The sequence below is a fragment of the Capra hircus genome (genome assembly GCF_001704415.2).
Source record: "Capra hircus breed San Clemente chromosome X unlocalized genomic scaffold, ASM170441v1, whole genome shotgun sequence".
Lineage (NCBI taxonomy): Eukaryota > Metazoa > Chordata > Mammalia > Artiodactyla > Bovidae > Capra > Capra hircus.
Window position 1 is genome coordinate 23,868,382 of NW_017189517.1, and position 125,008 is coordinate 23,993,389.

General features: G+C 38.3%; 1 protein-coding gene across 6 annotated transcripts; it reads right to left on the reverse strand.

Moving 5' to 3' along the window:
- Positions 1–38,130: 38,130 nt before the first annotated feature.
- SMARCA1 (SWI/SNF related, matrix associated, actin dependent regulator of chromatin, subfamily a, member 1) lies at positions 38,131–105,886 on the reverse strand. Of its 6 annotated transcripts, none has more exons than XM_018044178.1 (25): positions 105,540–105,885; positions 100,805–100,891; positions 98,868–99,034; positions 98,464–98,564; positions 98,259–98,359; positions 95,212–95,391; positions 89,374–89,529; positions 87,980–88,111; positions 86,570–86,638; positions 82,896–83,005; positions 81,334–81,560; positions 80,113–80,234; positions 77,546–77,581; positions 76,479–76,631; positions 74,421–74,553; positions 73,506–73,654; positions 71,959–72,078; positions 66,472–66,582; positions 66,100–66,213; positions 57,465–57,587; positions 54,676–54,808; positions 51,914–52,032; positions 51,577–51,789; positions 39,970–40,080; positions 38,131–38,867 (listed from the first exon to the last, which is right to left on the reverse strand). In XM_018044178.1, exons 1-25 carry the CDS (start codon positions 105,720–105,722, stop codon positions 38,796–38,798), a joined length of 3,222 nt encoding a protein of 1,073 aa, XP_017899667.1. In that variant the 5' UTR covers positions 105,723–105,885; the 3' UTR covers positions 38,131–38,795. The 6 variants fall into 6 exon arrangements, with proteins under 6 accessions (XP_017899667.1, XP_017899669.1, XP_017899671.1 ...); XM_018044180.1 differs by having other exon boundaries at positions 38,131–38,936; positions 39,939–40,080; positions 105,540–105,850; XM_018044182.1 differs by having other exon boundaries at positions 39,939–40,080; positions 105,540–105,722.
- Positions 105,887–125,008: the final 19,122 nt, after the last annotated feature.

Consider the following 125,008-nt stretch of genomic DNA (forward strand, 5'->3'; position numbering starts at 1 on the left):
TCAAACCTGAATCTCCTGGATTATAGGTGGATTGTTTACCCTCTGAGCCATCAGGGACCTCTACCATTTAAAGCTGTCAAATTAGCACCCAAATCAATCTCATTGTGTGTTACTGCTACCTTATGGTCATCCGCTTTTCCTTAATCAGCCCAGACAGGCCCTCAAGCTCACTATAAGGAAACATCAGGCTGGCTTGGCTTTCTGCCCTCCAGGAGTTCTCAGGTTGACGGTGGAGTTGTGACAAATCCATTCAGAAAGCTATAACAAACCTAGACAGCATATTAAAATGTAGAGGCATCACTTTGTGACAAAGGTCCATCTAGTCAAAGCTATGGTTTTTCCAGTAGTCATGTACGGATGTGAGAGTTGAACCATAAAGAAGGCTGAACACCAAAGAATTGATACTTTCAAACTGTGGTGCTGGAGAACACTCTTGAGAGTCCCTTGGACTCTACAAGGAGATCAAACCAATCAATCCTAAGGGAAATCAGCCCTGAATGTCCATTGGAAGGACTGATGCTGAAGCTCCAATACTTTGGCCACCCGCTGCAAAGAGCTGAGTCATTAGAAAACACCCTGATGGTGGGAAAGATTGAAGGCAGGAGGAGAAGGGGGCAACAGAGGATGAGATGGGTGGATGGTATCATAGACTCATACACATGAGTTTTAGCAAACTCCGGGAGGTAATAAAGGACAAGGAAGCCTGGTGTGCTGCATTCCATGGGGTAACAAAGAGTCAGATACAACTTAGCAACTGAACAACAAAAAAGGTCAAACACAGCTACTAAGTTTCCCAGCTGGCAATTTATGAGTCTAACAAACATAGATGGTAGATACTAGGTGCCAGGCCCTCTTCCAAACACCGTGGCCAATTGATGGATATAAACCATTGGTGATCAGATTTGGGACGGAGAAAGAGGTCACCTAGGGCAGGAATGTGTCAGGACTGGCTTTCTGGAAGAGGTGGAAAAGGAATTGGACAGTGCAATGACTAAGTAGCGGAGAAGGCACTGGCACCCCACTCCAGCACTCTTGCCTGGAAACTCCCATGGACGGAGGAGCCTGCTGGGCTGCAGTCCGTGGGGTCGCTAAGAGTCGGACACAACTGAGCGACTTCCTTTTCACTTTAAACTTTCATGCATTGGAAAAGGAAATGGCAACCCACTCCAGTGTTCTTGCCTGGAGAATCCCAGGGATGGAGGAGCCTGATGGGCTGCCGTCTATGGGGTCGCACAGAGTCGGACACAACTGAAGCAACTTAGCAGCAGCATGACTAAGTAAATGTTTCTAGAAACCAAGAGAAAACAGGTCAAACCACTCATCAATGAGGCAATGTTTTAAAATTCTAAATCTTGAAAGGCCTAGTAGACCTAGATTCCCTGACATGGACCAAATACTGAAAGCTAGTTTCTACCAAGTAGATATGTGTCTAAGTAGTATCTCAAAGGTTTTTTTCCCCTCCAATGGTCACTAGAGTACCCTGGTAGCTCAGCTGGTAAAGTGAAAATGCTGCACATGAAAATGATCACAGGCTAAGTAAATGTGTGGATCATGATATAGAACAGCTTGATGACCCATCTGTCTTCCTGGGTCTAAGTAACCCCAGAGAGAAATAACCTTTATAAACATAGAAGAAAGATTACATCCCACTATGGCTTTTCAAACACAAAAGAAATGCTCATAAATATTCTTGGATTTCACTGGTAACAGCAGTTGCTCACAGGAAAATAAAACCCTCCTTCCCCTGCTGTCCCCAATCTTCCAAAGGCATCCCACTGCTCTGATCAGGTTATCTTCCTTGAAACAAAGTAACTTTTAATAAAGTGGGTTGCTGGCAGGGAGAACCTGATATGATCACACACCTGTTATAATAGGATTTAATTCTGCTTCAGATGTGCTAGTTTTAATAAAAAGGGATTGAGCAAATCGAAAATAAATTACATTGAAAGGTCAAGCTTATTGCTTGTACAGTTATGTTAACTCCCTCACCAACACTTTTAGAGACTATTTATGAGACCTTTTGATTTGGGAAAGAGGGGTATAAAATACATCTACAATTTCCCCATTATTTGCAGCAGTATTTCATTTTCAAGCGTCAATTCCAAGCACTTAAGTATGGCATTCTTTAAAGGGAGTAAATCTAAAAAGTATGAGTTGTTTACAGAATGCTATTGTTCAATATATTAATGAAACAAGCTTTCCTATTCAGTGGAAAGTTAGAAAAATCTTTCCAGAGTTTATGCAGCATGCTAATTCACTTGAGCGCATGTAGAGTATTTATTAAGAATATTTTGGCTCCCAATTTGAATGAATATATTCCTGTGACATAGTACCTCCTCTGCTAGAGGGAAGCCTGATTGATTTACTAACTAGGGACCAGTGATCCACCCAAGATTGTTTTCCTGATCTTTATAATGGGACATTCAAGTAGATATAGTGAATTTGTTTCTTTGTTCAGCTTCAGTTCAGCTAGAATTGTTTCCATATGTGATTCCAAATGTCCTTCCCTGTTCCCAGGTTGATTTCATAATCCATCCATCAACCATAACAGAATGTTGAAGAGGACTTCTCCTAGTGCCCCAAACTGCTGACTATGGTCCAAAACTGAAAATAAGTAATAAACAATAATAATAGCAAGTTTGCATGACATTTATTATGTACCAGGCACTGTATTAAGCAGTTTATAAAGCTTAATCCAATTAGTCCTCACAATGACCCTAAGATATCTATATTATTATCTCATCATTATCCCCATTTTATTTTCATTTTTTCAATCTTTTTTTTTTACTTTATAATACTGTATTGGTTTTGCCATACATTGACATGAATTCACCACAGGTGTACATGAGTTTCCAACCCTGAACCCCCCTCCCACCACCCTCCCCATATCATCTCTCTGGGTCATCCCAGTGTCTCCATTTTAGAGAAGAGGAAACTGAGGCACAGAAAATTTAAATGATCTGCCCAGGGATACACAGTTTGTAAGTAGAAAATTCAGAATTTGAACTCAGGTGCTCTAGCTCCAGACTTGAGGTGCCTTATTGCCTAGATTGTCTCATAATCTAAAGAGAGCCACCAATAAATGAGGCCAGATATTTTCCCCAGAGCTTACTGGACACACTGCCATCTTCTATCCTCTACTACTCTCCACCTCCAGTCTACTCCCCTGAGGCCTGGAGAAAGGGAGAGAGCAATTTATTAGAATTTTCAGCTTGGTGGAAAAGGAGAAAAGGTTTTTCTCTTCCCACCACCAAAACAGGGCATGGACCCTGGGAAGTAGGGCATGGACCCCAAGAGCAGCTTTCATAGATTTGAGAAGAACCTGTAAGAACAGGAGACTGGGATCTTCAGACTGGTATCACCCGACAGGATACTTGAAGAGTGATGGTAGACCCTGCATACTTACTCTCATACCTTTGGGTGCAACAGGGTGAGAATCCTTAAGAGAGCGTGATATAGATTCTCTAAAGAAAGAAGTTGTGGGTGAATATTGAGGCTAGCCCTGTTACTCACCTGGAGATTTCTGAAGGCAGGTGACTTGCTGGAATACTCCATCCCAGTAGGACATGAAAGGATTGCAGTGTAATGTAACTTGGAGGAGAACAAGATGATGCTCTGACCCGCAGATCTCCACTGTGCATGAGAGTCACAGAAAAGGACCACAATAGTTATGTGACTCCACCCGAAGGAGCCTGGAGTAGAAGAGAAGGAACCTGAGTGCTACCCAGAAAGCTTCAGGGCCGTCAGTCATGGCAACCTATCTAGTGAAGGGGTTAGGCACATGGGCTTCTGGGAATGACTGTGAGAGACCAACTGCCCCTCTCTAAGCGAGTTCTTAGTCACAGAGGACATTTCAGTAGAGCTAGCCACCCCTCCCATGGAAGTCACATATGCTGCCTCTGTTCCCAGATGGTAGCCCAGCAGCAGAAGCTACCCACAAGAGCTAGAAGCAAATCTAAGCAGGGTGAGGCCAGGGGCATCACCTCATGCCAACAGACAGCTAAAGTAGAAAGCAATAGCGAAGGAGCCAAAACACAAACAGGAAGGGGAAGAAGACAGAGGAGGAGACGAATAGCACCCCTTGCATCTGCTCCTAGTTCTCCTACCCACCCATCTAGACCAAAATGTGGTAGAAACAGGGTATCTCTGATTTAGATATGAGATAGGAATTTTTAATAGACTAAATTTTACTCACTGACAAGGACCAGAAGATTATGAAATAAAAAAAGGAAATCAACAGGGACTTCCATGATGGTCCAGTGGTTAAGACTCCACACTTCCAACACACAGGGCACGGGTTCAATCCCTGCTTGGGGAACTACAATCCCACATGCTGCATGACCAAATAAATATTATAAATAATGTTTTTTTTTTAAAAGGAATGAGAAGTTGCTATATAACACAGGGAACCCAGCCTGGCACTCTGTGATAATCTAAAGGGGGTGGAGAGGGGAGGGAGACTTCACAGGGAAGGGATATATGTTTAATTATGGCTGATTTGCATTACTGTACAGCAGAAAATCAACATAACATTTAAAGCAATTCCCCCCCGCCCCCGCAATTAAAATAAACTTTAAAAAAGGAACTCAACAAAGCAAGGTTGGAGTCAATGTTCAGAAAACTTGAAAACTTTACATGTTAATATTCTACTAACTTAATATTTCTGAGTGAACCAGTTACACCAGAATTGCATGGTGGAGGTGGAAAGAGGAACGGGTGCCCCTTCCACAGGCTACTGTAGGAGTGTGGAAATTACTCTTCCAGCCCTTCACCTCAAAGATTACAGGTCTATGTAAACATTCTGACCGCCTGGGGTTCATTTTCAGTCTGCTGTTCCTGGATTTATGAGCAATAGGTGTTGTCCAGACCATCAACCTAGTGGAGAATACAATCACCCAGAAAGCAACAGGAACCAATTCATCTGTCTCTGACTCAGTCCCCACGTGCAGAATTGGAGGAACTCTAGCCCCATCCACATACTTCCTTCTGGCTCAAGTTAGCTATGGTGAAGAACAGAAGAGGAAGCATCCTTGGAGTGTTTTGCAACTTCCACCTTAGACTGTATTTCCACATATTCCTGGAGACCAGGTCCTGAACACTCTTTCTGGAACCAACCACGTGGTCACTGCCCAAAGAGCCTACTGCTATTCGCTGCTTCAGCGCTCCACCTCCATGGCACCGCTAGCGTCCTTGTCAGCGCTGTGGCAGGGCTCTTCTGTATCGGCACTCTTAATCTCACACAGAAACACTACACCAGAAGGTGCTGCTACATTCCAGATATGATGTGGGAGCCCGCTCTCCCTCAGACTCTGACATTTGTCCCAGAGGAATGTGCCAGCAGTTCATATGAGTGTCAGCCTACCATGATGCCCTTGCTAATCCCTCTCCACACCACAGCATTTTCCCCACATTGTGTTTTATTCTCTCTGTTACTGAGGTGAGCTCCTAATAATATTACGTCTGTATTTAGCAAGTGCTCTGTGGTCAAATGCTGCGATAACTGTATTATCACACTCAATCCTCAAAACCACTCTATTAAGCAATTCCTGGTTGAGATTAGTTTTGCCTGGAAAAAAAAAACAAATAAAAGGGAAATAATAATGGTTTAAATAGCATGGTGCTTCATTTCCTCTCACATCCAGGTAAGACTGGTATGATACCCGCTGTGTCAGAGGCCTAGATTTCTATTCCATTGCTCCATCTTGAGTCTTGCTTCCAATTCCACTGTCATTTCACAGTCCTAGCTGGCTACTGGGGCTTTAACTGTGATGTCTCCATTCCATCCAACAGAAAGTGGAAAAGTAATGGGAAGTGTTTGCCCCTTCCATTTGAGGACATTTCCCACAAGTTGCACACACTGCTTACAATGCATTGGCTAGAACCTACTCACATGGTCACACCAAACTGCAAGAGTGGCTGGAAAATATAGTCCTCAATCCTGATGACTATGTGACCAGCTAAAGAAGTGGGGTTCTATTGCTGATGAAGAAAAGGGAATATATTGGGGGAACAATTAAAAATATCTACCATAGGTAGGTACAAGGTTCCCACATATGATTGTGCACTTTGTGGATTTAGAAAAGCAGAAAGATGGGAGATGAAATTTAGCCAGTGCCCACTAATGAAACCAGAGAGCCATAGGTCAAGGTTCAGTGAATCTAGAAGGAGTGCCTTTCATATTAGTTTAAGCCATACGAAATTATCATTCTCATAGATCAAAAACAATGCAGCATCAGCAATTTCATATAGTTCAACCTAATAATATAACCATACCACTGTTCTGCCTAATGGGGAAGGAGTCCTTATATCCCTATGGCTAATGGCTAAATGTTTTAGCAATCAGCTCTCTGGGGGCAAAAGCCCTTATTTGTAATATCTGCTGATTTCCATGAATAAAATATACTCCCACCTCAGTCAATCTCAAACCTCCAACTTGACATCACTGTAAACAGTCAGGAAGATATATGCAATAACACAAAATTATATAGCTATTTCCATATACAAATATGGAATTAATCTCAAGAGCATATAGAAGTAAAATGTAGTAAAACAATTAGGAAATGATGAGTTTTGCACATTTGTTTTCAATACAGTTTTTAATAAGTTTATATAATTTAATTTTTAGCAATGTGTGTGTGTGCTCAGTCTCTCAGTAGTGTCTGAGTCTTAATGACCCCATAAACTGTAGCCCAACAGGCTTCACTGTCCATGGAATTTTCCAGGCAAGAATACTGGAGTGGGTTGCCATTTCCTACTCCAGGAGATCTTCCCGACCCAGAGATCAAACCTGAGTCTCTTGTGTCTCCTGCATTGGCAGGCAGATTCTTTACCACTGTGCCACCTGGGGAGCCCAATTTTCAACAATGGCTATGTTTAAAAATTGGCTTGCAAAATTTCCTGAAAAGTTAACATTGGTTCTTGTGAGCCAGAATGAGCCGGCTCCAGCATACACCCTTGGCCAAAGATCATAGTCCAATCATTCAGTCATTTGACCTGCCCAGAAAATTCCTTGTTTTCTTCTGTGAACCAATACTAAGTCATCCACCCCTCCAGACTTCCAGACATAGATGAGTTAACTGAATATTTATTGCTTGCCCTATACCCTTAGATCTCTGTCCATATATCAGCACTTATTTAACCTCTTTTATTTATCTTTTCAGCCTATACTATCCCTTGGAGTAATAAAATCTGTTTTTCTCTATGTGGCTACAGGTTTTATGCAACACTGAAGTTTTCAGAACTATCTCTAAGCTTTAAATAAATGATTATATTTGCTTTGGTTTTAAATGATATTATGCCTCGATGGGTACAGCAGTGACTTTAATACAGTTTGAGATGCTTGAAGTTGAGCCTAGTGAATTTTTAATTAGGTATCAATCAAATAGAGAGACTGGTTATAAAACACTATTTTCCAGTAAAGTCAGCAACATGGTAAATGATTTTATTGGTAAACCATGAGCTTTCTTTACATATTTATTATTATTATGTCAATACAGTTTTCCTCTATCTGTGTATGTATAGCAGTTGACAATATCAGCCACATTATTAGTTTGGTTTCCTCTGCTTAGCTAGCTTTGCAGTTGTGGTAAGTGAAGTCTGCATTCCCTATCTCAGCACTTTTGAAGAAGCGGCAGTTACAGTAAAACTTATATTAACTTGCACCCAAATAACAAGCCCTCTGTTAACTGAAAATTTTCTGAACTTAGCTCTTATGAAAAAAAAAAAAAAGAAGCAATTATGTGAGGATGGACTGACAAACATTTTCCCCCCAGAAATGTCTGGCACTAATCTATTCAGCCCAATTTCCTGTACTATCTGTTTCCATCTTGAGTTCCAGGAAGTAATGGGTGATCAGCACCTTGGCCCTTACGAAAAGCCTAGCTCTCTAGGTGCTGTGGGGTTCGAAAGAGGCTGGGAGAAATTGACATTTATTCAATGACCTCTGTGAGCATCCCTGGAAAAATTATCAAGAAACTGGTAACTATGATTCTCTTGGGAGGGAAACTGAGTCATGGGGGGACAGTAATAACAAGGAGGCTTATTTTGCACTATAGCCCCTTGTGTATGTTTTGAAATTTTGATCATGTACCTATATTACCTAATTGAAGAAATTAAACATTGTTTTAAATGTTCATCATGTTCTTTACATGATCTAATAAATTCCTATAATGACCCTTTGAGATAAGGATTGTTATCTCTATTTTTAGAGAGAGAAAACTAGAGCTCTGAGAATTTAGGTCACTTGCCTCAGCTCACACTAGTTAAGTAAGAGAACCAGAATCTGAACAAGGTTTTTGTTGCTGTTATTCAGTTACTAAATTGTGTCTGGCTCTTTGCAACCCCATGGACTGCAGCATGCTAGGCTCTCCCGTCCTTCACTACCTCTCAGAGTATGCTCAGATTCATGTCCATTGAGTCAGTAATGCTAACCATCTTATCCTCTGCCACCTGCTTCCCTTTTTGCCTTCAGTCTTTCCCAGGATCAGGGTATTTTCCAATGAGTCAGCTCTTCTCATCAGGTGGCCAAAGTATTGGAGCTTCAGCTTCAACATCAGTCCTTCCAATGAATATTCAGGGTCAATTTCCTGAACAAAGTTTTTATGTATGCTCAGTTGATCAGTCGTGTCTGACTTTTTGTGGTCCCATGGACTGTAACCTGCTAGGCTCCTCTGCCCATGGAATTTTCCAGGCAAGAATACCTGAGTGGATTGCCATTTCCTACTCTAGGGAATCTCCCCAACCCAGGGATTAAACCCATGTCTCTTGAGTCTCCTGCATTGGCAAGCAGATTCTTTATCACTAGCGCCACCTGGGAAGCCACATACCTCACTCCAAAACTGTTCCCCAAAGAAGATGAAAACCCAGTATTTATATTGAAGGACAATCTTGTTGGAGAACTAATACATAAAACTCTGAAGAATTCATTACTGTATTTCATTGATTCTAAGAAACACATTTTTAATGTTCTGAAATTATTAGGATGTGTCTTCCAATGGATGGCATGCTGTCATATATTTAGTGGTTTATTTTTCTTAGTGATTCAGTAGATAATGGTGTTTTTTTTCACCAATGGTATCTTGAAGTCAATGAAATATGGTTCCAATAGAATGTAGAGAATGGAAAAGTCAGTGGCTCCAAATGACAGCCATTCCTCATGTCCAACTCCCTCCAAGTCCAGAAAGAGGTCCCCACCTCAGCAGATGAACTTTCGAAAGGACATGTGAACAACCTCCACTGGGATTCCAATTTGCACCCTAAAAATGTTTGCAGAAATTTCTTCCCTGTGATATTGGTGGATAATTAACCACCTTTGAGCTCTGAATCCACACTGAGGATATCCACAGCACTGAGAATTTTTCTTTTGAAAACAAAAGGGAAATCAATTTCAGCCAATTCAGTTGTTGCCATTTTATGAAGCTAAGGTGCTCAATGTAAATTAATGTTTTGAATGTATGCCTTTGATCAATAGGTGTAATTATCGATTGGAATCACACAGAGCCGAAAGAAAACCAATCATTGCTGACACTATAGGCTTTATACCATGCAGATAAATCCCAAACACATTGACTTTGAGCTTGAAGCTAAGTGCCCCCCCACCAACCGCCGTGCAACATTACAAGTCAACTCTTAAAAAGAATGCAAACATGTTCACTCTTGGCCTCCCTTCCTATGCAAACTCCTCTGGATTTTTAATTAAAAAGAATCCATATACCAGAGTGAGGCAGTTGTTCCTGACTGGTCACTTGTCCCGAAAGTGACTAATATAGTTCCTCGTGCTTAGTAATGATATGGCTGCCAGGAAGTATATATTAAGCAGAATATATTGATGTAGAGTCCTCAGGCAAAGCTAGCCTGATTTTATTATTCTTGGAGGACCACGGCTGAACAAAAATGACAACTGCAGCCCCTACCCCCAATCAAAAAGATTAGCCTATGAGCTTGTTGTTTGTCATTGTCAGAGCACACAGAGGTCTTTTCCTTCTTAAGCCCCAGGATCCATTCTAAGTCCCAGGTCAGTTTCCCATGCTCTCAAGACTCTTTGCAACCCCATGAACTATCTCCATTTACAGATGAGGAAACTGAAGTCCAGAGGCGATACGTAACCAGTCCAAGGTCACAAAGCTACAAAGTGGTGACCAGGGTTCAAACCCAGATCACTGATTCCAGTGCCTATAGAAGCAAGATCTCTTTATTTTCTTTGCCACATATCTTAGATGCCATGCTCCTATCCTCCCCAAATGTCACCTTCCATTCTCTTTCATGGAGTTCTGCTAACTCCTCAAGCCTGGCCATTAGGTTGACACAAATACCTAGTTTCTTCCATCCAGAAGACCCCAAACAACCAGAAACAAATGATCATGGTAGGAAATTAAAATTGAATCGTCTGGTAATAAAGGTACAGGATCCGTGATTTCAAGATTTAAGACCTAATATTGGCAGCAATCTCTCAATCCAGCACCAATACCATTGAAATATAGAGGAATCCTTGAAAGACATGAAGCAGGTGGGATGGTATTAGCGAAACCACAGCTCATGACACAGGCAGTAAAACTCTGCCCTGGCAGATAAGAGCAGTACAAAGAATGCTCCATGCACTCAGGTGGTGGAGTCAGGAAGGGCCCTCCCACCTTCTCCTTCCACAGGCCAGGTAGTAGGAACAGTAGTGTCTGTATCCAGGTGGGATCCATGAGTATGGGAGCTAGAATCCAAGAGACATCAATGCTTTAGGTACAAGATTATCAGATGAATTACAGGACACCCAGTTCAATTTGAATTTCAGATACGCAATGAACTTTCCCCCTCATAACTATGCCCCATAAATTGCATGGGACATACTTATACTAAAAAAGATTCAGTGTTTGTCTGAAATTCAGATTTAAAATTAAAAATTCTAACATTATAAGATTTTAGCATGCAATATATGCATGCATGCATGCTCAGTTGCTCAGTCATGTCTAACTTTTTGAGACCCCATGGACTGTAGCCTGCCAGTCTCCTCTGTCCATGGGATTTCCCAGACAAGAATACAGGAGTGGGTTGCCATGCTTTCCTCCAGTAAATCTTCCTGACCCAGGGATCAAACCCACATCTTTCATGTTTCCTGCATTGGCAGGTGGATTCTTTACCACTGAAGCCTGTACAAAAACATAATGCCCTGTAGGCCATGTTGATTGTTCTCAATGCAATAAAATTGGACATCAACTACAAAAGGATAGTTCCTTAAAATCTTTCTACCTGGAAATTTTTAAAGAGCACAATTCGAAATAACTCTTAGACTAAAATATAAGTAAAATGGCAATTATATTTAGAGTAGAACTAATCTCAAAACATTAGGAATGGGTGCTCAACTTCACTACTTATCATAGAAACACAAATCATAACAATAACCATTATATAACCATATAAATATTTATCAGAATGGTTAAAGTGAAAAAAAGAAAAATACCAAGTAAGTTATGCAGAGCAAATGAAAATCTCACATACTGCTAAAAGGAGTGTAAATATTTAGTAAAATTGGAAATAAACACCTGAATACATACATACCCTAGGATCCAGCAATTCCACTCCTATTGTATATACCCAGTGGAAATGCATGCATGCTGCTGCTGCTGCTGCTAAGTCGCTTCAGTCGTGTCTGACTCTGTGCGACCCCACAGACGGCAGCCCACCAGGCTCCCCCGTCCCTGGGGCTCTCCAGGCAAGAACACTGGAGTGGGTTGCCATTTCCTTCTCCAGTGCATGAAAGTGAAAAGTGAAAGTGAAGTCACTCAGTCGTGTCTGACTATTCGCGACCCCATGGACTGCAGCCTACCAGGCTCCTGCATCCATGGGATTTTCCAAGCAAGAGTACTGGAGGGGGGTGCCATGGCCTTCTCCGAAATGCATCCATATGTTTATCTAAACATATATATGAGATGGTTCAGACCAGCTTTATTTGTTATTGCTAAAAACTGGATGGAAAAAATCCAAATATCATGAATAATAGAATCGAGTAAACTGTAATGTATTTGTACTCAGTCGCTCAATCGTGTCTGACTCTTTGCAGCCCCACGGACTGTAGCCCGCCAGGCTTCTCTATCCATGGCATTATCCAGGCAAGAATACTGGAGTGAGTGACCAAATGTAAATGGGGCTATGGACAGTAGAGGGCATGATAAGGCTCTTGGGTTCCTGGAAGACTCAGAATGTCTACTAAAAAGCAGGCCTCATTATTGTTGTTGTTCAGTCGCCCAGTCACGTCTGACTCTTTACGACTGCATAGAATGCAGCACACCAGGCCTGTATGTCCCTCACCATTTCCCAAAGTTTGCCCAAGTTCATGTGCATTACATCCATGATGCCATCCAGCCATCTCATCCTCTGATGCCCTCTTCTCCTGCCCTCAATTTTTCCCAGCATCAGGGACTTTTCCAGTGAAAAAGCAGGCCTGCTTACTGCCATTTTCCTTGTGCTTCCAACAATATTTTTTCTGGGTCTATATGATGACTCCTTGGTGCCACATGATATATAACTTCCTTTTTGTGCTATTTTTTTGCTCATCTAAAGAGATCTCTTGGGAGTGGATAGGTGCCTAAGGAAAAGGAAGGCAGGTGCTCTCATTTGTAAGCAGTCCAGTTTGGCATCATGAAGCACTACCTAGTTTTCAGCTCACATGTTGTTTAATAGGAGGCTGACTTTTGTCTTTTAAAGGACAGTAGGCTACCCTGGGTATTAAGTAGCTGCTTTGAAAACATGGCATTTGGAATGAGTTGGGATATTCACTCTGCCTTTCCCACTTCTCTGTCAACTGTGGTGTGATTTCCTTACTATAGACCTCAGGCTCAGGAATCCAGGAAGATCTTTCAGCCAGCAGCTGTTGTCAAAGAGCTGGAACTAAGGCCGCAGAGGCCTGACTAGAAAGCTACCTTGTAACCCTGCTAACCTGCCTAGTGGTTAAAAAGGCAGGACTCTTTCTCCAGACCTTGAAACTGGCTCCCCCTTCTCATTAAAAATGAAATTCACAGAATTTCAAAGTTCATGAGGTTGGAAAGTTCACTTGCTGAAACTGGCTCTTAATGTTCTCTCACTTCTCATCTGTGTCATCCTGTGTTCCAGCCTCCTGCCAGAATGCCCGTAATGCAAAAATAATAGCCCCTTCTCAGCAAAATATCTTGAGGTTCATGAATGACAAATAGCTGAAATGGGAGAGAACCTGTATCTTAGTTGACTATGTAAGTTTAAAATGTGTCATCTTTTATTTTTAATTATCTTTTCTCTTTTAATTTCCCTAGTGGATTTTACAGAATTTACGTAACCATAATTATAAATCAAAGGGAAGGTCTTCCCTAAAGAATAATTGGCAAGCTTTTCAACGATAATCATCTTGACCAAACATCTAATCATCATACATAATCATACCCTTGGCATTTGTAAAGATTTTCCAAGATCTAAAGAGATATACCTTTACATAAAAGGTATACATTTAAATAAAGATATACATTTAAATAAAAATATAAAATGAAGGAATTATGGCAAAGTTTTGTATTGTCACTATATTTTGTTAAGCCTTTTGAAACATTATAAGCTCTAATGTATGTATGATTCATTCACTTATGTATTCATTCAGCAGATATTTGTAAAGAACTTACTAAATTTCAGGCAGCAGGTTACACACTGTGGTAGGCAAAATGGGCTCTGTCTGCACTGAGCTTATGGGTTAATTATGAAGATATATTAATACAACTAAAGCAGCAATTGCAATAATATGTGATGCATTCTGTAAAATGTTAACCCCTCAAGGAGCTGTGAGACTATGATAGAGGGACATTTCTCCTGGACTTGGGAGTAGGAATGGAGTTAGGAAGACTTTCTGGTAGTGGGGAAATTTCAGCTGAGCTAGAAGGATGAGTTAGTCTGGCAGTATATGGACAGATGGGAGTTCCAGTCTGTAAGAACCCATACAACAGGCTAAAGCTGTGAGGCTTTGAGTAGGGTATGGACCGGGAACTGAATTAAATTTGTTATGGTTGGGTTATTAGTGTAAAAGAGAGAGTGGTCTGGTTTAAGCAAATGATGTTAAGTAAGCGGACAGAGACCTGGTCATGAAAGATTTTCTAAAATGTGTTAAGAAATTTAGACATTTTCTTTAGGCAATGGGAGAGCTACTGAAGGCTTTTGAGCAGGGAAGTGACATGATCAGATTTATGCTTTAAAAAGCACACTCCAGCTTCAGTGGAGAGAACTGACTGGAGGAGGGGGGAAGAGTAGAGGCAGGAGACCAATGAGCGAATTGCAGTAGTCCAACAGAGAAAAGACAGAGGGGAATGGTAGTCCATGGTGCAGTGATGGAAATGGAGAATAGTGGAGAGATTCAAGAGATATTTGGAAGATAAGATGAATAGGACTTGGTGATTGAATGAATATGGGAGAGGGGAAAAAAGGTGTCAAGGATGAGTCCTTGATTTAGGCACAGAACTCTGGGTGGTTGATGATGTCATTCACTGAGATACAGAACACAGGACAAGGTGTGAACTTGAAGGGCTATGGGGAGGTGAAGGAGATGTGTTTAGTACTGGGAATTCTGAGTTTTGCAGCACCAGTGGCATATCCAGATGGAGATGCCTAATCAGTAATAGAGGAGAGGCTTGGGCTAGAAATAAAACTTGAGAGTCACCATCATTGTCTGGGCAGGGAATGTAGAGCACCAAGTAATAAGGGTTGAGGCTCAAGTCCTGAGATATCCAACATTTAAAAATCTAAGTGTAGGAGAATGAGCACCCAAATGAGACTGAGAGGGAGAGGCCAGGAAGAGGAAAATTAGAAGAGCTGTATCATAGAAGACATAGGAAAGGACTGTTTGGCAAAAGGGAGTACTGAACAATGTAGTAAGCTGCTGAGAAGCCAAGCAAGATGGGGACTAAGAAGTGCTCATTAGATTTAATGACAAGGAGATAATTACCTGTCCCCATATCTCAGGTGGGTTCATCTTGATCTTGCCTAAATTCAACCAAAGTATCTTCCCTCTTGTTTGCTTTACATATTGGGCTTCTTTATATAAGATTCCATTTGAAGAAAAAATTTCATGGATTAAAAAAAATCTAATGGAAACAACAGGAAATAGACACTGGACTAGGAGTTCCAGGTTCAGCAGAAATATTAGCAATGCCTTTCCAGCTCTAATATTCTGTGATTCTATCCTCTTAAGATACATTTCAGTCTAGACTTATCCTATTTCACTAACATTATCTTCAAAGAGTTCCTGGGCCTTCGACCCTATTAGTCAGTCTCCTTTTATTGTCAACGTCTTTTTTCTCTTCTCTGACAACCAAAATTCTTCCAAGTCAAACTCTTTCAAAGGTGAAAAAGTTCACCTTCTCTGAAATGCCTTTCTTGACTTCAAGTGACACTGATGGTATGTTCCTCTGCCCTCACTTTAGCAATTATCGCATACTACTTCTACCTTAACGATTCTGTTTGAGATATGTCAGTCTTATCACCCTAGTGAGACTATAAATTCTTTTAGAGCAGCAACTATGTATTTACTTGCCTATCCACTCCCACATGCCAGACACAGGCTATGTGCTCACCAAGTACCTAATAAAAACTATTTTCTCCTGAAACTGGTATTCAGCCTTCCTTTTTAGCTGTTAAGGCCATAAGACTAAGCCCCACTCTGTTACTGGTGGTATGCTTATTGCAAAGGATCTTCATTCCATGGCATTTCCCATAGTTAATGGGGTGAGACAGGAAGATGTCAATACTTTAGTTGCAGTAAAGCACAAAAAAACAGACAAATGCCATAGGGAAAAAACAACAGCAGTTACTGTGCTCAGGAATCTGGGACCCTTATCAGACACACTCAAACCCCAGCATGGGCCTGGCCTTGAGAGTGAACATTTCTCACTGAGAGACACTGATTTTTAAAGGAGGTCATCTTTGAGGTCATAGCTACTGGACTTTGGCCTCATATTGCTTTAATGGGGCCAATATAAAAATCATACATTTTTTTAAACAAGGGCTGTAGGAATAACTTTGCCTTGGTTTATGATGCATTTACTCTGGAAGAGAAGCAGGTAAATATGGTTGAGACTTTCATTAAGCTATAAAAATTGATGGAGCCAATTATCTCCCTCTAAAACTCAGCCAATGTAAAGAGGAGAAGAGAAATGCCTTGAAAATGGAAATGGGACGCAGATAGAGCGATGAGTGGCATCAGGCAGCTCTGATTTTTCGAATGGCTCACAAAAAAGAGGGGGTCCTTCTGAGAGAACAAAAGTGGACTGAAGTCAGCTTTTACTAAGCATCTTTGGGCCCTAGAGGTCTTTGTGTCTAGTCCTTTTGGGGATAATATTAAAATACAGCATTCTTGTTCCTTCCTCTGTAGAATGCTATATATTGTTGGTGGAGCCAAGACAAAGATAACTCAAATAACAAAGGAAAATTTACAAAGTGTTACTAATGGAATCAAAATATAAATTAGCTTCAGGAACCTAGGAAATGGGGTCTCGAGGAATTACATGATGTGTGTGTGTCCAATGTGTTTCCTCTTGTGCCATAGTCTGGGAAATGGAGCTTCATCTTGAGGAAGTGTGTGAACTAGAATGTGGAGGAAATGGAGCATTCGCTGTAACTATATGAGCAGTGGGCACAAAGGCAAAAATGAAATAGGGCATGTAAAGAAAAGGATTTTTAAAATCAGGCCATTTAGACCAGTGGGTCTTTGTGAGCAAGGCTGGAATTGGGGAGCTGGGCAAACATGCATGCAAAGGTTGGTAGTGGCGGAAAATGTTGGATTGATCAGTTGAAACTAATGGAAGGAGAGCTTTAAAACTCATGGTTAACATTATAATAGTGAAAGACTGAAAGCTTTTCCTCTCAGGTCAGGAATGAGACAGTGATGCTAACCAGCACCAATTCTATTCAACATTGTCCTGGTGGCTCTAACCCGGTTGATCAAGCAAGAGATAAAGGGCATCCAGATTGGAAAGAAATAAAACTATCTCTAATGTAAGATGACATGATCTTGTACATAGAAACACTAAAGAATCCACTAAAAAATCTATTATAACTATTATAATTATAATCTATTATAATAAACAAGTTCAGCAAGGCTGCAGGATACAAGATGAATATACAAAACTCAACTGAATCTTGATGAACAAAGAATGAAATTAAGAAAATAGTTATATTTACAATAGCATAAAAAAACAATAAAATATTTGGGAATAAATTTTGAAAGAAGTATACTCCAAAAACTACAAAGCATTGTTGTTGAAGGATATTAGAGATCTAAATAAATGGAAAAATAGTCCATGTTCATGGATTGGAAGATTTCAGACTGTTAAGATGTCAATATTCCCCAAAGTAATCTACATATTCAACAAAATTCATATCAGAATCCCAGATGATTTCTTTACAGAAATGTAAAAAATGATTATAATATTAATGTATTAGAATTATAATAGGGAATTGCAAACTTCCCAGAACAGCCAACACAACCTTGAAAAGCAAGGAAAAAGGAGGAGGAGTCAAACTTTCTGATTTCAAAACTTACTAAAAATAATGGTAATCAGGACAGTCTGGTACAAGATAGACATATTGGGCAACAACCACAAAAAAATAGATAATTTGGACTTCATCAAAATTTAAAACATTTGTGCTTCTAAAGATGTCACAAAAAAAGTGAACAGAGAATCAACAGAATGGGAGAAAATATTTGCAAGTCATATATCTGATACTTCCCTGGTGGCTCAGACGGTAAAGTATCTGTCTACAATGTGGGAGACCTGGGTTCAATCCCTGGGTCGGGAAGATCCCCTGGAGAAGGAAATGGCAGCCCACTCCAGTACTATTGCCTGGAAAATCCCATTGTCAGAGGAGCCTGGTAGGCTACAGTCCATGGGGTAGCAAAGAGTCGGACACGACTGAGCAATTCCACTTTTTCCAATATGTGATAAGGAATTTGTATCCAGACTATTTAAAAACCCTTATACCTCAACAATAAAAAGTCAAAATAACTCAATTTAAAATATGGTTAAATGATCTGAATAGACTTTTCTCCAAAGAAGATATAAAATGGCCAATTAGCACATGAAAAAACACTCAACATCATTAGCCATTAGGGAAATGCAAATTAAAACCACAATATGATACCATTTCATACCCCCTAGGATATAATAAAAAAGATATAAACACTAACAAATGCTGGGGAAAATATGGAGAAATTGGAACCCTCATACTTTCTGGTGGAAATGTAAAATGGTACAGCCACTATGAAAAACCATCTGCCAATTCCTCAAATAGCTAAATATAGTTGTCATATGACCCAGCAATTCCACTCCTAATTATATATACCTAAGAGGAACCAAAACATATCTCCACACAAAAGTTTGAAGACAAATGTTCACAGGAGCATTATCCATATAGCCCCGAAGTGAAGTGAAAATTCAAGTGTCCATCAACTGATGAATGGATAGATTATATATATATATATATATATATATATAAATCATCATACAAAGGAATATCATGCAGCTATAAAAATAATGGAGTACTGATACATGGATCAACCTTGAAAACATTTTTCTAAGTGAAATAACAGTAACATCAGACTACATATTTTATGATTCCATTATTAAATGTTAGAGGAGGCATATTTAGAGAGACAAAAGCAGATTAGTGAATGCTTAGGGATAGGGCAGGGAGAGGGAAAGTAGCGAATGGTTACTAATGGGTATGGAGTTTCTTTTAGGGGGAATGGAAATTCTAAAATTAGATTGTGGTGATAATTACACAACTCCAAATATACTAACAACCATAGATTGTACACTTCAATTGGTGAATTATAAGACATGTGAGTGATATCTCAATAAAACTGATATGAGTTGAATTGTGTCTTGAAAAAGACATGATAAAATCCTAAGCACTGGCACTTGTGAATATGACCTTATTTATACATAGGGTCTTTGCAGATTTAATCAAGATGAAGTCATGGGGCTTCTCTGGTGGCTTAGCGGTAAGGAATCTGCCTGCCCGTGCAGGAGACATGGGTTCAATGCCTAATCTAGGAAGATCCCGTATGATGCAGAGCAACAGAGCCCATTTGCCACAACTACTGAGTCTGTGCTCTAGAGGCTGGGAGCTGCAACTACTGAAGCCCAAGCGTCCTAGAGTGCATGCTTTGCGACAAGAGAAACCGCTGCAATGAGAAGCCCGTGCACCACAATGAAGAGTAGCCCCAGCTCGCCACAACTAGAGAAAAGCCCATGCAGCAACAAAGACCCAGCACAGACAAAAATAAAGTAAATCATTAAATCATTTTTTTTTAAGATGATGTCATTAGGTTGGTCCCTAATTCAACATGACTGGTATCTTTATAAGAAGAAGGAAACCTGGACAAAGATAGATACACAGGGAAAATGCCATCTATGCTAAAGGCACAGATTGGAGTGACACAGCAGCCAGCCAAGGAACACCAAGGGCTGATGGCCACTACCAGAAGCTAGGAAGAGACAAGCGGTGATTCTACCTACAATCTCAAAGGAAGCATGGCCTTGCTAACACCTTGACTTCAGGTTTCTAGCCTCCATAAATGTGAGACAATCAATTTCTGTCATTTTAAGCTATCTAGTTTGTGGTACTTTGTTATAATAGTCCTAGCAAAATAATACAGCTATTTAGAGCATAAATAAATAAAAAACACAGAGTTTCAACTATTATGGGATCAGAAATAATACTAGAGGAGTTCCCTGGCGGTCCAGTGGTTAGGATTCAGTGCTTTAACTGCTGTGACCTGGGTTCAAACCCTGATTGGTGAGGTGTGAAAGAAGGGAAGGAAGGAAGAAAAGGAAGGAGGCAAGGAGGGAGGAAGGGAGAAATAACACTGGACTAAGAGTTGACCTCAATTTTTGTCCCAGTTCTCTCCTGACTCACTCTGTGACATTAAGCAAATCACTAACTCTCTGAGCATAAGTTTTCCCATTTATAAAGTTCAGGGATTGGGCTGCATAATCATTAATGTCCCCTTAAGGATGACATTCCCCACTATTAATAGAACTCATTCATTTTACAATTCCAAAAATGTTAGCATGAGGCTCCAAATTCATTTGAAACCAATAAAAAGTAGTGAAATATTTTATAATCAAATTAACTCCTTCCATCTTGAAGCTCTTTTGCTCATCTTGAGATCTCACCAGAACTAAAATCACCCACATTTTTTCATAGCTCCTACTGGACAATGAAATCATTCCCCAACCCTTGTGAGACATAATATATTAATAGTTTCTGAGACACAATTTAGTCGTGAATTAAACTCCATTTGTCCTTGGAAAGTTCGAATTTCCCTTCCAGCATTGTGTTTATATAAAGCTTATGTGATACCCATAACTAAGGCTCATTTAACCAAAGAAAGAAAAGCAGCATTGTCCTAGTTCTTGTTCACCTTGTATTCAAAGGTGCTTTATGTATTTTCTAAACCATTGGTTTTGATATACATTAAACAAATCTTGAGCTGATCTTCCTTTCATTATTAAAAATGTACAGAGTACTGTTGCACAGCATAGCAGGTGTTCAAAATGACTTCTCCCTCCCCTTTCTATATTTTAAAGGCTTGGAACATAATACTCCTTCCTTTATGTTTCCTTACAACTTCCTGTTATCTCTCCTGTGGTCCTTTCTCTTTGCAAAAAAAGTCTCTGGATACTCTTGACACTGGCAAATTCCACTGTAGCTCAAGAAATGGAGAATGCATCAGTTGCTGAATTGAACACATGCCATAAAAAGGTATTTTCTTTAATACATAGCTGCATGTGAAGTTTAAACTAACTTCCAAGATCACCACAAACCAGCAAAATGTTTTTTTCAGACTGAATATTCAGGAAGCAGTTTTATATTTAGCTTCAAAATAATGAACTCTAAGTGCCAATCATTGGTATTTCGACAAGTCATGATGGTTTCTATTTAATATTTTGCCTGTTGCACTTATGATTACAACTTACTGTTGTTAAATTTGTATCAAAATCTTTTATCCTGTAGGTATTTACAAAATGGCATTTTCAATTTCATGCTACAGTAGTTTTGCATTCATTCATTCAGTCATTCAATCATTCAGTAAGTATTTGTTGGTTATGATGTGAAGTGTCACACAGACTGACCTTTTACAAATTAAAACTCATTTCAATACAATACATGAATGGCTATTTAGAAGAAATCCAGAGTGGATCCTTCTGTAAATAATCATTTGGTAAATGTGAGGTCAAGTGGGCTTAAGAAGGCATCACTACAAACAAAGCTAGTGGAGGTGACGGAATTCCAGTTGAGCTATTTCAAATCCTGAAAGATGATGCTGTGAAAGTGCTGCACTCAATATGCCAGCAAATTTGGACTCAGCAGTGGCCATAGGACTGGAAAAGGTCAGTTTTCATTCCAATGCCAAAGAATGCTCAAACTACCGCACAATGGCACTCATCTCACATCCTAGTAAAGTAATGCTCAACATTCTCCAAGCCAGGCTTCTGCAGTACGTGAACCGTGAAATTCCAGATGTTCAAGCTGGTTTTAGAAAAGGCAGAGGAACCAGAGATCAAATTGCCAACATCTGCTGGATCATCAAAAAAGCAAGAGAATTCCAGAAAAACATCTATTTCTGCTTTATTGACTATGCCAAAGCCTTTGACTATGTAGATCACAACAAACTGTGGAAAATTCTGAAAGAGCTGCGAATACCAGACCACCTGACCTACCTCTTGAGAAACCTATATGCAGGTCAGGAAGCAACAGTTAGAACTGGACATGGAACAACAGACTGGTTCCAAATAGGAAAAGGAGTACGTCAAGGCTGTATATTGTCACTGTCTGCTTACTTAACTTTTATGCAGAGTACCTCATGAGAAACGCTGGGCTGGATGAAGTGCAAGCTGGAATCAAGATTGCTGGGAGAAATATCAATAACCTCTGATATGCAGATGACACCACCCTTGTGGCAGAAAGTGAAGAAAAACTAAAGAGCCTCTTGATGAAAGTGAAAGAGGAGAGTGAAAAGTTGGCTCAAAGCTCAACATTCAGAAAACAAAGATCATGGCATCTGGTCCCATCACTTCATGGGAAATAGATGGGGAAACAGTGGAAACAGTGTCAGACTTTATTTTTGAGGGCTCCAAAATCACTGCAGATGGTGACTACAAGCCATGAAATTAAAAGATTCTTGCTCCTCAGAAGAAAAGTTATGACTAACCTAGAAAGAATATTAAAAAGCAGAGATATTACTTTGTCAACAAAGGTCCGTCTAGTCAAGGCTATGGTTTTTCCAGTAGTTATGTATGGATGTGAGAGTTGGACTATAAAGAAAGCTGAGCGTCGAAGAATTGATGCTTCTGAACTGTAGTGTTGGAGAAGACTCTTGAAAGACCCTTGGACTGTAAGAAGATCAAACCAGCCCATCCTAAAGGAAATCAGTCCTGAATTTTCATTGAAAGTACCGATGTTGAAGCGGAAACTCCAATACTTTGGCCACCTGATGTGAAGAAATGACTCATTGGAAATGACCCTGTTGCTAGAAAAGATCGAAGGCAGGGGACGACAGAGGATGAGATTTTTGGATGGCATCACCGACTCGATGGACATGAGTTTGAGTATACTCTGGGAATTGGTGATGGACAACAGGGAGGCCTGGCGTGCTGCAGTCCATGGGGTCTCAAACACGACTGAGTGACTGAACTGACTGACTGAACTGATTATATTAAATATTACCATATTGATCAAAATAACCAGGATGGTGTGTACCATCTGAAAATCAACTTTGCCAGTCAATACTCTGTATTCAAAATGTTCATCAGTGCCTGCCAGGCCCCAGGCCTGTTGTGCAACTGCCCTATCCTTAGCCCCTGCTGCCCACGCAGCCATGTTCTACACGATATTACTCTGCTCTGAACTGGCCACAGTCAACAGGACTCAGAACGGACTTACACAAACCAAAGGCTGAAAATCCCTAGGCCAGCCAGCAACCCTTTTTGGCCTGACACAAAAAGATAACCTGGCCAGCCAATCCAATTCCTAGTATTAGCAACTGGAGTTAGGAAACACAAGTAGCTGTTGGTCCTTTCCTGGAAGGAATGGAGAATGGGAAAGGTGATAAGAAAGGGATCATGAAATACACAAGTGTCAGCAATTCATCACAGAACTACATGTGGACATCACAACAACCAGGTGCCAGGAGGGATGGGACACAGGGAGACCTCTGTTTGGGAATGACAAATATAGAGGTTCCCAGGCACACAAGTAACAGAAGACCTAGAGAAATTCTCCTGGATTGAGACTACCACCAAAACCCCACTCTTTTTTTTTTTTAATTTTTACTATTTGGAAAAACAAAACCCACTTCTACTTGACTACCAGAGGCCTGATTCAAGTACCCTAAAACAGCGGGTTTCAAAGTGTGATTCCCAGACCAGCAGCATCAACATCACCTGGGAACTTATTAGAATGCACATTCCCATGAAAGCAGGAACTCTGAGGGTGAAGCTCAGCTGTCTATGGTTTATAAGCCCTGCAGGTGATTCCAATCCAAGCTCCAGTTTGAGAGCCCAGCCCTCAAACTGGCTTGGCCAAGAATGCCAGGGTTACCTGCAAATGCACTGCTGCTGCCCTCAGGGCATCTCAGGGGTAAGCCTCCCAGAGGCAGACCTCCAGCCGGTCAGATTTGCTCAAGGAAGTCACTTCTTTGCAGTACATGTATGCCTACCAGTCCCAGTGTAAAACCCACCACTCCCAAGCAGCTGCTGGTTGTAGTATATACTCTGAACCAGGAGCCACAGACAGGCCCAGGAATTGCAGATTTGACCTAGGAGTTCTAAACACTGAGTCTGATGAGCAGCTTTTAATGTGTTCTTTTCATATTGTGTGGGTGTGTGCTGAGTCACTTCAGTCATGTCTGACTCTTTGCGACCCCATGGACTGTAGCCTGCCAGGCTCCTCTGTCCATGGATTTTCCAGGCAAGAATACTGGAGTGGGTTGCCATGCCCTCCTCTAGGGGATCTTCCTGGCCCAGGAATCGAACTCGCATCTCTTGCATTGTCTCTTGCATTGCAGGCAGAGTCTTTACCACTGAGCCACTGGGGAAGCCTTTACTTCTAGATGAAATTGGGTTGTCTTTCTCCTGGAAGTTGGGGGAGCAGGTGTTTGTGGCTGAGGTGTGATAGGGAGACCCTTCTACACAGAGAAACTTGGGTCCCGCATGTAGGAGAAAGGTGTGGAGGAGCTGGAAGGCTTTAAGCAAATACTGAAAATATATTTGCTCCACTCATGACAAAGGTTGGAAGCTGGGACGAGCGTAACAAAGGGTTATGAGTGTTCACTGAGTGCCCAAGGCTGGGAACAGATGACGAAGGGTCAATACGCCTGGCCTTGAGGCGTTCGAAGGCTTCCTTCTAACCACCTGTTTCTGAGAGCAAGGACTGTTGTTTCATGATAAGACTCCCTTTCGAGTTTCGCCAAAGCTATGTTATGGCTTGGGCGGTAGGAACTGTATTCTATGCTTGAATGTTTTAATGTTTATCTGGAATGGCTACGTGCAAGTCAGCCTTATGCTCTATTCCCTGAAAATTATAAAACAACACAATTGGATAATAAACTTTGTCAGTCTACTAGAGGCTGTCCCTGAGTGTCCTTTTCAGAGTGCGGTTCTCCGAGCCTTACAAAAGGTTGGTGGACCAGCCAGGCAGAAACCAACCAGAGGGACATGCCTGTTACCCACAGCCTGCCTTTACTATCTGCTGCTCATGCTGCCAAGTTTTTAATATCACATGACCTTGTCCTCTAGCCACAGGGTGTGCCCCCTACCTGGGTGCAATCAGGTCAATCAAAGCACTTACCTACAATGTGAGCTGATGTAGAAGAGGATCTGTATACCTACTAGTCTCCCACTCAGAAATGTGAAGGCTGAAACAGTTAGAAATGACAGCTGAAGCTTCCCGAAAAGGCCCTGAAGAGAAGAATCTATGAAGAGTCACAGCAAGGCAAACCGATAACAAACACAGAACGCTCCACACAGCATGGGCTTCTAAGGCCTAAAATCAGTTGGCCATCCATTAAGGCCATAATCACAGAAAGAAGCAGATACGGAGAATGACAGTGATAGGGACATCACCGTCAGACATCATGGAGTCCTGGAGAAAGATGGAAAGCAAAACTACCTGGATTCCTGATGGCTTTTTGTGGTGAGGTGGTCAGAGTTACTGGAATGCCTGAGGAGGGGGAGGGCTGTTTAAATGAATTTGAGTGTAAGAGCAGGTGAAGGCAATTAACAGGATGCGTGAGACCCAGAGTCCATTAGAAAGACAAAGAAAATAAAAGAAAGAAAGAAATACATGCAGACCATCAGAGACAAAGTGCCTACAGCTGCAAACCTTGAAAGGCTTTCTGTTGAGATAGGGTCATGGCCACAACCCCTTCTCCCAGGAGGTTAACCCAAAGCCCAATTAAATGAAGAATGAATAAATGAGTGTACCAATGAATACATAATAAATAAACACATTTTAAATGAATGTGTAGGTAATGACATTTGTCAGGATAGAGAGAGGGGACTCTGGCCAAGGTCCAGTGACAGAGCAACAAAGCTTCTAAGATCAAATCACAATGAGAGTACAAAGAGCACTGTGGGCCAGACCTTGTCCAATAGAATCAAAGAGGAACTGAAAGACTGAGTCTGTGGGGTGGCAAATCCAGGAACCAATTTCAGCCCGGCTCTTCTGGCATCTTGAAGAAGAGTTAGTTAACATTTTAAAGAGCTCATGTTCGGATTTCACACCATTTTTGACCTTTCCTCAGGAGTGGCCTGGGTGGGGATCTCACTCGGGGCCCCTGGAAGTGATGGAGTGGGGACATTCTGCCCCGGACATATCAGTTCAGTTATCACACGTGGCAACGCACAGTCCGGCACCAGCCATGGCCTCTGGGGCAATGAAGGAATCACAAACCTTGCCAAATTCAGTGGCAGCAAAAGTAGCGTGGAAAGCCTGTTCTGAAACAAACAACTTAGGGTAACAAAGGCAGAGGTTTCCAACCTCCAAAGGGCTTATGCAAATCTTGGTCTAGTGCCAAGGGACAGGCACAGGCCCAGACAGAGACCTTGGGAAACCCTGTGGGGCCTTGGGGCATTCCCAGATAGTGCAGGACATTTGCTCCGAAGGCCTCTATTCTGACCCTGCCATTTTTGACCCCAGAGCACTTTTGTTCTGAATTTTGTTCTTTCATCCACCCAGAATATGGACCATTCAGGTGAGAGGAATTCAATTTTACTAGGAGTTTAATCCCTCTATTTCAACTTTTTTTCTTCTTAGAATGTATAAATAGGGATTTGATGCCTTGAAATCAGCTGAGCCCGGGAGAGGTGTGCTAATCTTCCCACAGATAGAAGTGGCACATGTTGCATTAGGGTTTCTTCTCAGAGTACTCCTGCTTTACCAGTTTATAGCCATGATAACCTCAAGCGCAGTGACTGAGAAAGGAGGGGGAAAAAAAAGGCAGCCTCTGAAATCTGAAAGCTGATGGCCTGGTGCTCACAGTTAGGCCATGTTCTTCTTCCACTGGACATTTTAATAAGTTCACATAAAACTTCAAACAAGTATTGTTTGAATGTGAGACAAAGAAAGGACACTTCATAATTTTGTCTTAAGCACAAGGTCAAAGTCACTGTGCTCCAAACAAACTACCAAACATCACTCCCTCCTGGCTAAATGAGGAACTGCTATTTCTTTACCATTTAGACGTAGTGGTCCCCAATCTTTCTGGCACCAGGGACTCGTTTCATGCAAGATGATTTTTCCATGGACCAGGGTTGTAGGGTGGTTTCGGGATGATTCAAGCACATTATATTTACTGTGCACTTTATTTCTACTATTATTACATCAATTCCACCTCAGATCATCAGGCATTAGATCCCGGCAGTTGGGGACCCCTGATTAGAGCTGTATCCTTTCTCTAGCCTGCCCTCCCTATAAGAAAGATTTCAATGAGATACCCAGTCATAGAATCATCTCTGATTCCTGACAGCATCAATCTAGAAAGAACCTCTGCTTCCTCAGACCCATCCCCTACTTAACCAAAGCCCAAATCCTTTAATAAGTAGGTTCTTTCTACTATCCTCTCGCTGAAAGACCCCATGGCTTCCCAGGGTGTGCATTCAGCCTCTCTGTAGCAAGTAGTAAACCCAACCTGATCAACTACAGATGTGTTTCTGGTGGGCTTTAGCTGAAGGGCATTGCCTTGCCCCTAACAAGCATTCTTTTAATTGATTTGTCTTTATTGCTTGTTTATGTGTGTGTGTGTCTGTGTGTGCGTTTTGCATGGAAGGTGGAAAGACAGAAAGTTTCAGTATTATATTTATGATTTTGTAGAGGTAACAGAGTTTCATATTGAGTGCAAACTATCTAGAAAAAGTTTAAAAAGAACAAATAACTAGTCATAATTATATTAGGAGAAACTGCCTGTTTACGTGTTGTACTATGATAAGTAATGTTACTTATAAACCATGTGAATCCGTTTTAATGAAACTTTGGTGGTATTTTAACAAAATGGCTGTCAATGTGGGAGCTCAGGGATGCATAACATTTTTTCCCACTCTAAGTCACGGTAATTGCAACTTTGATTTAGGATTTGCACCAAAGGAGAGTGCCAGGAACAAATCACGAGTGGGAAGATTGTATTCACAAGCCTTGGATGTTCAGTAGCAGAGATCCATCCTTAAGAATGGGGAAATTCTGGGACATCTGAGGGGAGTTGCACACAATTTCCTTGTGGGATCACCAAGAAATTATCAATTTCCAAGTCTTAATAATAAATATAACTGGTAGAACTAATCAACACAAAATAAAATGGTCAGTGTCTAAGACAGCACATGCTAAGATGTATTAGAAAGAAAAAACTGAAAAAAAATACATGTCATTTGTAACACTGGAAACTGAAAACTGACCTGAGAAAGTTTAGACTTGGTGGAAATAACCACCATAGAAAAACATAGCAACTTGTAAAACTGCACAAGATAAAATTTGCTATTTACTATAATTTTACAAATAAAAATCACAGGTTCTCAAAAATTTTAGACACATAAACTTTGACCCAAGGAAACAGACTTTGATAAAAAAAATAACATCCACAGACCATAATTTACAAAGCAAATTTTACTATGAAAAATAGTTTATTGATAAAGCAAATCCTTACTGTGAACTTAAAATGAAACTAATGAATCCCAAAGAAAATATTGATACTTTCAGTAGAATAAAAATACAAATGGAAAAAAAAATCGGTACAGTTTAGAAAATCAATCAAGGACTTTAGCTGGCTTAAGGGAATTTGTTTCAATAAGAATTTGCCCAATTAAAAAAAATCTATGTTGGGGTATTAGTTAGGATATAGATACCTATGACAGTCCAGATACCAATGACAACAAAAATCAAAAAGAGTGGCTTAAACAGATGGAAAACTATTTCTCTCTCAAGATACAGTCTGGAAGTGGGAGCACCCAATGGCTAGTCAGGTAGTTCCATGGTCATCGGGGACCCAGGCTCCTTGTATCCAGATGCTACACTATCCTTGACATGCCTCCACATTACTCAAGGTGGTTACTCAAACTTCAGCCATAATAAGCACATTCTAACCAGCAGGAAAGAGGAAAAGACGAAGAAAACCTCTTCTTTTAAGGACACTTTCCAGGAGTTGCGATGTCACTTCTGTTTACATTTCACTAGCCAAACTTTAGTATGCAGCTATACCCAGCCACAAAGGAAACGGGCTAATGAAGCCTTTTAGACAACTGGTGATGTGAACAGCTGAAAATATAGTCTTATTACTAAGCAAGAAGTAAGAGATGTGCTGTGTGTGCTCCATCGCTAAGTTGTGTCTGACTCTTTGTGACCCTTTGGACTGTAGCCCACCAGTCTTCTCTGTCCAGGGGATACTTCAGGCAAGAGTGGCTTGCCATTTCCTCCTCCAGGGGATCTACCCAACCCAAGGACTGAACCAACATCTCCTGTGTCTCCTGCATTGCAGGCAGATTCTTTACCCACTGAGCCATGGTGGAAGCCCCTTAAGACATATATAGGGAAGCAATTATCAGTCTCTTTCTCTTTTAGCATAATGGTGACATATATACATCCTTGTACTCTGAAATGGGGAGTCCAAATGTCCTTGTAGGCAAATAGATAAGGGATCCAAACTAGGGGCTCAAGAAGACTACTAGCTCAAGCGGCAGAGTAAAAAGGCAGGTGCAAAATATCTTGATGCCCTTCACGGACACATCAGGAAGGAAGGTTCTAAGTGATAGACTCTGGACTTTCCATTGAGCTGTGTAGAAGGGGATTCCATGTTATAATTTGGGATACTCCTAGAGGACTGTTATTCGCACACTAACTATAAATCAGGACACCTCAACAGAAGCTCGTGGTAGATTCTTGTCCACCCACATCTTGTATTTAGACCTTTGGCCATGTAACTTTGCAGCACCTCTCATCAAGAAGTAGAGTCAATTTCACTATCCTCTAAGTTTGGTCTGGCCTTGTGATATGCTTTGACCAGTAGAATCTAGTGTGGAATCCAAGACTGGGCCTCAAGAAAGCCTTCTAAACTCCTGCTCTTCTTTTGGATCCCTGCCAAGCTGCCATGTGAACAAGCCCCAGCTAACCTACTGGATGATGAAGCTAGCCCCATTGCCCAAGCTTACAATCAGTCAATTCCCATAACTCGAGCTATTTAGCCAGTAACTGACCATAGATATGTGCGTGAACAGAGCCAAGACCAAAAGAACCACCCATCTGAGCCCAACCCAAACTGCCAACTGACAGAATTGTGAGTTCAAGGAATGGTTATTTTAAGCCACTACATTTTAAGAGTGGCTGGTAGGAAAGGCTAACTGATGCAGAGCCTAACTAAAGTAAAGCTAAACCAAGCTCAGTTACTCTCAAAGCCTAAAGCTAATTCTGAATATTCTCCTTAATGTGTTAAACCCCTGCACCCTGGGAGGTACAGCCACTAGTTAACAGGTCCAAGAGGCTCAGGTATCTTGCCATGTATATTCCCATGCTCCAGTACCTAGCATTGTGGAAGATCTCCACATGAAGAAAATTACAGCACGCAAGTTATTCACACACAGTTTATCTTGCCTTTTTAACCATAAAAGTGAATCTTTTAAAAACACAGTGTGTCCATATTTAAATTTTACCAGTAAATGTGCATTTATAATAGCATATGAAAGCAACACTTTTTCTCCTACTATCATGACTGGCAACAGTTGCCATCTCCCAGAAGAGAAGACTCAAAATACTGTGACACTCTCACATAATGGGCCATTGTTCTCAAGGACTCAAGTTCACTGACAAACTGTCTCATGAATAATCACAAAATATGGTAAAAAAGAAATCCCATTTAAGTGATATGACTCTCACGAGAAGTTGTCAGGTTGGCATTCTGTAATGGTACTTCTCGTGACATTTTGTGGTCATCAGTGTTCCAGCCATATATCAACATTAAATCAATCACAGGCTATAGAAACAGAGCTGGCTACAGAAACTGGATACCTAAGCAGTGCAAGCAGTGTCCATATTGGCCTCCAGGGGAAGGGGTTCAAGGCTCCTCTCTGATCCTCTTCCTATCCTCTTACACAAGTCATGGCAGAGTGCTCAACTTATGGGTTCAGTTCAATTCAGTTCAGTCACTCAGTCGTGTCCGACTCTTTGTGACCCCATGAACCGCAGCACACCAGGCCTCCCTGTCCATCACCAACTTCCAGAGTTTACCCAAACTCATGTCCATTGAGTCGACGATGCCATCTAACCATCTCATCCTCTGTCGTCCCCTTCTCCTCCTGCCCTCAATCTTTTCCAACATCAGGGTCTTTTCAAAGGAGTCAGCTCTCTGTATTAGGTGGCCAAAATATTGGAGTTTCAGCTTCAACATCAATCCTTCCAATGAACACTCAGGACCAATTTCCTTTAGGATGGACTGGTTGGATCTTGTAGGCCAAGGGACTCTCAAGAGTCTTCTCCAACACCACAGTTCAAAAGCATCAATTCTTCGGCACTCAGCTTTCTTTATAGTTCAACTCTCACATTCATACATGACTACTAGAAAAACCATAGCCTTAACTAGATGGACCTTTGTTGACAAAGTAATGTCTCTGCTTTTTAATATGCTGTCTAGGTTGGTCATAATTTTCCTTCCAAGGAGTAAGTGTCTTTTAATTTCATGGCTGCAGTCACCATCTGCAGTGATTTTGGAGCCCCAAAAAAATAAAGTAAGCCACTGTTTCCACTGTTTCCCCATCTATTTCCCATGAAGTAATGGGACCAGATGCCATGATCTTAGTTTTCTGAATGTTGAGCTTTGAGCCAACTTTTTCACTCTCCTCTTTTACTTTCATCAAGAGGCTCTTTAGTTTTTCTTCACTTTCTGCCACAAGGGTGGTGTTATCTGCATATCTGAGGTTATTGATATTTCTCCCAGCAATCTTGATTCCAGCTTGTGCTTCATCCAGCCCAGCGTTTCTCGTGATGTACTCTGCATAGAAGTTAAATAAGCAGGGTGACAATATACAGCCTTGACGTACTCCTTTTCCTATTTGGAACCAGTCTGTTGTTCCATGTCCAGTTCTAACTGTTGCTTCCTGACCTGCATATAGGTTTCTCAAGAGGCAGGTCAGGTGGTCTGATATTCCCATCTCTTGAAGAATTTTCCACAGTTTGTTGTGATCTACATAGTCAAAGGCTTTGGCATAGTCAATAAAGCAGAAATAGATGTTTTTCTGGAACTCTCTTGCTTTTTTGATGATCCAGCAGATGTTGGCAATTTGATCTCTGGTTCCTCTTCCTTTTCTCAAACCAGCTTGAACATCTGAGGTTCACGGTTCATGTACAACTGATGGGTAAGATTCCTGAACACCTGTTGAACCAGTTTCTAGTGGGTGGAGCATTAGGAATATAAACAATCCCATATAGATGGAAAGACTGTTTCTGAATTCATTCCATCTGGAGCTGGTAGCTGTGAGCTTTTTTCTCATTGGAGTGGCAAATTCTGAAGTTTGATTTTGGCTTACGGGAAATGCTAAGCCATTTACCCTGCTTTACTTCTGAGTTGCAGGCTGCCTCTACCCTAAGCTGCCTTGTGATCAAGACCAGCTCAATAGAGTGCTGAACTAGGGTTTGGAGCCAATGTCGCAGTTAACAAAACGTTGCTTTGCATTCTTTTGACACTCTTTTAAGCATATGTATCCTTTGTAGAACAGCAAGAGGTAGGGCCAAAGCAAGATAAGTATTCCTGAGTTCCCTAGCCTACTACTACCATAATTCCATCTGTTAATAACACCTGGACCTTACCTCCATTCCCTAATGCTAACATGGTCTCAGCAGACAGCAGAAATATGTCCTAGAAACTGACATTCATAGGGCAAGGTACCACAAAAGAGATTGAAGTTGTCCTCAAACTACAGAAGCAGTACTGCTTCTGTAAACCCAAGCTATAATCTCCCATGTGTAATAGGCAGGTGTTGGTATTGGTGCAAATAATCATTTTAGGAGCTAGCCTTGTCCCTGACTGCAAAGTTCGGGAGCAGGAATGTCTCTAACACAACCTAGGTCTCCCTACAAGAAGTGTGTGACATTTGGGGCCTATTAGATGGTTAGATCCAAATAATCATATGGCCAACTAGATGGCAGGTCCGGGGGTAAAGAGAAAGTGATGAAGAAATGAAATTCTGGTGGTATCATGTGCCTTCTCTGAAGTTTTCTGAGTCCCTTCTCCACACTGTGTTCTCATGTTGACTCTGACTTGGGCATCCTCTAAATTACAATCTACGAATTTACAGAAAGATAAAAGGATAGAGTAACAAAAAATAACTGTTAGTGGTTTGCAAGGTTTAATCAGGAGACAGTATATGCCCTGCAATGGTTTTTCCGATCAGATATCTTCAGTGAGCATTGGCCAAGCTCCAGTCATGGCTGTGGATTTCAGAGATTTCCATTGTGGGATGCAATCATTGCAGGGAGGTAGAGATCACTAGTACAAAAGAATCCAGGTCTTTATTGCCTGGGGAAGGTAGCCTCTTGCCCTGACTTTGAGAATTGAGGTGGCTTGGACATAGTGGAAGGCCCTTTACCAGGTAGCATGATTATAGGATATTTTAAATGAACTAAAATCTCTTGTCCAGGAGATAATTTGAGCTGTAGGAGTGATGGGAGGCAAACTAGGAAAGAGGAAATTAAGAGAAAGAAGAAACCTTGATCTCAGAAACCAGGATGGATATATATGAAAGGAAAAAAGGACACACCTACAAGGAGACACCCAGACTTAATTGTAATCAGCTATCATGAATGTAAAAAGCCACCTATCCAATATATACTGGGAAATAGTAGATGGAATACCATGCCAATATTAAAAGAAAAATGGGTAAATTATATTTTGGTAATGCTCTTATATGGCCAGTACAAAAACTAAATGGTGTTTAGAGACTTACAGTTGATTCTACAACAGAGACAAATAAGGTATCAATCCTAACTGATGATGACTGTCACACACCAAATACTTTAGCCAAGATGAGACCTTATTCAAAGATATTTTCTGTCTCAGATATAGCAAATAGGCTTTAGTGTCTACCACTGAAGGGGATATTAGTTCAAAACTGTATTAATGATGGAAGGTAGACAGTTGACAGGAACAGTACTCACCATCACCCTCCCATAGGTATATGGAGACCCTAAAAATAGGCCACATAATTTGATAGTCCAACACATGGACACATCTAGTATCAGATCACAGAAAGATCAGAAATTAACTAAGCATGTCTTGGGGGCAATATGGTAAGCAAGGTTGAAAGTCAAAAGAAAGATATAGCTTGAGTCTGACTTAGAGTGGCCTACATGAAAGTTCTCCCAGTGGGAAAGCAATGTATTGGGGAAGGGACAAAATAATCAGGTCACTAGACAGACCAACAGATGGGGAAAAATGCCTGTTATGACCAAGTTTCTGTAATGGCTATATGGAACAGTACAGTGCGACAGGCCAACACTTAGTCCAGTTACCTCAATGAACCACTGCTACAGTGAAGGGGCACCAACCAGCATGGAAAATGCTTGAGAGAGACAACAGCCTGGATACCAGCTCTGGCCTTACCAAAAATTTGGGAAGCTTTTAACCTCTTCCTGGTAATTCCCAGGACCATAGCTATTGGTGAGATGAAAAAGTCTCATTCATTAACGGAGAGAAATGAGAATCCAATACTTTGTACCAGTGCAAAATATTCTGGGCCAGTCAAGTCACACACTAACTGTCCACAGAGGGTTAGATCTTCTAGGAATCAATGATATAATATCGATCATTACTCTTCTTAAACACCCAACACCTTCTTGTGAAATAACTAAGGGCTAAGAAGAACAGGGAGAAATATCAATAACCTCAGATACACAGATGACGCCACCCTCACAGCAGAAAGTGAAGAACTAAAGAGCCTCCTGATGAAAGTGAAAGAGGAGAGTAAAAAAGTTGGCTTAAACCTCAACATTCAGAAAACTAAGATCATGGCATCTGGTCCCATTCACTTCATGGCAAATAGATGGGAAAACAATGGAAACTTTATTTGGGGGAGCTCCAAAATCACTGCAGATGGTGACTGCAGCCATGAAATAATAAGACGCTTGCTCCTTGGAAGAAAAGCTATGACCAACCTAGACAGCATATTAAAAAGCAGAAACATTACTTTACCAACGAAGGTCCATCTAGTCAAAGCTATGGTTTTTCCAGTAGTCATATATGGATGTGAGAGTTGAACCATAAAGAAATCTGAGCAATGAAGAATTGATGCTTTTGAACTGTGGTGTTGGAGAAGACTCTTGAGAGTCCCTTGGCCTGCAAGGAGATCAAACCTGTCCATCCTAAAGGAAATCAGTCCTGAATTGGAAGGACTGATGCTGAAGCTGAAACTCCAATACTTTAGCCACCTGATGCGAAGAATTGACTCATTTGAAAAGATCCTGATGCTGGGAAAGATCGAAGGTGGGAGGAGAAGGGGACAACAGAGGATGAGATGGTTGGATGGCATCACCGACTTGATGGACATGAGTTTGAGTAGGCTTTGGGAGTTGGTGATGGACAGGGAAGCCTGGTGTGCTGAAGTCCATGGGGTCACAAAGAGTCAGACACAACTGAGTGACTGAACCGAAGAAGAGCTATGCATACAAGGGGTTTTAATTTGGATTTCCTCGGAAGCAGACCCTGAGACAAAGATTCTAATGCAAGCAGTTTCTTTATGAGTTGGCCCCAGGAAACAGTCAGACAGGAGTGAGGAAGTGAGAGAGGGAAATGAAAGCAGTCAGTACGGAGCTTGTTATCAACACAGCCACAACTGTGGCCGACTGGAGCTTCGTGCCATGGGTAAACTCTGGGGAACAACTTTGTTTGAGATTTGATGGCAACTGGAGGATTTCAAAAAAACACCTGGAGAAAAAGCATGAGGACCCTAGTCTCATCACTGACACCAGCCCAGGAATCTGAACAAGGTGCGCTGGCTACGGCACCATAATGGACCACAGTGGAGAGCTTTGCCAATAATTGGGAAATAATAGCACTTTATTTGGGTGACAGTAGATATTATAGTTTCACCAGTTAGGTTTTCAAGCCAAACACCCAGCAACTAAGCTGCAAAGATTCCAGTTCAGTAACTTCTCTTAACTAGGTCTCATATAATGGACCTAATTTGGGGGCATACTTCATGGGAGAATGTGTAATCTGACAAGAACCTGGGCTTTCCAGACAGTATAAGCACGTGTACACTGGGGAGCCAGAAGGAATTGTGTGATAACGACTGAGAGACAAGCGACTATGATGCAAATGAGAGACTGGTGCGCTCTCTATCTTCTTGTGATTTTAGAGTATCCAACAGATCAAGATAGATGCTTTACAAAGGCCTCTGCGGAAGCCTGGGGGTTACTGGAAAACCAGAGTCCCTGGTTCCCTCCTTGCACATTCTCTAAACAAGCAATCAGATTAGGTCCGATTCCAGTACCATCTATTAGACCACTTTTACTGGTGGCCTGGAGCACTGTGCCTCTGTCAAATTGCATTCATGGATACAGCACTCTTCCACTGCTTCTGGTCTCTGAGCAGCTGACACGGTAACTGACTATCCTGTTCTTCCAATCCAACACGGCAGTCAGGTCCAGGGTTACTACCCCATCAGCCCAGGCCTCTGGTGTGAAACAGGATTTATTTGTTGGGACTTTTAACTTTTCTATGACAGTTTAATTTCTCTGTGGAAAACTGACAATCAGAGGAGTTTCCTATGGAGACTTGGGGCATTCTGCATTCCCAACACCGTATGGTTTGGACTGTGCTATCATCTGCTTGTTCACTGTGTGGACCTCCTTGGCAGGCTACATTCACCAGTGATGCTGCACATAATCTAGGAGAGCTGAATTTCCCATCTCTTGGGTCCAAGAAAGAGCCATATGGCCAGGAAAATGGTCCCATGAAAAAGCGTGGAAGAACTTACCTGCAAATTTTCTCTCCTAAAGTAGATAGCCATTACCCCCTTAGGGTTAATGGCTAAGTCATTACAGCTTAGTTATTACCCCCTTTGGGTTAACAGAAAAAGAACAAGAAGTAAAGATTGTTACATGTCCGTGAAAGAAGTTCAAAGATCCTAACTGTACCTGCTCCCACCCTGAACCTTCATTTCTCCCCAAGAAATGCTGAACTGATTGATCAGAGTCCAAGACCCTAATTGGGATATTTTTCAGTGCACAGAACTTGTGGGTATTAATAAGACCCTCTAATGTATAATTTTCTCCATCTCAGATGACTGGAACTTTTAATTTCACTGGAGTGGAAAATTCTGAGATTTTATTTTGGATTTAAGAGCTCTGGATTGTAGTTTGGAGCAAAACACCAGCTAGTGAAGTATGACTTTGCTTACCTTTGCCTCTTTTGTGAACCTTATAGCAAGGGTGGTTAAGCCAAGGATAGATTTGGATATCTCTGGGTTCCTTGACCTAACATCATCATAAACTCATCTCTTAATAGCAACCCAGTTTCATCCAAACCTCCAACAGAGTACAAGTCTCCCAACAGTGGAAACAGTGAAAAGAATCCAATCAGGAGCACGGCAGTAAGAAATATGAAATCTGGACAATGAACAAAGACTTGGAAGAGTCCAGCAGACGATGGGTTGTCATTCTAGAAGACCTATTCCTATGTTGCAGAACCCCAATAACAATGAGGATGTGAAAGATGCTGACTTGCACCAAGCTTTGCCAGTGGTACACTAAACAGAGTCGGAGAGGAAATGCAAAAAGATCTTGGGTCAGGGAGAGAGCAACTCTTCAGCTGTCCAAATTTTGTTTTAATAACAAACACCACCATCCCACATGCCCAGCTTTACTTAACTGCTATGCCTTTCACACTAGGCTCTGATCCATTTTCCCTGTTCCCTCATAACTTGATCTTGACTCTGATTAATCACACACTAACAGTTTCGTGTGACAGCCCCTGTGGCGGAGGCAGTCGTGTAAGGCATTCCATTTGTTCTCCTACATTTGCCAGTCCTCTGGCTCATACACAAGACTATGTGACTAGTTTTGGACAATGAAATATAAATGGGTGTGACATCTGTCTCTTCTGGACTGAGGCAATAAAGAGCCTCTATGTGATTCTCCAGACTCCTGTTCTCCTATGGTGGCAGCTGAATAACCCACACGTTCTAGATGGTGCAGATACGAAACATGGGAGCCTCAGTCGGACTGGAGCCTGGAGTGACTGTGTGGAGCAGATCTCCTCCCATCTCACATCCCACTGGCCTGTGTGGGGGTCTGTGGTGTGGGAAAGATAGACGCTCTTGGTATATAAAACCTCGGATACTCTGTCTTGTGAACTGAGCATACTTGCATTCCTATGGAAGACCTCCCCCTTTCTTCTGCATGCATGCTGCTTATTTCATACTCGCAACTGAGTTGTTAATAAATCTACGTGTTATACCCAGACTCCCCTGAACTGGCTCTATGTGATAAAAGATCAGGCACAAGTCAGCAAGCAAAGCTTTAACTTTCAACCAAATACATAGTTGTGAACAATACAATTCAGTAAACACAACTATTTTCTACTGCACAAAACACAGGAAATAATTAAATTTCTTATAGACATTTCTTTATTATACTTTCCCACTTGAATATTTAGAGAATAATTTAAATGTAATGCATACTGACAGCAAGCACAGTATCAAATATTAGTTTTTTTAATAATTTTCTGTTCTCACCCTTTATTCCTTTAGGAAAAAAATATTTAGATGACCTCAAAGAAACAATTATTATGCTAATCACAGTATGCAGTAACACGTACAAGCCCATACTCAATAGAAAAAGAAAGCAACAAAGAAGTGAAAAAGTCTTTCTCCTCAAATCATTTTAATTCATTTTTCCACAGCCATATAAATTTAAAGTATGAAACAACAATAATACAGCTATAGAATCTAGGTTCTCTTTCAAAGCAGCGGCATATAAAACATAGAAAAGCTAAAACCTCAGCACAAGCTTCAAAAGAACAAGGACTGAGAGGATTTAGATGAAGACATGAAATACACAAAATACAGTACACAAAAATACTAGAATGCATAAAATCTAAAGCTACACATTTCAGGTAGAAAGCATTGTAAAATATATAAAATATGCAAGAAATCAAAACCAAATTGATTTTTCTTAGAGTACCATGAATACACTGGAACTGGCAATTAGCATTTGAAGATGGGAACAAGAAAATAGCAGTTTCCCATTTAAAACTTTATTTCTAGGCTTTAGGATTTCACCTTCTTGACATCCTTCTTTCCAGAGCTCTCAGTAGCTGACTCTGCTTTTCTTTTCTGTGACTAAAATGGAAACAGATTTAATGTTCTGCTCCAATATGCACATTTTTAAATGGCCCAACAATGTTAAATCTAGGATGTAAATGCATCAAAAAAAAATTTTAACATGAATATTCACTTAAATGTTATACTCACAGTTAATGTTCTATATAGCCCAACAAACTATATAACCCAATGTAAAATAACCTCCAAACATGTTTTCTTGTTAAGAAAAGACATAAAATACCCATCAAAAATAGTCATCAAGTTTCTACTTACACATGGTACTAAAAATGTATGCTTAAAGAACTACTTAATACTGAAAATTTTCTGGGAAAAATGTTAATTATGAGTGTATTACTTTTGAAATGTTATGATAGATGCTAAAATACCATATTTCATATATTCTATGATGCACACTTGTTTCCCACTTTAGCATCTCTGAAATCAGGATGCATTCTAGAATTGATGACAAATCAGAGTTACTTGGCAGCAGCTTTTCTTAGTAGCACATAAAATAATGCTTTGTCTTACAATGGAAGGCATCTTAGACTTGATGAAATATGGTAGTTTACTTAACCACACTCAAATAATATGTTAAAGAGTACTTGAAATTGTAACTATACAAGGCAACCTGACTGAGTTAAAATCATCTTACTATTAACAGTTAACTTATTACCAGGTAAATCAAGTAAAGCTTTGCTGTCTCCTCAAAGTTCTTATTTGTATTTATAGTTCCACAAAGATCAGAAAACTTCTTTGATCAAATCAGAACTCTCAGTTTCAACCTCAGCCCCACCCCACCCCACCCCTCTTCTACTCCCCATGACAACTCCAGTCTCAGTTCAGAGGATTTTACTTGCATTACACTTCTGCTTAAAAGTAATGAGAAATTTTTAAAAATACTGAGCCCTGTTACTAGGGAGTTCCTAACCGTATACGCTACAAACAAATAGGAAACACGTGGTTGTAGTGTAATTCTTTTTCTGTCAAAAACAAATCAGCATTTCATAAAAACCAGTCTTTATAATAGGTATCACTATAGCATTAAACATATTATAGGCATTTTAATTATGTAAAAAAAATGGGATCTACCTAAAAGTTAGGAAAATGCTGAAAATTTTACCATTGGAGTTTTAGTTGCCCGTTTCTTCTTTTCTGCTCTCTCTCTTTCCTCAATTTCCATATTTTCTTTCTCAATCAATGAAATCAGAGTATTACAGCGTCTCTGGAATTCCTGAACCAAATAAAGAAAACTTTTAATTTCTGCAACCCAGGTACAACCTTCAAAAAGTGGTAATTGTTCGATTCTATCACTTCTGTGATAGAGAATTTTCTAAATTGGTATTCTTCAGAACAACATTCAAACAGGCTATATTCCACTAAATATATGATAAGTGGATAAACATCATTCAGTGGGAGAGTGGGTAAACTGTGGTACATCCATATCATGAAATACTGCTCAGCAGTAAAAAGGAAAGAGCTATTGGTATATGCAGAAACCTAAATGAACCCTATCTGAGTGAAAAAAAGCCAATCTCAAAAGGTTACATAGCACAGTGTTCCATTTATATAACAAATTATTAAATGACAGAAGTTTAGAAATTGCCAGGGACTAGAAAAAGGGGGTGAGGGGGTGTGACTTTATAGAGCCAGCACGAGTAAGTCTTCTGGTGGTGCTAGTTACATGTACCTATGTGTGATCAAATTGTACTGAACTACACACTCATGAGGGCACAGCAACCCACTTTAGTATTCTGGCCTGGAGAATCCCATGAATAGAGGAGCCTGGCAGGCTACAGTCCATGGGGTCACAAAGAGTCAGACACAGCTGAAGCAACTTAGCACACACATACACACTCATCCACACACACTACCATGTGCACACACACCCACACACAAGAGTTCATCTATAACCAACGAAATCTGAATAAGCTCTTTGGATTGTATTAATGTCCATTTTCTGATGGTGACACTGTCCTGTGTTTATGGAAGATGTTGCCATCTGGGAAAACTTGGTGAAGGGTGCATGGGCCCTCCCTGGACATCTCTTCACAGCTTCCTGTGAATCTATAAATATTTCAAAACAAAAAGTTAACAAAAGTCACATTAAAAAAATAAGGGGATGTCCTCTTGTCAAAGTACGATTTGGAAGTACTCAGCTTACAAAAGTCAGATTTCTTTTCTATAGGGATGCTCAGAGCCTTTAAAGTTCTAATAAGCACTGTCAACCACTAGGGTAGGAGATGGAGAAAGCAAGCAATTCAATCAGCCATTCAATCAGCAGAAGTCTCTTCTCAAAGCATACCTCGTGGGATCAGAGTTCTGAGGAAACACTGCTGCAGTTGTTAATTCAAAGCAAACAATAGCTGGAAAGATTCCACATTAACCTTGCCACTACCTATATTTCACTGCCAGCAAATCAATGCATCCAAACTATAAACAGCTTTTATGAACGTATGGTGAACGTTAAATATATGATTCATTAATATGGACACTCATATATTAACCTGGTATATTTTGCTGTATTTGAAAGGTAAATAATGGCTTAATCTCAAAGGATAAATAACATTTAAAATGGTTTCTTTTTTGCATAAGCAAAAATATTTGATAAGATATAAAATAGCTAAATGCTTAAATAAAAATGTGGATTTATTAACAATTGAGAACTCCAACCAAAAAGTGGTCAAAGTACAAGAATAGAAAACAAAATAATTTTAAGTGTCCAAATATTAAAAACTTCTTTTCACTCAATCAAAGACATGCAAAGTAAAACAATGATATATTTATCAAATTAGCAAAGACATGTTCACATGTGTGTGATATATGCATCCAGTATTGGCAATAAGATGGTGAAATAGAAGCTCTCATTCACTGATGATGGGATGTCACTGTGAAAAAACTGTGTCCTCCCCAAATCTGTAAGTTGAAGCCTTAACACCCCCACAACGTGATTGTGTTTGGAGAGAGGGCCTTTAAAAGGAGGTAATTAAGGTTAACCAAAGTCATAACGATTGAGTCCTTCCGTGTAAGGACACAGGAAGAAGACACCATCTACAAGCCAGCGAGAAAGGCCTCACCAGAAACCAACCCACCTGGAGCCTAAGCCATGAGAAATTGTCACCTCATGTGGGTACTGTGTTATGGCAGCCCAAGCAGACTAAAATACTATCTTTCTAGAAAGAAAATTGGGAACATCAATGATGTATCCTAAAAATTTCATATTCTTTGAATGAACAATTCCACTTCTAGATGCTTAACGTAAGGAAATAGATGTACACGAAGATTTACAAAACAATATTTACAGCAGTGTGCTTTTTAGCAGAGAAATACTGGGAACTAAATTTTTGCTCATTTGGAAATTATGATATACGTATAAATACATCTTAGTATATACACACATACACAATAGAAATAGCTGGGAGAGAACTATGTGCAGAGTTACTGGTGGTTAACAGCATCTATTTCTGAATATAGAATCAATGGGAACTTTTATTTTCTTCTTTATACTAGCATTTATTTTCTAAATTTTTTTGTAATGAATATTGCAATCTGTAACATTTTTAAGAAGTGGCAAACTTTTTAAATACAGTTGTATCTTTCCAAATAAAAGCTAGAAAAATGGCACATAGAAATATTATCAACTATCCAAGCATCTTCTACTCTGTAAAATTCAAGCCCAAAAGAAGGCAGAAAACCAAAGACAGTCTAGCCAGGAAAAAAATTCTTCATTAACAAATTATTGTTTAACTATTAAAAATAACCATCCTCAATTACTCAAGGTTAAATAATTTAGGAAAAATAACATTGGAATTTTCCTTACTTACCAAAACAATAGCAGTATCTTTAATATGCAGACCAAACACTCTTCATAGCTTCATTCAATACCACACATACAAATTAAACAGCATGTTATTCAATTTATCTATTATAGAAAGGGCTAAGTTGACCCTGATGAGATTTGATTGTTGGTTTCTAGGGAGACTAGATAGAGTCTTTATGTGAAGCTGATTCTTGAATCATTAAGCTATACCCTCTGGCTATTATTATTCTCAATAAGTAATAGTTGCCTGTGACTGCAGATATCTTTAGATACATATTCATGGTTCATATGGGTGATTCAGGAAAAAACTAATACTTTTGAGACAGTTTCATATGCAGGGAAGTAGAATATCGCAAGATGATTATAAATAGACTCTATAATAAGTTCTTACCTTCATTCCTTTTAACCTGTCACTAACTACAGACAGAAAAATAATCTAACTCTCTGGAGAAAGGCATCAAGAAATGAGTGAGTCTGGATGTTGCCTTCCTAGCGTAGGTAATGCCACTTCCTCTAAAGATACCAACCCCATCTTTTATTCACACACTTAAAGACTGCCTAACTAAGCAGATGGTATCATAAACAGAACACTAGCTAACACCAGAAATTTCTATAAAGAGGCCAGATTACCAATAAAACAGTGATTCATTTTTTGAATAACTAAATGACAATGAAATGATTCTGAGAAATTTTATGATGTCTAAAGCAATTTTATCTTATATAATTTCTTCTTTCACAAACATGTTCCCCCTAGATTCTTGTACTTTTTTATCTTCCTATTTTCCTTGGGGTTACAGGGAGTGGTTCACATGGTCTCAAACTGTTTCCATAGTTCTGTGGTCTAATTATCTCCTTCTTTCACGATTTCCCTATGCTGGATTTAGGAATGAAATTGAAGGGAGAAAAACAGCACACAAGAGGAATACAGGAGACACAAAAACAAGAAAGACAACAGAAGAAAGTAGGAAAATGACAAATGGAAAACTGTTGTGCAGTGTTAATAGCTGTGGCCAAAGGAAAAAAAAAAGTACTTTGTGTTCACACATGCTCAGGAAATGCTAGGTTTTTAAAAGGTTAAACAAATTTTGTCATGGCAGGACTTCACAGAGCTCTTAGCAGTCTAATGTAGATTTCAAGGGTCAAGGGCAGGGTTCAAAACCTTGTTTTGCATATTGTATATATGCAAATCCTGGAACAATGTTTGGTAGAAACCAACTTGGAAAATGCTGTGCAGGGTAAGAGTGATGGAGAAGACTAAGTTTGAGTCAAAATACAAAGAACCTAGAAGCTAAAAACAAAGAACTAAGCAATTTTACTTAATTCAGTTGACAAAAGGATCTCACTGATTATTTTTAAGCAGGAGGAGTCATGCAATCAAAGATATACTGTGTACTCCAAAATGTTCCCCTGATACAGAGTCTCAATAGGGGGAGCTCATAAAATTATAGACTCTCAAGATTGAACAAGACCTTTAAAAATCACTCAAGTTGATGCTGAATCTCTTCTACTAGGTCCTTGCTAATTAGCTGTCCAGCCTGTCTGAATTCTTCCAATGATGGGGTACTCATTACCTCACAAGATTGCCTAGCCCACCTCTGAATAAGTTTAAAATATTCCCTTGTGCAAAGCTACAATGTGCTAACTCATCGTTTCCAACAATTGGTTCTAGGTCGAACCTTTGCAGTCAGATTGAACAAGCTGATTCCCTCTTCTGTACGACAATCTTTCAAATATTACACGGCAGCTCTCATGCCTCCATCTCAATCACCACCAGACCTGCCAAACATCTCTCCTTTAGGCTCAATAGGCTCCCCCTTTACCCATCATTCATTTAACATGTTTCCTAAAGGACTGTATAATGCTTATGTCTACCTTGGTTATATTATTTATTTCCTTCCAGTTTTCTTACACATTCTTTAAATCAGGGGTCAGCACATCTTTTCTGTGAAGAGCCAAACAGTAAATACTGTCGGCTCCGCAGACCACACGGTCTCTGTCACAACTACTCGGCTTTGCCACTGCAGCATGAAGGCGTGTGGCTGGGTTCCAACAAAACTGTACAGACATTAAAATCTGAACTTTGCATAATTTTCACATGTCACAAAATAGCCTTCTTTTGATTTTCTTTCAACCATTTGAAAATGTAAAAATCATTCCTGGCTTGCAGGCTGTACCAAAACAGGTAAAGGGCTATAGTTTGCCCCTGGTTTAAACTAGACTTTAGATTGACTTTAAGCAAACTGTCTGCCTTGGTTTTCCATGTCTTTTTAATGGTTTATGATTCTGTTCAATGCAAAATCACCCAAGTCCCAACTTTTGAGTACTAGGACATGGATCTCTACCTTTATTTAATAAATGATGGGATGTTTGCAGTAAGTGGTGCTGCCCTGTACTGTGTGGTGAATATCAATCACGCCAGGCACCAAGTTCAAACATCCTTTGCCCCAATACTCAGCTTCAAAGCATCAATTCAAAAGACACAGAAAGCATCGGTAGACTTGAAGTGTCTTATTGAAAGAGATTAAAGAGACTCCACATTACATTTCCTATGTACTAAAATCCTAGACACTAAGGCTGCCTAAGTCTAAATGACAGAAGGTCGGTGCCCACTATTGGTTCAAAGTCAAAAGCAGGTGAATGAGCAGGAGCAAAAAAAGTAAGTAAATAAATTGCACTCCACATTGGTGCCTCAAAATTTGTAGGTAGTTCTACAAAGTCAGAATTTTCCTCTATAGTTCTTAGTAAAACAAAACTGCGAGGTTTTGTTTCCTTTGCTGTTTTGTAAAGTCCCTGTACTTTACCTTCAGAATCAACACCTTCAACTATATATTCTGTGGTATATTTCCCAGGTTCTTTGTCACCTTGGAACCCCTCTCATACTAACAAAAAGCAATGGCATTCTACGCTAAAATCTCAGGGCCCAAGCACACTGGCCATTAGATGGGAGTTATATATTCTAATAATAATAATATAAAAATATCTTATATTTCTTAAGCAAGTATCAAATGTTATGACAGTTTTACCTAATTGCTCCTACTTAAACATCGTTATTTGTACAATGTCACGTCACTTCCTCACAGGATAGCTGATGCTGCTATTTAGTCACTAAGTCATGCCTGAATCTTTGCAACCCTATGGACTGTAGCCCAGCAGACTCCTCTGCCCATGGGATTTCCCAGGCAAGAATACTGAAGTGGGTTGCCAGGATAGCACATAAGCATAAATATTGAAAACAAACTCCTGTTAGTGCATGTATCATATTTCAGATTGTTAGAACAATTCAGTCTTAAATCAAACACTACAGTTACTAATAAAACACATGATGTTTACAACTGTCTATTCAAACCAAAGCTTCAGGGGTTATAGCCAACTAAAGTCCATCATTAGAGAAAGGTAGACGAAAAGAAAAGAAAGGAAGAGGAAAAAAGAACTCAAACCCATTGCTACATTTCTTCACATTCTATCCAAATGTGATCCAATGATAGGGTCTATGAGACAGAAGCCCACTGAAGAACCAAAGTTCCACGCTCATTTATTCACTGAATGCCCACTTTGTGTGAGGTGTTATGCTGGTACCTTTAGATGTAACCATTTGCTCTTGAAGGTTAAGACAGCAGTAATAAAAAAATGACTCTGGGGCAGATGGTGATCTATTAGCCAAGGTGGGGGTAAAAACAGGAGGAACAGAGGAACTCTTCTCTTCTCTTTCTCTTCTCTTTTCAGAGATAGAAATTTGGGAATTAGCCTATATGGGAGTTGAGGTAGACGTTTGCCCATTTCCACAGAGCAGTATTTCTATACAGTGAATCTGACCATGTCACCGCCCTCTTAAAATCTTTCAATGACTCCCCATTTCCTATGGAATAGTGATCAAATTCAACAGGGCCCCTGGTCATTTGGCTGCCAGCTCTTTCCTCATCTTTCGGGACTCTCCTACTCACACCCCAGCACACCAACCTACTTGCTGTTTGTGATTATGCTGAGCTTGTTTCTACCTTTGCACATGCCATTTCCATAGTCCCAGGGCCAATTCCTTCCCGGTCTTTCAAGGTTCATTTCCAAGAAGGACCTCCTCTGTGAAGCCATTCCTCTGATCTAACCCGAAGGCAAAGTTAAGCACAACTCCTTCTGTACACACCTCTATATAGGATCTATTGGGAAATTAAGGCTGAAGAGGACATTTTAGTCTTTCAAGCACATGGGGAAATAATATATAGCTATAAGTATAAAAGAGTTGGACTGTGAAGAAAGCTGAGTGCTTAAGAATTGATGCTTTCGAACTGTGGTGTTGGAGAAGACTCTTGAGAGTCCCTTGGACTACAAGGAGATCCAACCAGTCCATTCCAAAGGAGATCAGCCCTGGGTGTTCTTTGGAAGGAATGATGCTAAGCTGAAACTCCAGTACTTTGGCCACCTCACGCGAAGAGTTGACTCATTAGAAAAGACTCTGATGCTGGGAGGGATTAGGGGCAGGAGGAAAAGGGGACGACAGAGGATGAGATGGATGGATGGCATCACCGACTCAATGGACGTAAGTTTGAGTGAACTCTGGGAGTTGGTAATGGACAGGGAAGCCTGGCGTGCTGAAGTCCATGGGGTCGCAAAGAGTCAGACACAACTGAGCGACTGAACTGAACTCATAAGCATAAATATATTTTAACAATTCTACAGTCAAGAACTCATCAATAATTTTATATTTTACCAATTTTTTGAATAATGTATTAATTCATATCCTCACATTTCATTAAGAAAGTAATGCTCAAAAAAAAAAAAAGAAAGTAATGCTCTAAGATACCAATATTAGCTGTTATCACACAATTAAGTACTAGTACATAAAATGAAAAATCATGAGTGGCCTTCCTTATAAAATTTCCTAGGCTACACTGCATAAGCAACAAACAAAAGTGTCATTGTGACTACAGAATAGCTTGGAAATTTTTTAACTTGACTTCTGTTTTTCTAAAGTATCTATAAAGAAAATTCTTCTCTGACTGGACAGATAATTTATCAAATATCCTGTGCTTAACTAATAACTTAGTTAATGTTTACTACCACAGATAAACCTACAAAAAGGGAAGGAAGCTCATAAAAAGCTATAGCAATATTTTCTAAAAAGTCTTTTTTCTCCTACAACTCTAATGAGAAATGTCATGCTCTTAATTTTAAATAAGGAACACTTTCATTAATAATAAAGCTGTGATTTGAAAACAAACAGCAATAACATGAAATTTTTATTACATTGTACAACAGTGTGTAATTCTCTGAAATACTACCTAAAAAATTCATTTGAACTACCACAAAAGGCAAGGCAATTGTAATCACGAATTATTAATACTTTCATTCAACTCTAAGGTCCATGGCCACAGGATATGCACACAGAGCTTCTTGAGAGTCTAAGAGAGGAAAGAAAAAACTCCCTAGAGTCTAAAAATTAAGAATATTTTTTGGCTAAAATGAAGAGTCAGAGCAACCTTGCCAAGAAAGTATAGTCGCTATATCAAGAAATGTTCTTTGTTTCAGAGAGCCAAATTCTGCTTTTTATTCTTTGAGTACCTCAAAGAACTTAAGCAGGAGCAAGGACTTACTGATTAAACTCTGGATACTTTCAATATGTCCTTTCCAGTAAACTAATGGGCTAGATCTTTTAGACTTCTCAGATTCTTTTCAAATATCCCAGTCATGTCAGTCTGTCACTAAATGAATGAAGATAGTGCCCTGAAATTCATTCAGTAAAAGGAATTAATGAGTTACTGTTGATAAAGGGATTGGCAACCTTATAGTATAAAAGGTACTATACAAAGTATTATCTTTTCTTCTTATAGTCATCCGGCAAAGATACTTTTAATTCTGATAGTTTTAAATGTCCTAAGACTAAGACCTCACTATAATACATTTTTTTCTTAGAAGGAAAATGGTAGGGCAATTCATATGCTCTGAGCTTAAAACTCTAAATTGATCATATCCTTCCTACTTGTTTATGTAGTTCAATAGAGACTGATTACTTACTTAAAGACCACACAATTTTTCAGAGAAAGAAATCACAATCTTTTTAGCACACAGAAATGGAACTAAAACTCATTTTCTCTTTTGTATAGCCAGCATTTTTTAATGGAAAAGAGCCTCAAAGAAATTTTCAACCTTTAGCTGTAGGCTTTCAAAATGTGGCATATTCAGAAGTGAAGGTTCATGCCTTTAAGCATTTTAAGACTGTTAGTTAAGTCAGAAGCTGTGAATTCAGTAGTTTGAGATCTCTGAATAAAATATAACTACCAAAGTTTCTATTTTTTTCTAAGTATTTCACACTATTTATTGGTGTCTCTGGGAAAGTCATCTTTAAGCAAGATTGTTTTTAAAGACAGCTTCTTTAGTAAGCTAAGTTTAAGGTTTAATCATTAACAAAATGTTAATTTGAACACAGTGACATACTCACATAATGAATCAAGTTATATCCTCTGTATTTTGGGGTTTTTCAATGAAGCAAATTATTTTAATTATGGAAATCACAACTGCCTCCTTCAAGGGGGAAGTTTCACTTCCTAGATTGTGAATGATCCACTATACAAGACCAATCATTTAAAATGAGGGGAAAAGAGATCATCTAGAAATAACAGTAATCCATTTTTTAATTCCCTTTTATATTATCATGAAATATTCTAAAAAGATGGTCTAAATAGTCTAAATCCAGAAACATAAAAATTACCCATTAACTAGGAAGGAAATGATATAATGGAAAATTTAACAAAAACTCTGGATTAAAATATTTACTATGAAATAAGCTACTATACGTTTTTAAAGATTCTTTAGAAATCATAAATTCCACCTTCCAGAACATAATTAAGGACAGAATTGTCTTCGTTTTTAACTGGCAAAATAAGAGTTTCATTTTTCAGTCACATAAGTAGTTAATATCTACTCTTTGAAAAACATACATTAAAGATTTAAAGCTCTTGGTAAAGAAAGACGTAAATGTTTTGTAGAAAGATGGAGGAAAAGATTCTTTACAAGGGAGTTCAGAGACATCTAGTGGTCATTAACAATACACTTGGTTTTTTCCTAGAAAATGAAATAAGGTTACATAGTTCTACAGTCATGTTCATATTACAAGTAATATAAGATTTCCCCTGCACTTCTGAATCTGCTTCACCCTACTGCTTTAGCTTAATGTTTCTAGAAACTGAAAACAGCATTAAACTCAACCTTTAAAAAGTAGTAAAATATCACTGAAATAATATACAAAACTCTGCAAATGTTCCATCACATAAAAGGGCATGTATGATTTAAAACACAATTCATCAACAAATGCAGGTGGGTATTTATCTTTTACAAGCTGTTAATGCTGCTGTAAATTAGATAACTATATGCATAAAACCTCAAATGGCTAAAAATTTTAAATGCCTGGCTTCTGAAAGGAGTTCTCTTCTAAACATGGTCATAGATGCATCAAGCTAGAAGGCACCTTAAAAGGCCAACAAGCTCACTGACAAAGTCTTCAGACTGTCAAAATAGAATCTAATTTTCAAAGCTAATAGAAAAGCTATTCTACGCTGTTCTTCAATAGTCTATTTCAATGATCCAAAGAACCTGTCAAACAACTCTTCCCTCCAACATCAGTCCTTCATGCTACAGATTAATCCTCATCTTTTTTATTCTTTCCTCAGTTCTTTCTACTGTGTATTATTAACATTTCTCCCTCTTCCTATTCTTTTATACAAGTACAGCACTTTACATTCATCCCTATTACTGTCATGTAGCAAGGGAGATTCAATTGATTCATCATTACAATTTCTCTAGTTCCTTTTGTATTCTGGCTTGATCCAAGCTTGATCCAAACTTTTTGCTACCTCTCTCAGTATTACGTATTCCATAAACTTGATAGACACAGTCTAATAACAATCCAGGAACACTCTAAATTTGTGTTAAGTTTTAACACAAAACATCTAATTTATAAAGCATCCACCAAAATTAGCACCTTCAATATAGCAAGTCAAACTTTTCTTTTTTTTTTTTTATTCAATTTGAACTGAGAATATAAAATGGGTCAGACAAAATATCAAGCATAGCTTCACATCTCTATGAACTTTTGGCCAAAAAACATTTATGATAGAAACTAAAGAAAAATGTCCAATGTTTGGATTGTTGGTTTCTGGCTACTTTTAATGTTTTATTGTTGTTGTTCAGTCGCTCAGTCGTGTCCAACTCTTTTAGGCTATATGAATCTATTTTTGTATTAATTAACTCAACTAACAAAAGACTGACAGTGCCAATATTAAAAACATGTTGCATTTATTTCTGGCTTCTCTGATAGCTCAGTTGGTAAAGAATCCACCTGCAATGCAGGAGACCCTGGTTCGATTCCTGGGTCGGGAAGATCTGCTGGAGAAGGGATAGGCTACCCACTCCAGTATTCTGGCCTAGAGAATTCCATGGACTGTATAGTCCATGGGGTCGGGTTGCAAAGAGTCAAACACGACTCTTTCTATACCAGCATTTATTTCCATACGAGCAAGAACACTGCTAAGCGGCATTAGGATTTAACAGGAACACAATTCATGTCAGAAAGTAACAGGAAATTACATCAAGCTAAAATAAAATCTCACATGATGTCTGTGACCTACTTTCAAATGGTTTAGAAACATAGATCTGTATATTAATAAATAGAAAATACAGATCTAGATTTCTGAATATAGCTGTTTCTGAATTTCTGAGTATAATATATAGATTCTATATGTATAGATAGATTCTATGTATGTAAGTACACACACATATATATGCACATATGCATATACTAGTAAGAGGAGAAAGCCAATGTGGCAAATGTTAACAATTATAGAATCTAAGTGAAGGATATGGGACGTTTGAAATTTTTCAAAATAAAAAGTAGGAGGAAATAAGCAAGAAAAGAATACATACCATGGCAGTTCTAGACTTGATAAACCAGTCAAATCTAAACTGAGGAGCATTCCGAACACACTGTCTCAATTCTTCATACACGTTTTCTCTATCAAAGCCCATTTTGTGTAACATACATATCAGGAATCTATCTTCTTCTTCAGTATAGTTCTTTCCTTTGCTAGTTCCATACTGAATACGTAACTGATGAAATGGAGCCTTGTATCTTGCAATCTATAGATTTAAACAAAATAGTGCTTCTAACTAAATGTGCGGTAATAATAAGTCAAAGCTAATCACCATTTAATCATCAATTGAAACAATCTATTGGTAATTTGACAATTAGGAAATATAGTACTTTAGCATCCAGGGCTTTCTTGATACTGATCCTTCGTTGAATTCTTGCTTCTCCACGTTCAATTTGAGCCATAATTTTCTCAATGTCCTGTAATTCATTGCAACGCTCCCAAAATACAGCTGAAAAAACAAGAGTTACTATTTCACACTTCTGTCATCTTACATAAATGAATTCAAGGAACTACAGAATGAAGAATTAGCAGGAAAGGATGCAGTGAACTTATACTGTTTATACTTAAGATTCAGATCATCAGGAGATATAGACATATATACATATGCTGCTGCTAAGTTGCTTCAGTCGTGTCCGACTCTGTGCGACCCCATAGACGACAGCCCACCAGGCTCCGCCGTCCCTGGGATTCTCCAGGCAAGAACACTGGAGTGGGTTGCCATTTCCTTCTCCAATGCATGAATATGAAAAGTGAAAGTGAGGTCACTCAGTCGTGTCCGACTCTTCACAACCCCACAGACTGTAGCCTACCAGGCTTTTCCAGCCGTGGGATTTTCCAGGCAAGAGTACTGGAGTGGGATGCCATCACCTTCTCCGATATATACATATATATGCATATATATAGGGCTTCCCTGGTGGCTCAGATGGTAAAGTGTCTGTGTGCAATGCAGGAGATGCAGATTCGATCCCTGGGTTGGGAAGAACCCCTGGAGAAGGCAATGGCACCCTACTCCAGTACTCTTGCCTGGAAAACCCCATGGACAGAGGAACCTGATAGGCTACAGTCCATGGGGTCGCAAAGAGTTGGACATGACTGAGTGACTTCACTTTCACATGTACATATATACATATGTTCAATTATTAAATACACTTAAGGTATAATAAATGAGGGGTATTAAATACCTCTTTTCATTTAAAAGTAAGACCTCAACAAGAAGGTTTTAGGTTAGCAATTTTCCTTTCATGAAATATTATGAAGCTATTTTCCTATTTATTTATTTATTTTTATTTATTTGGCTGCACTAGGTCTTAGTTGCAGTAAGTGGGACACTCTATCTTAGTTACAGCATGTGGGATCCAGTTCCCTGACCAGGGATTGAACCCAGGCCCCCTGCACTGGGAGAATGGAGTCCTAGCCACTGGACCACCAGGGAAATCCCTATTATAAAGTTTTTAATTATCCATCTCAGATGACTAGAATTTCAAAAGACACTACAGATATTGATTTAAGCTATGCTTTTATTTGAACATTATATCCTCTAGCACAGCCCCAATTAAGCTGTCCTGAGTTAATCATCCTACCTGGCCTGGTGTCAATTTGAAGGAATATCTGACATAGTATCTTCTTTAATCAACTTTTTTTTCTTGCAACTTCATACACATTGATGCTTATTCCCCTTCTTATCTTTTGAAGAAAATTCTACTTCAGAAACTTTCTCAGCACATATCTTTTTACACAATTTTCATTCAACTCTTGCTGCTAAAATTTAACTCTCTCCTCTATTTTACCCCTTTTTAAGTCTCCAAATGCCTTAAACTTATGCAGCAAATGGTAACAGCAGTAGTAATGTTATGCTGGTATCAAAGTAAAGAACATTCATAGACTTGATGTTATACTACATGAAATAACAACTCAATATAATCCATCTCTAAAGTCCCTGGCAATCATCAGAAGGCTCTTTCACATCTCCAAAAGAAAAATAAAGTATCTGCTCCCTAATTAAACATACTTATTCAAGCACTAGCACTATAAATAAATTAAAAGTTGTTCCTAGTCTGTATTAATCTTTGGCATATTTATTTGTATTTCAATGTTTCCTCCCTACTATTTTTCACAGCAAAAATATAGAATTTCACTTGTTAGGCTAAGTAGGCTTTGAGGGGCTAGCACAGAAACCTAAACCTACTTTGTAACATTTCTATGGGGAGAAATGTTCTAGGTTCTATACAGCTACTGTTGCTGCAGCTAAGTCACTTCAGTCATGTTCAACTCTGTGCGACCCCATAGACGGCAGCGTACCAGGCTCCTCCGTCCCTGGGATTCTCCAGCCAAGAACACTAGAGTGGGTTGCCATTTCCTTCTCCAATGCATGAATGTGAAAAGTGAAAGTGAACTGGCTAAATTTGAGAGCTCAACCTATTTGGACTTTAGAAACTTCCTATGTTCTACATAAAGAAAACTTACTACACATACTTGTCTATTTTAATAAGATTTCTTTTCAGAAGCCTTAGGTTGGCTGCACTGTGACATGGAAATCAGTATTTACTCCATATGCTTTGGCACATAATTTAGTTCTGGTCAAGACCAAAGACACAGCTGAGTAAGAGAGGGAGTTGATTCCAGGACCTGTCAACAGATTTATTCAAGCAGTCTTTTCAGATCTACTCCAGCTTGCCTGGAGTTAATGGAATTCATACAACCTCCCTGGAGCAAATGGAAACCCTGAGAGTGTCTAAGGATCTAAAAGAACCTGATAGGAATTCTCTACTTCAAGGACAACCTAGAAAAACACTAATTCCATCCACTGAAACTGAAGTCTTAGACTTGACTTGCCCAGAAGATGATCATCCACTAGCTACCCTTGTTTTATCAGTGCTATACTTGGCTCTATTAGCTAACTAGCAGGGACAACAGCAATTTGTTTTTGTAAGTCTTATAATCTTTTCATAGAAATGCAATTATATTTTATACTTTCACCTACAGTTTATTCATAAAAGTCTAAAGGTCTCTGTACAAAGGTATAATTAAACTGACACAAAGAAATGCATAAGGTTACAAGTAAAACACCATTTTTGAAGTTATATATACAAACCTGAATATTCCATGACCTCCTCAGGGGATTTGCCCTCCACCTCTCGAGCTATATTATCAATGTCATCTCTTCCATATTTCTCATTAGCTTTAATGAACTGATTGAAATCTCGCTTAGTCCAGTTTGTGAATCCCTGTGAACAAAAAAGCAAGCATCAATAGAGGTTAAATTAACAAATCCAAATATTGTTCTATTTAATTCTATACAACAATACATTAAAAACAGTTCAAAAGACAAAATTTTTCTTCTTATAAAATCCTAGGTTTTTTTTTATGTTGGAATCAAAAGTTGAGTTAATGTTATTGCAAAAATAACTGCTTTTCTATCATAAAGAGTATATATTTCCCTCTAAGTACTAAAAACTGATTTATAGTTCTAAGATATATAGTTTTTAAGTCCATATTTTATAGATGCCTACTACATTAAAATACAAATGCATAAAATAAAAACGCTAATATAAATGCTGAAGTCCTGGATATTCCAGTACTTCATTTTTTTCACAGACGTGTTCCCATGTAAATTAAGAAAAAAAATGTGGATGCTTTAAATTAAAAAAACACATAAAGAAAAAAAGACTGAAGAAAATTTTTTATAACTCTTTACATCATTCCAAACTACTGTGAATAAATAATTTCTGTTCAAAATTATATTCATAAATAAGATTTTTATAAACGGTGTTATTGGGCCCACTCAATTTCTTTCCTAAAAGGGAACAGTTTGACCAATCAGTGTTTTCAGTCTCTTTGGTATTTATTAGCATGTCTCTGAAGTCACAAGACTAAATTTCTGCCTTCCATTCCTCATGTCCCAACCCACATAAATGTGATACCCTCAGCATAGCAAAACTCTATCCCTAACCTCTAGTTGATAAAGTTTTCTGCCACATTTTGTTCCTTTGTACTCCTGTGATTTTTTTGAAAGATTAATTATTTAGAGCAGTAGAGAAAAATGACTAAAGATGACTTCAAGTACTAAGAGAGGCAAAAACTTGATTTTGTTCCTAATTACAAACAAAAGCAATTCCTCAACTGAAACTATATATTCACAATATGTTGTACATTTACAATATACTGCAAGCAAAGAAACATTCTAAGATCATAACTTTATTTTTGTGTTCAGGAAATAAATTTTGAAAATAAAACATGAATATTTAAATATTTTATTTTATTCTATGGTAAGTCCTAATATGATGGGGAAACAGTGGAAACAGTGTCACACTTTATTCTTTTGGGCTCCAAAATCACTGCAGATTGTGACTGCAGCCATGAAATTAAAAGATGCTTACTCCTTGGAAGGAAAGTTATGACCACTCTAGATAGAATATTAAAAAGCAGAGATTACTTTGCCAACAAAGGTCCGTCTAGTCAAGGCTATGGTTTTTCCAGTAGTCATGTATGGATGTGAGAGTTGGACTGTGAAGAAAGCTGAGCACCGAAGAATTGATGCTTTTGAACTGTGGTGTTGGAGAAGACTCTTGAGAGTCCCTTGGACTGCAAGGAGATCCAACCAATCCATTCTAAAGGAGATCAGTCCTGGGTGTTCACTGGAAGGACTGATGCTAAAGCTGAAACTTCAATACTTTGGCCATCTCATGCAAAGAGTTGACTCATTGGAAAAGACTCTGATGCTGGGAGGGATTAGGGGCAGGAGGAGAGGGGGACGACAGAGGATGAGATGGCTGGATAGCACCACTGACTTGATGGACATGAGTTTGAGTAAACTCCAGGAGTTGGTGATGGAAAAGGAAGCCTGGCGTGCTGTGGTTCATAGGGCCACAAAGAGTCGGACATGACTGAGCAACTGAACTGAACTGTACTGAAGTCCTAATATTTAGCCAGTTGGAATTACATTTTCCAACTGAACTTTATGACTTCCAGGCATTTGGCTCAGAAACTTATGAATGTAATTTGTAAAAATTCATTCAATAAAATCACATTATAACAAAGAAAAGACCTATATAATAAATAAGATATAAATATAAAAATGAACTTTCAATAATTAATATGGAAAATTTCCTAGCACTGTGCTTTGCATATTGCTCAAAAAAATTTGTTGAATAATAAATCTTGCTGGCTATTTTCTATACTAAGGTAGAACACATTTTTATTTATTATTTTGCAAGTACCTTTTGCACTGTAATTCTTTTTATCTTCTACAGATTATTTTGGAAGTATGTCACTCATAAAACTCATTAAAGCAACAATGACCAGAAAGCATTAATATATTGTTCAAATGAAAATGTGTATATTTAATTATTAGTAAATATAAATATTATTTAAATATTTAATAACTATTAACTATACAATGAGTATCTTTTAAAGTTTCAGAAATTTCTCACCACTATATTAAAATTCTTTTCAAGAAAAGATATGAGGCATTTTGAGAATTATGAAGTCATTCCATAAATCAAAGATTGGTAGAGTATAATTTCAGAGGAGAACTCATAATCAATAAAATAAATCTTTTAAGATATGCTAGTAATTATTGTCTATCAGGATTCATATGCGGGTTAAGTGACTTTAGAATAATTGATAAAATGCATGTCTTATTTCTAATAATTGACACATATTTTTCATTTATGTATCTTTTAGTATTTCCAGTACTGTTTTATATAAGAGATTAAAAAATAGGGATCATTCATCTAAATGTATGTCTACACTATGGCCCTGTGCTTTGCTGGTGTGTCTGATCAGGGTACCAGGCCCATACAATAAAAAATAAGTGTGATCTATATTTTCTTTTCTTCTACTGGTTGACTAGAAGTATTTCAATCACTTAAAATATTTTACTTGTGTGAGAAGTTTTTCTTTTTCTTCAGTCTCTTCTGGTGTAAGAGGTTCAGCTCCATCAATCTTTTTTTGTTCCTCTCTTTGAGCAACAGCTGGATTTGGGATATCAGGATTCCTTGGGACCTAAAGATCGAGAGATGTGTTATGAGTAAACTGTTGAGAGAAATTAATTAAGGGTATACATACTTGTATCAATATGTAGAGTTATTTCAACAGTAAATTATCATACCATGACACACGATCCTCTCCACATTTCTACTACCATGATATTACCAAAGTAAAAATTGTTCTTAAATGTGCCATGTGGTATTGTAGTTAAAAACCCATTGCTAAATGCCACATTATATTCTAGATTTAATCATACTGTGGAACGAAAAAAATCCCTATGATATCGTTAATACATGGTAATAATATCATTATCCCCAGCACCAACATTATACAATAAAACCTCAAGCCCAGAAACAAAAAGTTTGGTAGTATGGAAAGAGTCCATATTCACCTGGCAATATAGACCAGGGTATAGAAGTGGCAAGGCACCTGAAGATTGCATCCAATGCTCTGATCAGTTCAGCGTGCAAAAAGAAAAGAGTGCTTTTACTGCCTGCCAGGGTATGGAAAGAGAGACCATCTTCACATAAAATGCAAAGACTGAAAGAACTGACAGAATAAAGAAGAAGCAAAAAAAAAAAAAGAGAGAGAGAGAGAGAGAGAGACTATATATATATAAGAGGGAAGGGATAAGCAAAGCACACAAACAGCTGCGATGGGACCTGCAGTCAAGGGAAAAAGACTAGAGCAGCCGTGACCAACAGAAAGTGTAGTGTATACTATACATCTCTGCATAGTATAGAGAACTGCAGTACACTGACAACTGAGAAGAAGAGAGCTCAAGTTCAAAAGACTGAGGACAGAAGCTAAGCTCTACAAGGAAGCAAGCAGTCAGCCAGTCATCTGTATATCAAAACTGTAGCCCCAGGGGCCTCAGTGTGGCCCCATGAACACAGACAACCCGTATAGTTCAGCAGTATGGAGCAGCATTCACTGTATGGAGTGATAAACTAAGTTACTCAGCGCAAAGCCTCACATCATTTTTAAGTGCATCTGCAGTGACAATGCAGCACATTGATTTAGGAGGGCAGGTATATAACATATAGAGTACATTCTTTATAGCATTTCATTAAATATGGCAAGAACAGGATTGATGGGAAGCCTTCCACTGTTTGGAATGCACACCTAACATAAATGACTCATCCTTCAGGGGTATCAGATACTCACGGTTTTACTGTGATATTTAATGCATATTAGGGTATATCTCTCTAATCATTATACATATTTCATAGCATTTCAACCACAGGGTTGTAACTTAAATGTTTTAAAAAACTATTGTATCCAGTAGTTGTTTAAATATGAAACCTACTAACTGGGCATTAAAAAGAAATACTGAAGGACTTCCCTGATGGTCCAGTGGTTAAGACTCTGTGCTTCCAATGCAGAGGGCACAAGTTTGATCCCTGGTCAGGGAACCAAGATCCCACATGCATGGTGTGGCCAAGAGAAAATTTTTTAAAGAAATACTGAAAAAACAGATTCATTTGTAATCATCAGTACGAGACAATCAAATTAGTAAGTACTGACTGAATGTCTATTTTATCCATAGCACTATGATAGGTGTTCACTGGAATATAAAAAGTAGCCAACATGGTCCTTGCCTACAAGGAGCTCACAACCTAGTTGTGGAACTCTGAGCTGTACTCTAAGAATTCTAAAGATCTGAGGGGATGGAAAAGAGAGAAAGGATATTTTAGGCTGGAGCAATAAAGCAAAAACAGTGAAGGTAAAAACCAGAAGGAGCATATATGGAGTTTATGTTGAGAAGCGATAAGAAACAAGGCCAGGTGGAGACAGAATTAGAAGGCCTTCTCAAACCACACAGTAGGCAACAGCAAGCCACTGGAGATTACAAGGGAGTAGTGTTATATCACCTGTAAACCTTGTGCTGGATGGACTTCAGTAGGGAAGCAACTAGAGGCAAGAGAACCAGCTAAACTAATCTAGAAATGAGGTATGATCACCTGGCCTAGGATGATAGCAAGTGGAAATGAAAAGGAAGCTGTAAATTAAAAATGAAGTGTAGTTCAGTGATATGCATGGTTTAACATAACTTTTTTCAATAGCTAAATTCCACTGTTAGATTACCGGCACACCAGCAATTTCACTCTGAACTATTACAAAGACTTTTAGGAGAATGCTTACAACAGCTTTACTTACAAAAGCCAAAATCCAGAAAACAGTCCAGATGTCTGACAACAAAAGACTAGATAAGCAAACTGCTATTTCCTTACAATGGAATAGTACTCGGCAATAAAAAGGAATGAACCATTGATAATGAGACAACATGTATGAATCTCAAAAACATTATGCTAAGTGAAAGAAGCCTTATAAATATTATATGATTCCATTTCTGTGAAACTCTAGAACAAAAAACCTGATCTGCAGAGGAAAATAATATCAGAACAGCGAGTTTGTCTGGGGAGTGGGTTTGGGAGTTGACTGGAAAGATGCACTTTCTAGGGGACAGTAATGTTCTATATTTTTGTAGGGACTTCAGTTATCTGGGCATAACATTTGTCAAAATTCATCAAATGATACAGAAGATTTATATATTTCAATGTATATAAATTTGACCTTAAAAATCAAATAAATATTGAATTCTGACTAATGATATGCATATTGAAGTACTTTATATCTGCAACTTAGAAATGCATAAAAAATAAGGATATTCATTTGATAGAAAGCTGGAGAAATGGTTAAATAGGTGATAAAGCAAATACAGTAAGACATAAATTGGAGAATATATGTGGTGTTCACTGTATTATCATTTCAACATTTTTCTATATTTGAAATTTTTTCATAATAAAATGTTGAAAAAATTACAGACACAGCTTTAAAAGTTTAACAGACCCCTTAAATTGCTGGTGAAGTTACTTTGGCTCAAATTTTAATTTTAATTGCGGAAAACTTATTTAATCTTAAGATATTGCTCTACCAAATAGCTTCAAACTTGGCATACCCAAAAACCCTTACTTTAACAAAAAATTTCACAAATACCTCATTTTTATGATAGAAAATGGATAATATACCCATACAAAATAACCTGCTTATTCCTATGTAGATATTCCCCAATACTAAAAATTCATCCCTTGAATTTTAATAAAGGCAAAATCAGAAAATTACATTATACCCATTAGATTTTAGAATCCACTGCTCATATTTTTAATATAGCAAAACTGGAGAATGACATTTAATTTTACATTTACTATTTTAATTCTAAAAATTACTCAAAAATAGCTGCTAGAATTTTTTAATTAGAAATGACTCAAAATTCCTAGGTTCCTGTATCTCCTACAAATAATCTACTTCTTAATATTTATTATTTTTAAAAGGTATTCATTTTTCACCTCATGAGGTTTTATGAGCATTAAGCTTCCCTCGATCTCAAAGTGCTATGAAAGAATTAAATAGACAAATTATAGGCCAAAAGACTAAACAGATACCTAGATAGTATCTCAAGTACTCACATTGTATATATCTCACTGATGGTCTCCAGCATACAAGAAGTTCTTAACATACAAGAAGTTATCTTTCAAGAAAACAGCTCAATTATTATTTAGATTTCTAGTCAGATTGTAAGGAATTTGTGATTAAGAGCTATGTTCCACGGAAAAGTGAAGAACTTTTCGGAGGGTCATGTTTCTTAGGAGTTTCAGCAAGCACTTCATAGAAATATGGAGTACAGAATTAAATGTGGCAACACACAAAAGGAAAGTAGTAACCTGAAATCAACTCACGTATTTTAGTTCTACCACAGCAAAACAGGCGGCCCACAATGACACATTACCAAAACTCACAAAGATCACAGAACTTCCTGCATTTGTCAAATGTTTATATCCACTTCTAAAGAATTTTTTACTGAAGATATATGTTAGAATGTTCTACAGCCTTCTTCAGCTTCTACTAGGGCAAAACTCTTTCTGCAGGTCTTTAGACTCCATGGGACTTCTGGATACTCTGGATTTTTAAAATTCTGCAACTGAAATTCAATTCAGTCACCTTCTTCCGACAGAAAAATTTCAGTGAAGAAGTAATTAAAAGTATTAGGGTAACTCCTTTAACTCACAAGAGCAATGAAGCTTCTGAATATGTCTGACTTGCAACAAGGTCAAAACTTAGACAGCAGGGAAAACGGGCACATAATACACAGCTCTCCGCCAAGCAGTGAGAGTAAAACAACTACTTCTCTCAGCTTCAAATAAAACAAAACTCTTCAATTCCAGATCTTATTATCAACAATACTACTGTGACTTTGTCATGCTGAGTATGGAGCGGATAAAACACAATAGGAAATAAAAATGCAAATAAGCAGGCCCTGGAGAAAAATGCAATTTATCAACTGCTTCAAATCTACTGAGTCCCTCACTAGCTCCACCCCAAGTCACTACAGAACATGACTGTGGGGACTCAAAATGGGCAAAATGGAACCATGCACCACAGTGCTCCCAGCTTCACACAGAACCTCTAATCCCTGGGCTAACAATCATTTAGGAGAGAGGAGTCCCTTTTTGAGAGCTTAACTATGTACAGAATATCAGGAAACTCCACTACAATGGTCCCGTTTATCTGAGAACAAACTATTACTCCATTCACTTTTGTGGCTCGGGTTGAGTTTTCTGGAGGTTTAGTAGGGGGAAAAAAAAAATCAATGCTATATGTCCTTGAGAAGATATGCCCAACACTTATCAATACCACATCGTCCTTAACAGGAAGCTTTTGCAGATGATTAACATGCCATGCTCATCTGTCCATACAGTCGGCCCTCTGTATCTGTGGGTTCTGCATCCGTGGATTCAAGCAACCTCAGATCAAAAAATATTCGGGAAAAAAAATTCCAGAAAGTTCCAAAGAGCAAAATGTGAATTGGCTTTGGCTGCATGCAGGTAACTATTTACATAGCATTCACATTGTATTTATACCTATTTACATAGCAATTACATTGGATTAGGTATTGTAAGTAATACAGACATGATGTAAAATATATGGTCACATTTGCATAGCTTACATGCAAATCCTTCACCATTTTATATAAGAGACTTGAGCATCCACGGATTGTGGTACCTATGGGGGCTTCTGGAACCGATGCCCCGCAGATACTGAGGGACAACTGTACTCAAACACAAGATCCACCCAATTAAAGCACCCACCTTAGCTCAGGTCTGTAGCCCCTGGTAAAGAATGGAAGAGACAAGGTTCAGAAAGAACCAACATCCAGAATATTTTCTTCTTTGTCTTGTTAATCCTCAGCTAAGTATGCATATGGAGGACCAAGGGAAGTTTTAAGACAACACAAAGGTAATCCGGGATGGGGCTGAGGAGAGTTTGGGACTAGGAATGGAATGCCAGGGGATCATTCTCCTTCCACCTCCACCCACCACCACACTCCCAGCCACCTCCATCTTTTCATCTTCACATTGTGGCAGCTTCCTGGCTGGTTTCCCTGGAGAAACTCACCATTCTCTGTGTTGCAGCCAGAGTGGTTTTTAAAAATGTAAAGCTGATCATACTCTACCTCTTATAAGTGGTTTGACCTTGAGCAAATTACTCAGGGCAAATTACTCAACCTCTCTATGCCTCAGTTTCCCCATCTATAAAATAGGTATGTACTTCCAGGGCTCTTCTGAGAAGGATGAGCTAATCATTTTAAACAACTGAGGAGAGTAAGCAACACAAATAAGGACTAAATAAGCATCTGCTGTTATCATTCCATCACCCACCTACCCCTCTGCCTTAAAAGGCTTTCTTTTGCTCTAAAGTTCCACCGAATTAATATGACCTATAATTAATGTTCAATGCTCCACATGATCCAACTCAATCTACTCATCAGTCATTCTCCTTCTCACCACTCCCCAGCAACACTGGCCTTCTTTCAGTTTCTAAAGGGGCACTCTTCCTTCCTACAACACCTCTGTACCTGTGGCTCCCCAACCTAGCGCTTCTCTTCCACACTTCACTTGGCTAATTCCTATGCATCTCTCTGATCTCAGCTTAAGTGCTGATCCTTAGAGACCACCTCTCTGACCTCCCAGTCCACATTAGATACCCACGTTATGCTCCTTCATAGCACCCTTTATAAGCACTGAAACCAAATAAAGTCACTACTCTGTGCTTTCAGTGTAATGTCTGTGTCTCCCATTAAAATATAAGTACCATGTGTGAGGAACCCCCTTGTCTTATTCACCAGTTTATCCTCAGAGCCTGGCATAGAATCTGGCACAGGGGAGAACTCAATGAATATGTCTTAAATGAAAAACAGCCCTCCTTTCACTCACACTCCCTGTCTTGTCACTTCTCTCCAGGAGATGAAGAACAGATCACAGGAAGGTGCCATAGCATGGATTCCATGCCATCTTCCTCTCATCACTCATCCTTTTCCTCTCTTCTCGCATCTTCCTCCCTATCACCCTTTAAAAGTTGTACTTTCATTCCTCTCTCTTCTAAAGTTTCCTCTCTCCTCCATCTCCTTCCAGCTGGCCACTGCCCAACTGTTCATGTAAGACCCCCAACCCCTAACCAGAATTGCCTGTAATGACAGGCACTGTTTACATTAAAACCAGAGCTGTGGTGAGAATGTGGTGGGCACTATATTATCACAGGGAACAGAATTTCAGTATCTCCAAAGAAGGAGTATAAACAACTATATTAACAGAGGTGATTTTTTTATTGCTGCTACTTGACTACCACTTGGCTCACCTCCCAAACAACATGTCAAACCACTGCAAACACAGTCCTTATTTAGGGCTACAGAAAGAAGCAGAGTTATGTCACATGCAGAAATAGCCCCAAATGTCTGAGTGGTAAGAGCATAGCATTTGAATGCTTAGAACCTGTGTTTGAGACCAGCACGTTTGGCAATTCTGTCAGCCACCTGACCTTGAACAAGTCATTTAACCTCTCCGAACTTGTTTCCTCACCTATTATATAGAGGTGATAACAACACCTATCTCATAGCATTTCTTAGAAATCAAATGAAGTGGTAAAGTATTATTCAATTATAAGATGTTCTACACAGATATTTGATTACTAACTGAGGTCTAACATTTCAATTTGATTCTCCTCTCAAGTCTTACTAATAACAGTCAATAAAAGTAACAGAAAATAATCATCTAAAATGTTTAATAATCCCTAGTGGGGTCATGTATATTATGCTTACCTCATGAAATATTATTCACTACTTTATTAATTTTACTATTTTTATTTTACATTTTGAACCTATAATTTGCCTGCTTCTTCAAACGTATCACTGTTTTCCTTTCTTTGAAGCTGGTTTTATACCTGATCTGATGTTCAACCGCGAGTACTTTACTCTTCTACAACTTCCTAAGAAGGATTTTATCCAGTCCTGTTGGTTAAATACATTCAAATTTAATCATATTTCCCTAACCAGATTATAACTAACCACTTTATTTATAAATGTTTACATTTATATTCACCCTAACTTTCTTGTTCCTATTTATATATACATTTCCACTTAGATTCACCTTAAGTTTCTTATCCCTATTTAAATATATCTAAACTTTGATACACAAACAGCAAGCAAAACTTTTTTGTTCTATTTCAAAAGATAGTGCTCTAACTCTGAACAAATAGTAGAAACATTCCAGAGAGTCATTCAGTTCCAAAATATGAACTAACTTATAAATATCTTATATATATATACGGAGGTCTTCTAGGCACATGACAGCTACTAATCAAAACGATTGGTCATAGTTCCATTTACGATAAAGATTGACAATACATTTTAAAACACAGCTTCCAATTCATAAAATAAAAATCTTCATAAAATTATATTAGTGTTAATATCTGCATCATTTTGTTCATTCTATTGGTTATTATACCTTTGGTCATCTCTTTCCATTTACTAGGAAGCCAATTTCAACATATAGAAATAGCCTGGAATGCTTAAATCTCTCAGTGTGATAGCTTTAGTATCACAAACTTTAAATTTCACTCACTGTAAATAGGTTCCTATCTACCTATATAAATACGAAATTTGAATTCTAAAAGATCATTTTAAAATTCCACAATTCACTATCATATTTATCATTATTTTAACACCTAAGTGAACATAATCTACTAACCACCAACCGGGCTTCTATCAGTCTATGAGCAATCAACATGAAAATACTACTTCTTGGTCATTTTGAGGAAAATAATCAAAGATTTCTTATCATCTACCATACATTCACTTATATCTAAATATATACCTATTACTTATTCTACATACTCTTTGAGCACTTGAACACTAACATTATTAAAATAAAATGAATTTTTAATATTTTTAAATATTTTTAAAATATTAGATAATCCTCCATTAATCTCATTTAGTGATGATATCACTGGTGACTGGGTAGTTTGATACTTTACTTCTAGTAAAAACCTTCTCTTTGGTTTTAAAAACACCACTATTTTTATTTACTCTTAGGTTCTCTCACATTAAAATGGAACACTTTCTAGTCTAGCTTAATACATTACATTAGCTTAAAAGATTATATTATGCTAATCTAAAAAACTGAAAAATTACCTTATAGCCTATTGTCTTCCTATAATAAAGAATTTCCTTTTCAAGGAGCTCAAATAAACGTGGTGGGAAAAATTGAAAATCCTGAACATTTGGCTGTTTTGGAGGTCGTGGAGCCTGTGGGGGGAAAAATGCATTACACACATTATTTGTTTTCAGTTTATGAAGTGAACTTATCTTTTATTATTTCTTATATATATAGAAAAATAAATGCAATGGAATCCATTCATAAAGCTAGGGCATATCAAGTACTTTTCTGTATTACTATATTTTAGAGACTAAGATTTAGCACTAATATAAGTAAATCTGAATCAGAGACCATGCTACAAGAGAATTCTGCTATAGGACATGAAACCTGGCCTCATACTGCTTTACCTTTGGAACCTTCGGCTCACTAACACGTAAAGCCTCTCTGAAGTAGGCATCCACAGCATAGTTTGCTTTGCGTTCTCGTTTGGGAGGTTCAATCCATTCCACCATTCCAAGCTGTACACAAAAACAAGAATGCAGAGTTTAATTACTCCAAATTGTTTTATAAATATTCAGTACATCAAGGCTGTAGAAGTGTGAGAAAACCAAAGCATTAGGAAGAATCAAAACTTGCTTTGTAAAACTCTCACTGGAAGAGACACATGCACTCCAGAAGAATCTGAAAAAATAACTAAATTACTATGCTGTACACTTGAAACTAACACGATATTGTAAATCAACTATATTCAAAACAAAAAGTGTTTTTAAGTCACAGCTATACATCACAAATTCCAAAACCTCATTCTATATAGCAAGTTTAGGTGCAAAGATGGTTTTGGGTTTTTTTTTTTTTTAAGTATGTTTTAAGCTTAGCTCTTCCTTATTAGTAATTGAGAAGAATTTGTACAATCTGGTTAACATTTTATGTCAAAATAAATAGTGACTTAATACTGGAGGAAGACTAACATTGGTTCTGGTAACTGTTAAGTGTATGAATTAGAAAACAGTTGAAAAGCATAACATACTGAATATCAACATGACAGCCATATATCCCTTCAAATCAAGAGAAATTTTAAAATGAGACCTCTTGGTAAGGTAGTTGTGGGACAAGCCAGTGGAATCAGAAAGACTTGAATTTGAAACAGGTTCTGCCACTTTATCAACTGCATAACTTTGAAGAAATTATTTTTTCCATCTGTAAAATGGGAATAATAATAATACCTACCTGAGGATTACATGTGACCATATATCTGAAAGCATTAGGTAGACTGTCAAGAGCTAAATGTAAGCTATTATTAAACATCCAAAGTGGGGTGATTTAGTAGCATTTGGTAGACAATGATTTGGTAGCATTACAAAACTTAATCCTGATATCAGCTAGAAAAAGTTATTTAAAAGTTAATATACAAATGTGACAAAATGAAGTTCTGGAGTCTGAGGTATGGTTTTCTAGCTCAGATATTTTTCTTGATTTCACAGTAACTAGCCTAGTGCCTTTACATAAAACTGGCCACTAATCTACAATTAATGGTCCCACTCTATTTGACCACATCTACAGGCTGAGTTTTAAGAGTGGATAATACATTTTAAGTATTTTTTAAGATAATATATTTATTAGCTTAAAAATATTTTTTTAGTTTAGCTTAAAAATCAGCTTAAAAATAATAATTTTAAAATAAAAGATAATACATTTTAAGGTACATTTTAAGAGTGGATAATAAACTAAGATGACTAGAATGGTTAGAAATCTACAAATTCTCAGTGTCTAAAGAAGTAAAGGCTAAAGTCAAATAAAATGGCAGTATCCACATATGGAAACGTCTGTGAGACAGAAAAAAACACTTCTTTGTTAGACTAAATGTCTCTTTTAACTCTGTAAGTTCGTAAGAGATGGACAGTATAATGTGAGTTTATGTAAAATGAGAAATACTCACAACAGTGAAATGAGCTGTGTTTTGTTTTTCCCCTCAGATGGGCTAATGTGAGATGACAGTAATGGAAAAGACATTTTTCAATAACCAATATTTTATTTGTCTCAATTGGGGTTAAAATAAATCAATAATAATGACTTTCTAAAAGTAATGTATCTGGCCATTTAACCTATACTTGTGTGAAGGTTTAGGTATTCAAATTTGAAACAAGTATTAAAGGGCAATGCCTGTACTTTCAAAAACAAAACAAATATGCTAAATTAGTTTTAGATAAGAGTACATTAATACAAATTTATTTAGGTCAATTTATTCAGAATCAATGTCAGCCACTGTGACTTAATTCATCAAGTACGGTTATGAACTAATGCAACTAGTTCAACAAATCTTATATGAAAATCTCCCTTACTGTGCAATTTCCATGATATGTATGAACAACATTTTTGCAGGTTTTCAATTCTTTTCAAAGCATAGTATGAACCTATTTTAAGAAGCTACCTAAAAATTAACAAAACACATTATAATCTCAGCTCAGAATATTCAGAAAAATTCTGATTTAATCATTCAATTATAAAAGTATGTCATCATAATTGTTATTAAAATTTTTTGTATCTGCACATCATTATTTTCTCAGAAGCACAGGAAAATATGTTATATTACAAATGACAAATATTTTATTAAGCCTAATTTTCCCCTAAGAATGTAGATAAGATGCACCAGTGATGGTTAGACTCTTCACTGTTTAATATTTTCTACTTCAAAAAACACTCTTAAAACCAATAAGCCCACAGGAATAACTGCAAAATTAATTTTTAAAAAGTCACATAATGAGATCTAAAAAGCATATTAGGAAGGCAGTTTCTACACTGTGCATGCAGGCTATCACCTCCATCTCATCAGAGTAAAACATAAATGGTCTCAATTAAGGTTAGAGATGGAATAACTAGATAGATTTTGGTCAAGATACTAAAAACTAACCAGGAATAATGGTAGCAACAAAGCGCTATTACCGTATTAGTTGCAATGCAAATTAAAATGACTCACCTCTCATTTTTCAATAAAATCAATATCCAAGAATAAGTTTTTTTATTATAAAAAATTCATTCTGTCAGTTTAAAAATATAGCAGCTTTATAGAGCAATTTCAGTAACAAAATAAAAATGACAGAATTGTATTATAACTAAAAAAATAAATACTCTTAAGCCCATGCTAATATAAATAAATGAGTATATAAATAAATGGGGAGAAGGGACAACTTTTCCTTACAGAAAAATCCCAATTAATAAATATAGATGGATTAAAGGAAATACAAAATTACCGTTAGGTGAACACCACAATAACTATTGTAAGCAAACTCCACCAAGAGATGCCAAAATCAGCGTGTAAAAGTTTGAGGAGTAGCTCCCCCCACCAAGATATCTATCAATTACAAAGAGAAATTCGGTAACTCTACAGTGGAAAAATCCAGCAGGCACCACCTCAACAAAGTGACTAAGATTAAAGTTCCCAGTAACACAACATAGTGACATCATGTTCCCTGGTATGAAGTACTGAGAAAGACATAACATCCCTTCCAGGTCATTCTTGCCAAAAATGCATAATCTCAGTCAAATCATGAAAAAAAAAACAAAAACCCAAAGTGAAAGACAAACTACAAGACAGCAGAAAAATACTGTTCAAAAGTGTCAATCTCATGAAAAACAAAGACAGACAGAACTATCACAGATTAGAAGAGACCAAGGAGACACAGCAATGAAATGCAATGTGAAAACAACGAGAAGACAAGCCACAGACTGAGAGAAACCAATGTTCCATGTAAACTCTGAGAAGAAATAAATCTTGTCTTATTTTTTTAAAAAAAAAGACAGCTGATAAAAGACTGTTATCCAAAATATACAAAGAACTCTTAAAACTCAATAATAAGAAAACAATTGATCGGATTTTTAAATGGGCAAAAGATCTGAATAGACACCTCCCTAATGAAATATACAGATGGCAAATAAGCAAGTGAAAATATGTTCCACATCATTCATCAGTGAAATACAAATTAAAACAAAGACATACTACTACACTGCATGCTTGCTCAGTCGTGTCCCAGGCATCAAACCCACATCTCCGGCACTGGCAGGCGGATTCTTTACCGCTGAGCCCCCGGGGAAGCCCCATTCACTGCCCATGAGACTGTAAGCAGTATGGCCATTTTGGAAGACAGGTTGTCAGTTTCTTACAAAATTAAACATTCTTACCATACAATCGGGGCTTCCCTGGTGGCTCAGTTGGTAAAGAAACTACCTGCAATGCAGGAGACCAGGGTTCTATCCCTGGGTCAAGAAGATCCCCTGGAAAAGGAAATGGCAACCCGCTCCAGTATTCTTGCCTGGGAAATCCCATGGGCAGAAAAGCCTGGTGGGCTACAGTCCATGGGGTCGCAAGAGTCAGATTTGACTTAGCAACTAGACCACCACCACAATACAATCCAATAATCGTGCTCCTTGGGATTTACCCAAAAGAGTTGAAAATCTATATCCCCACAAAAACCTGTACATGAATGTTTATGGCAGCTTTTATTCATAATACCAAAACTTGGAAGCAATCAAGATGTCCTTCAGTAGATAAATGCATAAACTGTAGTACATCAGAAATGGATCTTAGCACTACAAAGAAATGAGCCATCAAGTCATGAAAAGATACAAAGCAACTTTAAATGCATATTACTAAGTGAAAGAAGCCAAGCAGGAAAGGCTACATACTGTATGATTCCAACAATATAATATTCTGGAAAGGGAAAAACTATGGCAATAGTACAAAGATCAATTGTTGTCAGAGGCTGAGAGGAGGGTGGGATTACTAGGCAGCACACGGAGGAGTTTTAGGGCAATGAAACTATCCTGGATGATATTATAATGGTGGATATCAATCATTTATAAATTGATCAAAACCCACAGACTGTACAATTCCAAAAGTGAACCCTAATGTAAATGATGGCCTTTGTATGATATGTCAATGTAGGTTCAACAGATATGAAATGTTGATAGTGTGGGAAGCTGTTGGGGGGTGGCGCAGATAGAATATGGGAACTCTTTGTATTTACTACTGCTTTTTGCTATGAACCTAAAACTGCTCTTAAAAATAAAACTGTTTTTAGAAACTGAAAAGTGGGATCCTGGATTGTAAACCCTGGAACAGGGAAAAGGTTAACTTTCTACACTTGATCACTGTAATATGATTAGGTAAATTGTTAACATTACAATGAAAGCTGAGTAAAGGATATATGTGAACTCCGTACTATTTTTTTGCAATAAAGTCTAAAGCCATTTCAAAATTAAAAGTTTCAAAAATTACAGCCATAATTTCAGTTTAAACAGAGAAAATAAACAAAATTTCCATTTTTTTCAAGGGAACTTTGTGGCCCATGAAGTATATTACAAGGCATTATTTTATGAGACCACCTGTAACAAAGTCCTTCCAGCATTTAACGTATATGTCAACAGTAATATTATTACTAATGTAATTATTACTAAATACTGCACATTTTATTCTAATTGCTCTAAAATGTAATTATGAAAACTTCCATTTGATTGGTGAAAACACTGATTATCTAAAATCACTTGATTATGGTTACCAAGGGGAAAGGGGAGGAGGGATAAATCAGGAGTTTGGGATTCACATATACACACTTCTATATATAAAATAGATAACCAACAAGGGCCTACTGTACAGCACAGGGAACTATACTCAATATTTTGTAATGACCTATAAGGGAAAGGAATCTGAAAAAAAATATATGTGTACATATAACTGAATTGCTTTGCTGTATACCTAAAACTAACACAACATTGTAAATCAACTATACTTCAACTAAAAAAGATTTTAAAGTCACATAATTAGTAATAGAGTTATGATTTTAGCTTCAGAATCCAGCAACTCAACCACAATCCTATACTATTTGACAGTAAAAAGTTACCTTCTGTTTTTCTCTATAATCTTCTCCTTCAAACTTGTACAAACTTTGTTCAATGTCCATTCTAAAATTTCTCAGAGAAGACTCTCCCATTTTCTGCAAGCGTTCATTCATCTCTGCGGTCTAAAGTTGAACGCATTGAAATTAGAAAATTATCACTGAATTACTTATAAAAATCTGTGAATTCTCTGTCTTTTAAAGGCAATTATTGATATGAAATATACAATCTGTTCATTTATAAGGTAATAATGCAATGCTAACATCAAACTTGAATATAAATTTAATTTAGCCCAAGTATTTTAAATATTTCAACGGTTCTTCTTAAGTGCTCTCACTAAGGCTTTCTCTAAAATCTTTCATCATTAAAAATGTAGCCCTATTATAATTTTTGCTGCATAATTTTAATGGGACACATGGTAATGCTAAAACAAAGGCAAACTTGGACTAAACAACACATCTGCACACTAATATGAAACACAGTAATACAAGATTGCTCAAAGCCCAACATATAACCTCAGATACCTGAAAAGGTGCTCAATATCACTAATTGTCGGGGAAATGCAAGTCAAAGACACAGTGAGATATCATCTCACACCTGTTAGAATGGCTATTATCAAAAAGACAAGAAATAGCAAGTGTTGGTGAGGATGTGAAAAAAGAGGAACCCTTGTGCACTACTGGTAAGGTACAGCCACCATGGAAAACAGTATGAAGGTTGCTCTAAAAATTAAAAATAGAGCTACCATATGATCCAGCAATTCTAAATTCCACTTCAGGGTATTTATTTGAAGGAAATGAACTCATTAATTCAAAAAGATACCTTCACCCCCATGTTTGTTGCAGCACTATTTACAATAGCCAAGACAGGAATACAACCTAAGTGTCCATCAATGGATGAATGGATAAAGAAAATGTGGTGTATATGGATACAGTGGAATATTATTCAGCCATTGAAGAGAAGGAAATCCTGCCATTTGAGACAGGATGGATGGACCTTGAGGCTATTATGCTAAATGAAATAAGTCAGGAAAAGAATGGAGAAGGATATGGCGACCCACTCCAGTATTCTTGCCTAGAGAATTCCGTGGACAGAGGAGCCTGGTGGGCTGTTTCAGTCGTGTCCGACTCTGCGACCCTATGGACAGCAGCCTACCAGGATCCTCTGTCTACGGAATTCTCTAGGCAACAATACTGGAGTCGGTTGCCATTTCCTTCTCTAAGATAATTTCTAATCCCATGCAAAAAGAAAGGTCGTAAAATGCAGTCCTGATACAAGTGATTAAACAAAAAAATCACTTGGCTTTTAAGTACAGTAAATACCAATATTATAAGTATGAGGTATAAGGTCACTTGATTTTAAACTCTGGCCCTTAGTCTTTCTCACCAAAAATTAAACTGAAAAAATAAAAAAATACTAAATTATCCCTAGATATAAATCTACAAATTCTTACAGAGAACATGTGTTATTTGAAACAATGCAATACAATAATTATGCTGAAGTATGTTGATTTTAAAGCAATTGATCAGGAAAAAAAGCCATTTTAACCTACCTTCTTTTCCCCTCTTTCCAGTAGAGTTGTAATGTCTTCATCTGTCAGCTCACTTTCTTTAGAAGCAAAAACATGGGTGGCTCCATGACGTATCATTTGCAACATTTCCTCTTTTGCCATCTTGTTAGACTGTTGGTCAATGAGTCTTCCTAATAATAAAAATAAAAATTGTATATATTTAATTATATTTCAGAGAAAGCATAGCATAATAGTTCTAATCAGACACTACTACATTTAACCATGAGTCTGCCTGCAATGCAGTAGACCTGGGTTCAATTCCTGGGTCGGGAAGATCTCCTGGAGAAGGAAATGGCAACCCACTCTAGTATTCTTGCCTGGAGAATCCCAAGGACAGAGGAAGCCGGCAGGCTACAGTCTATGGGGTCACAAGAGTCGGACACGACTGAGTGACTAAGCACACATTTAACCATAAGTAAAGCTTTACAGCAGAAAATTAGTGAACTTTGAAGTAGTTTTTTAAATGAATAACCCTGCAAGTTTTTCTTCTACCATACCTCTACTTCAATATGAATTTCCTTTTATGAAATTCACTTAAAACACAGGAGGACAAAAACATTTTTTCATCTTCAAACTTCATTTCTCAGATCAAATTTCTCTGAATTAAAAGGCACCCTCTAATACATATTTAAAATTTTTAAGGCAAACTTTTATCTGCTACATAATATCAAGTACTTCAAAAGACATGCCACTGACATTCAACTATAAGCTAGTGAGGTTAAACTACCTACCCCATATACTGAACACTAGGTTTCAAAATGGGGATTTTTTTAAAATTTGACTTTCTTCTCTAAGAGTGCAGATTTTGGTCAACTATCATTAAAAGTAATCTCCTTTGAAGAAAACTGCGTGTGTTTTTCCAAAGAAACATCTAAGTAAGTTTATACATATAAATACCTTGTTGTATGACAATTGAATCCAGTCTCAGTTTTATCTCAGCTCTTTCAACAATCCTTTCTTCAACAGTGTTGTCAGTGATGAGACGAAACACACGTACTGGCTTCTTCTGACCAATACGATGTGCCCGATCCTAGTAGAAAAAATCCTAATATAAGACACTGGGTATTCTGGATAAAATGTATGGTGTAGCTAGCTTATGCTATAAAATTCTGAAAATAAAATTAGTTCCTGATCTCTCTAGACTGGCCACTTTTGAAAGAAGGATAATAAATATTAAGACTATCTAGAGAACCCTGGGAACAAAGAAATCCACAAATATTCTGCTGTATTATTAATGGAAATTTCCAGAAGGACAAAAGACAAAAGCCCTTGATAAGGTCTAAAAAGAGCTGAAAGCTTCTGGACTGAGTTACTGAGTAACTTTAAACCATTAAATAAAAATATCTTCCACCCTAGCAAGGAGTTTTTTAAGTGAGGGGCAAAGTAGTTAACAAGGGTTGCTATGGTGGCAAAAGTCAGCTTTCTCTCATCAGCAAGCAGTTCTTTCTGCTTACTGAGGCAATTCAGCGATCTGCAGTAAAGGGTCATAAACATTAATGGGAGATTAATACCCTTACTGTATGGTCTAGAATTTAGTCCTGTGGTTTACAGTTGGTAAAGGTGACAGGTGGCAAGTTCAGATAACAGATAAACAGCTAGGGGGAGTATTTTTAAAAACCCCAGAAGCTCTCAGCAAATATGTGAAGGGAGAAGGGTAGCTGAGCAAAAGAAAAAAAAAAAAAGGCAAAGAAATAAGTTTCAAACAGCCCTGTACTAAATATAAAAACACCAGCACCAGTAACAGTTTCAACACAGCACACTGAAAGAGAATGCAATACCCCTACACACATTTACATTTCAAACTCAAATCAGTAAATTGTGAAAGATCAGCTATACTCTAACACTTTTAAGGAAATGAAGTGTTGTCAACAGGTTTTCCAGTTCACTAACACTAATTTACCGGGACTTACTCCTACCGAGTCAGATCAAACACGCTAAAGTAGTAGTAATTGGTGCTAGTGGTAAAGAACCTGCCTGCCAATGCAGTAGACATAAGAGACGTAGATTAGATCCCTAGGTTGGGAAGATCCCCTAGAGGAGAGCACAGCAAGCCATTCCATTATTCTTGCCTGGAGTATCCCATGGACAGAGGAGCCTGGTGGGCTACAGTCCAGGGTCACAGAGTCAGAGTCCAACTGAAGCAACTTAGCACCAGCAGCAGCATGCCAAAGCATGTGAATTTTAAAATGTCCTAATGTAAGTATTTTCAATTCTCTATTACAAAAGAAAAGGGAGGACTTCTAAGCTCTGCCTCATTGGCATATGATTTTGTTTCCAAAGACAGTCAATTGTCCCCAAAATTCTGGGGATTTTGAATGCATAGTTATTCTGTATCCTTTTACTTCTGCAATTAAATTCACCTTAAAATTTGAGTCACAGTGACTGAAGTTGTAGCTCTAGTTCAATAAATGATACCATGATTAAAAGTAAGAAAAGCTCTTTGAATTTTTTAGGGTGGAATAGTTTCTGATAGTGTCTCTAGGTAGCAAATGTTTTCCTGGAATATATTCCTTTGTTACATTTTCACCTTCTTGCTCCAGTTGTTTTATTACAGAAGTTAAAATCCTATCTCTCCCAATTTTAGTGCTAAGGATTTTAATATATTTAGTTGTTGAGCAGAATAATACTTAGAGACTAATTTTTAATCCCTTATCATTCAAACATGAATGTACCCTCTTCAATATTTAGGAATGGGGAAAAATTACATTTGTGTTTCATGATAAAAGCCAAAATCAACACAGAAATGCTACAGTTGGATTTGGCATCTATCTGTTTTCATTTCGTTTCTGCAATTAGCATAGCAACTTTTTTTTTCCAAAAAAAATCTATTTTAACATCTACCAAACCTCCCAAAGATTGCTACTACCCTTTCATCATAAATTACCTTCATGCTATATAAATAGCAATAGTTTTCTTAACTAAGATAAATTTCTGTTATCATTAAAGATAACTAACCATAGCTTGCAGATCCACCTGTGGATTCCAGTCTGAGTCATACAGTATAACCACATCAGCACTTGCCAAGTTAATTCCGAGACCTCCAGCCCTGGTACTCAGCATGAAGATGAATTTGCTACTATTAGGAATATTAAAGGCCTCTATTGCTTCCTTTTTTTTAATTGATAGGAGATGGAAGAAAAAGAGAGAAAAATAAAATTATATTACCAGAGTTCTTAAGAAATAAACATTTTAACATGCATGCTCAAACCCCCACTTTGTAATATTCTTCCACCTTCAAAAATATTTAAGCATCTATCCATAAACTGCACTGTGTATACAGTAAAAAAGTATAGTAAATAACGTAACTAATCTTTAGACACTTATACCAGTAAAGACAAACAATCACAAAGACAAATTTAACTAAGCAAGTGATAAATTGTTTTAAAATAAAAATAGTGAAGATGTTTTAATTGAGAGCTAAAATTTATTTAGGGGGTAAAATGTCAGATATCTCAACTTCATTCCCATTAATTTATGAAGGATTAATAAAGAAGATATAGTTTAGAAGACCAACCAAGAGAGGAAAAAAAAGTTTAGAGATGGGAATGAGAGCAACAGATAAAAGGGGAGGTAGGTAGATTTACTACCATATGGTGAAAAGGAGCAAACAGGGAAGTAATGAGGAAAATCAGGAAGGTAATCCATGGATATTTAGTAAAGAGTCTTAAAAATTAATAGGACATTAATATCCTTACTATATAAAGATCTCAATTAATTAGAAAAAAAAAACACTAAGACCCCAATAGAAAAATGAGGATAAAAAAAAGGACAGTACACAGAAGAACAAATACAAATGGCTAATAAACACAAGAATAATGTTCAGTCTCACTAGTCATCAAGTAAATGCAAATAAAAAAACATAATACCATTTTTTGAAGATTAAAAGAATGATAATACTCAATGTTGACGAGGGGGCGATGAGACGGGCACTCTCATACATTGCTGCTGGGAGTGTAAATTGGTACAACCTTTCTGGAAAGCAATTTGGCAACATGCATCAAGAGTCTTAAATGTGTTCATACCCTTTGACCCAGTAATTCCACTTCTAGGAATTTATCCTAAGGAAATAATCAGAGATGGGCACAAAGATTTATGTAGAAGGACTTTTACTTAAGCATTATTTATAATAGTGAAAAATTGGAAACAACCTAAATGATCAACAACAGGGGGATAAATTATTTACTGTATGTCCACAGGATGAAACAGTACACTGAAATTACTTTTACGGTGATTTTTTTTTACTAATATGGGGAAATACAACACAATGTTGAGTAAAATGTATCAGGATACTGAACTTTATATGTAGCATATACAGTATAAAATTAATTACTTATATATTATATATGCATAGAAAGATCAGCCAGAACTACTTTTATTTTCCAAATTTCCTTGGCAATCATATATCACTTTTATAATCATGAAATACAGGAAGTTCTATTTTTAAGGAATGGAATGGCATGGTCAAAAGCTGCAGGCAGAGAAGGCGACTCTGCTGCAGTCCATACAGCATGTAGAGGGGCAGTACAGAAAGCAGCATGGTGTAGTGAGAGGCAATTTGGTGTAGAGGAAATAGCAAAAACCTGGGTGTGAGTCATAACTCTACCATTTATTACACATGTGGTTCTCAGCAAGCATTTAACCTCTCTGGGACACAGTTTCAAGTGGAGCAAATTACTTCACTGGGCTGCTAGGAGAATTCAACTGGAACTATAAAGTTGCCTAGCTTATAGCTGTTGGTTGATAAATGTTAGCTCCTTTCCCTATAAAAGTGAGGTTAAAGTTAAGATAAGTCAAGGTTACAGAAGCTAGCTGAATTTAGCTATACCTATGGCAAATCTGAGTGCTATTGAGAAAGAACTGCTTATGAACAGCTCGTGAACAATTTGAGTAAGGAATCCAAGGTGGATTTCCACTTCTTATTGGGAAAATAGATGAAATGCTTATCTGAACGATGACATGATGGGGAGGCAGGATGTTTCCAAAATAAAATGAACAGCTCTCACTGTGCTGCATCTAAAGTCAAAACATGTGATTCCAACTCTCTGAAGGGAGAACATTATTTAGCATTTTAAGAGACCAGATAATTGGGGCATAATTAGGTAAAGTCCATATTATTCATGAGCAGAGAGATTAGTCAGAAATGCAAATTGGCTATTTGAGATCAGAAAGCACCTACTCTTCTGCTTTAATATCATCTTCATTCCAGGAAGAAGGGCCATCTTGAATGCTACTATATGGCCTATGCTTCCATTCTCAGGAATAAATCAGCAAAAGCCCAATAAAGTTTTGAGTTACTATTTCCAAGAGAGTCAGACTATAGAGCAGGGAACAGTGTAAGCTTTGAAATATCCTTATTTATAAATATTACTACAACTGTTTCCCCATAGTGGGTAGCAGGGAAACCCTTAATGTGAAAAGGGCCTATGCTTCTGCTATAGAAGGCACACAAGGGACAGAGTGCCCACTGCAGTGATGGAAGGACAAGGACATAGGCTGAGAGTCTCTGTGGCCTGAGAAGGGGTCCGAGAGCTGAGAAGTGAAAAGGCCTGTGTGCACTTTCACGACCTGTGATCTATACTACACTGCATGGTACAAAAACTATGTTCATACCTATTCTATCCAGTGATCCTCACAACACTGTCAGGAAAACAAAAGCCTAGGCATTAATAGTACCCTTATAATATATACAGTTAAAGATACTGAGGCTCAGAGGATTAAATAGCTTGCACACATAATGGTGGAGTTGATGTTAAATTCAAGTCTTCGGAAACCAAGTTCAATGCATTTTCCACTATACCATGAAATCACGGTCTCTGCCCACAGCATGAGTATAGACTTAAAACAGAGGCCAAAGACAGAGCCCTGAAGGATCACAGAAAAGAGAAGATAAATTAGCAAAGCCCTCCCTCAGAAAAAGTGCTTTAAAGGGTTTTATATACATTAGACCCCTGATATTCATGAGAAATAATCTTAAAATCTTTAAGAATTTCCAAGTTAAAAGATACTGGGTGCTAGACAGGCTTCATTAGCTAAGTGACTCATTCCTGCACACCAACCTTTTAGTCTTCCAAGATCCAACTGAATGATAAGCACCTGTACCTATGTCATTCAATTTCAGTTTTACAAAGTGTCTATTGAGATCATTTCCTTTACAAATTATTGTCTCATGAGTCCTTACAGTTGCTCATAAACTGAAAAAGTCTCAACTGTTCAACTCCATGAATGGCGAGGGTCTAATGTAGGAGGCAAATCAGACAAAGAAAATGACGTAGAATCAAGGGTCAAAGAGGAAGCTGAGAAACAGCAAGTCAAAAAGCCAGGGATAGCAGTGGTTAGAGGAGGTAAGGATGTGATGGTGCAGTGTCCTTTTGATAAGTGAGGATGTCTTTGAAAACCTTGGAAAGAATGATTTGTAAAGAGCCAGTGTAATGAAAGTCCAGCTGAAGATCTCAAGGACCAAAAGAGGGTAGTGAGCAATTCAATGCAACTAGCTAAAGAAAAGGCCAAAATTCAAAACTACCTAATGATGAAAAACATGGCATAACTGAACTCTGATTTTTCAAGTCTTGTTTTATTTTCTCTTCCTCACCTCTCTTTCTTCATGGGGGGTTTGTCCATCCAGTCGACAATACTCGTAACCACGCCACATACAATAATCCTCCAAAATGTCCAGCAAGCGTGTCATCTGGCTAAAAATGAGAACCCTTGAACCTAAAACATTTCACCAAAAAAAGGCAAGTTATTCAACTCATGTAAAACTAATTTGAAAGTTACGAAAATAAAAGCAAGCATCATATGCAATATAAATATTTAACACATGAACACTCATACCACTAACGAATACTAAGCCCCCTACACACATCTCTTCAATGGATACTATACAGAAGTATATATTTGTTGAGTTATACATTTTTAAGGTCTTCAAAATCCCACATACATATTGAGATGATTTAAAGTCTGCCTTTACTTTATCCTGAGGATGTTTCTAGTCTCTCAGGCTCAGGAGGTACACTCCACATTGCTTTCAAGCTTCTCTTCCTAACATACAAGTCTGATTGTGTCATTCTCCACAGCCAAATCTTGTGCAATCACCCACACGAGCTTCAAAATAGCCCAAAACCCATAAAGCATAGTTTAAATGGCCTTTTGTAATAGCCCCAATTCATCTTCCTAGACTCATCCACTGCCACTCTATCCAGATACCATAAGCTCCACATTCCCTTCTTTCACACCTCTGCTTCATTGCAGAGATGGAAAACCCTTGCCCTCCTTTTTTTCCACTGTTTACTCCTACACATTCTGCAGTGCTCACCCCAAATGTCATCTTTGTGAAGACTCCCTCAACCCCAAGTATCTTGGCATATCAGAGCACTTATCAAAATGACTTGCAATTATGCCTCCTCACTGCACTGTGAGCATCTACAAGGCAAGGACTGTTGTCTTATGCATCTTTGTATACCCAGCCCATTCACCTGCCAATGCAGGAGCCGCAGGAGACAGGGGTTCTATTCCTGGGTTGGGAAGATCCCCTGAAGGAGGAAATGGCAACCCATTCCAGTCTTCCTGCCTGGGAAATCCCATGGACAGAGAAGCCTCATGGGCTACAGTCCACAGGGGTGCAAAAGAGTCAGTCACAACTTATCGACTAAACAACAACATATACAGCCCACAGGACAATTCCTAACCAAAGAGTAAGTACTCAACAATGTGTGCTGAATAAGTGAATGAATGAATGATGAATGACTAAGCAAAATGTTATTCATATACAATATTAAGTTATTTCACATTACTTTGAAGATCTGTAACTTACCCTGTTCTTTGAGTTTGGCCAATAGTTTATCAAGGACTACCATTTTACCACTGTTGCTAACAATGTGCTCATCAGTGGTGTAGGGGGGACCAGGTTCAGCACCATCAAACAGGTAAGGATGATTACAACACTTTCGAAGCTGCATCAGAATGTTTAAGAGTCGCATCTTGTCCATTTTGCCAGCAGAGTTTAAAACATCAATATCTTTCATCAGGATTTTTGTATACCTAAAAAATTAAACTATAATTAATCATCAACTATTATACAGGCTTAATACCATCAAGAAATGTCCCTTTGGAAAGAAAAATGTCCTTTTGATAATCTGCTTAGATTCCTATTTAAAGAAAAACAAAAAGATCTGACTGGAGACTAAATCTGATGAGAAAAAAACAAAAAACTAGCGAGGATTTGAGTATTTTAACTTGTGTGCTGCCTATAAACCGATTTCCTCCTGCTTTATCCATTGCTAAAAATTGCCATCAGTTGATAACAATTCAGACAACTGTGTATAATAATTATTTAATAACTACAATATTTGCTCAAAGTTGGCATCCAGCTTTTACTTGTTTGAGCTAAAAACAGTTGCAATTTCTTATACCTGTCTTCATAGGTCATTTTTTTCTGACACTATAAACATTTTTACTGCCTTTTCCAGACCTTCCCCCAGGAAAAAAACAGATGTATGTATGCACCTGGGGAGTAGTAATATTTAATTCTAACAATAGCCAACTTGTACTGAGTGCAAGTGCCAGGCATATGAATCATCTTGTTAAATCTTCACAACTCTGAGATATGTACTAGGGTCACCACCACTTTACTGATGGAAATTCAGGCAGCTAAAAGAAGTGAAACAATTTATTCAGAGCCACAGAAAGGGACAAAGCAAGGGTTTGATCTTACTTCTGAGTCTAGAGAAATATGCTCTTTATCACTACCCTATACTGGCTTCAATAATAAAGAACTGTCTATATAGTATAAGTTACCTAATTTCATTTATATAAGCAACATTTTGCTTCTCTTACAGCATTATTACATTATTAACATGTTCAATTTATATCAAATTTATTATTCTGTGTGACTCCTCTTGTCAATTTCCTGTTTTGCTTGTATTTATCAAACCAATCCAGCTTCTATTTTTATAATATCTACAATCACTGATATTTTCACTCATTATTATGGTTATTACTATTTTCACTGATGGAAAAAGCAAGAATAACTAACAAATGTGCCAGTGATATTATCCCCTTTAACTCTGACATCCTTCTTATAAGTATTATTATCGCCATTTTACAGAAGGGAAATTGAGGTTACATAATTTGTCCAAGCTTAACAGTCATTAAGAGGCAAAGCATGGACTCAAACACAGGTCTACAGACTCCCCATACTCTATCCTAAAGGTTAAATAAAATACTCATCAACTTTATATTAAAATATTTTAACTACTTAACTTGGCACTTAAACCTAAAATGTACTTTCTGAACTAAAGTCACAATTGAAACACTACAAAGCTAATTTTTAATAAATCTTTATACATAAATTCTAGCAGAAATAAAATAACTCACCACTCCCGCTGCATTTTACTCAGTCCCAAGTAAATCTTGATTTCCTTTTTAGGAGGCAGACTCTTCTCCACATCAGTTTTTATTCGACGTAACAAAAATGGTTTTAAAACCTAAAAAGTGAGAGTTTTTATAAATGTTTATAAAACATTCAATATTATAAACCATTTATTTCATTGATAACACTCTGAGGTGAAATTTACTTCTCACTGTATAATCTGAAAAACACTACCAACACCAGTTGCTACTTTTCTTGGTAAAAAAGAACCAAGTAATGGCCCATTAGCAAATCAGAATAGGGGGCCTAAATTAGACATCCATGATTTGATGGCACAAAAGACAATAAAAATTAAGACAACGAGATTACTGACTATTGAAAAAGTACCAAAAAAAAAAACCTTTTTAAAATAATCTGCTGTCATATAATATTTGTAAACCTGAGAGGAAATCTGAAATCAGAGTATGAATCAGAGTGTCTCTAAAAATAAAATAAAAATTCAAGCCATTTAAAAATGGCTTTAAATATATGAATGAGAAGAAAATGGTTCAATGAAAAAGAAGATCAGAACAAAAAGAAAAAAACATGAAATTATCCATGTATACCTACAAGGCAGATTCTACTACAAGAAAAAAACATCTGTAGGGCACCTGAATGTGCCGGACAATGTACCATGAACTTTAGACAGAGTATTAAATCCTTACAATAAGTCTTTGATGGAAAGACATTTATTTCAATTTTAGTAACATCACCTAAGTCACTCTGCTAGTAAATGGTAGAAACAGTAATCAAACCCACATCAGGCTGATTTACATTTAGCTCAGTCCCTGATTAGCGGTTATAAACTGGGCAAGTTCTTTAACTTTTCCAAGCCTGTTTCCTCATTCATTTATCCAAAACATATAGATTTATGGTCTATACCTATGCTAAGCATTTTAAATGGGGAAAAAGATACCTATTTCCAAGGCTGCTGTGACAATCTGTGGTAGCACATAAGTAGAGTTTAACCACAACAGACATCAGTAAACTGTAGCTATTATTACTAGAGATCCATGGGAGGTAAGGAAAAGGGAAGTGTCAAAGAAGACTTCTGGTTTCCTGTTTGGGCCTCTTAAATTTGTCTAAGTTGCATTTTTAAGAGTTTAAACTGTCTGTGAGACATTCAGGCAGAACACGCACATGGCAGTGGGATATGTAAGTCTTGAGCTTAGGAGAGAGATAAGGAGAGAGAAATTTGGGAGTTATAAGTATAGAGGTATAGCTGAAACTATGGGAGTGATCCTCCAGGAGAGCACATTTGAAAAAGGAAATCAAAGACAAAGCCCTGCAACACTAAACTTTCAGGGACAAAGAAAGAAAAGCCCATGATGGAGACAGAAAAGAGCCGCCAGAGATAAGACAAAATGTATCCCATCCCCAGACACTAAGCAGGAAAGCACTTCAAGCAGGCATGGTTAGAGGTACTAAGTATTACAGAGAAGTCAGGGCACTGACCAAAAGGTATAACGAAAAATCACAAATACTTGTGAGGTTAAGTTTCAGTTGTATTTAATGGTCAGTGGATTCAGAAATGAATAGGACCCATCAGAGACAGAGTAGCCATTCCTCAGAGCTGACCAGGTTCATGCTATGAGAGGCCCAGCTGTGCTGCAACTTGTATGACAGGATTCTTCCAAGATTTGTCTTCTACGCCTCTGCATTCTTTCAATAAGTTCCCTATTACATAAGCTCACTGGTTTCTGACTTGTTCTGTTTAACTCTAAATAAATATTTACATAACACATGATAACTGGTGGGGCTTCAAGTCAATAAATAAATTTAATGAGCAGTTACTCTGGACCAGGCACACGGGGCACAATGTGGTGGAAAACAGACAGGATCCCTCCCACATTAAGTTTACATTTTTCTGGGGGAGGGGGAGAGAAGGAGAGATGAGCAATACATGTTGTTGTTGTTTTTTTTTAATTTATAAACAAAGACTGAGATTCTCAGTAAAAACAGCAGACCAAAAAAAAAAAAAAAGCAAAACACATCTATACCATCTCACAAAACTCCTCCACTGAGTCAATCAAAATTTAGTTGTACATTTTTAAAAAGAGTGAATACCGACTTCTCTGATAGTCCAGTTGTTAAGACTCGACATTTCCAATTTAGGGGGTGCAGTTTCAATGCCCGGTCAGCCGGGGAACTAAGATTCCCACATGCCACAGGCGTCACGGCCAATAAAAAAGAAGAGTGAATAGACGATTTGGTGGTGGATGAAGAGGGGAGAAACTAAACTTTCAAATAGCTTAGCCATCAAGGGAATAAACCAGAATCATAGCTCGAGAGGAACAGAGTGTTGAGGGAGTACTGTTCTGTGGATGTAGGGAGGAGAGTGTAAGTGTGGGTTAGGGTTTAATGAGGGAGATACTTGAGCATGTTTACATGTTGAGGGAGAAGAGCCAACATGGAGAGAGAGGTAGAAAATTCAGCCAATAAAAAGGAAAAATTAAGGAGAAAAGTCCCTAAGGAAACAGGAAAAGATGAGATCCAGGGTTCATGTTGAAGAATTAGCCACTGCTCATGAATCTGAGCAAATTCTGGGAGATGGTGGAGGACAGAAGAGTCTGGCATGCAGCAGTCCATGGGGTTGTAAAGAGTTAGACACGACTTGTGACTGAACCACCACCACCAAGAGAAAGAAAACCTCTTCCACTCAAACAGAAGGTAATACAGATGCAGATATTCTTGGAAGATGGATATCCTTCAAGAGTTCCTGCCTAATGACTTTTATTTCCTCTTTGAGAAAGGAATGACGTTACTTGCTGAGAAAGGAGGACAGGGAACACATGCGTTAGAGGTCTCGGGAAGACTGGGGAAAGTCTGAAATAGCTCTTACAGGAAGTGAGAGAGAATGCTAAAGAAAGCTACGAAGAAGGATCACCAACATCGTCAAATCCCAGAAGGGGAAGGTATTAAGGGAAAGGTATTAAAGGAAATCAAATCATGTCAGCAAACATGAAAATGTAGTGGTTCCAACCTGTACAGTGGGTGTCATCTTCTTTATCAGTCAGTATTGAGCAGCCCGAGTACAGAGCAGGTCAACTGCTAGTGGTAGAAGCTGAATTCAAACCCAGAGGATAGAGACACAGTTACATAATTGGTTTAGGGCTTTTAGGGCAGAAATGGCAGATCAAGAGAGCAAGAGAGTTTGAGATACTGGCCCAAAAAAAAGTGGTTCAAGTGATAGAGAACCTGCTCCTTGCTGGATACAGAAAATGTAACAATAGAAATGAGCTGAGGGATGGGGGTAAAGCAGAGGTCCAGGCACTGGATGTCCTTGCGAGATAACAGGACAAGTACAAAAGGAGTAACCTGAATGAAAGGATACAAGAAGGGAAAACTGGTATTCAAAGAATGCGATCTCAAGGATCCATGGAGTAGGGGAGAGTGAACAGCCTCTACGGGAGAGGTCAACACTGTCCATGGGACAGTGCCAAAGCAAAAGAGCTGTTCCACAGAGAGGCTGAGGATACAGTGGGAGCGCGCCTCCCAAAGAGGCTGTCAGAAAGGTTGAGAGAGAAAAACACTGAGACTGAGCTCAGAGGCACATCCACATGTTCCAACAGATTCAGTATGTTTTCCAGCTCGGTTACACACATGTAATTACTAAATTTTCCTGTCTGCTATTACTTACTGCGTGAAGTCTTTCCACAAGTTTTTGATCACCAAGACAATTTTTAGTGTCAAACCAAGAATCAAAGTCCTGTGGAGGGGTGAAAATTCTGCAGTAAGTGCATAGTTTTTTTTTAAATAAATGTAACATTCTATAAATTCTTATATAACTCATATAGCAATAATTCATTTTAAAAGCACTGTCAAAAATATGTTAACTGTTATGGCCAATATTATTTACTTCTGAAAATAAATACTGGAGCAGTTAACAAAATTTGAACACCATTATACAGGTACTCCATCAGCAGTTTTTCTTTAAAAAAAAAAAAAGGCTTTTATTAGGCTTCCCCATACCATAGCGGAGAAGGCAATGGCGGCCCACTCCAGTACTCTTGCCTGGAAAATCCCATGGATGGAGAAGCCTGGTGGGCTGCAGTCCATGGGGTCCCTAGGAGTCAGACACGACTGAGCGACTTCACTTTCACTTTTCACTTTCATGCATTGGAGAAGGAAATGGCAACCCACTCCAGTGTTCTTGCCTGGAGAATCCCAGGGACAGCGGAGCCTGGTGGGCTGCCGTCTATGGGGTCGCACAGAGTCGGACACGACTGAAGCGACTTAGCAGTAGCAGCAGCAGCATACCACAGCAGAATTATAACCAGTTAAGAGGAGTAGGAATAATATAAAATGGAAGACATGCTAATGAAAATGTTAATCAAACAATAAAAATGAACAAAAGCAAGGTAAGGTATACAAATAAGTAGCTGAACTTGATACTTTTTATTATCAATTAATATCAGTAACAAGGAAAATCAAGCTCCAAAGTCCTTAAATCATTCAATTCTGTTGGCTGCACTGGCATAACCTTGTGTCAATGATAAAAACAGTATAAATCATATTTATAAAATATGTTGCTTTTCAAATCACATATTATAAGCTCTTTAGTACTCACCAAATGTTAATACCTGCAATAATTCAAGATTATTTCAATGACTCTACTTGCTAAACTAGTATGCAGAAACCCTTCCAATTTAATTAAAAGAAAATGTAGAAAGCATTATTCTGAACTCAGCCTACCTCATGTCATAAGTTGTGGTAGCAATGTGATACAGGAAAACTTTAACACGATAATCTCAAAGCAAAGAAACTTATTTCTAAATATCCCCATTTGAAAAAATTTCTATTCAAGAGCTAAACCACAAAGAATCACAAATAAAAAAGAACTATCAATTTCCATCTATGGCAACCCACTCCATTATTCTTGCCTAGAGAATCCCATGGACCGAGGAGCCTGGTGGGCTACAGTCCACAAGGTCACAAAGAGTCGGACACAACTGGAGCGACTTAGCACGCAGGCATACATTTTGTGTTTTGAAAACAGATGTCTGTGAACATAAGAAAAGTATACTTCAAATGCACGACTTAAACTTACTTCTGCAGAATTAAAGACATCAGGCAATAAAAAGTTGAGTAGTGCCCAGAGTTCATGCAGGTTATTCTGCAAAGGTGTTCCAGTCAGGAGCAAGCGGTTAGTTGACTTGAAGTCACGAACAATCTCTGAGAGCTAGAAAAATAAGTTATGTTAACATTGTTTTATTTATTAGAATGTTCAACATTCAGTTCTTCATCCGACGCAAAACATCTTTTGAATAAAAGTTGAAATAACTATTAATCCTAGTTCACGTGACATTGCCACAGTGAAGCACAGCTAAACAAAATATTATAGGGATTTCTACACTTACAAGAACGCAGATCACAGTCACATCTGAGACCCTTCCCCCACTTTAAAAATTTTATTTTCTTCTATTTTCGGTCCACAGAAACAGTCAGAACTCTATGGAATCCAGGCTGGTCACTTTACAGCATAGGATCACCTTCTCCATGCCAATCATGTTCATCCACCACATCTCACCAACTTCTAACTTGGCCTGGTCACAATTTTTAAGCACCACACCTGAGCCCGTCTTCCCCGAATATCTTATGTTAACTTTCTAAATATAAAACCACAAAAATTAAAGCACAAAAAGTAGAAATCATAGTCGCTCAGTCGTGAAGTTGCTCAGTCGTGTCCGAATCTTTGTGACCCCATGGACTGTAGCCCATCAGGCTCCTCCATCCATGGAATTTTCTAGGCAAGAGTACTGGAGTGGGTTGCCACTTCCTTCTCCAAGAAATCACAGTAATCTTATCAATAAAAGGCTCATTTTATATTGCTCTTAAATTAATAATTATTCTCTAACATGTATCCTCTTATCGAGTATTAACTACAAAAAGCACCACCTGGTGATTTTGCTTCAGTTCTGTCTCTGGTTCTCCCAAAGCAGACCAATGACCCAAAGAGAGGTTCATCATCATAACTGATGCTTTTTCTACTGCTGATGGAGTGTAATGGCAAGAAATATTGGTATTTTTCGGTGTTAACACCACACTGTAATTCACACAAGTCAAGTAATTCTAGAAAATGAGTTTTTTTTATAATCCATATGAATAAGCATAAGGTAGCTCCTCAATAAAAAATAAACCAAAGCAGATGACACTTGTACACCAAATACTGCAAAAATATTAAAACACTGCAGCATAACACAGTTATTTAGACTGCAACAGGTATAGTAAATGAATTTTCTTTACATTAAAAACTGGGTTCAATTTTCATTTATCTTGTAATCGATTATTAAAACTCCAAAATCATTTTTAAAACTGATTTTCATTCACATTCTGTGAATAAAATCACAATCTATCACTTTTTAAATTCTGAATACAGAAAAGTAAACCAATAGATGTAGTAGTTAAAAGAAACTTTAATACAGATATTCAGAACTAGCTTACCTTAGATTTTTCATTCTTTATTCTGTGAGCCTCATCAATGACAAGGTATCGCCAGTGAAACTTTTTGAATACAGATTTTTCTTTAATTACCATCTCATAAGAAGTAACACAAACATCCCACTCTCCTGGCATCATTTCATCACGAATAAAAGCAGCCTGATGCAAAACAAAATTCCTTATATTAGAATATGCTGACAAGATGTCACAGAATTAAAGCATCAAGAGACTATTCTAGAATCATTTGGTCTCATTCATTTTAGAGATAGGAATGCTAAAGCCCAAAGGTACTTTATGGTCAATTATCTGGATGACATGCTAATACTTCCATTAACGAAAGAGAAGCAAAGGTTTCCATTAAACAAGTACAGTATATTCAGTGAACTGGAGAAGGTCATATCACCAAAAGATGACAATTATTCTTCATACCACAAGGGAACAAAAGGACATGGGCAAAAGGAACTACTTTCTGAATACCATACTCTTACCAAGATCCAAGCACTAACCAACGTGATATCATTTTGATAAATGCTGCTGCTTCTGCTGCTGCTGCTGCTAAGTCACTTCAGCCGTGTCCGACTCTGTGTGACCCCATAGACGGCAGCCCACCAGGCTCCGCTGTCCCTGGGATTCTCCAGGCAAGAACACTGGAGTGGGTTGCCATTTCCTTCTCCAATGCATGAAAGTGAAAAGTGAAAGTGAAGTCGCTCAGTCATTTCGGACTCTTCCGACCTCATGGACTGCACCCTACCAGGCTCCTCCATCCATGGGATTTTCCAGGCAACAGTACTGGAGTGGGGTGCCATTGCCTTCTCCATTTGATAAATGAAAAAAGCTCAATATACATGAGTGATTCCAACCTTCTGAGATCTCTCCTATGTTTCTTTCACTTTCTAGCAGGGATGAGTCATAAACTCTGTTAAAGGGTCATGAAAGCCCATTAGTGTTTTTGTGAAAATCCTGATGTTATGAGGCTACAAATGTGATTTTATAAAGGAGGCTTGCTCTATCTACTACAAGAATCTTTTTTTTTTTTAAAGTGAGACTGCTTAAAACTATTTTTAAATCTTCATGTGGTCAATGTGCAATGTGACTGAAAGCACTTCTAATGTGTATTAACTGAATTCCAGATCATCTCTATCATGGGTTAAAACAAAACCAAAAAGGCTAACAAGGAGCAGCAAAATCTACACTGAGAAGGGGCTGATTAGTACTGTAAATCTGAAATGACAGTGCTCAAACATAACTGACTGTTCATCTCAAAGTCGTTATTTCATAAATTCAGTCGTGCACCAAACACACCAGGGACACTGTTAACAAATATTCAACGAGTGCCCACTATGTATAAAAGGACTGCCTGGACTGAAGGAGAGGACAGGAAAAAAGTCTTCTGTAGATCTCAGCCTCACCCTGGGAAGTGGTCATAGTCAAAAAGTTAATTAAGACATTAGGGAGTTAGAGGCAAAATAAAAAGAACCAGAGCACCAGACCCCATCTGGTCCTGCAAATACTTTATCCTTATTAGAGTCTGTGAAATACTCAGTTTAATGGTTCCTCCTACAGTTTCACAGAACATACACATATTTTAATTTAAATTAGCTCTGCTTTGTAACTTGTGTGTGATAGTTTCAGAGTTAAATATCGACAGAACATTCAATATCACATAATCCAAAAGTTCTCATAGGTGACAAAAATTAAGGCCCTTTGAGATTCATTCAACATCACAGTCAGTAGCAAAACTAGAACTAAAACCAGATCTGTTTCCATGTCCATGACCTTTGATGCCTCTAGAGTAGAACAGGAAGGCATCAAAAACTATGTTTGGAGGACTTTCCTGGTGGTCCAGTGGCTAAGACTCTAAGCTCCCACCACAGAGGGTCCAGGTTCAATCCCTGGTCAAGGAACTAGATTCCACATGCCTGCTACTAAAGATCCCACATGCCTGCGCCTAAGATCTTGCTTGCCACAGCTAAGATCCAGTGCAACCAAATAAATAAAATGTTTTTAAAGAAAAGAATCACATTTAGGAATCATAGCACTTCAGAACTACATTAGCTTCAAATAGGATCATGGTTTTCTCAAATAATTTCCTACCTCAATTAAATACTTACTGTAGGCTACATCAAATATTTTGTTACCAAATTGACCTCATAAAATGTTTACAGGAGGCCAGAAAAGTAAAAAGATCCAATATATCTACCCCATGCAGTACAAACATTTAAATCTGTCTATAAGCAATGTTCCAGATTTTCTCTATACATAACGACATCAAACTTTAAGTGTTGCATATGGCACATTAATTATTTATGTAATTAACAATTACTGGTTCTCAAACTCTTTGACCATGGCCCACAGTAAAATTGTTTTTTAGGTTGTAATTCAGTATACATATGTGTTTGAGGGCATGTTTTTAGAAAGAAACAATACATATTACATATTCTCACTCCTATTTTCTATTCTATCCTATCTCAGTGTTTCAAAAAATTGTTGTCACCACTCACAAAGCTGAATCCCAACACATTAACGAGTGGTAACTTGCAAAACACCAACTTTGAAGGTTAGTTTTCATGATTAAGAAGTTTTTGAAGTCTCTAGAAGAATTTCAACCTCCCATGGGTTAGAGGTAGGGCGTGCTATTTCCGACTCTATGCAACGCTATGGGCTGTAGCCTGCTAGGCTCCTCTGTCTGTGGGATTCTCCAGGCAAGAATACTGGAGTAGACTCTTGTGCCCTACTCCAGGGGGTCTTCCCAACCCAGGGATCAAATTTCTGTCTCTTAATCTCTTGCATCATGCTGCATTCTTTACCACTAGCGCCACCTGGGAAGTCCAGGAGTGATAAAGAGATAGGGCACACTCTCCGACATAAATCACAGCAGGATCCTCTATGACCCAGCTCCCAGAGTATTGGAAATAAAAGCAAAAATAAACAAATGGGATCTAATTAAAATTAAAAGCTTTTGCACAACACAGGAAACTATAAGCAAGGTGAAAAGACAGCCTTCAGAATCGGAGAAAATAATAGCAAATGAAGCAACTGACAAAGAATTAATCTCAAAAATATACAAGCAACTCCTACAGCTCAATTCCAGAAAAATAAATGACCCAATCAAAACATGGGCCAAAGAACTAAACAGACATTTCTCTGAAGAAGACATACAGATGGCTAACAAACACGTGAAAAGATGCTCAACATCACTCATTATCAGAGAAATGCAAATCAAAACCACAATGAGGTACCATTACACGCCAGTCAGAATGGCTGCGATCCAAAAGTCTACAAGCAATAAATGCTGGAGAGGGTGTGGAGAAAAGGGAACCCTCTTACACTGTTGGTGGGAATGCAAACTAGTATAGCCACTATGGGGAACGGTGTGGAGATTCCTTAAAAAACTGGAAATAGAATTGCCATACGACCCAGCAATCCCACTGCTGGGCATACACACCAAGGAAACCAGAACTGAAAGAGACACGTGTGCCCCAATGTTCATCGCAGCACTGTTTATAATAGCCAGGACATGGAAGCAACCTAGATGTCCATCAGCAGATGAACAGATAAGAAAGCTGTGGCACATATATACAATGGAATATTACTCAACCATGAAAAAGAATACATTTGAATCAGTTCTAATGAGGTGGATGAAACTGGAGCCTATTATACAGAGTGAAGTAAGCCAGAAAGAAAAACACCAATACAGTATACTAACACATATATATGGAATTTAGAAAGATGGTAATGATAATCCTGTATGCGAGACAGGAAAAGAGACACAGATGTATAGAACAGCCTTTTGGACTCTGTGAGAGAGGGTGAGGGTGGGATGATTTGGGAGAATGGCATTGAAACATGTATATTATCATATATGAAACGAATTACCAGTCCAGTTTCGATGCATGAGAGAGGGTGCTTAGGGCTGGTACACTGGAATGACCCAGAGGGATGGGATGGGGAGGGAGGTGGGAGGGGGGTTCAGGATGAGGAACAACACATGTACACCCATGACGGATTCGTGTCAATGTATGGCAAAACCACTACAATACTGTAAAGTAATTAGCTTCCAATTAAAATAAATAAATTCATATTTTAAAAAAAGAAAAAAAAAAGAGGGCAGTAACCAATTAAATCCACTCTTTCTTGAAAACTCCCACAGACACTTCATGGAGCCCATGGATTTCATATAGTAAAATCGAAAACCACTGGCATACATGTTGGTGATGGACAGGAAAGCCTGGTGTGCTGCAGTCCATGGGGTCACAAATAGTCAGATACAACTGAGCAACTGAACTGACTGAAGACATAATGATAACACAGCCCAGATATTTCTCAATATCTATGATCTTCAAGAAAATTACAGCAAAACAAATCAGTAATTTAGAAATACAAAATTTTTATAAGGAATGGTATTAGATTTAAATAATAGCAGCAATCAGAAAGAGTTCTAAGTGACTAATTTGCTACTGGGAAATATGAGGCATAGGGAAGAATCAAGCCTGTAATTCTAAATTTATGAGCTCAGTATTTCAATATTTAAATTATTTATAAGTTAAATTTAAATAAATTTAAGTAATTTTTCTTCAAGCAAAATGATAAGAATAAAATTACATAATTCATTATGTTACCACTCTTTTGAGAATATCTTTTGATAACCTATCTAAATATGTAAAATAGAATAAATCTTTACTCCAAACTATGTTCTCTGGAGGCAAATAAAGACCAAGTTTAATAATATGCTTTCTAAGCTGATTATTCATTTTGGTATTTTTGCATAATTCATTATTTTTAGATTAATTCAACAGTCCTAAAATAACTGTAGCCTACTAGATTGATAAATAGTTAATTTAAACAAGAACCCTTAATTTCTAATATTATCTAAGAATGTATGCAGACACCTATCCTTCTATTCAAAGATCAAAACTGAAAGCTGTGTCTATGCATAAACACAAAACACAAGGTTCTCTGTACAAGGAAAAAGGTTCCATTCATGTGTGTCTGCATGTGCATGTGTGCATGTAAACAAGTCAAAGTCAGAAGTAAAAAAATTAAACAAACTGAAATGCAAATTTATACACTTTTGGCATCAAAAGAGCACAAATGATAGAATCACTAAGATAGATGGTCAATAAAATAAGATTTTTTAAAACAAAAAGTCACTCAGTGCAACTCAAAAGTGCTTAGATTAATGAGCTAGTTAAAAGGAAATGCAAATAAGCATAATAATGGATTTTCTGTTATGAATAGGTAATACATCTACCTCAGAAGAGTGTTGTGAGAATTAGCTCAATTAATATATTAAAAGCACTTACCTGGTACAGATGAACTTATCTGAAAGCAGAAATTGAGAGAGAAATGTAGAGAACAAACATATGGATACCAAGGAGGGAAGGGGGGGTAGAGTGAGTTGGGATATTGGGATTGACATATATACACCTCTATGTACAAAATAGATAACTGATGAGAACCTACTATATAGCACAGGGAACTCTACTCAGTGCTGTGTGGTGACCTAAATGGGAAGGAAATTTTAAACAAAGAGAGGGGATATATGTATACATATAACCGATTCACTCTGCTGTACAGCAGAAACACAACACTGTGAAGCAACTATATTCCAATTTTTAAAAAATGTATAAATACATTGACAGAGATAAACACAAAAGTCAATAACAAGAAATAAATGTGGTATTTTTAAAAAGCACTTACAAAAGAATCTAACACAGAGTAAGCACAACTTAAGTGTTATTCAGTAGCAGTAGTCAACTCAAATGTCTTTTATAGCAACAAAATTTAACCCCAGAAATGTTGTTATTCTTGATTGCCTTTTAAAACCTGTTTCTCACTTACTCTCGCATCCTTGTCTCCAACGAAACAAATAACACGAAGAGATGGGACCCATCGCTTAAACTCGTTCATCCAGTTGTGTAAAGTCGACTTTGGAACTAAAACCATGTGAGGTCCAGGAATGTTTCGGTAATGTTTCAGGTAACCAAGCAAAGCAATCGTTTGTAAAGTCTTACCAAGACCCTGCATTATCATCACAGAGAAAAAAATCCATAATCATGTTTTATTTAATGAAACATTTGTTAGTAGCAACATTTCAAAAGATATCTGCCAAGTATCTCACATTGGGAAAAGTTAAAAGAATTTTTTTAAGTGAATAACCATTCCAATTCAATACTTAGGCTGAGCACAAAAAGAAGCCAAGAACTTGCAGTTAGAAAGTTGCTCAACAAAGCATTTTTCTATTTAGACTTTTACTCCTAAAGGAGCGAGCAACCCCTATCATTTTTTCTGCTAGTTTGCAAAATTAGGAACTGTGTGTATTTCACAAAGACACATTTCCTTTATCAGCCTGCTTGGTGTTAGTGGTGGTGGTTTAGTCACAAAATGTTGGACACACGTAGCCCTCCAGGCTCCTCTGTCCATGGGATTTCCCAGGCAAGAATACTGGGGTGGGTTGCCATTTCCTTCTCCAGGGGATCTTTCCAACCCAAGGATCAAACCCGCATCTCCTAGATCTCCTGCACTGCAGGCTAATTCTTTACAGACTAAGCCACCAGGGAAGCCCAGTCAGCCTGCTTAGATACCACTCTTTCTTTCCCATTGCCTTCAACATTATTACAGCCCAGGTTTGAAATATTCAGACTCTGCATCTCAAGAGGTCTATAGCTCTATACTCACATCTCATACCCTTGAAGACCTAAGGAATCATAAGAGAACAAAACATAAAAGAACTTTGCAGCCAGAAAGGAACCTAGTCCAGGTGACTTTAAAAAAATAATAATAATATACTGAACACCCATGAAGCCACTACCTAACCTACGGGAAAAGGAACTATGTCCTGTGTCACATGACCTTTTAAAACATTTTCTGACTTTGTCTCTAGTCAAGGTATATATTTCTTTTATAAACCTAAGCTAAAAGCTATTTTTATAGGCTTTATCCTGCCTGACATTTCACTTAGATGGATTTTATGGATGCTATGCATTAAAATCTTAAAATGAAAAAAAAAAACTTAAAATGTTTATACTCCTTAACCAAGTAATTCCACTTCTAGAAATACTATGGAAATAATCTGAGGGGTGCAGAAAACTGAATTACAAGGGTTCTCATAATAGTATTATTAGACATCAAGTAGATACATATATATCAACCAATATATACTATATACATATATTATATATACTATATATATATTATACATCAACCAATCCATACGAAATGAATAAAGTTATGTTACCTCCCTAGAATTAATTATTATGCAGTAATTAACAATTATTTTTACCAAAATGTTTTAATTATGTGGAAAATATGTATGAATGTGAAGAAATCAGAATACCAAATCAAATATACAATATGACCTCAAAAATGAAAAATAAATAAAACCAGAGGAAAAAGACTAAAAAGAAATACACAAACTGTTACGTATTGTTGTTTCTAGGTAATAAAAAAAAAACTTACTTTAAATTTTTTCCTGATTTTTTCCCAAATTTTCTAGCATCATTAAACTTTCTCCTTTTTAATAATTAAAACATAACTGGTATCAGCATAAATTCAACATGAAATATCTTTAGTTAATTCCTGTTTAGACAGGCTGCAGCCAAGAGGAGCTTGGGGCAAATAATCCTAGTCTTTCCGTTGTCCTGGAGAAGGAAATGGCACCCCCCTCAGGTATACTTGCTTGGGAAATCCCATAGACAGAGGAGCCTGGGGGGCTACAATCCATGGGGTTGCAAACAATTAACTAAACTCCTTCCTGCCTGAGCTGACTGCAGTTTTCAAGGACCTGCTACACACCTACCAGTTGCTTAGCCAGGGATGAGTACTTATGGAACCAACTACTACACTACGAGCTATGGAGCATAATTAGTCATGTGGCCCATATGGACAAGTGATTGCAAATATGGCTCCGGAGTCATTTTTGGAGTATCACTGCCCTTTCTTAACCCCTACCATATACATTTGGTCTTAAAATGTCAAACCAAGTCTTCATATACTCCTCTGACCTGCTGAATTAGCATCTTACATGGCCTTACTTTTTCTCTTTGGTCATTTTTTTTTTTTTTTCACAGTGCGCCCTCAGAATCCACAGGTTTCACATCCAGGTATTCAACCAACCGCAGATCAAAATTCGCAGAGGGCCCAACTGCGCTATGCCATTCTACATGAGGACTTGAGCTTCCACAGATTTTGGTATCCACGGGGAGTCCCTGAACCAATCTCCCCCGTATACGGAGGGACAACTATACCTCCCATCAATCCTCAGCTCATTTCCTGACCCAGCTGGCACTCTACTATCAAGACTCAATACTGCTCTTCACTTTCTTGTTCTTTATTCCATCTATTCGCAGTTTGTTTGATCACACACAGGCATTTACATTCACTCATGCATGCATTCATTCATTTAGCATTTGGCTTTTAGCCCCACCTCAGTCCCAAAAGGATTTCAGGTAGCCTACAATGAAAACATGGAACATAAATTAATGGTCAAAGAGAAATAAAGAGGGCCAAGGAAAGTAAAAGGTAAAGAATAGGAAAAGGCACAAAGGACACAATGGGCAGACCATTTAAAGTTACACAGATGTTCCATTTTGGCGCTCACTATAGCTCTGAGCTCCTTGGAAGCCAAAGTGCAAATATCAACAAAAGTACAAGGAGGTTTTTTTTTAAATACCATTTGAGGAAATTTCAGTAACAAATTTAGGGGCCTGTAAAAGCATATGTTCCAGAGGTTAAACAATTCTAGACTTTACAAATACCTTGTATGTTACAGCTAAATAAAACATCTAGCCTCCAAACTCCTGGGCGGGTGGGAATTTCAGCTCAGGTATTTCAAATTTACATAAAATTATTGATAAGTGAGAATGTGTTTTTAGCTACCAACTCCTTACCATTTCATCAGCCAAAATACCATTGACTCCATTTTCATACAAAGAGATCAACCAGTTCAGTCCTCGAATCTGATAATCTCTCAGTGGTCCTCCTTTCACATCTGAAAAAAAAAAAATCAAGGCTCACATACTTTCATTAGTACAACCAAGTAAAATTTTTCTAAAACTAAACTGAAAACAAAAAACACCATGGTGAGGTACTTACAAGAAGGTGACACTTCAAATCTAACACATACATTAGATGTTTTCCGACTCTCTGAGAGGAGCTCTTCATCTTCTTCTTGTTCTGTGCGCCTGTGACGGTAGCTGAAACAGAAAAAGAAATATCTTCATATTCAATTCAAATGCTAAGTTGTCAATTAAGTCAGTAAATTATGTTAATATCTTTTATGAAAAAAGTTATCTAGAGTCTTGCATAAAAGTTGATAAAACCAGCAGACATTTTTATTGGTTGACTTCTACTGAGAAAAAAAATATTGTCTCTAAAACATATTTATACAGGCGATAACCTTGTTTTTTAGATATAAAATCACACTAAATACATGAAGGAAGGCAAGTATGAAGGGCAGGAGTAAAGGAGGGAAGAAAGTTAGAGAGATGCCAACATACTCTCCAACAGAAATTAAGCTCTGCTTGTCATCTTTCTTTATTCGAGGGCGTCCCAATTTCATGTTCAGAGGAGATGTTGGAGATTTCTGCGCTGAAGGTTGAATGAAATGTGCAAAAAGCTCTGTCTGCTTCAGTAAAAATTCAAATCTCTTTGCTCGATCTGCTTTCTAATTTACAAGACAAAAGAAAAAGTAATGATTTCCTTTTATGTTCTTTCAAAATTTAACAAATACACACATTGCACTTAATTTGTACTACACTCTAAGTACTTCAAACATACTAACTCATTTAATTCTTTTAATAAATCTATGAGGTAGGTACTAGTATTATCCCCATTTTACTGATGATAAAAATAAAACTGAGGCACACAGAGGATAAGTAACTTGCCCAAGCTCCCACAGCTAATAAGGAGAATTTGGAAATGGTATTTTCAGATTGTTTGAATAGAAGCCAAGTGATCTGATAGGCTTAATAAATGCCTCAATAAGTATTCTGCTTAAAGTATTGGGGTCAAAAAGCAAATTCTGAATGGTTTGGAAAGCCAAGAATTTTCATCTAGAAATAATTTAAACTCAGAATACAGTGTCATCTTCTCTCAAAATATTTTCAATGCTTTGGTACAATACATTTCTCTGTTCAAGTATAGTGATCTGCGGAATTGTGGTTTATGTTAAGAGTATATAAAGTTTCTCCTGTAAGTGAGGATTTAGAGAAAAAATACACACAAACACACACATATAAGTGGAACAGTTAATAACATTAGCAATTCAGAAGTGTATGTTATAAATTCTAAACAAATTTTAAAAGGTCATATAGCTTATAAAAATAAATGCAATAAATTTTTTTCACTAAAAACATCTTAAAAGATCAAAAGACTATCATTCTAGATAAAGAAAAAAAAACAAAGGTGATTTTTTAATTCCCAGTCACTTTCTAACCACAGGGTAGACAATATTTGATTACCAATGAAGGATGCATAATTAATAACATAAAAATCTTCCAAGAATTCATTACCATAAATACAAGAATTAGACAAATACATTCAGACCAGTAGCTGGAAGGAGGCCAAAATCTTTCCATTTTATGTTATCCTCACTGGAATGTTGTTTCTAGAGTTGTTAAAACATTAACTTGTCCATGTTAGATGTGGCCTTAAGCGTTAAGGCACTGAGTTCTGTAAAATCACTACAAATGACCAAAAAATGTACTTTATCTCTACTTACTTTCAAAAACAACCCTTTGACAAAAAAAAAATATTCAGTTCCAACTGCCCATTTATTTCTCTTTTCAGTTAACCAAGTTCACTGGTTTTGAAAGATCCCAAGGCATGAAAGTCCAGTTAAAATTAAAGCTAAAATATGGGTTTTGGTGAGTAAAACTTAAATAATGAAATGTACAGCAAAGCGCTAGGTAGGTGTATCTAAGGTTATATTGCTTAAATGTGTAATATTTTCATACACTGGGAAAATAGCCTTCCCTCAAAAACATATATTACATGTTTCATAATATGAAGCATTCATTCACATATCCAGAGCAGAGAGAGAGAGAGGAAAAGAAATACCAGGCTGGTTTTGTGACCTGCTTTCTCTCAGCCATACTGATATTGCCACTTATATTTTCACTTTGTGGATAAAATATTTCTAGCATAAAATATCCTATTATGGGGTAAAGAGTGCTAAACAAAAATGAAGAGATGTGGCTTCTGGTCTCAACTATTCCGTATCATTTCTCCAATACTCTATTTCCTCATCTGAAAATTAGGAGATTCATTTATCCAACAAAAATCTATTATGATGGATTCTATATTAAATTACTTTTCAATTCTAAAGCCTATGATTCTGTATTCATCATATACAGACATGTATTTTTTAATTTTTCACATCTCCTCTATAAAAATCAACTACTGTATTCACTCTTCTACCCAAGAACATATTTACCATTTTCTCTTCATATTCTGGATCCATTTCCTTTTCAGATTTAGAAGCTTTAACAGCAAGTTTGAGTTGAAATGGAGAAACGTTTTTCTAGAATTTCAAAGAAAATAAATCATCAAATTGCAAAGCAAGGTCAGCATTCTCATTTGAAGAAAATAAAAAGTAATTAAATACTAAATAAATAAATCCACATGGGCCATGCATGGACCAATGATGAGAGCATGTCATGAACAGGGCTTATAATTAATCCAGTTCTGTGCACCTGAGGTCCAATTAAAAAAAAATCCAAAGAATCGTAAAGCCAGAGAAATAATACTACTTAAAAACCAAAAGGTGGGAAATGAGCCTTTGCACCTATTGTGTAAAGTGAAAGAAGTGCATAACCACTCAAGAGGACATTCAAAATCTAGGATATTTTCAACCATAAACCAAAGAATTCAAGGAAAGTAAATATTAATTCCAGAGGTACTTCTTTATGTAATGGAAACAAGCCAAACTTTCATGAGAAAAGACTGTGGTTTCTGCTCCTGAAAAGATGTAATTTTTAAATATTGTTTTTATATTTTAAATAGAACATTAAAACTTTTATGTACTGCAGTGTGATCATTTATATTTGAAACAATGAAATACTAGTTTCAAACTTCTGGTTTATGTTAATTTTCTCCAACTGGACAGAAAACCTTTTAAAAGTATATATATGAATATCTTGTAAAGCAGTTTCTCATGGCTATTAACCTTTGATATTTAAAACACTGTAACTTAGTGAACAGCAACATAAATCAGCTACTTTAAAATACTGAAATTATCTAGGGGGTTATGTCATGTCACTCTATCCTTTTTAAAGACAAGCTTGTACTTATAAACAGATATGTAGAATATACCTCCATCCCTGTAAGAAATCAAGAAATAAAATAATACAAATATAAATCTACCCATTAGTACCAAAGTGGAGGCCATTCAAGTTTTAACACAGTCTGCAAAGTCAAAATACAAATCTGTGAAAACTAAAGAAATTATGTCCATTTGAGCACTGCTTTTTTTTTTTTTTTTTTTTTCAGGAACAGCATGTTCCTGAAAGCTTGGGTCATAAATCAATAGAAGAATGTGATCTTAAACAAGAAAAACCTGGCTCCGATAGTTAATAAATGTTTTCCAACATTTATTAAAATTTCTATTTTGAGGAAATCCAAACTAAGATTATGGAATTTGACCCTGATCAGGGTTCTCCTTTGGAGCACTGATTAGATACTGTCCAGTTATTCTTAGCCCAAATAACAGCCGTCTTGATTTACAGCATCTCATATGTATATATGTGGGATGTTTTGAATGTAATTCTGGATGGATGAGAATAGAAACTACTAAAATGCCCTCAATACCACACTTTCAAACTGTCACATATGCTAGAAACTCTCTTTTATTTTCAAAGCAAAAAGTAAAAAAAAAATTGGATAAGAAAATCCTTTATCATTCCTTGAAAAGCTAAATGAAACCTACAAGTTTCAAAAATTACCTCTCCTCAAATACACAAGTATATATCTAATAATGCGGAATGCAAATTTCACTTACAGAAAACTAAAGCTTTAATATTAGAAAAACACTTGTTACTTTTTTCCTTACCTTGTAGCAGAATATCATAAAATTTTAATTCTATGATAATTAAAATTCCTAATTGTGAGCATTGCCATTTAAAGCAGTAGGCAATTACTTAATTGGCACTATATTTCACAACAAATTTTAAAATACCTACCTTCAAAACCTTCCCATTTTTGTATGTGTATGTTTTTGCAAATATACCTCTCATCCCAGAAAATATAAAAGGTGACTAAGATATTCTAATGAATTCCTTATGGGTTTTCTCATCTGGTAGTCTAGATGCTATGCAGCACAAGGTCACCAAGATGTCCTGTTTAAAGACCATGACCTTTTTCTTGACATTTTCATTACCAAAAATACCAACTCCAATTGTCATGGTATTGGGTTATCCAACTGTCACTTAGAAAAAAGAAGTTCAAGAACCAGAAGGTTAAAAAAAAAAAAAAAAAAAAGAAGAAGAAGAACCAGAAGGTAAGCAAAAATACCCTTCTTAGCTAAATGTCAGAAGACAATCCACTCTCACATACTTTATGCATCACGAAAATCCTCTCATTCAGAGCCTATTTTCTTTTATTTAATATATACACAATTCTAGCATGATTGATAATCTGGCTTCCCATTCTACAGAGAGTAAAAGCAGCCGCAAATGACTTGGGAACCACCATTTGAAGAAGACACCCTGGCAACAGCAAGAAGAATGGCCAAAGCCCAGGACTGAAACTTCAGTTCCACTGCAGGAATAGCCCTTCTGCTGGGTGTTCAGGTGATTTCCCTCTCCCTTTTGGATCACTTGTAATTTTGTATGTTACATTTGTTTTATTTGAAATGTTTTGTTACATCTATGTCCTTTATCATAACAGAGGATGAGATGGTTGGATGGCATCACCAACTCAATGGACATGAGTTTGAGCAAACTCCGGGAGATGGTGAAAGACAGGGAAGTCTGGCATGCTGCAGTCCATGGGGTCGCAAAGAGTTGGACACCACTGAGCGACTAGATACCAGTCTGACAACTGAGGGAGGAGATTGAAAAATTATGAAAAAAAAAATCAACACAATATTGAAGTGTCTGGGAGATGGTTATTTAATTGAGGGGAAACAACCTCCTAGGTCTTAAATGCCTTTGTATCACTGTCAGAATACAATAACTGACACACGTAAGAAAAAGGCATTTAATCTGCACTTTTAGGACACCAGTTAAAGCGTCAAGGCAGCGTGTAAATATTTAGAATGGGGGGAGGTACCAGATTACTTTATTTGAAGGAATGGTACAAATGAAAGCACTTAAGCAGATGTTTTAGCTTTTCAGATTTTCAAGGAAAAATTAAAAATAAAAAAGAAGCAGTGACTAAAGTAGTAAACTTCAGATATCCAGGAAGTAAGTTCCAGGCAGCATCTCATTTCCCTGTGCTGAACGGAGAGATGAGGTACTATTAGGGCAATTTCCGATGAGGCCACAGAGTTATAGCAATATCTATGCCTCAACTCAGTGATTATACAGGTTTTCTATTGATTCCCAATCTCTTCACAATCCAAAAAATTTAATACACCCTGGAAATTCGACAACCTTGACTGCCATACAAAAGACGGGTGAGCACTTACATTCGTCCAGTCTAGGGAATAAAAGACACCTAGACACACTGCTGAATTTCCCAACATTGATTTATATTGATGCTTGGTATTTGGCCCAGCTTTAATCACTGATATTGTCTTACCGATCCAAGTACCACATAGATCTTAAAATGCGTGTTTTCTATGGTTTTCACTTAGCACTACAACTGTCTTTCTGTTTAGTCAACCTTGTAATAGTAAAATATGTCACTTAAGCAACTGCTGAATTTAAAATTACTCTAATTCAGGGCGAAAGGTGTCAATTTCCCTCAAAAGCTTTTCATTTGGTCGTATAGTATCATATAATGATTCAGACAAAGCCACTGGAGATCGCTAAAGCATAATTATAATTACCTACCTTTTTTTAAAAAATTGCGATATGTCTACTTGTAAATGGAAAAAAATCCAGCCATAAACAATTTTATTATACATGAAAAATCCTTATGCCCCATCCTGTTCTTTATCTTAATTTTTCAGCGAGTTTCCTAGTTTTTATTTGCACGTCTCGGTCCATACGACATATGCCTTATGGAGATAATACATATTTTTCTGGATCTGGCTTCAATAGGTGTCAGAGCGGTCCCCTTATGTACAGTAGCAGCAGTTCATCTTGGCGACGCTGGGTTTAAAAAAAATTTTTTTTTTTTTTAAAACCTGCGTGTGTCCAGGAGCCAGCAGCGCCCACTAGGAAAGAGAGGCGGAAGCCTGGAAGGCTTGGGGCCGGATTGGGGGACCATTTGGGTGGCCCTGGAGTGAAACACTATACCGTCGGGGGCGGGGCAGGAGAGGGTGAGGGTGCACACGTTGGAAATTTTCCTAAGTCAGCGTCCACGGTGCCTCAGTTTGGGGTTTGGATTGGAAGGGGGCGGGGGTACAACGCCGAGAGCTCATTTTCTCGGGGTGACACCCCCGCCTCACTCAGCAGGCGGGGACCAAACGAACAAGAGATGATTTTTTTTCTTTTTTTCCCCTGCCACCCAAGGGGCCGACACTGCCAATCAAAGATGTAAAAGTCTCTCCTCTCGTCCTCCGCCTCCCCACCACCGGCACCTGGAAATTCAAATTTTAAAAAAATAAGCCTCCAGCAAACCCCCTTTTGCGCGAGTGTGGGATTGAAGGGCCCAGATTTCCCAGGCAGAGGCCGACGGGAAGGGGGGGAGAGAGAGCGAGAGGAGAGGGAGAGGCGGAGGCTTTTTCCTGCACGGCCCCATCCCCCACCCCGTTACCCCAGTTCCGGGAACGCGAAGGGGGCCGGGGGCTGTCGGGGGGCTCCCCAGCCCCCCAGCCCCGGGATAACGGGAACCAGTCACCCCGCGCCGCACCCGCGCCCCGCCCCCGCCCTCCCGGCGGCGAGAAGGGAAGGGGGAGGGGAGCGAAGCCGAGACTGTTCCGCCGCCCCCACCCCGCGCGCCCGCCGCCCCCAGCCCCGCCGAGCTCTGCGGTACCTGTCGGCGCCCAAAGGTCAAGGTTTGGGCCCCTCGGAGGGGCCCGGGGCAGGATTTGTCCACCGCATACACACCCCCTTCCTATTTACCTCCTTCTTCTTCTCGCCCTTCTCCGTGGCCACGGTGGCTTCGGTGGCCGCGGTGGCCGCGGCGGCCGCTCCCTCCTCCTTAGAGGTGGACGGCCCCGGCTGATCGTCCTCTACGAGCACGATCGCGGCGGTAGCATCAGAGGCTGCCACGGTGCCTGCCACTGCGGCGGTGTCCGGCTCCATGGCGTTGGAGCGGGAACGAGGAGGGGGACGAGCAAGGGGACGAGGGCTCCGGGGCGGCGGCAGTGTCTGCACTGGAACGAGCTGGATGGAGCAGGGGTGGGGAATCACTCGCTTCCAACCCCTTCGCTCGGGCCCCCCTTCTTTAAATAACCCTCAACCCTGCCCCACTTCCGTCCACCCACCCTACGTCATGGCCTCCCCCCGTCACCCTCCCCCCTTCCTCCACACCCCCCCCCCAACGATCGCGAGACTCCCCCTCCCCACTCGGAGCCCGGGCGGCCCCGCACAACCAACTGTTGCCTGAGCGTGGGGCGCGGACAGGGGTGGAGGCGGGAACCCACAGCCCGCGGCCCCCTGAAAATCTCGTTCCCCACACGCCCCCAACAGTCAGCCCGAGCTCCCCTCGCAGATGTGAGCAGAAGGAATCCTCTTCCCCTTAAATCTGCTCTTTGTACCTCGGGGCGCTCTCCCCTTCTTGCACAAAGAACTTTTCCTCTGCTTATAACTGTACTGTAGAAGGTCTGTCTCACCACTTGCAAGCCCAGAACCCCTCAGGGGACTGCCCTTTCCGAGGTCCCCAAAGAGGGACTGGTGGTCCCTTTCCCACCTTCGTAAATTCTGCAAAAGAAGCATTCCTTGAATCTCTTGATTGCAGCTGCAGACGTTCACTTTCAAGGCAAAGCATGACTCGGTCTGTTTTCAACTCTGCTATCTCTCAGATGGCCAGTGTACAGAAGCCCTTCTTTTGCGTTCACCCCTGAATTTTAAAAGTCCTGGGGGGCAAGGTCAAGGTCCACACAGAACCTGGGGCAATTCATGTTAGGTGCCTAATATTAATAATTAGATTGAGTTATTGTGGGGTTTTTTGTTTTATTCATACCCCTGTTGTTATTTAGTAGTAAGTCAACACCAATCATATGCATGATTGTGGATACAAAGGAATTTTGTAAAGGGTATGCGAATATCGTTATTAAATATTATTGTTTCTGTTTCTCCTCACGCATTTATTTTGATCAATAATGGGAAGATTTACATCTTAGTCTTAAAATTCAGTCATTAGGGAAAAAAAAAAGATAGCAAAACATATAGAACACAGTATACCAAGCAACAATCACAAACCTAAAATTTCCAAAAAGAAGCAAGTATTTTCCAAAGTGGAAAGAAGTCATGATTAATTTCCCTCAACACACCTTCCTAAATTATGAACCTGAAGTCAAGTGTGATTTCCGCAAAAAGAGGGAAAGCACACAATTGCCCCTTAAATACATCCCTTTTTCCTTGGGATAGTACCCTAAATTCATTTTTTGTTTTAAAGCTGTGACTCGTTAATGTCCAAAGATCATGTGACATTTCGGCTATTACACCTTAGTGTGAATGAGTGTGAGATCCTGTCCTGGGACTGGTTTTGAACAGAGAAAAGGAAAGAGCAAAGAATGAAACACAGAAGATGGAAGGAGTGAGCCACTGAGAAGAAAGGAGAGGCTGGTGGTGCTAGCTTTTCTCTGATTTTACTTTCATTATGTTCTTCTCATTTACTTTAGATTTTGCCCCCAGTGCCTACATTTCTCACCCTGAAGTACACATGTGTACTATCCAACAGGTATATGGAGTCTCAATATTAAAAAATCGTTCCTATTTTTGAAGCATCAACTGCAATCTAAAAGTGGGATGGAATTAATTTACTTGACAGGTCATTCTAAACACGACTTTTTAAAATTAAAATGTGCAAATGTATTAAAGAATGAACTGCAGAGTTTGAAGTGTCTCCAAATGATAGCTTGAAACTTCTAATTGAATATCCTACCGCTTCCCCACTAGCTGTTCAGTCTCTTCAGTCACTAAGAGTTGTCTGGTGGGAAAGTTCAAGAAGCACTGAAAGAGAATAATGCTATAGTACGTGCATCCACCTGACTTGAGAAGGACCATTCCAGACAAGGGCAATGGAAGAGTTCCTTATCACCAAATCGCAGCTATGGGAGGATAGAATTCCTCTTTTCATTGCCTGGGGCATCCACAAAAAAAAGTCTCAAGAAATATTCCTTGTGTATTGATGTGTTCCTGCTTGCAAGGGTACTTTATTCGATTGATTTTCTCATTTCCAGTGTATGGTATTTCAGTTAAACTAGTGGTCTAAATGCACTTTTGTGAGGAGATGTGGGAAACTCACATACTTTCATAACACCTTTTCTGTAGGAACATGTATTCCCAGTTCCGAGAAAAAAAGAATTTAGAAATCAATTTGGGGGAACAAAGCATATTTGTATTTGGCAATTTTCCATGTATGTATTATGTGATCCTTCCTTTGCAAGATGACGTGGCTGAAAGTGCTACCAAGTATAAGTTTGGCTGGAAAGGTCAAGGCTTGGTCCACAGACCTTGCCACCGGATTCATGTAAATATTGCCCTTTGGCTTGTGGCAACAACTGCTATTTACAGAGCATGTACTATCCTTATTTGCAAATCTGTCTAAAATTCATTATCTGTAGACTTTGTTCTCGAGTCACCTTGTTTCTGATCCTACTCAGCACCTTGCCCTGTTTCTACTTTCTCCTATTATGTCTTTTCGTTTGAAATGGTCTTGAATTGTTCTTCCCTGTGGAGGCTGTAGAGCAAGGAAAGTTTTTATAGAGAACCATGGAGTCATCTTTGAGAACCTCAAAATGAATCCTAGTCCATAGGACAGGACAATATGTCCTTTTGGGCCAACTGTGAACATTGTAGAAGTTATCCAATAGTCATTTTCACATAACCAAAGCGTGTCCAGTGGTGCTTTTAAATACTTTCATAAAGTTCATAAAGGCAAGGTCAAGGGCTTGGTGTTCCTTCTCTATCCTATATCTGAAATTCATCACTGAAACCCCAGTATGCCAAGAACCACATTGTGATCACATTGCTCAGTGTTCTTCAGAAGCTGGAACAAACACTTCTGGTAACAGTATCTTGCTTACCACTCTAGTGATCATTCTGTTCTTATCAGCAAGCTACTTCACGATTCTTATCAAAGACATTTAAGCTAGTGACATTTTTTAAAATATGCAGTTTCTTTGGTACATTAAGGAAAAGGTAAAATAGTAAAATAGCTAGTATGTCTATTGTACACTCTTGTATCAGGCACTGTGTTAGGCTCTTTATGTGTGATATTGCTAATCCTCCTGGTAATTTATGAAATAAGTATTTTATCCCTGTTTTACATATCAGAAAACAAAGAGGCTAAACAGCTCCTCTCAGGTCCCCCAGATAGTGAGTGACAGAAACCAGATTCAAAGCCAGACTGTCTGGCTCCAAACCTCATTTTTCCACTTCACCTTTACTAAGTTCTCTGTTTTTCACAAGGCTTCCTCGCTGACAGTAGAAATTATGTTGAGAAATAACTGAAAAATATTTCTGGCAATTGTCTTCATGGTGTTCACTCTCTGTTTATTAGAAGAAACTGTCACTTTTAAGACTTTGGTATTATATCAACCCAGATAATTTCTTTAGCTACACATAGAAGTTGTTTTAAGGTGGAAGTTAAAGAATAATTTCAGATTCTTCTTATATCCAAATTAAATTCTGGGAATAGTAATGGACTCAGGACAGTTGGAATTCAGGGACGGGGAAATCTAACAACTTAGATGTCCGAGAAGAAGCGTTTGGCAAAATATCATATAGTATATTCATAAATGGAATACTAAATGGTTATTTTGAATGATTATGTAAATATATATCTGACGACATGGGACTATGCTTCTAATGTATTGCTGAGTGAAAAAAGGCGAGCAGGAAAACAAAGTGACCCATTTTTGCAAAAAGAGAGAAAGAAATTATTTACATAAATAGATTTGCACAAAAGAAAGGTCTAAAAGGTACCACGCTAAATGTTAATAGTAGTTACAGCAAGATGGTGGGATTAAGTGTGACTTTTTCTTATTTTTTGCTTTTCTAATCTAATTTTCCTCCATGAAGGTATTCATACTTATATAATAAATAACATCATATGTATAAATCGCTTTACTGTACACCTGAAACTAACACAATATTGTAAATCAACTATACTTCAGGAAAAAAAATACTGAAAATAAAAAATCATTTTTCTCAGGTGAATCAAAAAGTATTGCTGAAACCTGGGCAGGTTGAAATTATCCCTAATAGAAGGAGTAGGAAGTAGTAGACAGGGTAAGTAAAAAAACAGAACAATTTCACACTGAAGAGACAATGCAGTTATTTCATGTGTAATATAACAAAATAAATATAAATTACTATGCTGTTTACAGTAATGCTACCTGGTTAAAGAACTGGTTTTTGTTGACAATATTTTAAGTTGCATATAAAAGAATTGTTTTACTTCTAAAAGTTATCACACAAAACCTAGCTCAGGAAAAAATATAGCCAGATTTTTTAAATAGTGAAAGAAATTTTTTACTTCTAAAAGTTATCACACAAAACCTAGCTCAGGAAAAAATATAGCCAGATTTTTTAAATACTTCCCAACCTGAAATTCTACACACCCATGTATGCCCTAAAACATGAAACACAGGCTAAGTAATCTGAACTGGGTTTGCTAAAAAACAAATGGTGAATGTTAGAGGCAGAATAGCACAGTTATTACCAGCTTGGTCTCTATAGTCGAAAAGACTTGTAGTTCGAATTCTACCAAATAATAATAACCTCTCTAAGCCTCCAATTTGCAGCTGTAAAATGGATATAATAAAAGTCTACTTGAAATGAAGTGGAGGGAAGGGGGCCCAGGGGCTGGCTCCCCAGTGGTTTCCCCGCTCCACACATACCCTTCAGGTGTTATGTTGCCCTCTGTGATTTCTCCCACTTTTCCTCTTTTAATTTTGTCCTTAGTGTCCATCTTGGACAGATTTTATATGCATAATAATGTATTTATAGAACACTTTTCAAGGCTCTTTTTACAGCTTACCCACTCTGTGTGGAACAGTATGTCAAGGATTATGATGACTGGCATAGAAAATGGATTATGTCCTTTCCAAAGAGCCTAGACCAGTGGTCTCAAAATTTCACATGCCAGCATTACTTGGAGGGCTTGTTGAACACAAATGGCTGGACCCACTCCCAGACTTTCAGAATTGATAAGCTTGGGGTGTGGCTAGGAATTTGCCTTTCTGGCAAGTTCCCAGGTGATGCTGATGCTGCTGGTCCAGGGACCACACTTTAGAGCCAGCGACCTAGAACAGAACTCAGCAAACTCTTTCTGTGAAGGACTAGATTATGAATATTTCAGGCTTTCTGGGCCAAAAGGTCTTTGTTGTAAACACTAAACCCTGGGGTATAGCATGAAAGCAGATAAAGACAACAGGATAATCGTGAGGGTCCAAAAAATCTTTACTTATGGACACTGAAATTTGAATTTCATGTGATGACATATTACTCCTTTTTATAATTTCTCAACAATTAAAAAACATAAAAACCATTCTTAGGTCAAGTAAGTTAAAGTCGTTCATTTGTAACCCCATGGACTATACAGCCCATGGAATTCTCCAGGCCAGAATACTGGAGTTACACACTAGAGGTTACATATTGTATCATATTGTTACAATATGATATGTTACATATCCCCTTTCCCTTCTCCAGGGGATCTTCCCAACCCAGGGATTGAACCCAAGTCTCCCACATTGCAGGTGGATTCTTTACCAACCACCACCAGGGAAGCCCAAGAATACTGGAGTGGGTAGCCTATCTTCTCCAGAGGATCTTCCCAACCCAGGAATCAAACTGGGGTCTCCTGCATTGCAAACGGATTCTTTACCAGCTGAGCTACCGGTCCTTAGGTCGAGGATCATATAAAAATGGGCATCTGGCTGTGTTTGCTGACCCCTACCTGAAAAAGACTCATTGTCTAAGGAAGATAAAACAAACACAAGCGGACAAGTGGGGGAAAGAGGCATAACAAAGCAATAAACATGTAAGTAGGTGTTTAACCTTGATAGTAACCAGGGTAATGCAGATTAAAACAGCAATGAGATACTACTATACATCCAATAGAATGGCTAACAATTTTTAAAGATTAACAATACCAAGAGTTGGTGAGGATGAGAAGTAATGGGAACCCTCATGTAGTATGGGTTGAGTGTGTACTTTGTGCAACCACTTTGGAAACCAGTTTGGCATTATTTACCAGCTCTGAACGCACATGTACCCTTGCATGATAGGGAAAGAGATGTGCCATCCAGATCCTCCTCCAAGGAAGGACATTCTGTGCAGATATTAGGAATGCCATCAACAGATAGCCTCCAGCTGCTAACTCCTTGAAGGTCTGCTTTAGCTGCAGAGAGTTGCTTTGCCCCAGGGTCATGCTCTTCCTAAGATGAATGAACAAGGTCAGAGTGTCAATGAGCCAGGCCAGATGCAGAGCACGCTGATGGGCACTACTTGTTCCACAGCTCCACACCAGGTTGGCTCAAGCTTTGTCAGACTTGTGTCACAGGTCACGTTCCCCCTCGGCCCAATCCTCCTTCCTCTGCCTTCCTTTCACAGGTGCTGGTCCTAATAAACATCTTGCATTCAACACCCCATCTCAGCTTTTGCTTCTGGATAGCCCAACCTATGACACCTTGGACCTAGAAATTTCACTATGATGATATATCCTAGAATATACCGTTCTTATGTAATCATCAAAATCTGTGTACAGGAATATTCATAGCAACTTTTGTTTATGAGAGCCAAATATTGGAGACCATGCAAATGCCCATCAACAGGGGAATGTATGTGATGTATTCATTGATGGAATATTATACTAATGAAAATGGCAGCTATATACATCTACATGCATGACACAATATTGAGTGAAGTAAGCAAGTTATAAAAGCATGCATACTGTATGATGCCATGCATATAAGCACACAATGAAGTAACAGAGCACTCAAAGTTCAAAAATAAGTGAAAGTATTTATGGTTACATTCATAATTGACAACTATAAAGAAAAGCAAATAAAATGATTAGCATGAAAATAAAGATAGTAGTAATATCCAGGAATGATCTTCAAAATTTTTAATGATTGTTATGATTCAAACCCTATTGGATAGATGCTTTAATATCTCATGAGAGTATGCAGGCTCAGTGCTAACACTGGTTTAATTCTAGGTGGAGAAAGAAGGGGTGGTCAGAGAGAGAGGCACTTGGTTTGGAGGTGCCTTCCAAAATGCTAGCAGTGCTTGGTTTCTTGACCTGGCTAGAGGTTACATGGGCATTCACTTGGTAGTAATTTATTAAATTGTATACACACATTAAAAGCAGAAAAAATAGACATACTTTTATAGGAAAGTATGAATGCTTTATAAATGTTTACTTTTAAAAGTATAATATGGATGATTTGCATTGATGTATGGAAGAAACCAACACAATATTATTTAAACAATTTTTTAACAAAAAAATAAAACAAACCCCCTGTAAAGCACTGAGGAGAGGGTGCGGGGAGTTAAGATAAGAATGATGAGAGCTCGTGCTTTGTTACTTCATTGTGTGCTTATTTGTTCTGTAACAATATGATACAAAGCAGACCTTGAGAAATTCCAATATGATCTATAAGAGGTACACAGAGAGAAACATTGTTGTTCAGAAGAAGCAATATTCTTTTCCAGCTGAGAGGTAACAGGAGGAAAGCTCAAAGAAGGACTATTTGAGGTGAGCATTGAAGAGCTGTGATGATTCCAGCAGGTACAGCTGCAAGGTAGGTTGGGGGGAAAGGCAGCTTTCATGAGATGGAAGATGTGATTAAGAAATTAGACTGATGAGAGCAGCATTTCCCAACTTGTTTTGATGTTTAATATTCTTAGATGTTACAAAATGTAAAAAATTCTAAGTCACACATTATTTTTTGCAAGAGATACCTATACTGAATAACTACTGTGCTAGGTGCTAGATATACAGCCAAAGCAAGACAGACACAGTCATGGAGTTTACACTGACTATATCAGGACTTAATTTCTTTCTACAGGCACTATTCTTCCTGAGAGCAGAAAACGATCTAGACTTATCCATGTAAATTCAATGTTTCGTGTGTGTGTGTGTTTCTGTGTGTGTGTGTGTCACTCCACGTTTGAACTCAGTCAGATTTAAGTGTGGCCTCCCTCCCTCCTTCAGGACCTTCAAGTTGATTTTGAACTCTAGAGTTTATGTAAGACTAAAATGGCAGTGGTGAGGAGGCACGTCTACTTCTTGGGCTCTTGATATATTCTGCACTGGCCTTCCCTGAGATGTACAGTCACCCTGTCATCCATTCCTTCTGCCATCTCTGAAGGTGGCCAACTCCCCATCAGGCTTCTAATGACCCCAATCTCTACAACCACCCAACACTGCTTCCCCTGGTCATAACCACAAGACTCCAGCTTCTGTTTTCTTTTCCTACTCGCCTTCTTCTCAGTTCTGGGGCTCTCATCTTAGGATGGAAGGATGGATGGAGTGAGCAACATAACACGTCTTTCCCAGCAAGGATTCTTTCCAAATCTTTATGTCTTATATCGTGGACTGAGACATAGAACAATCTAAAAACCAGGAGTATCTTCTGTCCTTCTTTTGTGACATCTGCCTTGGAATGGAAACCATCCTCATGTGTCACTTCCTGCCTAAAAAGGTCACAGGGTTGGGACTTCCCTGGTGGCCCAGTAGCTAAGACTCTATGCTCCCAATGCAACAGGCCCAGGTTCGATCCCTGATCAGGAAACTAGATCTCATGTGCCACAATGAAGTTTGAAGATCCTGTGTGCTGCAACTGAGACCCAGTGCACCCTAATAAATAAATAGTGGGTTTTAATTTTAAAAAGTTCACAGGGTTGAGGTTAGAAGAGGGCTTGGGTAATCTTCAGAGATCATCCTCTTGGATCCATCATAGTATAGATTAAATGCCACAAATAGAAAAAAACCAGTTTCAAAACCTGATTGGAATCCTTGAATTTTGTGCTTTAAAAAAATATCAGCTTACTTATTGCTTTTAGTAATTTTTGTGTTTAATCTTTGAATGATGACATTGGAAAGATGGTTCTACTTGGCAGATGTAGATATTTTTATTTCTGATAAGCAAAAAACTGAGTTGAATTCAGCCATAACTCTATTTTTTTCTTTTAGGGTTTTCAAATTACTAGAGAAATCTTTAGGTGCCATGTAAGAATTTTGATCAGATAAATGGAGCCTAAGAGTCTGATGAGTATTACCTTAAGAATTTGTAGAATTTTAATCATTTTCACAGTCTGTATTTCAACATCAGCATCCTTTTGATTTGTTGCAGATATGTGTTAAACAGGTTATAGCCAGTAAAAAAAAAAAAAAAAATTAATACTTTAAAAAGATCAAGACCAAGATGGCAAGTTAGAAGTATTCAGCTGGATGATCAAAGGAGCACCTGAATCATGAACACACCCATGTGACTGCCACTAACCACTGCACTTGTTCAGTTCCTAAGGGAAATACTGGGTAGAGCACAACATTTGTGAAAAGTGGATTTGGGAGGTAACTCTGGAAAGATGTGTTCAGGATAGAATCCTTTCTGATAATTTTTAACTCCAATTTCTGAGAGAAAGGAGGCTGGGCGATGTCAGACCTGGCTATGGGATTTGTGAAGCAGAAAGGAGATCCTAGTCAAGCAAAGCAAAATAGGGGAGGAGGGTGAAGGGAATTAAGAAACTAACTAAGGCATGGGAAATCCCTGGTTGCCTAGTGGTTAGGATTCCAGGCTTTCACTGCCATGGCCTGGGTTAAATCCAATGCACTCAGAACTGCATGCACAGTCCGGGAACTGAGATGCATGATTAAAAAAAAAGAGAGAGAAAGAAAGATAAAAGAAACTAAACAGGGCAGGAAGGGAAGTGAAGTGAAGCGAAGTGAAAGTGGCTCAGTCGTGTCCAACTCTTTGCGACCCCGTGGACTATATAGTCCATGGAATTCTCCAGACCAGAATACTAGAGTGGGTAGCCTTTCCAAAATCACTGCGGATGGTGATTGCAACCATGAAATTAAAAGACGCTTACTCCTTGGAAGGAAAGTTATGACCAACCTAGACAGCATATTAAAAAGCAGAGACATTACTTTGCCAACAAAGGTCTGTCTAGCCAAGGCTATGGTTTTTCCAGTGGTCATGTATGGATGTGAGAGTTGGATTATAAAGAAAGCTGAGCACTGAAGAATTGATGCTTTTGAACTGTGGTGTTGGACAAGACTTTTGAGAGTCCCTCAGACTGCAAGAAGATCCAACCAGACCATCCTAAAGGAGATCAGTCCTGAGTGTTCACTGGATGCTGAAGCTGAAACTCCAATACTTTGGCTACGTGTCACGAAGAACTGACTGATTGGAAAAGACCCTGATGCTGGGAAAGATTGAAGGTGGGAGGAGAAGGGGATGACTGAGGATGAGATGGTTGGATGGCATCACTGACTCAATGGAGATGAGTTTGGGTAAACTCTGGGAGTTGGCGATGGACAGAGAGGCCTGGCGTGCTGCAGTCCTTGAGGTCGCAAAGATTCAGACATGACTGAGCGACTGAACTGAACTGAGCTTTTCCCTTCTCCAGGGGATCTTCCCAACCCAGGGATTGAACCCAGGTCTCCCACATTGCAGGCGTATTCTTTACCAGCTTAGCCACAAGGGAAGCCCAAACAGGGCAGGAATAGAGTAGCAAAGGGAAGGTGAGCTGTAGAGAGTTGGAGGAGGCTTTTCAGGGCCTCGTGCGTCAGAGACTAGCTGTGCCTAGTCCCTTCACATGAGTCTTTCTCACTCCAAATTCTATAAGGAATGGAAAGTGTAAATGGAGATACATAAATAAAAATGAGCTCTTTGTTATGCTGCTCTGCATGGAGCACAATATCTATGCTGGATTTGTGTATTAGAAAATCGAGGCTTTTCAAGTAGTGATGATTTAAAAATCAATGAATCATTTATGCCTCTGCTCAGTCTGTCTTCCAGCCTCTGGCTGCTGACTCACCTACAAGAATCTTCTTCCCCAGCCTCATCTATGTTAGGCAGGCTTGTTTTTGCCTTTGCAGGCCCTACACACTCTTTCTAGTGAAGGCTTAAGCCAGCATCATATTAAACATATTAAAATGCGTCCCCATCCTGCATTAAAAATTTATATTTTTGCTATAAATTTTTGAAAGGGCTTTTGTAATTTTGCTCTTGAAATTATGTGTCTGTGCATAACTAATTTAATTTATAATGGCTGTGATTTCTCCATAATCATTGTGCATACTTGGAAATTCTTGGGAAGTCAGAAGATCTAACCTAAAAATTGTTTTCAAAGACAATAAATTTTTTAAATAAATGTAAAATTAAATAATTAATGAACTTGATAGAATGTTATATTTTGTGTCCTTTTAATTGAAATTATTTTGGAGTTTTTTAAAAGTATTTCACAATCTATTTTAAAGATCTCACTTTTTTATTTTGAGAAAGCCCAGAAGTCCTAAGCACTTAGTTATAGTTGTTTGATGGATAAAGGCAGGCACTGAACACACATTTATTCATGTGTATGTGTGTTGAGGGGATGGTTATGGTGACAGTGAATGTGAGACTTGAAGCCAGAGTTTCATTTCTTTGAATTTTGTTCAATGACCATTTGATTCTTTGCATTGGATGCCTCTTGTATGTAAATACAAGTATAGGATATAAGACCTTTATTCAGTTAGGCAAAATGCCATCTGATGATAGATGAGAATGATCAGAGCTATACATATTAAGGCATGTACTACAGAATTGACAAAACTTGAATTATTAGCTATCAGAGATGAAGGAGATGCAGGGTTCAGGATAAATCTGGTTTCAAACTTGGTGACTAGATAAATAGTAGTATCATTAACAACCATAAGTAAGTCAGAGGGCAGTTATTGATAATATAATGACTTTGGCCATCTTACAGAAACGCTTAACACATACAGAATCCTATAACTAAGTGGGGTACTTGAAGTTATCCTAAAAAAAAGATGTACAATACTTTGCTGAAGTAGTAGGCCTAGGGAAATGATAAAAAAATGAGTCCAGCTTGCCTTCATCCCCCTCTGCTGGCCCTAGGCTGAGTAGATACATATTTTTACCCATCTTTGAATACATCCTAAACACCACTTCCGACTCCCTCACCCCATGACCTCTGCCTACTATACTAATCCCCAAGCCTAATGCACCATCTTGGGATATTTTCCCTACTCATAATTTCCATCTGACAAGCATTGTAAGAGACAGTTAAAGACTCATGCTGCTTTGGACCACTATGGTAGTCCATGCCATCTGCCTCGAACTGGGCTCTTTCTGTCCCTCTAAAACCTTCATTAACTTTTCTGGATTCACTATCACTCTCTACCACTAACTGTTCCCTCCTCTACTTTGGTCATGTTCCTAAACCCTCTACTCTCAACTTCAATTTTTCAGAAATTCCATCAGATGAAACGTGATCATTCAGGTAGAGCAGTTACCATAGTGCCTGATACATAGAAGTTTCTAAATAAAACGCTTAAGTTTGAATCCTAATTCTCCCATCAGCTAGCTAATGAGCAAGTTGCTAAACCTCTCTGACTTTCAGTTTTCTCATCTTGAAGATGGAAACAATATTTAGTATTCAGTTCAGTTCAGTTCAGTCGCTCAGTCGTGTCCGACTCTTTGTGACCCCATGAATCACAGCACACCAGGCCTCCCTGTCCATCACCATCTCCCGGAGTTCACTCAGATTCACGTCCATCGAGTCCGTGATGCCATCCAGCCATCTCATCCTCTGTCGTCCCCTTCTCCTCCTACCCCCAATCCCTCCCAGCATCAGAGTCTTTTCCAGTGAGTCAACTCTTCGCATGAGGTGTCCAAAGTATTATCCAAAGTAGTATAATGTAATATTATACTAGAATATAAAATATTATACAAAGTAATATATTATACTATAGTATAATAAAATACTATACAAAATTGCATAATATATAATATAATATTATACAAAGTAGCATAATATTACTACTTTAAAGGGATTTCCTGACAATTAAATGAAAGTATGTATGTGAAGCCATGTAAAGAATGCCTGTCATAGGAATTCAGTGTTAAGCCACCAGGATTATTATTTTGTTATTTCTATTAAAACATCCACTTATTACTTTAAAAAAAATCATCATCTCCCTTGTAAGAGACCACAGTTTTTAGTGTCATCACCTCAGTATATTTCCATTTCTTCACAACCTCTTATTCTTTTTTTTTTTTTTTTTTTTTTGCCACCTCTAGGCTTGTGGGATACTAGTTACCTTACCGGTGACTGAACTTGTGTCCCCTTCTTCGATGACTCCTCCTTTGCTTTAAGGAGGCTTCACATTTTGGCAAGAATTTTTGTTCAACCCTTCAAACTAATCATACTAAAATTATATTTCGTTCCTTTTTATTTCCAAACTCCCTCATTACATAGTCTCTTGCCTCCATTTTCTCTGAATACAGTCTCTCCTCAATTTCCTGTAAACTTGTTGCTACCCTCTCGTGCATGCTGCACGATCAGTTGCTTCAGTCATGTCTGACTCTTGGCAACACCATAGACTGTAGCCTGCCGGGCTCCTGTGTCCATGGGATTCTTCAGGCAAGAATACTGGAGTGGTTTGCCATTTCCTTCTCCAGGGGATATTCCCGACCCAGGGATCAAACCCGAGCGTCCTGTGGCTCCTGCATTGAAGGCAGCTTCTTTATCACTTAGCCACCAGGGAAGCCTGCTACCCTCTTATTGACCACTTATTGAAACTACTTATTTCATGGTCTCCAGTGAACTCCTTGACATATCCAAAGAGACTCTCTCAATTCTCATTTTCTTTGTCCTGTTTTTCAGTGTTTGACAATGAAAACTCTAAACTCCATTTTGTTTATTTTTCATCTTCATTGATTGCATACATTTTCAAATGTAGAAAAGTACATGGAATAACATAACCAATATATGTATCCTCCATTTAGTTCTATGGGCTTCCCTGGTGGCTCAGAGGTTAAAGCATCTGCCTGCAATGCGGGAGACCTGGGTTCGATCCCTGAGTCGGGAAGATCCCCTGGAGAAGGAAATGGCAACCCACTCCAGTATTCTTGCCTGGAGAATCACATGGACGGAGGAGCCTGGTGGGCTACAGTCCACGGGTCGCAAAGAGTCAGACACGACTAAGCGACTTCACCTCACCTCACCTCCATTTAGTTCTATCAAATCTGGCCAGATCAACTTTCAGACTGTGTTTGAAAAAATAAATATTTCAGATTATAGTTAATATTTCTTTTATGCCCTTCCCCAGTCTCAACCCTCTTCCTTTCTTGAATTTAACAATGATCATGCTCTTTCATGTTTATATCTTATTACTATTACATGTATGTAGCCATAAGCAATATATAATCTTTTCAAGCTTTATATAAATGGTATACTGTACATGTTTTGTTATTTTTTCTTTATGCTCAACATCATATTTTTGAAATTTAACTCTGTGTATACATGTTGCTTGAGTTATTCATTTTAATTCCAAAATAATATTCAGTTTCATGAATACCAAGGTTCATTCATTTTTTCATTCAACTCCTGACGGACATTTAATTTGTTTCCTTTTTTTTTTTTTTTTGAGATTATCAATCATGCTGCAATGAGCATTCTTTTACATGTATCCTTATGCACAAAGGTTAGAATTTTGCCCAGGTCTATAGCTAGAAATAGAATTTCTGGGTTGAAGGGTATTATACAATGTCAAATGGCTCTTCATAGCAGTTCTATCAACCTACACTCCTTATAGCAGTGATCAGAGTTCTATCTGTTCTACATTCTCAACAACACTTGGTGTTGTCTAAATTTTTACATTATTGTCAAACCAATGATTGTGTAATAGTATCTCATAGCTTGAAATTAAAAAAAACTTATTGGGGTATAATTGATTTACAATATTGTGTTACTTTCAGGTGTACAGTGAAGTGAATCTGTTATACAAATACATATATCCACTCTTTTTTAGATTCTTTTCCAATATAAGCCATTACAGACTATTGAGTAGAGTTCCCTGTGCTATGCAGTAGGTCCTTATTAGTTATCTGTGTTATGTATAGTAGTGTGTATGTATCAATCCCAATCTTCCGATTTATCCTTACTGGCCCCCCTGTAACAATAAGTTTACTTTCTATATCTGTAACTCTATTTTGGTTTCGTAGGTAACTTCATTTGTAGCTTTCTTCTGGATTCCACATATAAGCGATATCATGCGATACTTGCCTTTCTCTGTCTGACTCACTCACTTGCTATGAGAATCTCTAGGTCCATCCATGTTGCGCTAATGGCTTGAATTTTTAATTTCCCTGAGTAGTAATGAGGTGAATCATCCTTTCACATCCTTTTGTCCTTTCATGTCCTTTGGATATCCTTGACTATGAATTGCTTAGTCATTTATTCATCTATTTATGTTGGGCTGTGTCGGGTCTTCGTTGCTGCATGAGCTTTTCTCTAGCTGTGGCAAGTTAGGGCTACACTCCAGTGGCAGTGTACAGGCTTCTCATTGAGGTGGCTTCTCTCGTCTCAGAGCATGGGTTTTAGGGCACAAGGGCTTCAGTAGTTGCAGCCCCTGGGCTCTAGATCACAGGCTCAGTAAGTGTGGCACACAGACTTAGTTGCTCCACAGCATGTGGAATCTTCTTTGACCGAGGGTCGAACCCGAGTCTCTAGCTTGGCAAGGGGATTCTTTACCACTGAACCACTAGGGAAGCCCCTTTATTCATATATTTTGTCAGTTTTTCTTTTTCTTATTTTTCTGGGGAAAGGCATGCACCATGCAAGGCATGTGTGATCTTAGTTCCCCAGCCAGGGATCAAACCCATGCCCTCTGCACTGAAAGCGTGGAGTCTCAACTATTGGCTCTCCAGGGAAGTCCCTGTCAGTTTTTCTACAAGGTTTCTTTCTTTTTTCCTCACTAATTTGTAGAGGTTCTTATACATTCAAGATATAAATTCATTTATTCATTTAATCAATATTTTTCTAGCATCTACTTTGTTCTAGAAATGGTTCTAGGTGCTGGGAATGCAAGAATATAAGAACTCCTGCCCTTCCAGAACTCACATTCTGATAGGGGAATGTAAACAATAAATGCAATTGATAAGTAAAATAAATTAATGAATAGTGAAAAATCTTCAGGAGAAAAAAATAAACAGGGAAGAGAGATAGGGGGTATGTGTGTGTGGAAGTGGGAAAGGAAATTGTTGAACGGCAATTTTTTAAAAACCTTTATAAAATTTCACACAATGACTTTTATTTTTTTTAAAAATTTATTTATTTATGTATTTTTGGCTGTGCTGGGCCTTCGTTGCTGCATGGGTTTTTCTCCAGTTGCAATGAGTGGGGGCTACTCTCCTGTTGTAGAGCGTGGGCTCTAGGGCATGCAGGCTTCAGTAGTTGTAGTACAAAGTCTCAGTAGTTGCGGCTTCCAGGTTCTAGAACACAGGCTTGAAAGTTGTGGCACAGGAGCTTAGTTGCTTCTTGGCATGTGGAATCTTCCCAGACCAGGGATCGAACCCGTGTCTCCTGCATTGGCAGGCAGACTCTTCATCATTGAGCCACCCGGAAAGCCCCTGAACTGCAGTTTCAAGTAAAGTTGTCTAGGAAGACCTCTCTTAGAAAGTGACTTTTGAGCAAAGACCTGAAGAAGTTAAGAGTGCAGGCAAATCTCTCTGAAAGTGTTAGCTGTTCAGTCGTGTCCGACCCTTTTGCAACTCCATGCCATTAACTGTTGCCCACCAGGCTCCTCTGTCCATGGGATTTCCCAGTTAAAAGTACTGGAGGGGGTTGCCATTCCCTTCTCCAGGGGATCTTCCCAACCCAGGGATCAAACCTGGGTCTCCTACATTGCAGGCAAGTGCTTTACCATCTGAGACACCAAAGAAGCCCAAGAGTGCAGGCAAAGTGAACCACCAGTACAAAGGCCCTGAGGCAAGAGTGTGCCTGGCAAATCCTAGGAATAACATGGAACAGTGTAATTAAGCAGAACGAGTTGGAGTGAGTGGTAGGAGAGTGAGTTAGGTTATGACACCTAGAGTGTAGAACCTCATAGGTTATCCTTTGCCAGTTATAGTTACTGAAAATATGTTTTGCCAGCCTGTGGCTTGTCTTTTAACTTGTTCATGTTATCTTTTTTTTTTTTTGCCTGTTCTGTGATTTATTCTATTCACCCAACAATATATACTGGCCAGCCTTCTGAATCAGCTAGTATTTAGAGACCTATCACTTTAATTTTTGCAGCTGCATAGCATTTCACACAGCATGAATGGACCATAGGCTCATTTGTATTTCTTTATATTCTTAAAAAAGAAATGCTCAGATGAACATTCTTGTACATTTTTCTTTGGGAACAGCTACATGTTAACCATATAGTAAATGTCTAGCAGTGCAATTTGTTTGTAACTAAGTATATGTGTCCTTTATATTCTGATATTGCCATGTTTCATACTTTCATGTTATCTTGAAGTGCATACATTTTGATATCTAATGTAGCTAAATGTGTCAATCAATTCCCCTACTTCCTCCTTTTTAGGGTCATAAGTAATCATTCTCATTCCCTAGGTCATAACGATATTCTCCTATTTTCTTCTGAAAGTTGTAAAGATTTGCTTTTCACAGTTAGATCTTTAACCCACAGGGAATTGACTTTTTTCCCCTCTATGGTGTGAGATAGGGATCTAATTTTATAATTCTCCATGTGGATTATCAATATTCCCTGCACCATTTAGTAGATAATCCATTTTCCCTACATTAATTTGAAAAGTCAAATATGCCACGTATCAACTTTCCATATGTGTGTAGACCTGTTTGGGGGCTCAGTATTTGATTCCATTGGTCTTTCTACCTCCATACCACACTGTGTTAATTAATACAGGTTTAAAGTCAGTCTTGATATATAGCTCATCATAGAGTCTTGTGAAGAAGGCAATGAGTACACCACTCCAGTACTCTTGCATGGAAATTCCATGGATGGAGGAGCCTGGTAGGCTGCAGTCCATGGGGTCGCTGAGAGTCAGACACGACTGAGCAACATCACTTTCACTTTTCACTTTCATGCATTGAAGGAAATGGCAACCTACTCCAGTGTTCTTACCTCGAGAATCCCAGGGACAGGGGAGCCTGGTGGGCTTCCGTCTATGGGGTCACACAGAGTCAGACATGACTGAAGCGACTTAGCAGCAGAAGCAGCAGCAGCAGCAGCAGCATAGAGTCTTGAACAAAAGAATCAGTTCAGTTCAGTTCAGTCGCTCAGTCGTGTCCGACTCTTTGTGACCCCATGAATCACAGCACGCCAGGCCTCCCTGTCCATCACCAACTCCCAGAGTTTACTCAAACTCATGTCCATCGAGTCGGCGATGCCATCCAGCCATCTCATCCTCTGTCGTCCCCTTCTCCTCCTGCCCCCAATCCCTCCCAGCATCAGGGTCTTTTCCAATGAGTCAACTCTTTGCATGAGGTGGCCAAAGTATTGGAGTTTCAGCTTTAGCATCAGTCCTTCCAATGAACACCCAGGACTGATCTCCTTTAGAATGGACTGGTTGGATCTCCTTGCAGTCCAAGGGACTCTCAAGAGTCTTCTCCAACACCACAGTTCAGAAGCATCAATTCTTCGGTGCTCACCTTTCTTCACAGTCCAACTCTCACATCCATACAAGACCACTGAACAAAAGAATAACACAACTGAAACATTACTCTAGGAAGAATATTCTTATGACTGTCAACAGAGTAAAATGGTCAAGTGAGATATCACAAGGGCTTACACTCCAGTGATGGCAGTGTGAATGGCAAGAAAACAAAGAATCTAAAAGTAATTCCAAAGAACATATTAATAAGATTTGTTGGCTGATTGGATACGTAGCAATCAGGAGAGAGTAAGCAAGCATATGGGGCTTCCCAGGTGTGTGCGTGCTAAGTCGCTTCAGTCGTGTCTGACTCTCTGCAACCCTATGGACTCTAGCTTGCCAGGCTTCTCTGTCCATCGGGATTCTCCAGGCAAGAATACTGGAGTGGGTTGCCATGCGCTTCTCCAGGGGATTTTCTCGACCCAGGGATCAAACCTGCGTCTCTTCCATCTTCTGCTTTGGCAGGTGGGTTCGTTACCACTAGCGCCGCCTGGCAATGCAGGAGACACAAGCAAGCACATGGCTTTGAAATGTCAAACCTGCATCGCTGTGTGAAATAACCGTGGGTTTTTGTCATCCAATGTTTTGCTAACAATGAGTTATATTAGGCAAGGGATGTGGGCCAGGGATAATACATTTGGTGTTTGCCTGCTTACAAGTGAGCTTAAAGGGGGACAGAGAAAGCAAAGGTATGATCTCTGGGGATTTTTCCGATTTAGG

What these genes read in the sequence shown, in the direction of transcription:
- SMARCA1 (XM_018044178.1), bottom strand. Translation starts at nt 105,722, where the DNA reads ATGGAGCCGGACACCGCCGCAGTGGCAGGCACCGTGGCAGCCTCTGAT. An exon ending in TGGAATTACTGGGTCAAAGG is followed by an intron (nt 76,632 to 77,545) that starts GTATGAACACAT and finishes ATTAAAAAAAAG; the next exon opens with GAAGCAATAGAGGCCTTTAA. An exon ending in ATTATAGAGAAAAACAGAAG is followed by an intron (nt 66,583 to 71,958) that starts GTAACTTTTTAC and finishes TTTTGTGTACAG; the next exon opens with CTTGGAATGGTGGAATGGAT.